Genomic DNA, 119,106 nt, shown 5'->3' with positions numbered 1-119,106 from the left:
GAGACGTGGAGCAAGTCGCACCCCCTTCCTCCTATCCAACCATGCCTTCTCCACTAGCCCCTGGGCTCTGATGCGATTGTTTCAGAGCAGCACTCATTAATTCCCCAGAGTTTTCTAAGCACCCCCACGGCACCAGGTACTCCAGTGAAGAGGCAGGGCTCCCAAGGATGGAACTACAGGTTGAAGAATGGGTCTTGAGTGGGTGGGTGATGAGGTTCTTTGCACGTACACTGGGGTCCAGAATTCCTGCAGGATTGAAAGATGGAAGCAGACAAGGATTCTAATAGGATCCCTGGCCTGGGAAACCTCAGTTTCCCCACCCCCCGCCCCCTGGACAAGTCCTTTAAAGTTGCTGATTTTTCATTTTCTCTTGTGAAACCAGCGAGCTGGAACCGGGCAACAGCTCTCAGGTTCTCCAGCGCCAACAAGCTGTGAGTTTAGAAACGTGAGGAGATATTAACAGGAACGCGATACCCCTGGGGAGCTGCAACCCAAGCCAGGGGAGAGGCCCAGAGCCAAGCAGGGCTCTGGGCCAGTACTGCTCACTGTTTCTACAATAGTATCCTTCTCGCTCTCCATTGTAGACCCAACCCACATGGGGTTCTAAAAACAGAGAGGCCTCCTTCCCTGCAAAAAAGAAGTTTCTCTGATGTCTGGAATTTCATCATTTAAGATGTGAACTTGGCGTTCTACTCCACAGTTTAACCTAGTTTCTTTTAATATAAAAATATTTCCCTAAATCTTTGAGCACAATTGATGTGCCAGGAATACAGTGCCTGTCCTGGGGCTGTCCGTAACACTAGCTACAGTGTCAACTACCCCTCTAAAAGGCTTGTAAACTGACAGAGTTTTTTGGCTTTTGTTTGCTTCCCTGGTAGGTGGGCGGGATGGAGCGGAGAACAGCGGAACTGCTTTGGGTTTGGGAGTTGGAAGGCAAAGTTTCTAGAAAAAACTGAAATGAACAAGGACACTGCCTTCCTCAGCACCTTCATTAGCAAATTGCAAAATTTCATGGAGGGTATTAAACAAAATTGAACTGCGTAAATTTGAAGATCTAATTGGCTTTCTTAAGCAATTCATGAATTTGGGCAGCATGCCATCCAGCAGCTAGAAGGGTGCTGGAAGGTGGTGTACAAAGTGGAAGATTTTAAAAGGAAGATGAATGGGTCAAAGGAACTATTAACAAAAGGAAAGAAAGATTTCTTTTAGACCAGCCTATGTTCTATTGTGGGAAAAGGAATGGCAAGTAATTTTTATCATACTTGTTACCTCTTCTTTCTATGAGAGATGGAGAAGGCCTATGTGACAGATTCCTGGTGCTTGACCAGAAAAATCCAGGTTTATTGATTCAAATTACATTTCAGAGAGGTTGAAACTGCAACTATATCAGGCGTTAAATCTAGATTTGGTATCATGGGCCTTTAGCACAAATGACACCATTTTGGGCTTGTGGTTGTCTCTTTAACAAGGGTTTGAGTCGTAGTCCAAGAATCGTCACCTATCGGTTACTTTATATAATGACTTGGCTGTAGACCCCTACCCCTGTCCTGGCACTGTTTCTTCAAGACACACTATTTACCACACCCAGCTGAGCTGGCCCTGGTCACAGAGCACTTGTTTAATCACCTAGCCAAAATCTACATGGTTCCTAAAATAGAAATTATTAAGTCTCAGTTTTAGAATAACTTTAGTAGTGTTAATAACCTGGTAGCGGTTTTACTCTTTCCTTTTCCTTATGGGGGCCAGAGCAAATGCTAAGACAAAGGAAAGAGTTAGAGCAAAGCCAGGGATCATGACAGTGGAGCCAGCTCAGTTCTCAGAAGGTCCCGCTTCTGCTCCTTCTTTTTCTCATACACAGAACTAAGTCCCAACTCCAAAGGACCACACGCACTGCCTTAGAAATGAACGGTAATTGTGCTTTGATTTATTTTTTGGTTTATGAGTGGTACAGAAAGGTGTCTAAGATTAATAAAAATATAACGAATTCAAATTGAAATCTGCCTTACATGGAAGCCCTTTCTGTAATCATGGAAATGAACCTGAGGAAGAAGAAGGTAGGCAATGTGGCCAGTGGGGTGTGGCAAGGAAACACGGGGACGATGGGTTCAACGTAGCATGCTTTGTGTGTGGTGAACTGCTACACCAATATGGAAACTTTTTAATGGCATAGGAATATGGCTAGTATGGGGGGGAAAAAAGCTGCTCACCATCATAGCAACAGATAACCATCTCTATCCACCCACAGCCCAAAATAGCAATAATTATTCCCCCATCCCATCGCCCAAAAAAGCTCACCTCCTTGCGTCACATTTGATACTCAAACTCAGACAATTTACAGTTCCAAACCCCCCCAATCAGAACACTAACATATGCATTCAGACTCGTTGGTTCATTCATTCATTCAACAAATTCAGTTGACCTTGAACATAGGTTTGAACTGTGCCAGTCCACTTATTCATGGATTTTTTTTCAGTCAACAATTTGAAAAAAACTTTCAGATGAGCCATATATCCTAAAACAGACAACATAAACTTACAGTATAAATAAATTCAGTATAGTACTATAAATGTATTTTCCTTATGATTTTCTTTTTTCTAGCTTTCTTTACTGTAAGGATACAGTATGTAATATCGAATATACAAAATATGTGTTTATCTGACCATGTCATCAGTAAGGTTTCAGTCAGCAGTAGACCATTAGTTAAATTTGGGGGGAGTCAAAGTTATATGCAGATGTTTTTAAAATTTATTTATTTGTTCATTTGTTTTATTTATTTATTTTTAGAGCGAGGGGAAAGGAGAAAGAGAGGGGGAGAAACATCACTGTGTGGTTGCCTCTCACTCACGCCCCCAACTGGGGACCTGATGTGCAGCCTAGTTCTGTGCCCTGACTAGGATATGCAGATTTTTTACTGCAAGTAGATCAGTGCCTTTAACCCTCCCATTTTTCAAGTGTCAACTGTACTATATTCCTACCATATATCATGAAGAATGCAGTCATGGTTCTTTCCCTCCTGGAGGTTCTGGTGTTTGGTATGTTTATATCCTTTTATATTTTTATAAATTATTACAATAAAAAATCTTTAATGTTTGATACATGTCATCTGCTCAATGAGGCCTGCCCTGATTTCCATAGCTAATATCAAAATCTCCTCCTCACTCTTAGTGCTCTCAATCCTCTTACCCTGCTAACATTTCTCTTCTGTCCAAAGCATGAATCACTGCCTAACATTTATTGTAAGTATTCCTGTGTGGTAGAAGGCAAGCTCTGTCAGGGCAGGGCTTTTTTTCTGTCTGGATTGCTAGTGTAACCAGAACAGTGCTTAGCCCTGGGTAAGCTCACAATAATGATTTGTTGAGTGAAAGAATTAATTTATAAATACTGGACCTACAGTGATAATTCCTCTGAAACAAAAAGAGTTCTCCCAGAGCTGAAGCTTATACCTCTAGAGATAGAAAACTGCTTGACATCATTAATGCATTATCCTCACCCCATTCAGCAAGGTTCAGAGGAGGTTTTATCTTTCCTCATTGTCATATTCAGTCTCTTAACGCATCTGTTCTACCTCAATGCTTTTCTGCAATCCACCTACTTCTCGTTCTCCATCTGCCTAGTACAAGCTTCAGTCATCTCTTCTAGACTCTTGGCACTGGTCTCCTTGCGTTCACTTTGCCCCCTTAGAATCTATTCTCCCAACAGCAGCAAGTCATCTTTTAGAAGCACACATGAAGTACAGTAGATCTGTAACTGCCCTGCTTAATTAAAGCCCTCTAATGGCTTCCTGTTACATTTACAACAATGACTGGTGGGCCCACAAGACCCTCCCTGACCTTGTCCTCAGTCACCTCTTGGTTCAGCCATTGACTTGTCCCACCCCCAAACTGCCGTTTCTGCCCCAGGACCCTCTCAGCTCCTTCCCTGCCAGGCATTCTCTCCTTCCAGCTTCCGCCAAGCAGCCTCTACCCAGTCCTCGGTCTGCAGTTTAGACACCACCTCCTCATATCTTACCTGACCACCTTATCTAAAGTACCCTCAGCTCACCCTCTAGTTCCTCTGCATCATAGTTCCCAGGTCATTTCTCTCATAACTTCCCAGTCTCTGAAATACTCATGTACTTATTCCTTTTCCACCCTAAAACACACCTTCTCTGAGAGCTGAGACTACACCTCAGCATCAGGCCGGGTATGTGCTCTTGATATGAAAGCACAGGACAGAAAGAGGAAAATAAAGGACAGTTGCTGGGAGGAAGAAATTGTGGCTATCTATTATTTCTTCAGAGTTTTCTGTAGTGAACATTGAAAACTTAATAATCACCTTTGCAAAGGCTGGTTACTGTATTTTATGAGTGAGGTGAGGTTAGACATAAAACACCAAGAACCCCTGGAGACCCTGGGACACCACCTTGTAACTTTTGAGAGCCTGTGACTGCTGAGGCCCATTTCCCACGAAGCGTTTCTGCTGAGGCTGAAGGAACGGCTAGTGGCTGCCTCGAGTACTAACATGTCACCTCCCGATTAGAATTCTGGGTCACTGTTTTCACTGACGAGTGAGGCTGCAAGTGGGAGATTACCAAGTCATTCACTCCCGTCCAGCTGGCACCGGATCCGTTCACACTTCTCCGACCTTGCACAATCCACCCCCCCACCCCACCCCCGCCACCGAAGTGCACAGCGGGCCATGGCGAGTTGTGAGTTGTTGAGGGGTGTGTTAATGAGGCAAGAAGAGGCGGTTAGAGAAGCAGGGCTGGGGAACAGTATACATTTGTTTCTCAGACTCGAGGAAGCTGGATAGAATCTTGAAATGTCATCTAGAATCATCTACCCACACATTCTGCAAGGCAACCTCTCTCCGCAGTGTCCTGGGACAGAAGAGAGGAAAATCACATTCTCCTGCAAATGAGCCAGAGTCAATTCCCAGATAAGTGCATGGGGACTAGGGTGGAGGCATGCAGAACTGGGGAATGATGAAAGAATCGTCATCATCATCATCATCTTTATACTGATATCATCTATCCTAGCATCCCTGTAACTTGGCTTGCCAAAAATCTCTTAGGTAACATAGCATGACTTGGTGCCCAGGCTTGCCCCATGAGCCTCCAATCTCTAGATGTAAAATAAACTTTCTTGGACAAATAAAGATGCTTAATGAACCCTAACCAAGTATACTGATGATGTAGAACTTGGGGGTCAAAAACTATGTAGCATTCCACATTTCAAGGTTATAGAGGAAAGAAAATGACCATCAGTATGCTTATGAAAAGTAAACTGGAAAGCACTTACTTTCTTTCCAACAACATGGAATTATTTCACATATCCAAATATGATATTTTCAGTGTGGCTTAGTTATGTTTTAGGGTGTTTGTTATCAAATTCAAATTGCAAATCTCATAATTTGGGGGAACTCCTTCACTTTCTGATGAGGTGGCCCAAGAGTGGAGTGAGGCTGCTGGGAGGGGCCAGGTCTGCATTCTGTGGCTCCTTCAGTGTTGTCTCCTGTGCCCTGTTGGTAACCTCTCTTCCAATTTCAGGGGGAAAAAAAAACTCGAAAACCCAGATCAAGGATTTGTCTAAGGTCACCAAGAATCTGGTCAATTGAACCAAGGAGATTTGGTTTGAATCCCAACCATTGCATTTTTAGTCCAGAGAACATAACCATCTTACACACACTTCCCTGATTTTTAAAATGGCATCAAGATGTCCATAAAGTCCATTACGTTATTTAAAAAGAAAGAAAGCTCAGAAAAATACTAGCTGAACCTGAGCAGCAGGGAAGACCCAAAAAATGCAGAGCGTGAGCAGAGGAAGCAGCTGTACAAGCAAGGACGAGCCCGCCTCGCCCTGCCCTGCAGGTGCTGCTGCGCTCTCAGAAACAGGCTGCATCCTCTCCAAGTAGCAGAAAAGGGCTTCAGGTAGTGTCCGGTGACCTCACTGGTGAGACTCCCTTGCCAGCCCCAGAGCTGATCCATGGTATCTTAAGTAGCCTTGGCTAAGATTTTCCATTTTCCTTTGTAGATCTATGGTCTCATTTCATCCCAAGCTACTTCTCACCTCTTTCTCATCTATTTACCAACAAGTTAGCTGATGGTATTATCCTGGTCTTCAATCTTTTTGTAATTGCTGAGCGCCCTGGGGCATTTTACTCATCCTTGGAAGTATGCCTCAAAAGAGAAGCTCTCTAACCCGTTTGCAGTCTAAACTTTGAAACCTGTTTTTACAGAAAACCCAGTGGTTGGGAGATTCTCTCTTCTGCCCTACTTTTTGAACTCTTTATAGACTGTTTTTCCTGGAGAAACATTTGATACTTTGTCTTTGTTGTCCTAGGCCTCATTCCATAGGAAAAACATTTATAGCATCTGTTGTCCCATAACAATTTTCTTCTTTTTTAAGTTTCCCTGAGACAAATGTAACACGGGATCACTTTAAAATATTCAAACATTCCAGAAATTCAGAATGTAGAGAGGGAATGTTCAGCTCTCAAGGACAATTTTAGTTTAGGTACTAATTATGTTTTTTGAATTGGTGATAATGTCCACATTGTTCAAAAGTCAAACATCTAAAAGATGTACAGAGAAAATTTCCTTGTCCTCCACTCATCTAGGTCCCATTCCATCTCCCCTAGTAGCCACTTCTATCAGTTGCCTTTGCACTCTATGTGCTTTGCCTTTTTATTTTACATAACAGATAATAAGCAAACTTTGATTTAGAATGTAAAGAAGCCAGAAATAAAAGGTCATGTGCACTTATTTGCATACCTGTATATAATCATGCTCATGCCCGTGCACGTACACACACACACACACATACACACACATGCTTGTTATAACTAAGCAGGATAAATTAATCAAGTCAATAATTATTCAGCCTATTCCTTTTCCTCTGCTTGGGCTGTAGGAAGACATAAACCAGTGAGAAGATCTGATATTCCATTTTTGAGGTAACAGTTGTGAATGAGAAGATCCTATTTGATATATAGTAACAGAAGGTGGGGATAGGTGAGCCCACCTAGAGCCAGAACTGCTCAGGTTCATGCCTTGATTATTCAGAAGACACTGTGAGACCCAGCTTTTTTAGGGCCAGTCAAGTCTGGGGATGCCTCTTCTCTTTGAGAATTCTATCCTGATTCTTTTTTATTACTAGAAAACAGAAACAATAGCCTACCAAGTGACAGAAGCTGGAGAATGGCTTCTTCTTTATTCTTTCTTAAATGCTACATCAATACAAATACAAAAGTCATCATCTGTCTTAGGGTGAGATTTTCCAATGGTCCAGACAGTCCTATGGTTGAGACCTCTGGTTAAGTTCACTCCCTAACAGGATGGTGAACCCTGGATTTTGCTGAGAAGTTCAGCCAAGCCTCTGGAAGCATAATTATACCTAGAAATCCTTTGATCCATTTGTTATTTCTCCCCACACAAAAACTAAAAGTTCATGGTATCAATCTATCACAATCTTCTTTAACTTTTTATGGAGAAGGGTGCACACACATTTCAAAGGAACAAAGTAAGCATATTTTTCAGAGACTTGGCCTTTTTGAGAGATACCACATTATTCTCCTTCTTCACAACAGAGACAAGATATTTCCTGAAAGAATCACAGAAGCCCTATTGTATTTCGTTTAAGAACAGTAGTCACAATTCTGTTCAGAGTTCCCAGGCTGTTAAAAGGATCTTCCACGGTTATGTTGGGGGAATGCAGACCTACATAGGAAATTTTTCCTAGAGTCTGCCATAATAGCAACTCAAACCACTTTTCAAACAGCAGAACTCCACTCCTGGCTACATATGCCTTCTACCTTTGGCCACTTTCATCCTGTGATAAAACATCAGCTAGTGACCACATCCAACGTTTTAAACAACATACACCCTGGACAATTTGAAATTCTTCATCCTTTTGCTTTCTTTATGCCTTATCCTCCCAATAGGTAGATATCTTCTTTCTTAAATATCAGAGTGCTCAATATAACTGGGGAGATATAAGGTACACTGTTTTTCCTGTTAGTCCCTCTAGCCAACTCAAGAGGGCCCCAAGTTAAAGCATGTTAAAGAAGTGAGCAAGACTCTAGCAAAGAACTGAAGGGAGAATTGGGGGGAAAATTAAGAGAAGACTCAATAGCAATAAATCAAATAGGCATTTAGGCACCTGAAAGAGCAGAAGAGCTCCAAGTGCCCATTTGGATGGTATTATCTAGCCTATCATTTTACAGAGAACTAGAGAGTAACTCATCCAAGATCACACAGAACGTTAATGGTAAGAGCAGAAACCAGATTGCCCTCCTTTGCTCTTAGTCCAATGTTCAAGATACCTTTTCCTGATACTCCTGTTTTCTCATGAAAGGAAGGCAGTAGCCTAATCCAGTCACTAGTTCATCTTCAGAGGATAGCTCCTTCATCTTAGGGTGCTGGGAGCACTTAGATGCATCCCTGGACATTTTCAGTGGCAGGTGTCAGAAATCCAGCTCCAACAGTTTAGGCAGAGGGGAAGTGAATCCATTCGTGATGCCTGGAACCAAACCTCAGGGCAGGTAGACAAGGAGGCTTCACTTCAGGTACTGCCTGGACAAAATCCCTACATGCCATGCAGTGAGTGGTGCATTTGTGTATGTCTTTCTCTCCTGTCTCTGCCTTTGTCATCACATCCTATGTGATAGGCTTTTTCCTCAGGCCAGGAACCTAGGCCAGGGGCTCTCCTGTCTTTGCATGAAAGAAGAAACCCATCTGGGAAGGACTCCAGACCTTTGGGTCACAGCCCCCCCCCCCCCCACACACACACACTTCCTTGCTCTCAGGGACACAGAACAGTAGGATTGGCAGCGTCTACTGGACCATGTGAAGTGAGGTGGGACTAGTGCAACCCAAGAAGGGATGCTCTGGGCAGAAGAAAGGCAAAGGTCTGGGAAGGCAAACACTATGCATTCCTCTCACCTGCTCCTTCCTCACACAGCTTGGCCAGGTGACCTCACCTTAACTTCTGTCAATGTACAGTTTAGTAGTGTTAAGTACATTCACATTTTTATGCAACCAATCTCCAGAACTCTTTTCATTTTGCAAAACTAAAACTCTATACAGTACTCATTAAATAGCAACTCTCCATTCCCCTCTTCCCATCCTCCCAGACCCTGGCAGCACCATTCTACTTTCTGTCTCTATGAATATGACTACTGTAGGTTCTTCATATGAGTGTAACAATACAGTATTTGTCTTTCTGTGACTGGCTATTTCACTTAACATAATGTCCTCAAGTTTCATGACTGTTGTAGAATATATCAGAACCTCCTTTCTTTTTAAGGCTGAATAGTAATTCCATTGCATGGATAGAACACATTTTATTTATCCACTTATCAGTCAGTGGACACTTGGGTTGCTTCTACCTTTTGGCTATCATGAATAATGCTACTATGAACATGGGGATATAAATAGCTCTTTGAGACTTTGCTTTCAATTCTTTTGGGTATACGAAGTTTGTCTGGAAAAAAGTACAGCCATTATTAATGTAATGGGGATGGTTTGCACAACATTGATGTAGTCTGGCAGCCAGGGAGAGTGAATTGGAATGTACATGTGTGAACAATGATGACTTCACTGTATTAGTCCGTGGCATGATAGACACTGTTGAGTGAGCATGTGTACTATGTGGCCATCACATTCAAAATGACTGAGTGGGTAGAGCAATGGATCTGCACCAGATTTTGCGTTAAACTTGAACATTCCTCTTCAGAAACTATTGGGATGATTCAGAAGGCTTTTGGGGACAATGCAGTGAGTGCAGTGCAAAAAAAAAAAGTGTGGCATAGGTGCTTCAAAGATGGTGGAGAATCTGTTGACAGTGATCTAAGTTCTGGAAGGCCTGCAATAAGCAGAACACCTGAGAATGTTGAACGTCTACGAGCTGCAATCAACAAAGATTAGCAACCAACAGTGCGAGAATTAGAAGCTTGTCTGGGTATTCCAAAAACTATTGACTTTTTTCAAAACTAAAATTACCTTTGAGATATCACCTATAGAGGAAACTAATGAACAACACAGACAAGCAAGATAGAACCAGAGGCATGTAAACAAAGAGCAGATTGACAGTGACCAGGGGGAAGGGAAGTTGGGGAGAAGGGGGGAAAGAAGAGAAAGGATCTAGTCAAGGAACTAGTATAAATGACCCATGGACATGGACAATGGGGTCGCGGGAGCAATGGGAGAAAAGTGGGACAACTATAATAGTAAAACAATAAATAAATAAATTAAATAAATAAATAAAATCACCTTTGAAAGGGAAGAGGTTTCAGACTGTCAATGAGATTCAGGAAAATATGATGGGGCAGCTGATTGCAATTTCAACAAAGGATTTTGCAGTGTTTTGAATAGTGGAAGAGATTCTGGGAGAACTATGTGAGGTCTCAAGGTGCCTACTTTGAAGGGGACTGAGGCATCATTGTCCTATGTACAATGTTTCTTGTATCTTCTTCAGTAAATGTTTCTGTTTTTCATATTATATGGCTGGATACTTTCTGGTGAGACTTCTGGAATTGCTGGAGCATAGGATACTTTTTCTTTTTTTTTTTTTTAAGACTTTACTTATTTATTTTTAGAGAGAGGGGAAGGGAAGGAGAAAGAGAGGGAGAAAAACAACAATGTGTGGTTGCCACTTGAGTGCCCCTAACTGGGGACCTGGCCTGCAACTCAGGCATGTGCTCTGACTGGAAATCAAATGAGCAATCCTTTGGTTCACAGGCTGGTGCTCAATCCACTGAGCCACACCAGCAAGGGCAGGGTACTTCTATTTTTAATTTTTTTTGAGGAACTGCCACACTATTTTCCATAATGCCTGCACATTTTTACATTCTCATCAATAATGTACAAGGGTCCCACTTTTTTCACATCCTCACCAAATGCTTGTTATTTTCACTTTTTGTTGTTGTTTTTAGTAGCCATCTTTTTGGATGTGAGGTGATTTCTCCAGGAATTTTGACTGGACCTGAGGAAGGAAATCAGTCTTTCTATAGAGAAACAATGGAGGTAGGACCCTAATTGTCATGTTTCTTGACATGTGAAGGAAGACAGAGTACAAATTAATCCTACTTCTCTCCACTCCAAAGCTTGGAACCCAACTGAAATTTATTCACAGAAGATTAATAAACACTGACAGCGATCAAAATATCAACATCAGTACTCTTCAAGGTGGACTGGAGATGATGACTGGAAGCCAATCCCAGGGAGGTTTCCATTTCTCTTGCCCCCACCAAATGGAATCTACTTTCCAGGCAATGGTGGCCCTGTGGTGCTCACCTTGCAACAGAGTGAGAAAAGGCTCTGGTGAATTTACTATAAAAAAAAGTACAAGACTAGAAGGAATGTTTCCTGCTGCCTTGGGATGGGCTGGACCCAAAAAGAACCCAAGGGAGGAGGTTGTGCCTGCATAATTACCATTTGCCAACTTCACCAACCAGAACAAGCCACTTCTTCATCCTGGGGGACAGAAGGGTGTCTGGAAAGGAGAAGGAAAGCTTAGTCCCCAAAAGCTCTGACAAGGCAGAGACTCATCTATATGGAATTAGGCTGGTTGATACATGAAAGGCAGGGAAAATGTCTTTCCCCCTGCCTCCCTAATTCTTCCATTTCTTAACACACACAGAGCTCAGCATTGCACAGACTACAGCTGCTCTTCCTGGGAGAGGATGCTGAGTGCACATGAGCACCATGTGAGGCTGCTCCCGGCCCTGGTCACCATTGCTTGGTAAATTCTCCTAAGGTCAGCCATGGGGCCCTGAGGAGTCTGAAATGGGTCTGAATAGAACACTGCCTTGGCTTGGAAATTCACTCCCTGATCTGTTTTCCATCCTACCTTTGTCCAGGTAGGACATTCAGCAGAGATCATTGGAGATAATGCAATAAACTCAAATGAAAGTATAAAACTATCCAAACTAATAAATGCCAGCAATATTAAAATGCCCTGATTTGAACTATATGAAATGCTTCACATTATTAAATTCTCAGGAAGGCATTAAAGTCTAAAGAAATAAATATCCTTTTTCTTGAAGGTTGAGCTCCAAAGAAATTATTCTCACCCCAGTTTCTTTTCAGTTCGGAGTCAGTCAGCAGAGCCTCATTCAGGGATGGGTGGTAGTCTGGCTTTTTCTGCACTTGTCTTCACTGCAGAACAATCTTGGCTTCAGGGTCTCCAGGATGTTTGGAGTCCATGACTGGTAAACCTCAACCCAATTGGACCCATTCATGGGTTTCTGCTGCCAGGGAACCTCCCCTTATGGGCACAGGCTGTGTTCTGCCACAGATGTTTTCCTTAGAAGCTGCTTCTGCCCAAAACCATTAACTGGTCTCTCATGAACAAAATTAATGGTTGTTTAATCCATAGGCGGTCTTCTTATCTATTTGATTGATGTTTTGTTTTGTTTTTTAATTCACACTGGTTTAAAATGTACAAATTATTTGAAGAGATCATGGGCAATAGGTTGAACCCTTTCAAACCCTGTTGTACATTATGAGCCTTGTGAGAGGCCACCCATACTGAGGGACCGTCTGGTCACAGCCATCAATCACAAAATATTTGTCTTCTTGTTTTTAAACTCTTTGACCAAATTATATTTTAAAATTCTCCTGTAGACATGTCAGTTTGAAAACTCAGACTTTTAATGTAATTGAAAGGTTTTTAAATGGGGAATCTACCATAAATTATCTTAAGACTACGGAGAGTTCAAGAGCCCAAGAAAGCTGGGCTTGGAAGTAATGCACAGATGGAAAACAACTTTCAGCCATAAAATAACAAAGCAAATGTAGGAAAGATTTGCCCAGTAGTTTTGTCAGGGATAAACCGGGCAAATAAATGTTTGAGACACTCTGGCAAGCGTTTTCAAACTGCAGGACATGACCCATTAGTGGACTGTGAAACCTACTTTGTTGTGCCAAGAAAATTTCCTTTAAAGGAATGAAACAGAACATAGAGTGAATCACCAGTAAAATGGTTTGATGAGGTAGGTGTGGGCCAGGATGATTACCTTTTACTTTGCATAAAATATAATTTTTACTGTGGGTTGTGGTTAAGAAAAAAGTTTATATATATTATGTAGGAACACCTCGGGGTTGCAAAGCTTGGAGAGAAAGTTACTACATACTAAAGCTCTTTTTCGTTCAGATATTAGGACAGACACACTTTGAAAATTAAATGGATACAGGACATATGGAACAACAGATTATATATTTGCCTTTTTCAAGTTTCCTTTGATGGAGAATTTAGAAAATTACTTGTCTTCTATAAAAAAACGTACTTATTTTTTAAAAATCAAACGGCCTAGAAGTAAATGGAGTAAAATATGAAAAGCCCCTTTCCTTCCTCCTCTCACAGTCCTATGGCCTCTGTCAGAGGAAACTCTCAGCAGCCCAATATGTGTTATTACACATATTTTCTATGTGTGCACAGGCACATGTATGCTACACATGTGCTAACAGGTGTTTAACCATATAAATGTAAACAGTAGTGTGTGGTGTTATTGTGCAACTTGTTTTTCATGTCACTATGCCTTACAAATATTTTCACATCCACACCAAAGAGCTACTATTTTGTCTCCTGCAGAGTATTGCATGGTAGGACCTGGTATGAACCAATTCAATTCAACACTTTCCACATTTATATACAACGGTGTGGTTTCTAGTTTATATTATTTCAAAAAAAATAAACCTCAATATATATTCTTATGTATTTGTCGACTCATAGCACACTTGGGTGAATATTTCCTTAGGGTTGGTTCCTAGAATCAGAGTTGTTAAATCAGAGGCTAGCCAATGGAGGCATAGACAGACATGCTGTGTCTCCCTCCACAACTAAGAAGAAACACAGCTACCTCAAAACTAGAGACAATGATAAGTTCCAGAAAATCAAGCTGCATGGAGGTCCAACAAACAAAGATATAAAGAAGAGATACTCATCCAGACAGGTAGGAGGGGCAGAGCCAGGGTGGAGAGAACGCAGTGTGGTGGCGGCAGCAGCAGTGGCAACGGTGGCAGCAGCAGACCAGTGGAAAGCACAGTCAAACATTTTTAAAAAGTTGAGAGGAACATCTGGGGAGCACTCCCAGCACCAGACCAGACTGCATAGCTCACGGTTCCAGTGCTGGGGACAATAATGCCTCATTGCTTCTAACTGTGCAAACCAGTGGGGGCTGGGGCGGAGGCAGAAACTGGCAGTCTCTCAGCAGAGTCGGCTTGTTTAAAGGGCCCCCACAGCCCTAGAACGTCTGCAAACCCACCCACTCTGGGAATGACAGCCAGGGCAACAGCTAGAGAGGTACCAATCCCCAGAGGCGAATTTAATGACGGGCCCACTGGGCATGCACCCTGTGCCCTGACTTCTGAAGGGTCCTGCAAAACCCCAACTTTACATTTTTTTCTAATGACACCAGTTTGGTTTCATATGTGCAATTTTAATTACGTACAAGTTTACAATCAGCGGTAAAACCTGATAGTATGTTTACATGTGCTTATTTTCATTATTTCATTACTACACTGCATACTACACACATACTATACTGCATAGGCCCCGCACGGCTGAGCTACCACTCATCTGAGCAATAGAATCGTATTTGCTACTTTGTACTTACAAAGGTTCTCCTGCAGTGCAGGCTTATGATATACCCAAATACCCAGGAATGTAAATTAGTTTGTGGATATGTACTTGTTTCATTTATGGTTTTAAATATAGTTTTTGAGGATGTGGAGAAATGGGAACCCTACTACACTGTTGGTGGGAATGCTGACTGGTGCAGCCACTATGGAAAACAGTATGGAATTACCTCAAAAAACTAAAAATGGAACTGCCTTTTGAACCAGAGATACCACTGCTAGGATTATACCCGAAAAATCTTAAAACCCTAATTCAAAAGAACTTATGCACCCCTATGTTCATTGCAGCACTGTTTACAATAGCTAAGTGCTGGAAACAGCCTAAGTGCCCATCTGTAGAGGAATGGATTAAAAACTGTGGTACATTTACACAATGGAATACTATGCAGCAGAGAGAAAGAAGGAGCTCCTGCCATTTGCAACAACATGGATGGAACTAGAGAGAATTATGCTTAGTGAAATAAGCCAGGCAAGGAAAGAAAAATGCCATATGATATCACCTAATACAGGAAACTAAGGAACAACACAAACAAATGAACTAAATAGAACAAGGAACAGAATAACAGTTATTAGGGCGGAGGGGGGAGGGAGAGAAGGGGGATAAGTAAGGGAAGGGTTTAGTGAAAGAACATGTATAAATGACTCATGGGCATGGACAACGGGGTGGGGATATGATTGTGGGAGAAGGGATGGGCTGGGTGGGGGGAGCAACGGGGGGAAAATGGGACAACTATAATTGAAAAACCAAAATAAAAATTATATTAAAAATTTTTTAAAAATTAAATTAAAATCACCAAAATAAATAAATAAATAAATATAATTTTCTGTGCGTATTAGTAAATATTTTTATTTTCTCTGTCTCTTTCTTTTTTAAGGGGCCCAATATTTTCTTCTGTGCCCAGGGCTTCAACCGACCTTAGTCCACTTCTGCCAGTCCCATACGGAAGTGGGAGAAGTGCTGGTAAAAGGGGCGAGTACTGAGCAAGTGGCATTATTCCCTCTCTGACCCCTCCCCAACAAACAGTGCCACAACGTGGTGAAATGGGTCGCCTTCTACTGACGAATACCTAAGGCTCCGCCCCTTACAACTTAACAGGAGCGTCAGCTCTACCTAAGACACAGAGGCAAAAAACACAGGGGCCTGTCAAAATGAGGAGACAGAAAATTATGGCCCAAAAGAGGGAACAGATCAAGGTTCCAGTGGGAGAACTAAGCGATGAGGAGATAGCCAACCTAACAAATGAGGAGATAGCCAACCTAACAGATGAAGAGTTCAAAACACTGGCGATAAAGATGCTCACAGGCTTGACAGATATGCTTAAGTATGGCAGACACATAAGGGAAGAAGTGAAGTCTATGCTAAATGAAATGGAAAATCCATACAAAACCAATGGTGAAGGGACTGAAACCCGAGTTTAAATCAATGATTTGGAACATAAGGAAGAAAAAAACAATCAACCAGTACAGAATGAGGAAACAAGAATTGAAAAAAATGAGGAGAGGCTTAGGAACCTCTGGGACAACTTTAAACGTGCCAACATCCAAACTATAGGGGTGCCAGAAGGAGAAGAAGAAGAGCAAGAAATTGAAAACTTATGTGAAATGGTGAAGCCAAAGAACTTATATGCATGACCCATGGACATGAACTAAGGGGGGTGAGCAATGCTGGAAGGAAGTGGGGTACTTGGGAGAGGGGAGCAAAGGGAAAAGAAATGGGACAACTGTAACAACATAATCAATAAAACATAATTGAAAAATATTTTTAAAAATGAAATAAAATAATGTAAATTAGAGACTAACTCATTTTTAAAATGTTGATATACACTGCCAAACTGTTCGCCCAAAGAGCTGTATTTACTTATACTTCAAGACACTTTAATTTTGGCAAAAAAGTTATTTAAAAATCAAGAGGGAAGACTACTCTAATTCAGTGGTTTTCAACATTTTTCATCTTACGGTACACATACACTAATTACTAAAATTCAGTGGCACATCAAAAAATTATATTTTTTGCCAATCTGACAAAAATGGGTATAATTTTGATTCATTCACACCATCAGGCTATTATTGTGTTGGCTGTTGTCATTTTTCAATTTGATAGTTTAAAGGAAAAGATGTCAGTGTTCCTGACTAAATAGTCAGGTAATGCATGCATGTCTTAAAAATTCTTGGGGCACACCAGTTAAAAATTGTTGCTCTAACTAAAGAGAAGAGTGAAAAGAAAAGTCAGTGAAGTATAAGCCAGTGACACTGGCTGTGGGTTTGTCATATGTGACCTTTATTATGTTGAGGTATGTTCCCTCTTTTTCCACTTTGCTGAGAGTTCTTATCACAAATAGGTACTAGGTTTTGTAAACTGTTCTTTTGGCATCTATTGATATGATCACATAATTTTTACAGTTGATTTTGTTTATGTGGTGTATTACATTAATTGATTTGCAGATATTGCGACAACCTTGTCTCACTAGATGACATTGTATGATCTTTTGAATGTATTGCTGATTCAGTTTACCAATATGTTATTAAAGGTTTTTGCATAAGTGTTCATAAGGGATGTTGGCCTATAATTTTCTTTTTTTGTAGTGTCATTATGTAGTTTTAGTATTAGGGTAATGCTGGCCTGGTAAAGGGAGCTTGGGAGTCTTCCATACTGTTGAATTTTTTGGAATAGTCCTGACTGGCTTTGGCCGTGGGGTTATACTTAGCACGGTGGTCTCTACACCAAGATACTGACACACTTACTAAGGGGGCTTTATTTTTCTTAAACCTATGATCACTAATCCATCTGAGATTTCCCTTTGAGATACTCTAACTGGTATTTCAGATAAAAACAAAATATGTGAGTGGACTCAAAGAGGCACCTAGTGTAAGATTCCATTGATAGGCAACTTTCAGACTAGGTCAAGGAACCGGGACAGAGAGCAGATCAAGGATTGGCAGGGACAGGAGGAGTGGGGAGTGAGTAGTTCAGTGCAGGGTTTCCCTTTGGGGTGATGGAGCATCCCGCAACTAGATAGTGGTGGCGGCACTTGCACAGCATCGTGAATGGACGTCATGCTCAGGAACGGCACAGATTTAAAATACAAATGATAACTTTTCTATTTTTTATTTAAAACTTATTATAGCACGGCAAAGGGAAGACAAAGAGAAGTGAAAACAACCCAAAACAAACCAAATAATGAACCTAAAAATATAGTGAATGGATCAATGCCTATCGAAATGTAAAAAATTAAAATGAAAGCCAATAAAAGAAGCAGCTCAAGCGAGGAAAATGAATCTGGCCCCGATGCATCTCCCAGGTCCCATGCTGACTCTGCGGCAGGAAACAGGGCAGGTTCGAGGGAGGGCTCTCCTTGGAGGGGCACTGGGGCCTCAGCCAGGCCAAGAGGTTCTCCCCCGGCCAGCCCTGGCTCAGGATCGGCAGCTGGAGTGGCCGCTGGAGCAAGCACGACCACTGGACGGGAAACCCCCTCCTCCAGGTCGGCAGCGGCCCCTGCATGGAGCTCCTCAGGTCGGATGGCAGGTGACACAGGAGCCGGCTCTGCCTCCTGGGCTGGTGCTGGAGTGGTGAGAGGAGCAAAGGTCACCCACGTGTCTGCATTTCCACGTGCCCCCCAGAGACGGCACACAGCCAGAGCCTAGGACCCAGCCCAGGACGTCCTCCCGGTGGGCAGTCCAGCACACGGGTGGTCTGAGGCCAGTCTTTGCTCCTGGCCAGCCTCTGCGGCTGCTCCTTGTGTCTGTGGCACTGACCCCTCCCCATGGGGTCACATGCGCCTCCACCCCTAGGCCACCCCCACCTCCCCACACTTCTCACCCTTGGGCTCTGCCTCCTTGGGCCCCAGTGCACCCGGCCCCGTGTGTTTACCATGGGCACTGTGCTCCAGGCTATGGTCAGAAGTGGAGAGCTGGCTCTGGAGCCCAGGTGGCTTTGGGGATGGTGTCCTCCGGCCATCCACCGGCCCTGGTTCCCCAGACCCCCAGGTGTCCACAGTCACCTCGGGCCTGATCTGGCCCTCACCGGTGGACACAGGGATGGGGTCTTCATCGACCGGGTCTCCTTCCTCGATGACCTGGGTGAAGCTCTGCAATGACAGTGACCAGCAGCTGGTCCAGTGGCCCCAAGCCCTGCCCAGCCCTAGTCACTCAGTTGCTGCTGCTTCTGCCCACTGGACCTTCTGCTCCCGGATGTGGCCCAGCCCTATGTCTGCACAGACCTCTGCCCGCAGAAAGGAGATTCACCATCAGGGCTCGGGATCACCCTCGGGCCGAGGGGGTCACCCACACTCCACATCCACCTGGCCATCCTTGGCCTGAGGCATGAACATGACCGGCCCGCCATGTTTCTGAAACCACCCCGCAACCTGTTCCTGCGTGGGAAGACCCTCCCTCCGAGAAACCCCTTACACACACACACACACACACACACACACACACACGCACGAAAAGGGAGGGGACACAGGGCTTTCAGTTGGGATCGGAGGGGTGTCCTGGCCCTAAGCAAACTGCCCTGGGCCACCCTGTGTTACCTCCGGGTCGCGCCGTGAGAAGGGACAGAGGCGCCCGGGGTGAGTGCGGATCCAGCGGCGGCCACAGCGAGACACGTTATCCCCGCTGCCTCTCTTGGGGCCACGGCGTCGGGACACGGGAAGACAACACGAAAACATGTCGTCGGGTGTCCAAATGTCCAGCAAATGAGCCAGGTAGGGGCACTTTTAGAGTGCGGCTGCGCTGCCCGGTTACCAGGGTTCCAAGTTCCGCTGGGCTCTGTCTTCAGGAGCTGAGGTCGCTGCTCAGTGTAGCTCAGTGTTGTGAGGTCACTGCTCAGTGTAGCTCAGTGTTGTGAGGTCACTGCTCAGTGTAGCTCAGTATTGTGAGGTCACTCGCTGCCTGCGTCCCCTACCCCAAGCGTCTCCTTAGACAAGAGTAGTGACTTCACTTCTTTTTTCTTTCTCACAGTATTTTTTATTGTATTGCAGGTTTACTTTATTCTTTCCTTTCCCAGGTGTTGACCCGTGTTGCCCAGGGTTGTGGAAGGTGGGCTTGCTTTGTGTTTGTAACCTGAGCTTATTATTGTCTGTGTCCCAGTTGTCATGTGAACAGGCAGCCAATAGAGTCTTCCTGCCCTTCCCTAGAATAATCTCCTGGTTGTCTGTGCCCAGTGGGTAATGTGAAAGTATTTTTGAAATTCTTATCCTTAATGAATTCATTTACTTCATGTTAAAATATGTATGTCATTATGTATAATTATGTGTATACACGTGCATGCATGCGCGCGCACACACACACACACACTTTTTTGTACATATAACTTATTTACACAGCTGTGTGTTACTGTGATACCAAATATATGGTCTGAGTCTGAGCTCTGTGTGGGCGGGCTCTGTGTTATTCACTGCTGTTTTGAGCTTGGCCCACAGGAAGTACTTAATAAAGTATTTATTTTTAAGACACTTTTCTTCCTTCAAATTTATGGTTTCAATGATGTGCTGAGCTGGCTGCCTCTTGTGTACCCACAGTAACGATGCGCCTGAGGACAGGGGCACCCAGGAACTCTTGAACGCCCTCACCGGCGAGCCGGGCTTCGGGACGCGGTGTATGGAAGGAAACCCAATCCCGTGAGTGCCACTTCAGCTCCGGCACCCTCCACACTGCCTTCTGTGCTTGTCGCCGGCTTTGGTCTCTACTGCACTGCATTTATCAGTGGTGTGCCACACTGTGACTGCCATTATTTGCCCTTTGAAGAATTTTTTTATATTTAAAAAGATGATAGAGTAATTTAATAAGACCATCTAGGAACAAAAGTAACAGTCTAGGAGACTATAGCAAAGCAAATGACTATAGATGCTTGTTTACTATTTTAGAAATTAATGTTTAATTTAAATAGCACTTCATACTTACTGATCAAATGTTTTTCCCTTCTCCCTTCCCACCCCCCAATTCCTCTTCCTCCATGCAGAGATAGGCTGCCTTATATATAATTTGCAATTTTGCTTATCAGCTTCTTTACTTTAATAGCCTGAAAAGATGACGTAGTTTGTCTTTATAAAAGTAAACATTTTCTTCTTTTAGAGTTACATAGTTTTACTGTATTCTCCTTCAAGATTCTTAAAAAAAAAAAAAAAAAAAAGAGTAGGCACTGTATAAATAAATCCAGTTAAATACCTGTAGACAAAGTAGGTATGCGGGAAAGGTCTATCCAGAGGTTTTAGTGAGTACGGACATGGAGCGAGGTGAGCTCGTGGGAGAGTCCGGTGATGGTGGAAGGGGGTCCACATTTCCAGGCTCAGGTAGAAATTGCAGTTGAGGTTGTTAACCACCAACTGAAGAGTTAAGGAGAGTGTGGGAAAGTGCGGCCACACTGGGGAAGGGCTAACAAACTCCAGGTTTTAAAGGGAAGATACCCTGCCAGACTCCCAGACCAGTGAGCATGATACCTGTGTACACCAGGCGGTGGAGCACGTTTCTGAATGGATAGCTATTATGTACTTGTTATGTCTTATTAAGTGGATACTTACTAAGTGTTTGTTAGTACTTACTATTTAATGGGTAGTAAATCCTAGCAGCTAATATCAACTCCTAAAGAATAAGATGACTAAAGTGGAGAAGGACAAGGAGACATCCTGTCTGGATTTTATAAGACTTTTGAGGAGATCCCACTTGGAAGTTTTGCAGGCAACACAGAAGAATGAGATGAGGTGATAATAGACTTAGATGGATTCCTCACCTGCCAGCTGGACAGTGTGGACGCCTAGGTTAATGTCAGCCTAGCAAGGACTGGTTGGAGCTGGGTCTCAATTGAGATCTCACCTACGGAGACAAAGGAGGCAGGACCCTGGCATCGGAGGGGCCCTAGCCTTGGGGCCGAGCACCACTGAACGTGGGTCGGGGCAGTCTGATGTTAGGGCCCCACTCTGGAAACTTTCAGGATTTTCAGAAAGTAGCGACACGAAGGGATGTTTGACTAGAACATTTCCCTGTGGCATTGACCTTGGTCTCAGCCCATCATTGTGTGAACGGTTTAGAATGTGAGATTTAGGAGAGCACTGTGTCCTAGAAGTTTCCATTTCATTGGGGGGACTTGACAGAGAACTAGGGAGCCAGCCCCAGAACTGTTCATTTGCTCTGAGAATAATTTAAAGACTCTGGCTGTGCTTTAAATTGTAGAATTTTGGAGCTGGAAGAGATCCTAGAAATGGCTTGTTGAAATATGACTTGTTGAAACAAGTCATTCTATACTTTCATTTTACTGGAGGAGAAAATAGGCCCAAGAAGGCAAGTGACTGGATGATCTCACAGTAATTCAGGGCTCAAGTTAGGCATAAAGGCTTTGTCTGTTGTCACCAGGGGCTTGCACACAACCTAGCTCTTCATGTACCAATCGCTCTCACCCCCATTCAACCCAAGTTCTCTCCTTGCTTTGAGACATAGGTGAATCTTGACATTCTCTACCAGATTATCTGCACATTGAGCATAACATTGAGACTCCTTCCCAGGCCGATGTCATCTGGCTCCTGCCTCCTTCTCTTCTTCACAGCTCATCACATTCCAGCCACACTGTGTTCCTTTGTCCCTTAGACAGAAAACTCAGGGTCTTTGCACGTGCACTTCCTGTTGCTTCTGCTTGTAATGTTCTTTCCCTCTAAATGTCTGCCTGGCTGTTCTCCCTCATTGGTTATATTTTGGCCAAAGTATAGCAAAGTATAGCATCTTTCAGTGGCTCCTTTCTTACCAGTCACTTCCCCTGTATCTTGCTACATTTTTGGCCATCTTAAGATTATATTACTTAGTTGTTACCTACCTCTTTGATGGGAACACAAACTCCATGAAGGCAGGGACTTTATCTTGTTCACTCTAGACTTTCAAATATGCAGAAGAATGTCTGGTATTAGAGTTGATGCTCGATGAATAGTTTGGAGAGAACACATGGGTGAGTGATCGAATGTTGGTGGGTTGGATCGACTGCAGTTTGGTCCACAAGCATTTAGGCCCTCTTTGCAGTCCATTGTTCTTATCTGTGAAGTGAGTTTTCAGCTTACAAGTCTATGGAGAGATCAAATAGTCAAATGGGGAGAGAGGGAAGCTTATCTGCAGTTATTGGTGGATCCTGCACTCCTGAGGCAACAGGAAAGGCCAGGCCCTCTTGGGTGACCCTACCCTTGCTGTCACCTTTTGCAGAGACATGCCCTGCTTGGTTGGGGAGGAGGAGTGGACCACTGCCCCAGTTCCCCAGACCATTATGGACCTCTTCCAGAATGGGAACTGGACGATGGAGAACCCCTCACCCGCCTGTGAGTGTAGCAACGACAAAATCAAGAAGATGCTGCCCATGTGTCCCCTGGGGGCTGGCGGGCTTCCTCCTCCACAGGTGAGTCCCTCACAAGGTAACAGAGCAGATAGGGTGCAGGGTGGACTAGGGAAGAAGGGATGGATGACATATCAGGAGGGTGTCTTTTAGTCTTGATCTTAATTCTTTTCATAGGGAAAAACACGTGAGTTTTGAGGGGATAGAACTTAAACCACGTTGTTCCTAATATCTGAGGGAGCTTAGCCTGTTTCTTTATTTTGAAAAGTCAGCCTAGGTTACTTGTTTGAGTTCAAACCAGAATGCAACATTCTGGATCAGTGGGCCATGGAAGACACACTGTGGTTTTCCCAAAGTGGTGGTGTCAAGGACAGACCGTGACAGATCCATCTCTATCCCAGGCTCTGCCACCGGTGTGCTGGTCACCTGGTATAGGCCACTTTGAGTCCCTGGGCCTGTTTCCTCACGTCCAAATTAGAGAAGCTGGCCCATGACAGTTCTGCATTTTACCAACGCCGACTGTCTCTGAGAGTGAGTGTGTGATGTGGTTCTGAGTCATTCTTTTCTGAGAACAATTTTAGGATGAGGCTTGCCTGTGACAGCTCTCTGCTGCTTCGTCAGCATCCAGGTTGCAGGGCGAGGACAAGCAACTTTAAGTGGGTGTGCGAACTTGAGCAGCTCTGTTTCTCTCTCTTTAAAATAATAGCTAATCTATTCATCAGTATAACCATTGAACAAAAGAATTCACTAGGCATAGTCCATGATACTACTCCCTAAAAACCTATTGTGGAGAACCATATTTTATAGACTGTTGTTGAGTTGTCCAGAATAATTCCCTGGGGAACATCTTGGCTTGGCATAAGTATATGGCCAGAGCCAACGGCAGAATGAATTGGGCTTTGGTGGTTGGCTTGCTGGTGCCTGGGCCTTGTGAGTAGGGTCTGGTCACACTGTGGTACATGCTTGAGGGACATGTGTCAGTATAGTTCATGATTTGCTTTTTGTCTCAATTCTGGTCCATAAAAACACATGTGCTTGGATTTTCTGTGACAACAGAGAAAGCAGAACACTGAGGACACCCTTCAGAACTTGACGGGAAGAAACATTTCAGATTACCTGGTGAAGACTTATGTGCAGATCATAGCCAAAAGGTCATTATTCACTAAACTTGGTCTTTGCTTTCTCATTGCTGATCAGAGGAATGTGAGTCCTAAAAATAGTAGGCTGAGTGGTGGGGGAGACATCATATTTTGACCTGATGGCAAGATGAGAACTATTATGAACATTCAGCTTCAAGGTTGAGTCTGCCTGGGTCCAGAATGAAAATAAATCTGGATTCAAATACTAATTCTGCCACTTACTAGCTCTTCGACCAGGGGTAGCCTGTTATCCTTTTAAAGCCTTAGTTCATGTAAAATGTGAAAGTAACGTTGCTCTTATGGGTTTGTTGTGAGGACTGCATGAATAACATACATGAGTACCTCGCAGGGATGGTTGTGGAGCCTTGGAAGAGCCATGTAGTTCCCTGGGCATTGGCATAATGTTGAGTACTTAGCTGATGCTCAGAAAATGTTCGCTCTGGTTTCCTTCCCATTGATCTGGTTATTTGGGCTTCTTGAGAGTTCTCAATGACTTTAAATAACAGTTACTGTGAGTTGGAAAAGAAAGAGGCATAAACTCTTCATATGGCATCCATAATTGATGTATTACTTTGAATTTCAAAAGTTTCTACTTTGATCACATCTTTGTCAATAAGTTGGTTTCTGAATTGGTTTAATCCAAGGCATGGTTTTCATATACCTAAGTTTTTAAGAATGGGAGCAGAAACAGCATGCCGATTAGGGCTATAACCACCAGCCTGATCATAGCTTTATTTCTGCCGCTTTGTTGTATCCTCAGGTAGATAGTTACTTCCTTTGTATCATCAGGCATAGGGTCAGTGTTTCTTTGAACTGACTTTTGGTTTGCCTTTGGCTCCTGCAGCTTGAAGAACAAGATCTGGGTGAATGAATTTAGGTAAGTGGCCTCTTTCTGTGCTTTCCTTTGCTTTCCCTGGACTCCTGTAGTTCAGGAGGATGATTTTGATGCCGGTGTCTTGGGATTCTGGGAAGTCGTTAGTGTTGGGACTGTATTGCCCTTAATGTTTCTGCTCAGTGCCAAGCTGCCACTTCAGAGGCATCTGAAACTTTGTCATCCTGCCTGATTTCCTCACGCAGACTCAGAAGTTTCTTATGAGTCTCTAGCGACTTAATGGGAAGCACTATGTTGTGAAAGGCATACATATGCTAACTAGACTATGCCCCCACATCAGATTTCCCGGGGTCCTCTTCGATGAAATAAGGGGCATCAAAACCATTTATTTTCACTCTGCTTCAACTCACTTACCCCTCTGGGTTTTGAAGGAACGGGTGGGACCAGGGAAGGAAAAAAGGAAGAATCCTTGAAGCTAATTAACACCTTATGAAAAATGGGACAACGTATCTGGCCGCCTCATGACTTGTTTCTTTGACACTGCTTTCCACTCTTTGCCTTTTTCCCGAGGTTCAGAACCCACAGAACTCTTAGCAGAGCAGACTAGGGCTCCCAGAGTTGTCCTTATGCCAGGAAAGAGTCAAGGCTCCTCTAGCCTCTCTGGTCAGTGAGTGTCCCTCACTGCTTGTCCTGACTTCCTGTTTGAATACCTTGAGGCGCAAGTTCAGGCCTGAGCCACCAGGGTGGGAGGCACTTCTTCGATATGAATAACCATTATTTCCGTCTATAATCAGGCCCAGATCCTTCCTACTTGGGCAGGAGCCATAAGGGTAAAGATAGAGGTTGTCAAATTCGTTAGAGAATGTCAAGTTGTAACTTTCCTTGAGTCTAACTTCAGTCCTGCTTCAAATAAAATACACACAAGTGGCGTCTGTTAATGAGTGATGTGCACTGTGCTATCTGTGTTTTAATGTCAGGCTGTTCCTCTAGGTACGGCGGGTTTTCCCTGGGTGCCAGCAATTCTCAGTCACTTCCTCCAAGTCAAGAAGTTAATGATGCCATCAGGAAAATAAAGGAAATCTTGAATCTGGCCAAGGTACAGTATCTATCCCAAGACATGTCAGAAATGGGCTCAGGGTTGCTGGTGCATGGGAGCCGTTGGCAGGTAAATCTGGTCACCTAATACCTTACGGTTTGAGACTTACGAGTACAAAGTCGTCACCAGCTCTTAGTGTATTGTGCCGGCTAAGACTGCGCTACGACTCAGTGACCATTTCCTCTCTGAAAGTGTAGACCAAAAACAAATCCAGAGATTAAAAATCTCTCACACTAACTTAAATTTATGAATTTAGCCAGTAGGTAAATAAACTCAGCATCAAGCTTGCTTTTCTAAAACAATCACTGGTTAAACAAGAAATGAATCATTTTCTTTTAAGTTTTCATCAGGTTTTAGGACCCAATAAACATTCACCATTTCTCTGTATCTGTAATTTCATATTTTTGAGTAAGAATTGGATGCTGGGATCATAGACAGCAGTGATATTCTGAGTCTGTATCTCTGCTTTGGAGGCACCGACCCCATGAGTCTGACGTGTCTGCACGTTGAGTGTAGTCTTGGGTCTTAGGATGACGCCAGGGGAGCATTTTGAAGAATCCTCACCAACCAGTTTTAGAGAGACATCGGTGTCTTGGGACTCTGAATCACAGGGCTTGCCTGTGATTCCTTTAAGACTTGTGACCCATAGCAACATCAGTGCGTTAGATTTCTGGTCTCTTGTTTCTCAGTGGCTTCAAATTTCATTTTAATGAACAAGGTAGGTGTGGGGCCCTCCCCAAGGTGGCTGTGTTGTTCTTAGGAGCCATTTCAACTGAGGCAGGTTTCTGTTGTTCACAGGACAGCTCTTCAGATCGATTCCTCAGCAGCTTGGGCAGGTTCATGACAGGACTGGATACAAAAAACAACGTCAAGGTAAAGCCCGTTGTTCCAGTCACTTCTTGATGAATAATAATCGTTATGTTCCCTGAAGTACTTACCAGCTCAGGATGGCCCTGACGGGGCAGTCGTGACAGAGAGAGCAGTCTCGTAGGTTTGCCAGGGAGGACCTACAGTACAATGATTATGAGAATTCGTTCTGCCACCAGACATACCAGGTGAACTATTGTGACTTGGGCCAAATTACTGAATCTTCTAAGTCTCAGTTTCTTAATCTCTAAAACAGAGAGTAATCATGGCTCTCTCAAAGCTGGGGTGAAGATTAGGTGAATCACTGGAAGAGGTAATGAGTACCGTAAAGAGATAAGGTAGCTGGCACCTTGCCTGGCCTTGGTGCTCCGCACACCCTCAGTGCTGTGATCATTTTGCCATGTTCTCTGACCATAATGTTTTGTTGTGGTGTGTGACCGGCATGTTTTTTTTTGTGTGTGTGTGTGTGCACCTGCCTCCAGGAGCAGGGTTTGGAAGCATTATCTTATACTTGGTATGTTTTCTTTCAGGTGTGGTTCAATAACAAGGGGTGGCATGCTATCAGCTCTTTCTTGAATGTCATCAACAATGCCATTTTGCGCACCAACCTACAGAAAGGAGCGAACCCTAGCCAGTATGGGATTACTGCTTTCAATCACCCCCTGAATCTCACCAAGCAGCAGCTCTCGGAAGTGGCTCTGTAAGTGAGTGCAGCTATGTCTGAACAGGGCAGGTGGGGGGCGGAAGAGAGTATGGGGGAAGGAACCGTGAAGCTGGTGGTAGAGTAGCAGCTGGGGAAACACTTACTTTGTGGTGTGTCTGGGTTGGTCCCAGCTCAGGATAGACGACTTCTGCTTTACGAATTGGCTGGCAGGGATTAAAGTGCATAAGATAAATGACTCGTACATGTAAAAACCATGACATTTAGGGAATTTGTATAAGGTAAGTTAAATTGCTAATAAAATCCTAAAAATATTTTAACTCACCGCCAATACAGTGTTTAATAAAAAATCAGTTTCACTTGTTTTTATACCACTGGTTTTAAACTTGGTGAAAGATACTTTTATCAGCTTGTGTTTTGAAGGCCTGAATTGTGTGTGTATGTGTGCGTGTGTGACAAGTTAAAGCCAATAGGAAATAGGCCAAATGTATATAGCCCTTGGATATTCTATAGCCTTTGGAATCCTGAACATCTGGGTTTGAATCTGGTTTCTAAACTTTCTAGATGTATGATGTTAAACAAGGCAATTCACGTAAATTGCCAAGTATAGCACTTGGTATATAGTTGGCATTCAACACACATTGGGTCCCTTTCTATGTATGGGGCATGGCACAGTCATTATTTTTGCTTAACTTATATAAAATATCAATATATGTCACTGGGATCTTTATACCAAACTTATATAATATTTATATATATATATATATATATATATATATATATATATATAGTTTATATTAAACATTGTTTATTGGGCTTACAAGACTGTTCTTCTTATAACCATCTGATAGACATGTTAGAGCATATGTGTTAGATTGATATGCCACCCGCTGGTGTTTTCAAATTTATTTACAGCCAGGAATGAACTTATTTGAATAGTTTCATACTAGTATTTCAGCTTTATTTAGTTTTCAAGTTACACTAGTCCTTTTTGTGAAAATTTGCAACTTATTGTTCTCACAAGGTCATGAATAGTGGAACAAAGAGAATGCCATTAGGCCACTCTTGGACGTCTCTGAGTAGTTTCATTGGACAGTGGACTCCTTATAACCTCAGTTGAATTAGTTTTGCATTTGAATGGTCAGATTTGAGTATTTTTTTGTTTTGTTTTGTTTTTAACTTGAATATAATAATCTTTAACCCTGAAAAAATATATTTGGTGACCAGGTTATTTTTCCTTGGGCCATGCTTCAGACATGTGTGTGTGTGTGTGTGTGCATGTGTCTCCTCCTGAGTCTTCAGTTGTATCAGGGGACCCTCATATCCTCACTGCCTCTTTTTTTTTTTTTTTTTTTTTTTTTTCAGGATGACCACATCAGTGGATGTCCTTGTGTCCATCTTTGTTATCTTTGCCATGTCCTTCGTTCCGGCCAGCTTTGTTGTGTTTCTGATCCAGGAGTGGGTCAGTAAGGCAAAGCACCTGCAGTTCATCAGCGGAGTGAAGCCTGTCATCTACTGGCTGTCCAACTTTGTCTGGGACATGGTAAGAACACCAGTCTGCTGCTGCTGTAGACATTTCCCTCAGGTCCGTGGATGGGATGAAAGAGGCCCTGGCTCGTGTCAAAGTGTTCTCACTAGTCTGAAGGTGAATGAAAGGAAGAGACAGAGGCAGTTGTATGCATCCACATCCCCAAACATGGTGTTAAGTTCAGAGCTGATCTCACACCAGAGAGAAAAAAATCTGTCCACACTGACTGCAATTAATACTACCACCACCACCTAATTTCCTCATGGGAAATGTTTCAAAGAAACGTTGAAGTGGAAGATTTAGGCTTGTCTGATAGGTTTTAACCTCCAGAGTCAGGCTGTTCTTTGTCTCACAGGGAAATCCATCATTCGTTTGAAAACTCTATACATTTTACCGGAAGCTTATTCATCAATTGCAAATAACTTTTCGTGCCAGCTGCAAAGTATTGCTTTTGTTCAGACCAATATGGAGGGCTTCAAAGAACCCCAAAGTTCTAATTTTTATAAAGTGGAGCTGAAGTATATCTCCCTGTGTATTCCATTAATTGTAAGCCATACAGAGCAAATTTAATTCTTCTCCCACTGGATAGCCCCTCTGATATTTAAAGGCAACTTTCATTGAACCTAAGTCTTCCTAGATAAGGTGCTATATGAGAACACATTTTGTAATCTCTAAAGCATAGTACACATATGAATGATGATCTGATGATGATGATGATGATGATGACGACGACGACGATGATGATCATTATGTCTGTGCTGATTAAAGCAAACCTCTCAGACCTGCCACTCTTTGGATCTGATTGCCTTTGTATGGCCAGGCCCGTATTCTTAATAGCCCTTTTGAAGAGCAATACCCAGAATTAACCTTGTGGTCCAGGCTGTAGTCTGAATGATTATGGTCTGAATGGGTACCAGTCTAGAGGGAGTTGATCTTTATCCTATCCTTCTATTAGCCTAGGGGCAGTACATTTTGGAAGTAGCACTGTCTTGTTGACAATTTGGTAGTGAACTGAAACCTCTCTTTGACAGGTATTGTTAAATGGGTCTCTTTCACTCTTTACTAATGCAGCTGACTTTTTTGAGCCTAAATGTTATATTTACCCCTCTTTTTTTATAATTAATTAATTAAATTATTATTTATTTATTTCTAGAGAGAGGGGAAAGGAGAAAGAGAGGGATAGAAACATCACTGTGTGATTGCCTCTCACTTGCGCCCCCAAGTGGGGACCTGACGTGCAACCTAGTCATGTGCCCTGACTGGGAATCGAACCAGCGACACTTGGCTCACAGGCCATATATTTACCCCTCTTAAACTGCATTTTGTTAGTGTCCATTTGCTTTTATCTTGATTCAATAATTATTTTATTCAGTAAACACATACTCCCTTTGTGTGCGATTCTGCCAGGCACAGGAGATTCAGAGATGGAAGATCAAGTCCCTAACAAAGGAATGTCACTTATGTTCCTTTGCAATGTCTGTCCCTCCCATGCTTTAGAGCCTCTGAAGTTTGCTATAAGCATGTCTTCTTCTAAGTTGTTGATAAACACATTGAGCAGAATGAGACTGAAGCAGCGCCCCGAGGCTGAAGCTGCAAATTCTTCTTACAGCTGACAAATGCACTGTCCCTTCCCTGTCTGTGCTTCGTTCTGCCAGCAATGAACTCTCATCACTGTCTCATGGTCAGGGCTTCACTTGTGCATTTTTAAAAAATTTATTGTTTTAGAGAATTTTTTTAAGACTTTATTTGAGCCAGACTGATGACATATGCTGTGGAGCAAGATCTCAAATGCTCCCTATTTGTGCCTTTTAATTCTTGACACTCTGTCTGGACAGACTTTCAAATTATTCTCAGTGTGATGAAACAGATCTAACATTCATGTTATAAGCATTTACCTCATGAATAGATTACACATGAGATTGAACTTGGGCAGACTGTAATATAGCATTCACAATGAAACAGACACGGTCATCTTTGGGAAGAATAATGGAAGCTTATTTGCTGTCTGTGAAATCAAAATGTCTCTTAGCGGGAATCCATTGTTCAGCAAGTTTACTGAGCGTGACACTGTGGCTCAGCTGTTGGAAAGACAGAAAGGGCATTCAGTTTATAAAATCAGCCAAGGGTAAAAACGCTTGTCAAAATGTATTGTCCAGTATATTGATTAATACTTTATGTGGCTTCATTAATTCAAAGGTACTCACCAATATGTCTACCTGCCCTTGTCCAATGATGGTGAAGACTTGGGAGGTGTTGTGTCTTTGACATAGGGGTGAACTTGGTTTCCTTGTTTCACTTTTAGTGCAACTATGTGGTCCCTGCCACGCTGGTCATTATCATCTTCATCTGCTTCCAGCAGAAGTCCTATGTGTCCTCCACCAACCTGCCTGTGCTAGCCCCCCTCCTTCTGCTGTATGGGTAAGGCACCTCTGGGTGGTGATGTCGGTGGGTGAGGCACGTAGCGCCCCATGTCAGAGAGAAGGCAGGGGACACCCGGTGGACATTTGTCCTTGTGCCTCACCAGGTGGTCGATCACGCCTCTCATGTACCCCGCCTCCTTCGTGTTCAAGATCCCCAGCACCGCCTACGTGGTCCTGACCAGCATGAACCTCTTCATTGGAACCAACGGCAGCATGGCCACGTTTGTGCTGGAGCTCTTCACCGACAACGTGAGTGCTGCGGGAAGAGCAGCTCCTGCTGGGAGGAGCATCAGCGAGGACAGTGTTTGATCATGACCTTGTGCCGCCTGTCTGTGGGACTGACACCCCCCACCACTCTGTCCTTTTTCATATTCTCTCTTCCTTGGCTTGTGTAGTACCTTCTTCCTTCTCTTCCTTATATGTCCCCGATCAAACCTTTCTATTTCCTTGGACAAGTTCTTTCTTACTCCTTTCTGTTTCAATATTGCTTTCCCAATATTTTTTCATCTGCCGTCTTTGCCTCCCACTTCTGATGCTATCTCTGGGTGGCACCATTCATTCCCGTGAGCTTTAGTCTCACCTTCTCACTTGCGTGGTGCATAGCTCTGTTCTGATAACTTACAGATACCCCAGACCCGGTATGTCCTAATTGTCTTTCTCCTTAGAACCTAACATTTCTCCTGCCTTCCCTGTCACGCTTTCCTGGATGCATTCCCATCCACTCAGCCCCTCAAGCTGGCAGCAGCTGAGCCATCTTACACACGTTGCTTCTGTTTATTTCCAACACTCAATTGGTTACCTTGTCAGTTCTTCCAGTTGCAGATCTCTTTAACAAGGGTCCCTGTCCTTTCCTGCTGTCATTGCTTTTGTCCGAACACCTTAACACATAAGGCCTTCTAGAGGTGCACAACCTTTCCTGGCCTGTTCCTACCGTACCCTTCCTTTCCCGAGGGGCTGTAATCTTCAGCTGAGTCATCCCTTAAACCCACCAAACTCCCACATGCCTGGCTTCAAGTGCCCTTCCTCTGTCACAGGGTCTGCTGGTGTCTGACCCTTCAAGACTGAGCCCAAATGGGAAGCTTTCCTTTCCTGCCCTCTGGGAGGAGCTCTCCCTTTTCCCTGGGCCCCCAGAGCCCTCAGTTCCTGCCTCCATACGGCACATACCCAGCTGTGTAGTCATTGCCTGTGTGCGTAACGTCCTCCTCTGAAGAGGAACTGTTACTTACTCACCTTTGCTAACCTGTGCCCTGCACAGTGCATCCAGCATCCAGCAACTTCATCAGTTGTTGGATATTTGGCTACTGTTGGCTTGACATATTTAAGAAGAATTACTTAAATTTTTACAAAATCCTGAAACTGAAATACTGACCCAGACATGAGCAATATACTTTTAAAATGCTAAGCAAATATTGCGATGGGTTTGCTTGTGGTTAAACATAACCGTGTTTGTAAACTTCCCTCCTATTTCTCCATATTCATAGTATTATTCCAAAGTTTCTAAAGAGCAAAATTTTTATTATGTTATATATCATTAGCTGTGGCTGCTGCTGTTTATTGATATCTGAATTCAAAGGTTCAGCTTGACCGCGGGGTATCCAATTTTTTCCTCCACTTCCATACCTCAGACTTTGATAACATTTTTAGTGTCAACCATGGACATTCAGTCTCCCTCTGTCTTGTTTATTTATTTTTTTTAGAAGCTGAGTAACATCAATGATATTCTGAAGTCTGTGTTCTTGATCTTCCCGCATTTTTGCCTGGGACGGGGGCTCATTGACATGGTGAAAAACCAGGCCATGGCTGATGCCTTGGAAAGGTTTGGTGAGTGACACAGTGGTCAGAGGGTGTTCTGGTAGAGATGGCAGTTTGCATGGGCCTTGCCAACCTGGCCTTTGTTTTGCAAAGGGGCTGGTGACTGGGCCCAGGTCTTCCCCCCACTGATAGGGCTAATGATAACGTAGCTGTTGGTAGCACGGGTCTTGTGACCCAACCATTTGGGCCTGTGACAGCACTGAGAAAAGTAAGAGGGCAGTTTTGGAGGAAAGGAAAACGTTGTCTTTAGCTTGAATTTAGTGCTGAATGCCCCTGGTTAGGATAGTCAAGGTCATTGCAAAAGTCAAAACATAGCTTTGATAATTAGACACAGGCCAGAGAATCAGTAGGAAAGATGCAAACTTGGGCTCATTAGGAAAATCATGGGTCTGTAGATGTGGCTGTATATTATCTTCTATATAGTCTATAAAAAGTTAATTTACTGCAGCTCTTTCTACCTTTATAGCCTTCAGAAGTATTTTTCCTGTGGCTACATTACTACTCTATACCCTGGCTCATATAAATTAGACGGGCATTGCTCTTTAAGGGACATAGAGCAGAGATCTTTTTTTTTTTTTTTTTTTTTTTTTTAAATTTGGAGGTACAAAGGAGATGAATAAGGAATTTAAAGGAATATTTACATAGAACTAGGTGATTTGATTGTGTTTCTAGGTTACATTACATGCTACTGAAGGGGCATGTTTTTAGAGTGGCCTCTAATCTTAGTGAAACTTATAATTTGTTGAAATAACTGACACGAAAATTTACCCTGGATTGTTGCCTTTTTTACAAAGGATTTTGGCATCTCATAAAAAGGAGACATTACATATCTTAGATGACATCATAGATCTAATACACATTGGCTCTGACATTCTGATTGATACTGAGTCACAGTGTATTTCCCCAAAATCTTACCCTAGTCAGACTTGGAGAGTGGTCATTCCCTTACATTTTTTCTCCTTGTCATGGGTGACGGCCATTGGTGTTTCTAGGAAGAGAAGGGCATTTGAGCCTGAACTTGAGGAAGGGCTATAGTCTTTGGTGCTCCTATTCTGACCAGATCTCTGCATTGTTTCTACCAGGGGAGAATCGCTTTGTTTCACCACTCTCTTGGGACTTGGTGGGACGAAACCTCTCTCCATGGCTGTGGAAGGGGTGGTGTTCTTCCTCATCACTGTTTTGATCCAGTACAGATTCTTCATCAGGCCCAGGTGAGCTTTTTCTCAGAACTCATGAAGCACCTGCTTGAGGGTCACAGAGAAGCACGTGGACATACTTGTCAATGACATGGGGACCGAATTGAACTCAAAACAGATAACCAAACTGTATTCCTAATGGGGACTTCCCCAGGCCCCAACACTGCCAGTCCCGGACACTGTGGAGAGTAGGTTTTATAGGACTGCTTTAGAAATGATCTTTCTCTTGAAAAACAGCTTCACAGGTTGACTTTTCTTACATTTTTTCCCCTAAGACCTGTAAAGGCAAAGCTTCCTCCTCTGAATGATGAGGATGAAGATGTCAGGCGGGAAAGACAGAGAATTCTTGATGGTGGAGGACAGAATGACATCTTGGAAATCAAGGAGCTGACTAAGGTGAGGAAATGAATATAGGCTGTGATAATGTGTCTTAAATTTTTTCTGATTTATATGTTGGAAACTAGCATTTTGCTGACTTGCTTAATGAAAGGAGCATGTGTCTCAGAATGTGCATCTACGCCAAGCTTTGTCAATTTAATTTTATTTAAAAATATACCATGGGCATTTCTTCATTAAAGAAGTCCTACTGAGAGTACTTTTGTAATGTGAATTCTCATTCTTGAGTATATTTGTTTTTCACCCTTACATTTATATATTAAATACTAAAACATTCTAATATTGTATACCTAGTCAAAGCTAAGTAGGGAGACTAAATGGTTGATTTGAGGTTCATAGTCCAGAAGGCTAATCTGTCTCCGTTGCTCAGGAGGAGGGTCTGTTTCAGCCCCTCTAAGTGCCAGAATACCAACAATTCACTTTTCTGTAATGTGTACAGTATTTGCAATGTTTTTACCCTGTATAATTTAATTTTTAAACATCTATACTATATATATCAGGTAAATTAAAAATTTTGTAGACATTAACAACCAATATGTTTTGTAAAAGGTTGATATTAGATTTAAAAATAAAAAGAAATTCACTTTTACATTTTGAGCTTCAGAGTCATTCCGAAGTTGGTTGCCACAGAAACCGACCAAAAACCAAGGCTCTTGCTTAGCACATCTAATATGTGACTTAATCTTATTGATTAGTGTTATCTCGTGATGTGTTTGGGCTACAATTCCCTTTTCCATAGTTGCCTGGGATAGCTGTGAATTGCTGTGGCTCACGAATTTTTGCATTTTGTTTGTTGCAGATATACAGAAGGAAGAGGAAGCCTGCTGTTGACCGGATTTGTGTTGGTATTCCTCCTGGCGAGGTAAAGGCACTTTGCCTACATTGTATTTGTCCCTATTAATTCACTGTCTCTACCCAGTCAAACCACAGTATTTGTAAGGGGATAAAAGTGGCTTTTAAAGGCTTCTCTGTTTGTGTCTATGTGAAGCAATCAGTCATTGAGAGGGATGTGGAACCCATATGTCAAGAGAATGATTTTGGATAATCTCAGACAGAAGAAGAATATGCATGCCCAACATGTGATTTTGTGGTCTGCTCAAGATGATGATGAAATTCAAATAGATTTTTAAAATTAGGTTTTCTCTTTTCTTATTCATGTTTGTGTTCTTTTATGCCCTTTAGCCAGCTTAGATAATGAAATTTGACCAGTTGGCCTTCATTACTGCTTTTCACTCAGTAGCTTTGGCCTCAGCTTAAGGACTTGATAATATTACAAAATACACCCACACTTAAAATGATTCCATTCATCATTAACTACCTGTTTAAATGCCTATGTGATTCCTTAAGACCAAGAAAATATTTGACTCTTCATTGATATTTGAGAATGATGTTTTTGGATCGTGTTATATAAAAACTAAGCTGAGGTGACTATTTCATAATGGTCATTTATATTCAGATTTTTCATACTTTGCTTAAACCACTTACCTCATTCTTTTCAGTGCTTTGGGCTCCTGGGAGTCAACGGGGCTGGGAAGTCATCAACTTTCAAGATGTTAACTGGAGACACCACTGTGACCAGAGGAGATGCTTTCCTTAACAAAAACAGGTGGGAAAAAAAAGTGGTCTGTATTTTGCTACAAAGACTTTTATTACTTATTTAAATATATTGCTTTTTATAATGATCACATCTAAAAATGGTAAAGTACAATAAAGTGTAAAGAAGAAAATCAGAATCATCCATAACCGCACTGGCTAGAGATGACCACTACTTACATTTCCTTTCAGTTTCATTCTGTTCTATAACAGCTTTATTCAGGTATAATTTACATATCATACATTTTTTTTTTTGTTTTAAGAACACAATTTGTGATGTTTAGTAAATTTGCAGTTTTGCAACCATCGCCGCAATCCAGTTTAAAACATCTCATCACCCCAAATTTATTTTATATACACATATAAATGTATTTTAAAATTGAATTATACAGTATCTATATTTTTAAAATTAGTTTTCATTGTTAATGAATATATTATGACTATTTCCCCAAAGGGTACATATTCTAAGATGTAGAATTTTATATTTTGCGTAAAATTCCCCTGTTTCCTATATTATAGTTTCTTTTGTCAATTTCTTGTTGTTAGTGCTGGCGAGGATGTGGAGAAACGGGAACCCTACTGCACTGTTGGTGGGAATGCAGACTGGTGCAGCCACTATGGAGAACAGTATGGAATTACCTCAAAAGATTAAAAATGGAACTGCCTTTTGAACCAATGACTCCACTACTAGGATTATACCCGAAGAATCTTGAAACCCCAATTCAAAAGAACTTATGCACCCCTATGTTCATTGCAGCACTGTTTACAATAGCTAAGTGCTGGAAACAGCCTAAGTGCCCATCTGTAGATGAGTGGATCAAAAAACTGTGGTACATTTACACAATGGAATACTATGTAGCAGAAAGAAAGAAGGAACTCCTGCCATTTGCAACAACATGGATGGAACTAGAGAGAATTATGCTTAGTGAAATAAGCCAGGCAAAGAAAGAAAAATACCATATGATATCACCTAATACAGGAAACTAAAGAACAACACAAACAAAGGAACTAAATAGAACAAAGAGCAGAATAGCAGTCAATAGGGGGGAGGGGAGAGGGAGAGAAGGGGGATAAGTAAGGGAAGGGTTTAATTAAAGAGCCTGCATGAAAGACTCATGGACATGGACAACGGGGAGGGATATGATTGTGGGAGAGGGGGTGGATTGGGTGGGGGAGAGAAATTGGGGGAAAAGGGGACAACTGTAATTGAAAAACCAAAATAAAAAAATTAAAAAAAAGAAAATTTCTTGTTGTTGGACATTTGCTAGTTTCTGTTTTTCACTATGTAAGTATGGCCCGTACTCTCTATGATTATCTCCTCAGGGAAAATTCCTACAAGGTAAAGACTGTGCACTTGCCAAGCTGCCCTCTCTGAAGCTTGTATCAATGTATGAGGCTACTATCCGAAGATGCACAGGTCACTAAGCAATCCGATCACCAGGGATACAGCTTCCCTTTAAAGACCTGTAAGCAATGGTACAAGGCAGCAGCTTTTGCACTTTTCTGACCATGACCCATAGTAGCAAATAGCTTTTACATCTAAACCCAGTAAAGACAGAGACATAAATGAGCATATAATAAAGTTGTGTAAAACAATGCCTACTTCTACTACTCTTAGGGCATTCTGATATTTCTTATTCTACTCTCTACACTGTGTTGTTAAAAAATACTAGTATGACCCAATACATATGTTTCACAAGCCACGGATGGACGATGACTCACAGTGGAATAATGGCTGGAATGGCAGAGGGGGCTACTGGCCTATAAAATTGAGGAGAATAAGGAACGTAATATATTTATGGGTCTCCTCCTGTGCCTCTAAGCAGTTTTTTCTGCAGCAGTGTGAAGGAGGTTTACGAGAAGTCTAGAAGAGCAGGCCTAAGGCACAAACCTGCTTCCCCAGGTGCCAGGCTCCTGGGGCATGTACCCACGAAGGCAGTAAGTGGCCCAAACTAAGGTTATAAGAGTTCGCTTGGGCAGTGTAGCTGTGAGGGGCAGGACGTGTCCGTGGGCGCCTCAGTCATAATTCTGGTGGATCTAGAAGCACTCATTAGATATGCAGAGAGGAGCAAATACTGCTGAAGGGCCAAAACTCAGGGCTGTCCGGCAGTGGTGGCTGTTGTGCATCTTTCAGATTGGATGTGGACTCTGAGCTTCTCCCACATCAGGGATTCTTAAAAGCCACCCCACCAGTATATATGTAAAATTGTGTTTATAGGTTTATTTTTCCTATGACCTTAAAAACCAGGAGGGTGCCTCAGCTGGATGTTTAGCAGGACTGGGGGTGGGGAGGTTGGAACACTCTGTGGCCGATGGGCAGCAAAGTGCAGAGGGAGGTCACACCCAGAATTGCTGGGCCTCCTCTGGATATGAATGGCCCTGAAGGAGACTTTGGAACAGCCAGGCACTTGGTGCATATGACTGGACCACAGAGTCACATCTGGGATAGAAGTGAGTGTTACAGCCTCAGAGTTGTATGACTGAGGTTATTGGTAAAGATGGTGCTGTGCTTGGGATGGACTCAGGAATTCTAAAATGGGACTGAGCTTACAGATTGAAGTGTTGTGGTGACCAGATGCAAAGACTGGGCAGGATAGAGGCAGGAACCCTGACTGCCAGGAGGGGCTGGCATTCTGGGGCAGAAAGGCTATTCCTACAGCAAGCTTGCTCACTGGTACTTTGTCGCATACAAGTAGACTTTGTAGGAACATTAGGCAAGATTGTCAGATCAGAGTATCTCTGAATGCCCCAAACCTGACCAGTTTAGTTTTTCTTTGCAGTATCTTATCAAACATCCATGAAGTTCATCAAAACATGGGTTATAGCCCTCAATTTGATGCCATCACAGAGCTGATGACCGGGAGGGAACACGTGGAGTTCTTTGCCCTCTTGAGAGGAGTCCCAGAGAAAGAAGTGGGCAAGGTACTGTGGGCACCAGCAAGCTGGCCTGCCTCATTTGGCGTCCTGACAGTATACCTTATGGCTTTGACTTTCACATGACCACTGGCTTCAGGCTGTTTTTCTTCATCGATGCAGCAATGTGAAATGCTGGCTCTTTGCCCTCACTTTCAGGGTGGGACTCCAGGGTGCTGGTGGAGTGGGGAGCAGTGGGCAGGCACACGCTGGAGGGCAGAGAGGAGGTGCCATTCTCCCTGCGTTTGACTCTGTGGCACTTGTCAAGTCGTGATTAGAGACTCTGCTCTTATTCAGTGAAAGAATTTTCCTGTGTGAGTATAAGAAAGCATGAGAATGTTACCAAACCAGATGAACGTCAGGTCGCTTCTCATTGCTCTAGGTCGGCGAATGGGCAATTCGGAAGTTGGAACTTGTGAAGTATGGAGAAAAATATGCTGGTAACTATAGTGGAGGTAACAAGCGCAAGCTTTCGACAGCCATGGCTCTGATTGGCGGGCTTCCTGTGGTGTTTCTGGTGAGTGTGTCTGTAAATGGGAAACTATTCTGGCCTGAATGGAAAACAGCAGTTTTCTAAACTGTACGTCCAGTGATGTTGCATGACTTGCATGCCAATGACAAGCACCCCTCTGCTCACCAGAAACCGCAGAGCAGTCACAGAGAACCAGAGGGAAGCCCCCTTGGCCTCTCCCTGACACACCCCGGGGTGGTTCTTCCACGCCCTCTGAGGCTCCGAAAGGGAGATGTGACAGGAGCCTCGTTTCTCTGGCATGGAGAACCCTGACAAGTGTGCCGAGGCTGGGTGTGTGCTTTGGCTTTTCTCTGAGACATTCTTTTTTACTGTCTATGTGTTCATCCCTGAAAACGGGGAGGGTGGACCCGGCTTCGAGATCCCCGAGGTAGCACCTGGGCCATAGTTCCTCACATGCAGATGGAAAACAGAAGATTAGATGGGCCAGAGGCCCTTGACCCTTTTCTCTGGGGAAGAGCACTGAAGTTATTACAGGAAGAAGCCTGGGGTTGAGGCTTTAATGTTAGCCAGGCCATTTGGATCTGGAGTTTGTTTAAGACTAGCAAGTACAATAAAACAGGCTAAGCTGGAGTGAGCAAAAAGAAAAAAAGGAGAGATGGAATTTTGCCAAAACCCTATACTGACCTCCATAGAGATTTCAGCCCAAAAGAATTTTTAGTAGATGCTTGTCAGTCATGAAAAGATGTTTGAAACTAAATGACTTGTTTCCCCCTTCCTTTTCTTTTTTTTTTTTTTTTTTTTTTTGGAGAAATTTAATTCATAAAAATGTAAGTTGAGTTTCCTGCTTCAGTGAGATTTTTATAAAAGTGAACTTGTTCTTGTATGTAAGGTCTGGTTCTTTGGTCCATCAATGAAGGACTATAATGGTTGAGTTAAAACTTAGGCTATTTCAGATATGCTTCTGCATCTAAAACCAAATCTGTCTTTGATGTGGTTTCTTTTTTCTTCATCAAATAATAGGATTTATTTTCTTCTAATTACAGGATGAGCCAACCACTGGCATGGATCCCAAAGCCCGTCGATTCCTGTGGAATTGTGCCCTCAGTATTGTCAAGGAGGGAAGATCAGTAGTGCTTACATCTCACAGGTCAGTAGGAAAGACCTGGCTTGGCTTCTACAGGGTGTGATGTTAAAATTTCTAATTGACATAAATGGCCATTGTATAAAAGTTAGAAAATACAAACAGGCAAAGAGAAAAATAATTATAGTCACCTGCATTGCATCACTTGTAAATAACTGTTACTATCATTGGGCAATAATATGTGTGCCTTTTTCTTATGCAAATCTATGTATACAAGTGTGTGTGTCTCTGTGTGTGATTTATGAACAAAAACGCAAGCTTAGTGGAATACTGCTTTTTTTTTTGTTTGTTTAGCAGTATATCATGAACATTATTCCAAGTCAGTCATCATTTCTTATAGCTGGATAGTAATCTATTAGAATACATTCCAAATTTATTGAGTAGTTCTACCTTTTGTAGACATTTGGATTGTTTCCAGTTTTGTCCTGACTGTAAACAGCATAGCAGTGAACAGTGTTATCACCGTATCTTTGTGTGTTTGTAACACGTTGTGGTGATACCTTAGGAAGCTGGGAATGTTTCTTTGAAATGTCGGATGTTGTGGTGATGATCTAATGGTTACAGGAGCCTCTCTCTAAAGCTTAAACCTCATTCTGTTTTCCCACAGCATGGAAGAATGTGAAGCTCTTTGCACTAGGATGGCAATTATGGTCAACGGGAAGTTCAGGTGTCTTGGTAGCGTCCAACATCTGAAAAACAGGTAACAAAGATCATTTCTTTGGGATGGCCCCTACTGAGAAAGCTTGTGTTATCTGTTTGTTTGTTTATTGAGTATATAAACAGCGGCTCTAATATAAAGGGAAATAAACTGAACAAAATGGTATAGCAGTAAGAATGAGGGCTTGGAAGTCAAACAGAGCTGCATTCCAATTCTGTCTACCTTTCACTGGTTGTGTGGCTTTGGGCAAATCCCTTCCCCTTTCTGAGAGTCCATTTCCTAAGGAATATTTACCTTCAGCGTTGTTATATAGATGAAATGGAAAACTTGATACTTGCCCGTATGGTCAGAACATAGACTTTGGAGTCCAACAGAGATGGGTCCACACCCTGGCCCTACCCCTTATGAGCTCTGTTCCATGGACAAGTGACTAAGTAAGTCCCTGGACTTCAGTTCCTCTGGAACACCTGTCGGGCTTCACAGGTTCCGGCGAGGATTCAGTGATATCATGTGTCTGAGGCCCTCAGCATGGCGCCTCAGAGAGCAGGTGTTCAGCAAATGAGACCGAGTTCCTTCCCTCTGAGGCTCCATGCTGGGCCTGTCCGGGACCAGGGACCTCTCTTCTTTACTCTTTTGAGAAGTTTCCCGAGGATCTTCCATGTGGACTTTATTTTTTCGCTTTTAGGTTAGGAGACGGTTACACAATAGTTGTACGAATAGCAGGGTCCAGCCCTGACCTGAAGCCTGTCCAGGAGTTCTTTGGACTCGCCTTTCCAGGAAGCGTCCTCAAGGAGAAGCACCGGAACATGCTGCAGTACCAGCTCCCGTCCTCATTGTCTTCCCTGGCCAGGATATTCAGCATCCTCTCCCAGAACAAAAAGCGACTCCACATAGAGGACTACTCTGTTTCTCAGACAACACTTGACCAAGTAAGCGCTGTGAGGGTCAGAAATAGACTTACGTTCTAGTGTGCAGAGTCCTGATCCCTTCCTCACCCCACTGTGGACCCCAGAGCAGTGTAGATTATCTGAGCTTGAATTCTCCATCTCCTACTAGCTGTGCTTTTTATGAACCCTCTCTGAATCTGAGAAGGGAGATGATGCTCCCTATTTTATACGGTTATTATGAGAATAGACTGTAATAACACTCTTAACAACTACCATTTATTGACTACCTACCATGGACCAGACATTTTGCCAGGTGCCTTATCCTATTTAATAAATAACAGCAAATGGATCTTGGCAGTTAGTAGGTATTCAGTAAATGTTAGCTTTTGTCCTTCTTTGGCTTACATAATCAAACCTATATAAGCTAAAGTAAATAGATGATTGAGCAGTTGGTGATTTGGGGGTCAGTATATAGTTTTTAGTTTTTAAGTGGTTAATGCTTTTTCAAGTATTTCCCTCTCACACAGTTTTCTAGTTAATCTTTTTATGCACTCTTATATTTTCGTACCTGACCTAATATTCCCATAGGGAAGAACACAACTAGCCCTGGCAGGTGCGGTTCAGTGGATTGAGCGTCGGCCTGCGAACCGACAGGTCGCCGACATGGTTCCCAGTCAGGGTACATGCCTGGGTTGTGGGCCAGGTCCCCACTTGGGGGTGTGCGAGGGACATCGGATTGATGTCTCTCTCGTACGTTGATGTTTCTCTCCCTTTCTCCCTCCCTTCCCCTCTCTCTAAAAACAAATAAATTTTTTTAAAAAAGAAAACACAGTTAAGGATAAAATCAAGGGGGTCTCTATAAAGGTCTATCTTTCTTTCTCTTGACAGGTATTTGTGAACTTTGCCAAGGACCAAAGTGATGATGACCACTTAAAGGACCTGTCATTAAACAAAAACCAGACAGTAGTGGATGTCGCAGTTCTCACATCTTTCCTGAAGGATGAGAAAGTGAAAGAAAGTTATGTGTGAAGAATCCTGGCCATACAGGGTGGCTGAAAGAAAGGAGGAACTTGCCCTTCCTCTGCACAGCGTGAAGAGTCCGGAGGAAAGAGCTGGACGTTTCTGTGGGAAGAAGCAAACTGAATACTGTACAGATACTATTCAATGCAATGCAATTCAATGCAATGAAAACAAAATTCCACGACAGGGGCAGTGCCTTTGTAGCCAATGTCTTATGGCTCCCGAGTGAACAAAAGACTTGAATTTAGTTTATTACCTTATACCAATGTAAAACTCTAGTAGGGAACCCAGCGGACATATGGGTTTGAAATCATACCTTTTTTTGTTTCATTGTATTTTCACTGGGGTTGCAACAATAATTCATCAAGTAATCCTGGCCAGTGATTATTTACAGCCATAGTTAGTACCTAATTTAATTCCTTCATGTATACTTTAGGTATATGCTTGCCTCTGTCTTCAGCAGAGTCAGCATTTTACAAATGTTACAATAAAATATAGACAGGTATTTTAAATATCGCATAGAAAATGTTCTTTGTATCATGTTAGCTAGAGCTTAAAAGCCAACAGATAATTTGAAATTGATATTTGCAGTAAATATTTTCTTACCATGGAACGCTATACAAATTTTTGGCTAGTTTTATAACACAAACAGATTTCAAGACATAGACTGTTTTGAGAGTTGATATATCTTAAATATGATAGAGACACCCTACTGGAGGGAATAATCAACTGTGATTGGTCATGCTGTATCCTCATCTCGCTTAGCTCAAGCAACACAGACAAAGAGCTGAACATCTAACTACCAAACACTGAAATAAAAAACAAGGCACTTCCCCCTGTACCAGTAACTTTCAACTAGTGTACCACAAAAATTTTAAACAATGCAATACCTGACTATTTACTCAGGAGCACTGACCTCTTTTCCCTTAGACTGTCAAATAAAAAATGACAACAGCCAACAAAACAATAACTGTCTGGTGTGAGTGAATTAAAATTATACCTATGTTTTCATCAGATCAGCAAAAGGTATATTTCTTGGTGTGCCACAGAATTTTAGTAATTAGTTTATATGTGAAATGAGATGCAAAAGCTTGAAAATCACTACCCTATACCTATCACTTTTGCTTAATCAAATCTGCCTTTTATCTTTTCATTTTATTACTACACATTAAAAAGTTTTAATTAGTGGAAATGGTGTGTGCTGATTTGTTCCTTTTAATTATTCTGAATGTAGAAGCACTAGAGGGTAAATCCGGCCCATGCTAAATTTAAAATAAAAGATTACATATGTTTCTAAAATATTAAGGCACAAATTATGGGACTTATCAGATATATAGGAAAAACAGTTTTTCTCTTTTCCCTTATTGCCTGTTTAAACTCTCTTTATGAGGTCTGTTCTGCCTTTGTTCCTTGATGAAATCCCAGGTTGACACCACATTTTGTTGTTTGTGTTTTAATCTCTCAGTTAGTAAAGTAATATAAGTCACTTTAGACCTCCAAACAGTCCCAGCTCAATAATAACATATCTGATTCAGGGAAATAACCAAGATTTTGAATCCCTAGATTTTTAACTTAAATCACACACACATGAATAACTTGGATGCATGAGATCTAATTGTTAAGAAAACAAAACCAATGTGGAGATACAGCTGGCCGAATAGCACACATTCTGCTCCCCTTTCACAGTCTAGAATTACACCTAAATTGAGGCAGCCAGCCAGGGATTACATCTCTCAGCCTTCCTTGCCTTCAGATAGTGCCATGTGAATGAAGTGTGACCGATGAAATGGACGCAAAACTTCCATCTCTACTTCCAACACCAGCCCACACAAATCTACCAAGCTATTCCTCCTCCTTCGCCCTCTGGCGATGGATATTTGGATGTTCATTGTACTATTTTAGAACTTTTTATTTGTCCTCACCTTTCCTTCTGTATGTTCCTAACTTACCCTTTATCCCTTCTCTCCCGCATTGGTAACCACGGTCTCTGACATGTCCAAGGTTCATGTAGAGAGGAAGAGGTTTAACAAAGAAAATATAAGAGAACAGAGTCTTTCTTTCTTGACTAGCAGTATTCTGTTTCAAATTCTCTATATGGTAAAAGAGAAAGGACTACCTTCTCTTTTTTGAAATGTTGCTTGTGGTCTTTGGTGAGTACATCAATATCTGGAGACCTCTTGTGTTTAGTTTCTTTTCAGATGAAATCTTATCTCCCCTCCAGTTAGTTGTTTTGGGTTCTTTCTAAGACAGTGTTTGGTTTGTTGAAACCTGGTCTTTTGATCTAATGTCAGCAGAGTACACCCACCTCCTAAATGAATCCTTCCTTTCTGATGCTATGGGTTACCTTAGGCTGCCCCTTGTATTTTAAGTTTCTCAAGTGGGAGTCATAGAGAGTTCACTATGTGCTCTAAGTTGTGGTGCTCATGTATAACTCCCTCTCAGTGCTTACTTAACAGCTATTATCACTAGGCTTCAGTTGAGGTGTGAGCACCTTCAGTTCTCATAGGAACAGGGAGGGACTTACAGCACACACTGGAAAATTAGTTCCACTAAAAGTTTTTTTTGTTTTTTTTTTCCTTTCAAAATACAGCTTACCTTTGCTTCTCAATTTGGATGTCTTTTATTTCCTCTTCTTGTCTGATTGCTGTGGCCAGGACTTCCGGTGCTACCTTGAGTGTGAGTAGTAAAAGCATACATCCCTGTCTTGTTCGTGATCTTAAGGAAAATGCTTTTAGTTTTTCCCCATTGAATATGACACTGGCTGTGGGTTTGTCGTATGTGGCCTTTATTATGTTGAGGTATGTTCCCTCTTTTTCCACTTTGCTGAGAGTTCTTATCACAAATAGGTACTAGGTTTTGTAAACTGTTCTTTTGGCATCTATTGATATGATCACATAATTTTTACAGTTGATTTTGTTTATGTGGTGTATTACATTAATTGATTTGCAGATATTGCGACAACCTTGTCTCACTAGATGACATTGTATGATCTTTTGAATGTATTGCTGATTCAGTTTACCAATATGTTAATAAGGGTTTTTGCATAAGTGTTCATAAGGGATGTTGGCCTATAATTTTCTTTTTTTGTAGTGTCATTATGTAGTTTTAGTATTAGGGTAATGCTGGCCTGGTAAAGGGAGCTTGGGAGTCTTCCATACTGTTGAATTTTTTGGAATAGTCCTGACTGGCTTTGGCCGTGGGGTTACACTTAGCACGGTGGTCTCTACACCAAGATACTGACACACTTACTAAGGGGGCTTTATTTTTCTTAAACCTATGATCACTAATCCATCTGAGATTTCCCTTTGAGATACTCTAACTGGTATTTCAGATAAAAACAAAATATGTGAGTGGACTCAAAGAGGCACCTAGTGTAAGATTCCATTGATAGGCAACTTTCAGACCAGGTCAAGGAACCGGGACAGAGAGCAGATCAAGGATTGGCAGGGACAGGAGGAGTGGGGAGTGAGTAGTTCAGTGCAGGGTTTCCCTTTGGGGTGATGGAGCATCCCGCAACTAGATAGTGGTGGCGGCACTTGCACAGCATCGTGAATGGACGTCATGCTCAGGAACGGCACAGATTTAAAATACAAATGATAACTTTTCTATTTTTTATTTAAAACTTATTATAGCACGGCAAAGGGAAGACAAAGAGAAGTGAAAACAACCCAAAACAAACCAAATAATGAACCTAAAAATATAGTGAATGGATCAATGCCTATCGAAATGTAAAAAATTAAAATGAAAGCCAATAAAAGAAGCAGCTCAAGCGAGGAAAATGAATCTGGCCCCGATGCATCTCCCAGGTCCCATGCTGACTCTGCGGCAGGAAACAGGGCAGGTTCGAGGGAGGGCTCTCCTTGGAGGGGCACTGGGGCCTCAGCCAGGCCAAGAGGTTCTCCCCCGGCCAGCCCTGGCTCAGGATCGGCAGCTGGAGTGGCCGCTGGAGCAAGCACGACCACTGGACGGGAAACCCCCTCCTCCAGGTCGGCAGCGGCCCCTGCATGGAGCTCCTCAGGTCGGATGGCAGGTGACACAGGAGCCGGCTCTGCCTCCTGGGCTGGTGCTGGAGTGGTGAGAGGAGCAAAGGTCACCCACGTGTCTGCATTTCCACGTGCCCCCCAGAGACGGCACACAGCCAGAGCCTAGGACCCAGCCCAGGACGTCCTCCCGGTGGGCAGTCCAGCACACGGGTGGTCTGAGGCCAGTCTTTGCTCCTGGCCAGCCTCTGCGGCTGCTCCTTGTGTCTGTGGCACTGACCCCTCCCCATGGGGTCACATGCGCCTCCACCCCTGGGCCACCCCCACCTCCCCACACTTCTCACCCTTGGGCTCTGCCTCCTTGGGCCCCAGTGCACCCGGCCCCGTGTGTTTACCATGGGCACTGTGCTCCAGGCTATGGTCAGAAGTGGAGAGCTGGCTCTGGAGCCCAGGTGGCTTTGGGGATGGTGTCCTCCGGCCATCCACCGGCCCTGGTTCCCCAGACCCCCAGGTGTCCACAGTCACCTCGGGCCTGATCTGGCCCTCACCGGTGGACACAGGGATGGGGTCTTCATCGACCGGGTCTCCTTCCTCGATGACCTGGGTGAAGCTCTGCAATGACAGTGACCAGCAGCTGGTCCAGTGGCCCCAAGCCCTGCCCAGCCCTAGTCACTCAGTTGCTGCTGCTTCTGCCCACTGGACCTTCTGCTCCCGGATGTGGCCCAGCCCTGTGTCTGCACAGACCTCGGCCCGCGGAAAGGAGATTCACCATCAGGGCTCGGGATCACCCTCGGGCCGAGGGGGTCACCCACACTCCACGTCCACCTGGCCATCCTTGGCCTGAGGCATGAACATGACCGGCTCACCATGTTTCTGAAACCACCCGCAACCTGTTCCTGCGTGGGCAGACACTCCCTCCGAGAAACCCCTTACACACACACACACACACACACACATACACACACACACACACACACACACACAAAAAGGGAGGGGACACAGGGCTGTTCAGTTGGGATCGGAGGGGTGTCCTGGCCCTAAGCAAACTGCCCTGGGCCACCCTGTGTTACCTCCGGGTCGCGCCGTGAGAAGGGACAGAGGCGCCCGGGGTGAGTGCGGATCCAGCGGCGGCCACGGCGAGACACGTTATCGCCGCTGCCTCTCTTGGGGCCACGGCGTCGGGACACGGGAAGACAACACGAAAACATGTCGTCGGGTGTCCAAATCTCCAGCAAATGAGCCAGGTAGGGGCACTTTTAGAGTGCGGCTGCGCTGCCCGGTTACCAGGGTTCCAAGTTCCGCTGGGCTCTGTCTTCAGGAGCTGAGGTCGCTGCTCAGTGTAGCTCAGTGTTGTGAGGTCACTGCTCAGTGTAGCTCAGTGTTGTGAGGTCACTGCTCAGTGTAGCTCAGTATTGTGAGGTCACTCGCTGCCTGCGTCCCCTACCCCAAGCGTCTCCTTAGACAAGAGTAGTGACTTCACTTCTTTTTTCTTTCTCACAGTATTTTTTATTGTATTGCAGGTTTACTTTATTCTTTCCTTTCCCAGGTGTTGACCCGTGTTGCCCAGGGTTGTGGAAGGTGGGCTTGCTTTGTGTTTGTAACCTGAGCTTATTATTGTCTGTGTCCCAGTTGTCATGTGAACAGGCAGCCAATAGAGTCTTCCTGCCCTTCCCTAGAATAATCTCCTGGTTGTCTGTGCCCAGTGGGTAATGTGAAAGTATTTTTGAAATTCTTATCCTTAATGAATTCATTTACTTCATGTTAAAATATGTATGTCATTATGTATAATTATGTGTATACACGTGCATGCATGCGCGCGCACACACACACACACTTTTCTGTACATATAACTTATTTACACAGCTGTGTGTTACTGTGATACCAAATATATGGCCTGAGTCTGAGCTCTGTGTGGGCGGGCTCTGTGTTATTCACTGCTGTTTTGAGCTTGGCCCACAGGAAGTACTTAATAAAGTATTTATTTTTAAGACACTTTTCTTCCTTCAAATTTATGTTTTCAATGATGTGCTGAGCTGGCTGCCTCTTGTGTACCCCAGTAACGATGCGCCTGAGGACAGGGGCACCCAGGAACTCTTGAACGCCCTCACCGGCGAGCCGGGCTTCGGGACGCGGTGTATGGAAGGAAACCCAATCCCGTGAGTGCCACTTCAGCTCCGGCACCCTCCACACTGCCTTCTGTGCTTGTCGCCGGCTTTGGTCTCTACTGCACTGCATTTATCAGTGGTGTGCCACACTGTGACTGCCATTATTTGCCCTTTGAAGAATTTTTTTATATTTAAAAAGATGATAGAGTAATTTAATAAGACCATCTAGGAACAAAAGTAACAATCTAGGAGACTATAGCAAAGCAAATGACTATAGATGCTTGTTTACTATTTTAGAAATTAATGTTTAATTTAAATAGCACTTCATACTTACTGATCAAATGTTTTTCCCTTCTCCCTTCCCACTCCCCAATTCCTCTTCCTCCATGCAGAGATAGGCTGCCTTATATATAATTTGCAATTTTGCTTATCAGCTTCTTTAATAGCCTGAAAAGATGACGTAGTTTGTCTTTATAAAAGTAAACATTTTCTTCTTTTAGAGTTACATAGTTTTACTGTATTCTCCTTCAAGATTCTTAAAAAAAAAAAAAAAGAGTAGGCAGTGTATAAATAAATCCAGTTAAATACCTGTAGACAAAGTAGGTATGCGGGAAAGGTCTATCCAGAGGTTTTAGTGAGTACGGACATGGAGCGAGGTGAGCTCGTGGGAGAGTCCGGTGATGGTGGAAGGGGGTCCACATTTCCAGGCTCAGGTAGAAATTGCAGTTGAGGTTGTTAACCACCAACTGAAGAGTTAAGGAGAGTGTGGGAAAGTGCGGCCACACTGGGGAAGGGCTAACAAACTCCAGGTTTTAAAGGGAAGATACCCTGCCAGACTCCCAGACCAGTGAGCATGATACCTGTGTACGCCAGGCGGTGGAGCACGTTTCTGAATGGATAGCTATTATGTACTTGTTATGTCTTATTAAGTGGATACTTACTAAGTGTTTGTTAGTACTTACTATTTAATGGGTAGTAAATCCTAGCAGCTAATATCAACTCCTAAAGAATAAGATGACTAAAGTGGAGAAGGACAAGGAGACATCCTGTCTGGATTTTATAAGACTTTTGAGGAGATCCCACTTGGAAGTTTTGCAGGCAACACAGAAGAATGAGATGAGGTGATAATAGACTTAGATGGATTCCTCACCTGCCAGCTGGACAGTGTGGACGCCTAGGTTAATGTCAGCCTAGCAAGGACTGGTTGGAGCTGGGTCTCAATTGAGATCTCACCTACGGAGACAAAGGAGGCAGGACCCTGGCATCGGAGGGGCCCTAGCCTTGGGGCCGAGCACCACTGAACGTGGGTCGGGGCAGTCTGATGTTAGGGCCCCACTCTGGAAACTTTCAGGATTTTCAGAAAGTAGCGACACGAAGGGATGTTTGACCGGAACATTTCCCTGTGGCATTGACCTTGGTCTCAGCCCATCATTGTGTGAACGGTTTAGAATGTGAGATTTAGGAGAGCACTGTGTCCTAGAAGTTTCCATTTCATTGGGGGCACTTGACAGAGAACTAGGGAGCCAGCCCCAGAACTGTTCATTTGCTCTAAGAATAATTTAAAGACTCTGGCTGTGCTTTAAATTGTAGAATTTTGGAGCTGGAAGAGATCCTAGAAATGGCTTGTTGAAATATGACTTGTTGAAACAAGTCATTCTATACTTTCATTTTACTGGAGGAGAAAATAGGCCCAAGAAGGCAAGTGACTGGATGATCTCACAGTAATTCAGGGCTCAAGTTAGGCATAAAGGCTTTGTCTGTTGTCACCAGGGGCTTGCACACAACCTAGCTCTTCATGTACCAATCGCTCTCACCCCCATTCAACCCAAGTTCTCTCCTTGCTTTGAGACATAGGTGAATCTTGACATTCTCTACCAGACTATCTGCACATTGAGCATAACATTGAGACTCCTTCCCAGGCCGATGTCATCTGGCTCCTGCCTTCTCTTCTTCACAGCTCATCACATTCCAGCCACACTGTGTTCCTTTGTCCCTTAGACAGAAAACTCAGGGCCTTTGCACCTGCACTTCCTGTTGCTTCTGCTTGTAATGTTCTTTCCCTCTAAATGTCTGCCTGGCTGTTCTCCCTCATTGGTTATATTTTGGCCAAAGTATAGCAAAGTATAGCATCTTTCAGTGGCTCCTTTCTTACCAGTCACTTCCCCTGTATCTTGCTACATTTTTGGCCATCTTAAGATTATATTACTTAGTTGTTACCTACCTCTTTGATAGGAACACAAACTCCATGAAGGCAGGGACTTTATCTTGTTCACTCTAGACTTTCAAATATGCAGAAGAATGTCTGGTATTAGAGTTGATGCTCGATGAATAGTTTGGAGAGAACACATGGGTGAGTGATCGAATGTTGGTGGGTTGGATCGACTGCAGTTTGGTCCACAAGCAGTTAGGCCCTCTTTGCAGTCCATTGTTCTTATCTGTGAAGTGAGTTTGCAGCTTACAAGTCTATGGAGAGATCAAATAGTCAGATGGGGAGAGAGGGAAGCTTATCTGCAGTTATTGGTGGATCCTGCACTCCTGAGGCAACAGGAAAGGCCAGGCTCTCTTGGGTGACCCTACCCTTGCTGTCACCTTTTGCAGAGACATGCCCCGCTTGGTTGGGGAGGAGGAGTGGACCACTGCCCCAGTTCCCCAGACCATTATGGACCTCTTCCAGAATGGGAACTGGACGATGGAGAACCCCTCACCCGCCTGTGAGTGTAGCAACGACAAAATCAAGAAGATGCTGCCCGTGTGTCCCCTGGGGGCTGGCGGGCTTCCTCCTCCACAGGTGAGTCCCTCACAAGGTAACAGAGCAGATGGGGTGCAGGGTGGGCTAGGGAAGAAGGGATGGATGACATATCAGGAGGGTGTCTTTTAGTCTTGATCTTAATTCTTTTCATAGGGAAAAACACGTGAGTTTTGAGGGGATAGAACTTAAACCACGTTGTTCCTAATATCTGAGGGAGCTTAGCCTGTTTCTTTATTTTGAAAAGTCAGCCTAGGTTACTCGAGTTCAAACCAGAATGCAACATTCTGGATCAGTGGGCCATGGAAGACACACTGTGGTCTTTCCCAAAGTGGTGGTGTCAAGGACAGACCGTGACAGATCCATCTCTATCCCAGGCTCTGCCACCGGTGTGCTGGTCACCTGGTATAGGCCACTTTGAGTCCCTGGGCCTATTTCCTCACGTCCGAATTAGAGAAGCTGGCCCATGACAGTTCTGCATTTTACCAACGCCGACTGTCTCTGAGAGTGAGTGTGTGATGTGGTTCTGAGTCATTCTTTTCTGAGAACAATTTTAGGATGAGGCTTGCCTGTGATAGCTCTCTGCTGCTTCGTCAGCATCCAGGTTGCAGGGCGAGGACAAGCAACTTTAAGTGGGTGTGCGAACTTGAGCAGCTCTGTTTCTCTCTCTTTAAAATAATAGCTAATCTATTCATCAGTATAACCATTGAACAAAAGAATTCACTAGGCATAGTCCATGATACTACTCCCTAAAAACCTATTGTGGAGAACCATATTTTATAGACTGTTGTTGAGTTGTCCAGAATAATTCCCTGGGGAACTTCTTGGCTTGGCATAAGTATATGGCCAGAGCCAAGGGCAGAATGAATTGGGCTTTGGTGGTTGGCTTGCTGGTGCCTGGGCCTTGTGAGTAGGGTCTGGTCACACTGTGGTACATGCTTGAGGGACATGTGTCAGTATAGTTCATGATTTGCTTTTTGTCTCAATTCTGGTCCATAAAAACACATGTGCTTGGATTTTCTGTGACAACAGAGAAAGCAGAACACTGAGGACACCCTTCAGAACTTGACAGGAAGAAACATTTCAGATTACCTGGTGAAGACTTATGTGCAGATCATAGCCAAAAGGTCATTATTCACTAAACTTGGTCTTTGCTTTCTCATTGCTGATCAGAGGAATGTGAGTCCTAAAAATAGTAGGCTGAGTGGTGGGGGAGACATCATATTTTGACCTGATGACAAGATGAGAACTATTATGAACATTCAGCTTCAAGGTTGAGTCTGCCTGGGTCCAGAATGAAAATAAATCTGGATTCAAATACTAATTCTGCCACTTACTAGCTCTTTGACCAGGGGTAGCCTGTTATCCTTTTAAAGCCTTAGTTCATGTAAAATGTGAAAGTAATGTTGCTCTTATGGGTTTGTTGTGAGGACTGCATGAATAACATACATGAGTACCTCGCAGGGATGGTTGTGGAGCCTTGGAAGAGCCATGTAGTTCCCTGGGCATTGGCATAATGTTGAGTACTTAGTTGATGCTCAGAAAATGTTCGCTCTGGTTTCCTTCCCATTGATCTGGTTATTTGGGCTTCTTGAGAGTTCTCAATGACTTTAAATAACAGTTACTGTGAGTTGGAAAAGAAAGAGGCATAAACTCTTCATATGGCATCCGTAATTGATGTATTACTTTGAATTTCAAAAGTTTCTACTTTGATCACATCTTTGTCAATAAGTTGGTTTCTGAATTGGTTTAATCCAAGGCATGGTTTTCATATACCTAAGTTTTTAAGAATGGGAGCAGAAACAGCATGCCGATTAGGGCTATAACCACCAGCCTGATCATAGCTTTATTTCTGCCGCTTTGTTGTATCCTCAGGTAGATAGTTACTTCCTTTGTATCATCAGGCATAGGGTCAGTGTTTCTTTGAACTGACTTTTGGTTTGCCTTTGGCTCCTGCAGCTTGAAGAACAAGATCTGGGTGAATGAATTTAGGTAAGTGGCCTCTTTCTGTGCTTTCCTTTGCTTTCCCTGGACTCCTGTAGTTCAGGAGGATGATTTTGATGCCGGTGTCTTGGGATTCTGGGAAGTCGTTAGTGTTGGGACTGTATTGCCCTTAATGTTTCTGCTCAGTGCCAAGCTGCCACTTCAGAGGCATCTGAAACTTTGTCATCCTGCCTGATTTCCTCACGCAGACTCAGAAGTTTCTTATGAGTCTCTAGCGACTTAATGGGAAGCACTATGTTGTGAAAGGCATACATATGCTAACTAGACTATGCCCCCACATCAGATTTCCCGGGGTCCTCTTCGATGAAATAAGGGGCATCAAAACCATTTATTTTCACTCTGCTTCAACTCACTTACCCCTCTGGGTTTTGAAGGAACGGGTGGGACCAGGGAAGAAAAAAAGGAAGAATCCTTGAAGCTAATTAACACCTTATGAAAAATGGGACAACGTATCTGGCCGCCTCATGACTTGTTTCTTTGACACTGCTTTCCACTCTTTGCCTTTTTCCCGAGGTTCAGAACCCACAGAACTCTTAGCAGAGCAGACTAGGGCTCCCAGAGTTGTCCTTATGCCAGGAAAGAGTCAAGGCTCCTCTAGCCTCTCTGGTCAGTGAGTGTCCCTCACTGCTTGTCCTGACTTCCTGTTTGAATACCTTGAGGCGCAAGTTCAGGCCTGAGCCACCAGGGTGGGAGGCACTTCTTCGATATGAATAACCATTATTTCCGTCTATAATCAGGCCCAGATCCTTCCTACTTGGGCAGGAGCCATAAGGGTAAAGATAGAGGTTGTCAAATTCGTTAGAGAATGTCAAGTTGTAACTTTCCTTGAGTCTAACTTCAGTCCTGCTTCAAATAAAATACACACAAGTGGCGTCTGTTAATGAGTGATGTGCACTGTGCTATCTGTGTTTTAATGTCAGGCTGTTCCTCTAGGTACGGCGGGTTTTCCCTGGGTGCCAGCAATTCTCAGTCACTTCCTCCAAGTCAAGAAGTTAATGATGCCATCAGGAAAATAAAGGAAATCTTGAATCTGGCCAAGGTACAGTATCTATCCCAAGACATGTCAGAAATGGGCTCAGGGTTGCTGGTGCATGGGAGCCGTTGGCAGGTAAATCTGGTCACCTAATACCTTACGGTTTGAGACTTACGAGTACAAAGTCGTCACCAGCTCTTAGTGTATTGTGCCGGCTAAGACTGCGCTACGACTCAGTGACCATTTCCTCTCTGAAAGTGTAGATCAAAAACAAATCCAGAGATTAAAAATCTCTCACACTAACTTAAATTTATGAATTTAGCCAGTAGGTAAATAAACTCAGCATCAAGCTTGCTTTTCTAAAACAATCACTGGTTAAACAAGAAATGAATCATTTTCTTTTAAGTTTTCATCAGGTTTTAGGACCCAATAAACATTCACCATTTCTCTGTATCTGTAATTTCATATTTTTGAGTAAGAATTGGATGCTGGGATCATAGACAGCAGTGATATTCTGAGTCTGTATCTCTGCTTTGGAGGCACCGACCCCATGAGTCTGACGTGTCTGCACGTTGAGTGTAGTCTTGGGTCTTAGGATGACGCCAGGGGAGCATTTTGAAGAATCCTCACCAACCAGTTTTAGAGAGACATCGGTGTCTTGGGACTCTGAATCACAGGGCTTGCCTGTGATTCCTTTAAGACTTGTGACCCATAGCAACATCAGTGCGTTAGATTTCTGGTCTCTTGTTTCTCAGTGGCTTCAAATTTCATTTTAATGAACAAGGTAGGTGTGGGGCCCTCCCCAAGGTGGCTGTGTTGTTCTTAGGAGCCATTTCAACTGAGGCAGGTTTCTGTTGTTCACAGGACAGCTCTTCAGATCGATTCCTCAGCAGCTTGGGCAGGTTCATGACAGGACTGGATACAAAAAACAACGTCAAGGTAAAGCCCGTTGTTCCAGTCACTTCTTGATGAATAATAATCGTTATGTTCCCTGAAGTACTTACCAGCTCAGGATGGCCCTGACGGGGCAGTCGTGACAGAGAGAGCAGTCTCGTAGGTTTGCCAGGGAGGACCTACAGTACAATGATTATGAGAATTCGTTCTGCCACCAGACATACCAGGTGAACTATTGTGACTTGGGCCAAATTACTGAATCTTCTAAGTCTCAGTTTCTTAATCTCTAAAACAGAGAGTAATCATGGCTCTCTCAAAGCTGGGGTGAAGATTAGGTGAATCACTGGAAGAGGTAATGAGTACCGTAAAGAGATAAGGTAGCTGGCACCTTGCCTGGCCTTGGTGCTCCGCACACCCTCAGTGCTGTGATCATTTTGCCATGTTCTCTGACCATAATGTTTTGTTGTGGTGTGTGACCGGCATGTTTTTTTTTGTGTGTGTGTGTGTGCACCTGCCTCCAGGAGCAGGGTTTGGAAGCATTATCTTATACTTGGTATGTTTTCTTTCAGGTGTGGTTCAATAACAAGGGGTGGCATGCTATCAGCTCTTTCTTGAATGTCATCAACAATGCCATTTTGCGCACCAACCTACAGAAAGGAGCGAACCCTAGCCAGTATGGGATTACTGCTTTCAATCACCCCCTGAATCTCACCAAGCAGCAGCTCTCGGAAGTGGCTCTGTAAGTGAGTGCAGCTATGTCTGAACAGGGCAGGTGGGGGCGGAAGAGAGTATGGGGGAAGGAACCGTGAAGCTGGTGGTAGAGTAGCAGCTGGGGAAACACTTACTTTGTGGTGTGTCTGGGTTGGTCCCAGCTCAGGATAGACGACTTCTGCTTTACGAATTGGCTGGCAGGGATTAAAGTGCATAAGATAAATGACTCGTACATGTAAAAACCATGACATTTAGGGAATTTGTATAAGGTAAGTTAAATTGCTAATAAAATCCTAAAAATATTTTAACTCACCGCCAATACAGTGTTTAATAAAAAATCAGTTTCACTTGTTTTTATACCACTGGTTTTAAACTTGGTGAAAGATACTTTTATCAGCTTGTGTTTTGAAGGCCTGAATTGTGTGTGTATGTGTGCGTGTGTGACAAGTTAAAGCCAATAGGAAATAGGCCAAATGTATATAGCCCTTGGATATTCTATAGCCTTTGGAATCCTGAACATCTGGGTTTGAATCTGGTTTCTAAACTTTCTAGATGTATGATGTTAAACAAGGCAATTCACGTAAATTGCCAAGTATAGCACTTGGTATATAGTTGGCATTCAACACACATTGGGTCCCTTTCTATGTATGGGGCATGGCACAGTCATTATTTTTGCTTAACTTATATAAAATATCAATATATGTCACTGGGATCTTTATACCAAACTTATATAATATTTATATATATATATATATATATATATATATAGTTTATATTAAACATTGTTTATTGGGCTTACAAGACTGTTCTTCTTATAACCATCTGATAGACATGTTAGAGCATATGTGTTAGATTGATATGCCACCCGCTGGTGTTTTCAAATTTATTTACAGCCAGGAATGAACTTATTTGAATAGTTTCATACTAGTATTTCAGCTTTATTTAGTTTTCAAGTTACACTAGTCCTTTTTGTGAAAATTTGCAACTTATTGCTCTCACAAGGTCATGAATAGTGGAACAAAGAGAATGCCATTAGGCCACTCTTGGACGTCTCTGAGTAGTTTCATTGGACAGTGGACTCCTTATAACCTCAGTTGAATTAGTTTTGCATTTGAATGGTCAGATTTGAGTATTTTTTTGTTTTGTTTTGTTTTTAACTTGAATATAATAATCTTTAACCCTGAAAAAATATATTTGGTGACCAGGTTATTTTTCCTTGGGCCATGCTTCAGACATGTGTGTGTGTGTGTGTGTGCATGTGTCTCCTCCTGAGTCTTCAGTTGTATCAGGGGACCCTCATATCCTCACTGCCTCTTTTTTTTTTTTTTTTTTTTTTTTTCAGGATGACCACATCAGTGGATGTCCTTGTGTCCATCTTTGTTATCTTTGCCATGTCCTTCGTTCCGGCCAGCTTTGTTGTGTTTCTGATCCAGGAGTGGGTCAGTAAGGCAAAGCACCTGCAGTTCATCAGCGGAGTGAAGCCTGTCATCTACTGGCTGTCCAACTTTGTCTGGGACATGGTAAGAACACCAGTCTGCTGCTGCTGTAGACATTTCCCTCAGGTCCGTGGATGGGATGAAAGAGGCCCTGGCTCGTGTCAAAGTGTTCTCACTAGTCTGAAGGTGAATGAAAGGAAGAGACAGAGGCAGTTGTATGCATCCACATCCCCAAACATGGTGTTAAGTTCAGAGCTGATCTCACACCAGAGAGAAAAAAATCTGTCCACACTGACTGCAATTAATACTACCACCACCACCTAATTTCCTCATGGGAAATGTTTCAAAGAAACGTTGAAGTGGAAGATTTAGGCTTGTCTGATAGGTTTTAACCTCCAGAGTCAGGCTGTTCTTTGTCTCACAGGGAAATCCATCATTCGTTTGAAAACTCTATACATTTTACCGGAAGCTTATTCATCAATTGCAAATAACTTTTCGTGCCAGCTGCAAAGTATTGCTTTTGTTCAGACCAATATGGAGGGCTTCAAAGAACCCCAAAGTTCTAATTTTTATAAAGTGGAGCTGAAGTATATCTCCCTGTGTATTCCATTAATTGTAAGCCATACAGAGCAAATTTAATTCTTCTCCCACTGGATAGCCCCTCTGATATTTAAAGGCAACTTTCATTGAACCTAAGTCTTCCTAGATAAGGTGCTATATGAGAACACATTTTGTAATCTCTAAAGCATAGTACACATATGAATGATGATCTGATGATGATGATGATGATGATGACGACGACGACGATGATGATCATTATGTCTGTGCTGATTAAAGCAAACCTCTCAGACCTGCCACTCTTTGGATCTGATTGCCTTTGTATGGCCAGGCCCGTATTCTTAATAGCCCTTTTGAAGAGCAATACCCAGAATTAACCTTGTGGTCCAGGCTGTAGTCTGAATGATTATGGTCTGAATGGGTACCAGTCTAGAGGGAGTTGATCTTTATCCTATCCTTCTATTAGCCTAGGGGCAGTACATTTTGGAAGTAGCACTGTCTTGTTGACAATTTGGTAGTGAACTGAAACCTCTCTTTGACAGGTATTGTTAAATGGGTCTCTTTCACTCTTTACTAATGCAGCTGACTTTTTTGAGCCTAAATGTTATATTTACCCCTCTTTTTTTATAATTAATTAATTAAATTATTATTTATTTATTTCTAGAGAGAGGGGAAAGGAGAAAGAGAGGGATAGAAACATCACTGTGTGATTGCCTCTCACTTGCGCCCCCAAGTGGGGACCTGACGTGCAACCTAGTCATGTGCCCTGACTGGGAATCGAACCAGCGACACTTGGCTCACAGGCCATATATTTACCCCTCTTAAACTGCATTTTGTTAGTGTCCATTTGCTTTTATCTTGATTCAATAATTATTTTATTCAGTAAACACATACTCCCTTTGTGTGCGATTCTGCCAGGCACAGGAGATTCAGAGATGGAAGATCAAGTCCCTAACAAAGGAATGTCACTTATGTTCCTTTGCAATGTCTGTCCCTCCCATGCTTTAGAGCCTCTGAAGTTTGCTATAAGCATGTCTTCTTCTAAGTTGTTGATAAACACATTGAGCAGAATGAGACTGAAGCAGCGCCCCGAGGCTGAAGCTGCAAATTCTTCTTACAGCTGACAAATGCACTGTCCCTTCCCTGTCTGTGCTTCGTTCTGCCAGCAATGAACTCTCATCACTGTCTCATGGTCAGGGCTTCACTTGTGCATTTTTAAAAAATTTATTGTTTTAGAGAATTTTTTTAAGACTTTATTTGAGCCAGACTGATGACATATGCTGTGGAGCAAGATCTCAAATGCTCCCTATTTGTGCCTTTTAATTCTTGACACTCTGTCTGGACAGACTTTCAAATTATTCTCAGTGTGATGAAACAGATCTAACATTCATGTTATAAGCATTTACCTCATGAATAGATTACACATGAGATTGAACTTGGGCAGACTGTAATATAGCATTCACAATGAAACAGACACGGTCATCTTTGGGAAGAATAATGGAAGCTTATTTGCTGTCTGTGAAATCAAAATGTCTCTTAGCGGGAATCCATTGTTCAGCAAGTTTACTGAGCGTGACACTGTGGCTCAGCTGTTGGAAAGACAGAAAGGGCATTCAGTTTATAAAATCAGCCAAGGGTAAAAACGCTTGTCAAAATGTATTGTCCAGTATATTGATTAATACTTTATGTGGCTTCATTAATTCAAAGGTACTCACCAATATGTCTACCTGCCCTTGTCCAATGATGGTGAAGACTTGGGAGGTGTTGTGTCTTTGACATAGGGGTGAACTTGGTTTCCTTGTTTCACTTTTAGTGCAACTATGTGGTCCCTGCCACGCTGGTCATTATCATCTTCATCTGCTTCCAGCAGAAGTCCTATGTGTCCTCCACCAACCTGCCTGTGCTAGCCCCCCTCCTTCTGCTGTATGGGTAAGGCACCTCTGGGTGGTGATGTCGGTGGGTGAGGCACGTAGCGCCCCATGTCAGAGAGAAGGCAGGGGACACCCGGTGGACATTTGTCCTTGTGCCTCACCAGGTGGTCGATCACGCCTCTCATGTACCCCGCCTCCTTCGTGTTCAAGATCCCCAGCACCGCCTACGTGGTCCTGACCAGCATGAACCTCTTCATTGGAACCAACGGCAGCATGGCCACGTTTGTGCTGGAGCTCTTCACCGACAACGTGAGTGCTGCGGGAAGAGCAGCTCCTGCTGGGAGGAGCATCAGCGAGGACAGTGTTTGATCATGACCTTGTGCCGCCTGTCTGTGGGACTGACACCCCCCACCACTCTGTCCTTTTTCATATTCTCTCTTCCTTGGCTTGTGTAGTACCTTCTTCCTTCTCTTCCTTATATGTCCCCGATCAAACCTTTCTATTTCCTTGGACAAGTTCTTTCTTACTCCTTTCTGTTTCAATATTGCTTTCCCAATATTTTTTCATCTGCCGTCTTTGCCTCCCACTTCTGATGCTATCTCTGGGTGGCACCATTCATTCCCGTGAGCTTTAGTCTCACCTTCTCACTTGCGTGGTGCATAGCTCTGTTCTGATAACTTACAGATACCCCAGACCCGGTATGTCCTAATTGTCTTTCTCCTTAGAACCTAACATTTCTCCTGCCTTCCCTGTCACGCTTTCCTGGATGCATTCCCATCCACTCAGCCCCTCAAGCTGGCAGCAGCTGAGCCATCTTACGCACGTTGCTTCTGTTTATTTCCAACACTCAATTGGTTACCTTGTCAGTTCTTCCAGTTGCAGATCTCTTTAACAAGGGTCCCTGTCCTTTCCTGCTGTCATTGCTTTTGTCCGAACACCTTAACACATAAGGCCTTCTAGAGGTGCACAACCTTTCCTGGCCTGTTCCTACCGTACCCTTCCTTTCCCGAGGGGCTGTAATCTTCAGCTGAGTCATCCCTTAAACCCACCAAACTCCCACATGCCTGGCTTCAAGTGCCCTTCCTCTGTCACAGGGTCTGCTGGTGTCTGACCCTTCAAGACTGAGCCCAAATGGGAAGCTTTCCTTTCCTGCCCTCTGGGAGGAGCTCTCCCTTTTCCCTGGGCCCCCAGAGCCCTCAGTTCCTGCCTCCATACGGCACATACCCAGCTGTGTAGTCATTGCCTGTGTGCGTAACGTCCTCCTCTGAAGAGGAACTGTTACTTACTCACCTTTGCTAACCTGTGCCCTGCACAGTGCATCCAGCATCCAGCAACTTCATCAGTTGTTGGATATTTGGCTACTGTTGGCTTGACATATTTAAGAAGAATTACTTAAATTTTTACAAAATCCTGAAACTGAAATACTGACCCAGACATGAGCAATATACTTTTAAAATGCTAAGCAAATATTGCGATGGGTTTGCTTGTGGTTAAACATAACCGTGTTTGTAAACTTCCCTCCTATTTCTCCATATTCATAGTATTATTCCAAAGTTTCTAAAGAGCAAAATTTTTATTATGTTATATATCATTAGCTGTGGCTGCTGCTGTTTATTGATATCTGAATTCAAAGGTTCAGCTTGACCGCGGGGTATCCAATTTTTTCCTCCACTTCCATACCTCAGACTTTGATAACATTTTTAGTGTCAACCATGGACATTCAGTCTCCCTCTGTCTTGTTTATTTATTTTTTTTAGAAGCTGAGTAACATCAATGATATTCTGAAGTCTGTGTTCTTGATCTTCCCGCATTTTTGCCTGGGACGGGGGCTCATTGACATGGTGAAAAACCAGGCCATGGCTGATGCCTTGGAAAGGTTTGGTGAGTGACACAGTGGTCAGAGGGTGTTCTGGTAGAGATGGCAGTTTGCATGGGCCTTGCCAACCTGGCCTTTGTTTTGCAAAGGGGCTGGTGACTGGGCCCAGGTCTTCCCCCCACTGATAGGGCTAATGATAACGTAGCTGTTGGTAGCACGGGTCTTGTGACCCAACCATTTGGGCCTGTGACAGCACTGAGAAAAGTAAGAGGGCAGTTTTGGAGGAAAGGAAAACGTTGTCTTTAGCTTGAATTTAGTGCTGAATGCCCCTGGTTAGGATAGTCAAGGTCATTGCAAAAGTCAAAACATAGCTTTGATAATTAGACACAGGCCAGAGAATCAGTAGGAAAGATGCAAACTTGGGCTCATTAGGAAAATCATGGGTCTGTAGATGTGGCTGTATATTATCTTCTATATAGTCTATAAAAAGTTAATTTACTGCAGCTCTTTCTACCTTTATAGCCTTCAGAAGTATTTTTCCTGTGGCTACATTACTACTCTATACCCTGGCTCATATAAATTAGACGGGCATTGCTCTTTAAGGGACATAGAGCAGAGATCTTTTTTTTTTTTTTTTTTTTTTTTTTAAATTTGGAGGTACAAAGGAGATGAATAAGGAATTTAAAGGAATATTTACATAGAACTAGGTGATTTGATTGTGTTTCTAGGTTACATTACATGCTACTGAAGGGGCATGTTTTTAGAGTGGCCTCTAATCTTAGTGAAACTTATAATTTGTTGAAATAACTGACACGAAAATTTACCCTGGATTGTTGCCTTTTTTACAAAGGATTTTGGCATCTCATAAAAAGGAGACATTACATATCTTAGATGACATCATAGATCTAATACACATTGGCTCTGACATTCTGATTGATACTGAGTCACAGTGTATTTCCCCAAAATCTTACCCTAGTCAGACTTGGAGAGTGGTCATTCCCTTACATTTTTTCTCCTTGTCATGGGTGACGGCCATTGGTGTTTCTAGGAAGAGAAGGGCATTTGAGCCTGAACTTGAGGAAGGGCTATAGTCTTTGGTGCTCCTATTCTGACCAGATCTCTGCATTGTTTCTACCAGGGGAGAATCGCTTTGTTTCACCACTCTCTTGGGACTTGGTGGGACGAAACCTCTCTCCATGGCTGTGGAAGGGGTGGTGTTCTTCCTCATCACTGTTTTGATCCAGTACAGATTCTTCATCAGGCCCAGGTGAGCTTTTTCTCAGAACTCATGAAGCACCTGCTTGAGGGTCACAGAGAAGCACGTGGACATACTTGTCAATGACATGGGGACCGAATTGAACTCAAAACAGATAACCAAACTGTATTCCTAATGGGGACTTCCCCAGGCCCCAACACTGCCAGTCCCGGACACTGTGGAGAGTAGGTTTTATAGGACTGCTTTAGAAATGATCTTTCTCTTGAAAAACAGCTTCACAGGTTGACTTTTCTTACATTTTTTCCCCTAAGACCTGTAAAGGCAAAGCTTCCTCCTCTGAATGATGAGGATGAAGATGTCAGGCGGGAAAGACAGAGAATTCTTGATGGTGGAGGACAGAATGACATCTTGGAAATCAAGGAGCTGACTAAGGTGAGGAAATGAATATAGGCTGTGATAATGTGTCTTAAATTTTTTCTGATTTATATGTTGGAAACTAGCATTTTGCTGACTTGCTTAATGAAAGGAGCATGTGTCTCAGAATGTGCATCTACGCCAAGCTTTGTCAATTTAATTTTATTTAAAAATATACCATGGGCATTTCTTCATTAAAGAAGTCCTACTGAGAGTACTTTTGTAATGTGAATTCTCATTCTTGAGTATATTTGTTTTTCACCCTTACATTTATATATTAAATACTAAAACATTCTAATATTGTATACCTAGTCAAAGCTAAGTAGGGAGACTAAATGGTTGATTTGAGGTTCATAGTCCAGAAGGCTAATCTGTCTCCGTTGCTCAGGAGGAGGGTCTGTTTCAGCCCCTCTAAGTGCCAGAATACCAACAATTCACTTTTCTGTAATGTGTACAGTATTTGCAATGTTTTTACCCTGTATAATTTAATTTTTAAACATCTATACTATATATATCAGGTAAATTAAAAATTTTGTAGACATTAACAACCAATATGTTTTGTAAAAGGTTGATATTAGATTTAAAAATAAAAAGAAATTCACTTTTACATTTTGAGCTTCAGAGTCATTCCGAAGTTGGTTGCCACAGAAACCGACCAAAAACCAAGGCTCTTGCTTAGCACATCTAATATGTGACTTAATCTTATTGATTAGTGTTATCTCGTGATGTGTTTGGGCTACAATTCCCTTTTCCATAGTTGCCTGGGATAGCTGTGAATTGCTGTGGCTCACGAATTTTTGCATTTTGTTTGTTGCAGATATACAGAAGGAAGAGGAAGCCTGCTGTTGACCGGATTTGTGTTGGTATTCCTCCTGGCGAGGTAAAGGCACTTTGCCTACATTGTATTTGTCCCTATTAATTCACTGTCTCTACCCAGTCAAACCACAGTATTTGTAAGGGGATAAAAGTGGCTTTTAAAGGCTTCTCTGTTTGTGTCTATGTGAAGCAATCAGTCATTGAGAGGGATGTGGAACCCATATGTCAAGAGAATGATTTTGGATAATCTCAGACAGAAGAAGAATATGCATGCCCAACATGTGATTTTGTGGTCTGCTCAAGATGATGATGAAATTCAAATAGATTTTTAAAATTAGGTTTTCTCTTTTCTTATTCATGTTTGTGTTCTTTTATGCCCTTTAGCCAGCTTAGATAATGAAATTTGACCAGTTGGCCTTCATTACTGCTTTTCACTCAGTAGCTTTGGCCTCAGCTTAAGGACTTGATAATATTACAAAATACACCCACACTTAAAATGATTCCATTCATCATTAACTACCTGTTTAAATGCCTATGTGATTCCTTAAGACCAAGAAAATATTTGACTCTTCATTGATATTTGAGAATGATGTTTTTGGATCGTGTTATATAAAAACTAAGCTGAGGTGACTATTTCATAATGGTCATTTATATTCAGATTTTTCATACTTTGCTTAAACCACTTACCTCATTCTTTTCAGTGCTTTGGGCTCCTGGGAGTCAACGGGGCTGGGAAGTCATCAACTTTCAAGATGTTAACTGGAGACACCACTGTGACCAGAGGAGATGCTTTCCTTAACAAAAACAGGTGGGAAAAAAAAGTGGTCTGTATTTTGCTACAAAGACTTTTATTACTTATTTAAATATATTGCTTTTTATAATGATCACATCTAAAAATGGTAAAGTACAATAAAGTGTAAAGAAGAAAATCAGAATCATCCATAACCGCACTGGCTAGAGATGACCACTACTTACATTTCCTTTCAGTTTCATTCTGTTCTATAACAGCTTTATTCAGGTATAATTTACATATCATACATTTTTTTTTTTGTTTTAAGAACACAATTTGTGATGTTTAGTAAATTTGCAGTTTTGCAACCATCGCCGCAATCCAGTTTAAAACATCTCATCACCCCAAATTTATTTTATATACACATATAAATGTATTTTAAAATTGAATTATACAGTATCTATATTTTTAAAATTAGTTTTCATTGTTAATGAATATATTATGACTATTTCCCCAAAGGGTACATATTCTAAGATGTAGAATTTTATATTTTGCGTAAAATTCCCCTGTTTCCTATATTATAGTTTCTTTTGTCAATTTCTTGTTGTTAGTGCTGGCGAGGATGTGGAGAAACGGGAACCCTACTGCACTGTTGGTGGGAATGCAGACTGGTGCAGCCACTATGGAGAACAGTATGGAATTACCTCAAAAGATTAAAAATGGAACTGCCTTTTGAACCAATGACTCCACTACTAGGATTATACCCGAAGAATCTTGAAACCCCAATTCAAAAGAACTTATGCACCCCTATGTTCATTGCAGCACTGTTTACAATAGCTAAGTGCTGGAAACAGCCTAAGTGCCCATCTGTAGATGAGTGGATCAAAAAACTGTGGTACATTTACACAATGGAATACTATGTAGCAGAAAGAAAGAAGGAACTCCTGCCATTTGCAACAACATGGATGGAACTAGAGAGAATTATGCTTAGTGAAATAAGCCAGGCAAAGAAAGAAAAATACCATATGATATCACCTAATACAGGAAACTAAAGAACAACACAAACAAAGGAACTAAATAGAACAAAGAGCAGAATAGCAGTCAATAGGGGGGAGGGGAGAGGGAGAGAAGGGGGATAAGTAAGGGAAGGGTTTAATTAAAGAGCCTGCATGAAAGACTCATGGACATGGACAACGGGGAGGGATATGATTGTGGGAGAGGGGGTGGATTGGGTGGGGGAGAGAAATTGGGGGAAAAGGGGACAACTGTAATTGAAAAACCAAAATAAAAAAATTAAAAAAAAGAAAATTTCTTGTTGTTGGACATTTGCTAGTTTCTGTTTTTCACTATGTAAGTATGGCCCGTACTCTCTATGATTATCTCCTCAGGGAAAATCCCTACAAGGTAAAGACTGTGCACTTGCCAAGCTGCCCTCTCTGAAGCTTGTATCAATGTATGAGGCTACTATCCGAAGATGCACAGGTCACTAAGCAATCCGATCACCAGGGATACAGCTTCCCTTTAAAGACCTGTAAGCAATGGTACAAGGCAGCAGCTTTTGCACTTTTCTGACCATGACCCATAGTAGCAAATAGCTTTTACATCTAAACCCAGTAAAGACAGAGACATAAATGAGCATATAATAAAGTTGTGTAAAACAATGCCTACTTCTACTACTCTTAGGGCATTCTGATATTTCTTATTCTACTCTCTACACTGTGTTGTTAAAAAATACTAGTATGACCCAATACATATGTTTCACAAGCCACGGATGGACGATGACTCACAGTGGAATAATGGCTGGAATGGCAGAGGGGGCTACTGGCCTATAAAATTGAGGAGAATAAGGAACGTAATATATTTATGGGTCTCCTCCTGTGCCTCTAAGCAGTTTTTTCTGCAGCAGTGTGAAGGAGGTTTACGAGAAGTCTAGAAGAGCAGGCCTAAGGCACAAACCTGCTTCCCCAGGTGCCAGGCTCCTGGGGCATGTACCCACGAAGGCAGTAAGTGGCCCAAACTAAGGTTATAAGAGTTCGCTTGGGCAGTGTAGCTGTGAGGGGCAGGACGTGTCCGTGGGCGCCTCAGTCATAATTCTGGTGGATCTAGAAGCACTCATTAGATATGCAGAGAGGAGCAAATACTGCTGAAGGGCCAAAACTCAGGGCTGTCCGGCAGTGGTGGCTGTTGTGCATCTTTCAGATTGGATGTGGACTCTGAGCTTCTCCCACATCAGGGATTCTTAAAAGCCACCCCACCAGTATATATGTAAAATTGTGTTTATAGGTTTATTTTTCCTATGACCTTAAAAACCAGGAGGGTGCCTCAGCTGGATGTTTAGCAGGACTGGGGGTGGGGAGGTTGGAACACTCTGTGGCCGATGGGCAGCAAAGTGCAGAGGGAGGTCACACCCAGAATTGCTGGGCCTCCTCTGGATCTGAATGGCCCTGAAGGAGACTTTGGAACAGCCAGGCACTTGGTGCATATGACTGGACCACAGAGTCACATCTGGGATAGAAGTGAGTGTTACAGCCTCAGAGTTGTATGACTGAGGTTATTGGTAAAGATGGTGCTGTGCTTGGGATGGACTCAGGAATTCTAAAATGGGACTGAGCTTACAGATTGAAGTGTTGTGGTGACCAGATGCAAAGACTGGGCAGGATAGAGGCAGGAACCCTGACTGCCAGGAGGGGCTGGCATTCTGGGGCAGAAAGGCTATTCCTACAGCAAGCTTGCTCACTGGTACTTTGTCGCATACAAGTAGACTTTGTAGGAACATTAGGCAAGATTGTCAGATCAGAGTATCTCTGAATGCCCCAAACCTGACCAGTTTAGTTTTTCTTTGCAGTATCTTATCAAACATCCATGAAGTTCATCAAAACATGGGTTATAGCCCTCAATTTGATGCCATCACAGAGCTGATGACCGGGAGGGAACACGTGGAGTTCTTTGCCCTCTTGAGAGGAGTCCCAGAGAAAGAAGTGGGCAAGGTACTGTGGGCACCAGCAAGCTGGCCTGCCTCATTTGGCGTCCTGACAGTATACCTTATGGCTTTGACTTTCACATGACCACTGGCTTCAGGCTGTTTTTCTTCATCGATGCAGCAATGTGAAATGCTGGCTCTTTGCCCTCACTTTCAGGGTGGGACTCCAGGGTGCTGGTGGAGTGGGGAGCAGTGGGCAGGCACACGCTGGAGGGCAGAGAGGAGGTGCCATTCTCCCTGCGTTTGACTCTGTGGCACTTGTCAAGTCGTGATTAGAGACTCTGCTCTTATTCAGTGAAAGAATTTTCCTGTGTGAGTATAAGAAAGCATGAGAATGTTACCAAACCAGATGAACGTCAGGTCGCTTCTCATTGCTCTAGGTCGGCGAATGGGCAATTCGGAAGTTGGGACTTGTGAAGTATGGAGAAAAATATGCTGGTAACTATAGTGGAGGTAACAAGCGCAAGCTTTCGACAGCCATGGCTCTGATTGGCGGGCTTCCTGTGGTGTTTCTGGTGAGTGTGTCTGTAAATGGGAAACTATTCTGGCCTGAATGGAAAACAGCAGTTTTCTAAACTGTACGTCCAGTGATGTTGCATGACTTGCATGCCAATGACAAGCACCCCTCTGCTCACCAGAAACCGCAGAGCAGTCACAGAGAACCAGAAGGAAGCCCCCTTGGCCTCTCCCTGACACACCCCGGGGTGGTTCTTCCACGCCCTCTGAGGCTCCGAAAGGGAGATGTGACAGGAGCCTCGTTTCTCTGGCATGGAGAACCCTGACAAGTGTGCCGAGGCTGGGTGTGTGCTTTGGCTTTTCTCTGAGACATTCTTTTTTACTGTCTATGTGTTCATCCCTGAAAACGGGGAGGGTGGACCCGGCTTCGAGATCCCCGAGGTAGCACCTGGGCCATAGTTCCTCACATGCAGATGGAAAACAGAAGATTAGATGGGCCAGAGGCCCTTGACCCTTTTCTCTGGGGAAGAGCACTGAAGTTATTACAGGAAGAAGCCTGGGGTTGAGGCTTTAATGTTAGCCAGGCCATTTGGATCTGGAGTTTGTTTAAGACTAGCAAGTACAATAAAACAGGCTAAGCTGGAGTGAGCAAAAAGAAAAAAAGGAGAGATGGAATTTTGCCAAAACCCTATACTGACCTCCATAGAGATTTCAGCCCAAAAGAATTTTTAGTAGATGCTTGTCAGTCATGAAAAGATGTTTGAAACTAAATGACTTGTTTCCCCCTTCCTTTTCTTTTTTTTTTTTTTTTTTTTTTTTTGGAGAAATTTAATTCATAAAAATGTAAGTTGAGTTTCCTGCTTCAGTGAGATTTTTATAAAAGTGAACTTGTTCTTGTATGTAAGGTCTGGTTCTTTGGTCCATCAATGAAGGACTATAATGGTTGAGTTAAAACTTAGGCTATTTCAGATATGCTTCTGCATCTAAAACCAAATCTGTCTTTGATGTGGTTTCTTTTTTCTTCATCAAATAATAGGATTTATTTTCTTCTAATTACAGGATGAGCCAACCACTGGCATGGATCCCAAAGCCCGTCGATTCCTGTGGAATTGTGCCCTCAGTATTGTCAAGGAGGGAAGATCAGTAGTGCTTACATCTCACAGGTCAGTAGGAAAGACCTGGCTTGGCTTCTACAGGGTGTGATGTTAAAATTTCTAATTGACATAAATGGCCATTGTATAAAAGTTAGAAAATACAAACAGGCAAAGAGAAAAATAATTATAGTCACCTGCATTGCATCACTTGTAAATAACTGTTACTATCATTGGGCAATAATATGTGTGCTTTTTTCTTATGCAAATCTATGTATACAAGTGTGTGTGTCTCTGTGTGTGATTTATGAACAAAAACGCAAGCTTAGTGGAATACTGCTTTTTTTTTTTGTTGTTTAGCAGTATATCATGAACATTATTCCAAGTCAGTCATCATTTCTTATAGCTGGATAGTAATCTATTAGAATACATTCCAAATTTATTGAGTAGTTCTACCTTTTGTAGACATTTGGATTGTTTCCAGTTTTGTCCTGACTGTAAACAGCATAGCAGTGAACAGTGTTATCACCGTATCTTTGTGTGTTTGTAACACGTTGTGGTGATACCTTAGGAAGCTGGGAATGTTTCTTTGAAATGTCGGATGTTGTGGTGATGATCTAATGGTTACAGGAGCCTCTCTCTAAAGCTTAAACCTCATTCTGTTTTCCCACAGCATGGAAGAATGTGAAGCTCTTTGCACTAGGATGGCAATTATGGTCAACGGGAAGTTCAGGTGTCTTGGTAGCGTCCAACATCTGAAAAACAGGTAACAAAGATCATTTCTTTGGGATGGCCCCTACTGAGAAAGCTTGTGTTATCTGTTTGTTTGTTTATTGAGTATATAAACAGCGGCTCTAATATAAAGGGAAATAAACTGAACAAAATGGTATAGCAGTAAGAATGAGGGCTTGGAAGTCAAACAGAGCTGCATTCCAATTCTGTCTACCTTTCACTGGTTGTGTGGCTTTGGGCAAATCCCTTCCCCTTTCTGAGAGTCCATTTCCTAAGGAATATTTACCTTCAGCGTTGTTATATAGATGAAATGGAAAACTTGATACTTGCCCGTATGGTCAGAACATAGACTTTGGAGTCCAACAGAGATGGGTCCACACCCTGGCCCTACCCCTTATGAGCTCTGTTCCATGGACAAGTGACTAAGTAAGTCCCTGGACTTCAGTTCCTCTGGAACACCTGTCGGGCTTCACAGGTTCCGGCGAGGATTCAGTGATATCATGTGTCTGAGGCCCTCAGCATGGCGCCTCAGAGAGCAGGTGTTCAGCAAATGAGACCGAGTTCCTTCCCTCTGAGGCTCCATGCTGGGCCTGTCCGGGACCAGGGACCTCTCTTCTTTACTCTTTTGAGAAGTTTCCCGAGGATCTTCCATGTGGACTTTATTTTTTCGCTTTTAGGTTAGGAGACGGTTACACAATAGTTGTACGAATAGCAGGGTCCAGCCCTGACCTGAAGCCTGTCCAGGAGTTCTTTGGACTCGCCTTTCCAGGAAGCGTCCTCAAGGAGAAGCACCGGAACATGCTGCAGTACCAGCTCCCGTCCTCATTGTCTTCCCTGGCCAGGATATTCAGCATCCTCTCCCAGAACAAAAAGCGACTCCACATAGAGGACTACTCTGTTTCTCAGACAACACTTGACCAAGTAAGCGCTGTGAGGGTCAGAAATAGACTTACGTTCTAGTGTGCAGAGTCCTGATCCCTTCCTCACCCCACTGTGGACCCCAGAGCAGTGTAGATTATCTGAGCTTGAATTCTCCATCTCCTACTAGCTGTGCTTTTTATGAACCCTCTCTGAATCTGAGAAGGGAGATGATGCTCCCTATTTTATACGGTTATTATGAGAATAGACTGTAATAACACTCTTAACAACTACCATTTATTGACTACCTACCATGGACCAGACATTTTGCCAGGTGCCTTATCCTATTTAATAAATAACAGCAAATGGATCTTGGCAGTTAGTAGGTATTCAGTAAATGTTAGCTTTTGTCCTTCTTTGGCTTACATAATCAAACCTATATAAGCTAAAGTAAATAGATGATTGAGCAGTTGGTGATTTGGGGGTCAGTATATAGTTTTTAGTTTTTAAGTGGTTAATGCTTTTTCAAGTATTTCCCTCTCACACAGTTTTCTAGTTAATCTTTTTATGCACTCTTATATTTTCGTACCTGACCTAATATTCCCATAGGGAAGAACACAACTAGCCCTGGCAGGTGCGGTTCAGTGGATTGAGCGTCGGCCTGCGAACCGACAGGTCGCCGACATGGTTCCCAGTCAGGGTACATGCCTGGGTTGTGGGCCAGGTCCCCACTTGGGGGTGTGCGAGGGACATCGGATTGATGTCTCTCTCGTACGTTGATGTTTCTCTCCCTTTCTCCCTCCCTTCCCCTCTCTCTAAAAACAAATAAATTTTTTTAAAAAAGAAAACACAGTTAAGGATAAAATCAAGGGGGTCTCTATAAAGGTCTATCTTTCTTTCTCTTGACAGGTATTTGTGAACTTTGCCAAGGACCAAAGTGATGATGACCACTTAAAGGACCTGTCATTAAACAAAAACCAGACAGTAGTGGATGTCGCAGTTCTCACATCTTTCCTGAAGGATGAGAAAGTGAAAGAAAGTTATGTGTGAAGAATCCTGGCCATACAGGGTGGCTGAAAGAAAGGAGGAACTTGCCCTTCCTCTGCACAGCGTGAAGAGTCCGGAGGAAAGAGCTGGACGTTTCTGTGGGAAGAAGCAAACTGAATACTGTACAGATACTATTCAATGCAATGCAATTCAATGCAATGAAAACAAAATTCCACGACAGGGGCAGTGCCTTTGTAGCCAATGTCTTATGGCTCCCGAGTGAACAAAAGACTTGAATTTAGTTTATTACCTTATACCAATGTAAAACTCTAGTAGGGAACCCAGCGGACATATGGGTTTGAAATCATACCTTTTTTTGTTTCATTGTATTTTCACTGGGGTTGCAACAATAATTCATCAAGTAATCCTGGCCAGTGATTATTTACAGCCATAGTTAGTACCTAATTTAATTCCTTCATGTATACTTTAGGTATATGCTTGCCTCTGTCTTCAGCAGAGTCAGCATTTTACAAATGTTACAATAAAATATAGACAGGTATTTTAAATATTGCATAGAAAATGTTCTTTGTATCATGTTAGCTAGAGCTTAAAAGCCAACAGATAATTTGAAATTGATATTTGCAGTAAATATTTTCTTACCATGGAACGCTATACAAATTTTTGGCTAGTTTTATAACACAAACAGATTTCAAGACATAGACTGTTTTGAGAGTTGATATATCTTAAATATGATAGAGACACCCTACTGGAGGGAATAATCAACTGTGATTGGTCATGCTGTATCCTCATCTCGCTTAGCTCAAGCAACACAGACAAAGAGCTGAACATCTAACTACCAAACACTGAAATAAAAAACAAGGCACTTCCCCCTGTACCAGTAACTTTCAACTACTGTACCACAAAAATTTTAAACAATGCAATACCTGACTATTTACTCAGGAGCACTGACCTCTTTTCCCTTAGACTGTCAAATAAAAAATGACAACAGCCAACAAAACAATAACTGTCTGGTGTGAGTGAATTAAAATTATACCTATGTTTTCATCAGATCAGCAAAAGGTATATTTCTTGGTGTGCCACAGAATTTTAGTAATTAGTTTATATGTGAAATGAGATGCAAAAGCTTGAAAATCACTACCCTATACCTATCACTTTTGCTTAATCAAATCTGCCTTTTATCTTTTCATTTTATTACTACACATTAAAAAGTTTTAATTAGTGGAAATGGTGTGTGCTGATTTGTTCCTTTTAATTATTCTGAATGTAGAAGCACTAGAGGGTAAATCCGGCCCATGCTAAATTTAAAATAAAAGATTACATATGTTTCTAAAATATTAAGGCACAAATTATGGGACTTATCAGATATATAGGAAAAACAGTTTTTCTCTTTTCCCTTATTGCCTGTTTAAACTCTCTTTATGAGGTCAGTTCTGCCTTTGTTCCTTGATGAAATCCCAGGTTGACACCACATTTTGTTGTTTGTGTTTTAATCTCTCAGTTAGTAAAGTAATATAAGTCACTTTAGACCTCCAAACAGTCCCAGCTCAATAATAACATATCTGATTCAGGGAAATAACCAAGATTTTGAATCCCTAGATTTTTAACTTAAATCACACACACATGAATAACTTGGATGCATGAGATCTAATTGTTAAGAAAACAAAACCAATGTGGAGATACAGCTGGCCGAATAGCACACATTCTGCTCCCCTTTCACAGTCTAGAATTACACCTAAATTGAGGCAGCCAGCCAGGGATTACATCTCTCAGCCTTCCTTGCCTTCAGATAGTGCCATGTGAATGAAGTGTGACCGATGAAATGGACGCAAAACTTCCATCTCTACTTCCAACACCAGCCCACACAAATCTACCAAGCTATTCCTCCTCCTTCGCCCTCTGGCGATGGATATTTGGATGTTCATTGTACTATTTTAGAACTTTTTATTTGTCCTCACCTTTCCTTCTGTATGTTCCTAACTTACCCTTTATCCCTTCTCTCCCGCATTGGTAACCACGGTCTCTGACATGTCCAAGGTTCATGTAGAGAGGAAGAGGTTTAACAAAGAAAATATAAGAGAACAGAGTCTTTGTTTCTTGACTAGCAGTATTCTGTTTCAAATTCTCTATATGGTAAAAGAGAAAGGACTACCTTCTCTTTTTTGAAATGTTGCTTGTGGTCTTTGGTGAGTACATCAATATCTGGAGACCTCTTGTGTTTAGTTTCTTTTCAGATGAAATCTTATCTCCCCTCCAGTTAGTTGTTTTGGGTTCTTTCTAAGACAGTGTTTGGTTTGTTGAAACCTGGTCTTTTGATCTAATGTCAGCAGAGTACACCCACCTCCTAAATGAATCCTTCCTTTCTGATGCTATGGGTTACCTTAGGCTGCCCCTTGTATTTTAAGTTTCTCAAGTGGGAGTCATAGAGAGTTCACTATGTGCTCTAAGTTGTGGTGCTCATGTATAACTCCCTCTCAGTGCTTACTTAACAGCTATTATCACTAGGCTTCAGTTGAGGTGTGAGCACCTCCAGTTCTCATAGGAACAGGGAGGGACTTACAGCACACACTGGAAAATTAGTTCCACTAAAAGTTTTTTTTGTTTTTTTTTTCCTTTCAAAATACAGCTTACCGTTGCTTCTCAATTTGGATGTCTTTTATTTCCTCTTCTTGTCTGATTGCTGTGGCCAGGACTTCCGGTGCTACCTTGAGTGTGAGTAGTAAAAGCATACATCCCTGTCTTGTTCATGATCTTAAGGAAAATGCTTTTAGTTTTTCCCCATTGAATATGACACTGGCTGTGGGTTTGTCGTATGTGGCCTTTATTATGTTGAGGTATGTTCCCTCTTTTTCCACTTTGCTGAGAGTTCTTATCACAAATAGGTACTAGGTTTTGTAAACTGTTCTTTTGGCATCTATTGATATGATCACATAATTTTTACAGTTGATTTTGTTTATGTGGTGTATTACATTAATTGATTTGCAGATATTGCGACAACCTTGTCTCACTAGATGACATTGTATGATCTTTTGAATGTATTGCTGATTCAGTTTACCAATATGTTAATAAGGGTTTTTGCATAAGTGTTCATAAGGGATGTTGGCCTATAATTTTCTTTTTTTGTAGTGTCATTATGTAGTTTTAGTATTAGGGTAATGCTGGCCTGGTAAAGGGAGCTTGGGAGTCTTCCATACTGTTGAATTTTTTGGAATAGTCCTGACTGGCTTTGGCCGTGGGGTTACACTTAGCACGGTGGTCTCTACACCAAGATACTGACACACTTACTAAGGGGGCTTTATTTTTCTTAAACCTATGATCACTAATCCATCTGAGATTTCCCTTTGAGATACTCTAACTGGTATTTCAGATAAAAACAAAATATGTGAGTGGACTCAAAGAGGCACCTAGTGTAAGATTCCATTGATAGGCAACTTTCAGACCAGGTCAAGGAACCGGGACAGAGAGCAGATCAAGGATTGGCAGGGACAGGAGGAGTGGGGAGTGAGTAGTTCAGTGCAGGGTTTCCCTTTGGGGTGATGGAGCATCCCGCAACTAGATAGTGGTGGCGGCACTTGCACAGCATCGTGAATGGACGTCATGCTCAGGAACGGCACAGATTTAAAATACAAATGATAACTTTTCTATTTTTTATTTAAAACTTATTATAGCACGGCAAAGGGAAGACAAAGAGAAGTGAAAACAACCCAAAACAAACCAAATAATGAACATAAAAATATAGTGAATGGATCAATGCCTATCGAAATGTAAAAAATTAAAATGAAAGCCAATAAAAGAAGCAGCTCAAGCGAGGAAAATGAATCTGGCCCCGATGCATCTCCCAGGTCCCATGCTGACTCTGCGGCAGGAAACAGGGCAGGTTCGAGGGAGGGCTCTCCTTGGAGGGGCACTGGGGCCTCAGCCAGGCCAAGAGGTTCTCCCCCGGCCAGCCCTGGCTCAGGATCGGCAGCTGGAGTGGCCGCTGGAGCAAGCACGACCACTGGACGGGAAACCCCCTCCTCCAGGTCGGCAGCGGCCCCTGCATGGAGCTCCTCAGGTCGGATGGCAGGTGACACAGGAGCCGGCTCTGCCTCCTGGGCTGGTGCTGGAGTGGTGAGAGGAGCAAAGGTCACCCACGTGTCTGCATTTCCACGTGCCCCCCAGAGACGGCACACAGCCAGAGCCTAGGACCCAGCCCAGGACGTCCTCCCGGTGGGCAGTCCAGCACACGGGTGGTCTGAGGCCAGTCTTTGCTCCTGGCCAGCCTCTGCGGCTGCTCCTTGTGTCTGTGGCACTGACCCCTCCCCATGGGGTCACATGCGCCTCCACCCCTGGGCCACCCCCACCTCCCCACACTTCTCACCCTTGGGCTCTGCCTCCTTGGGCCCCAGTGCACCCGGCCCCGTGTGTTTACCATGGGCACTGTGCTCCAGGCTATGGTCAGAAGTGGAGAGCTGGCTCTGGAGCCCAGGTGGCTTTGGGGATGGTGTCCTCCGGCCATCCACCGGCCCTGGTTCCCCAGACCCCCAGGTGTCCACAGTCACCTCGGGCCTGATCTGGCCCTCACCGGTGGACACAGGGATGGGGTCTTCATCGACCGGGTCTCCTTCCTCGATGACCTGGGTGAAGCTCTGCAATGACAGTGACCAGCAGCTGGTCCAGTGGCCCCAAGCCCTGCCCAGCCCTAGTCACTCAGTTGCTGCTGCTTCTGCCCACTGGACCTTCTGCTCCCGGATGTGGCCCAGCCCTGTGTCTGCACAGACCTCGGCCCGCGGAAAGGAGATTCACCATCAGGGCTCGGGATCACCCTCGGGCCGAGGGGGTCACCCACACTCCACGTCCACCTGGCCATCCTTGGCCTGAGGCATGAACATGACCGGCTCACCATGTTTCTGAAACCACCCGCAACCTGTTCCTGCGTGGGCAGACACTCCCTCCGAGAAACCCCTTACACACACACACACACACACACACATACACACACACACACACACACACACACAAAAAGGGAGGGGACACAGGGCTGTTCAGTTGGGATCGGAGGGGTGTCCTGGCCCTAAGCAAACTGCCCTGGGCCACCCTGTGTTACCTCCGGGTCGCGCCGTGAGAAGGGACAGAGGCGCCCGGGGTGAGTGCGGATCCAGCGGCGGCCACGGCGAGACACGTTATCGCCGCTGCCTCTCTTGGGGCCACGGCGTCGGGACACGGGAAGACAACACGAAAACATGTCGTCGGGTGTCCAAATCTCCAGCAAATGAGCCAGGTAGGGGCACTTTTAGAGTGCGGCTGCGCTGCCCGGTTACCAGGGTTCCAAGTTCCGCTGGGCTCTGTCTTCAGGAGCTGAGGTCGCTGCTCAGTGTAGCTCAGTGTTGTGAGGTCACTGCTCAGTGTAGCTCAGTGTTGTGAGGTCACTGCTCAGTGTAGCTCAGTATTGTGAGGTCACTCGCTGCCTGCGTCCCCTACCCCAAGCGTCTCCTTAGACAAGAGTAGTGACTTCACTTCTTTTTTCTTTCTCACAGTATTTTTTATTGTATTGCAGGTTTACTTTATTCTTTCCTTTCCCAGGTGTTGACCCGTGTTGCCCAGGGTTGTGGAAGGTGGGCTTGCTTTGTGTTTGTAACCTGAGCTTATTATTGTCTGTGTCCCAGTTGTCATGTGAACAGGCAGCCAATAGAGTCTTCCTGCCCTTCCCTAGAATAATCTCCTGGTTGTCTGTGCCCAGTGGGTAATGTGAAAGTATTTTTGAAATTCTTATCCTTAATGAATTCATTTACTTCATGTTAAAATATGTATGTCATTATGTATAATTATGTGTATACACGTGCATGCATGCGCGCGCACACACACACACACTTTTCTGTACATATAACTTATTTACACAGCTGTGTGTTACTGTGATACCAAATATATGGCCTGAGTCTGAGCTCTGTGTGGGCGGGCTCTGTGTTATTCACTGCTGTTTTGAGCTTGGCCCACAGGAAGTACTTAATAAAGTATTTATTTTTAAGACACTTTTCTTCCTTCAAATTTATGTTTTCAATGATGTGCTGAGCTGGCTGCCTCTTGTGTACCCACAGTAACGATGCGCCTGAGGACAGGGGCACCCAGGAACTCTTGAACGCCCTCACCGGCGAGCCGGGCTTCGGGACGCGGTGTATGGAAGGAAACCCAATCCCGTGAGTGCCACTTCAGCTCCGGCACCCTCCACACTGCCTTCTGTGCTTGTCGCCGGCTTTGGTCTCTACTGCACTGCATTTATCAGTGGTGTGCCACACTGTGACTGCCATTATTTGCCCTTTGAAGAATTTTTTTATATTTAAAAAGATGATAGAGTAATTTAATAAGACCATCTAGGAACAAAAGTAACAATCTAGGAGACTATAGCAAAGCAAATGACTATAGATGCTTGTTTACTATTTTAGAAATTAATGTTTAACTTAAATAGCACTTCATACTTACTGATCAAATGTTTTTCCCTTCTCCCTTCCCACTCCCCAATTCCTCTTCCTCCATGCAGAGATAGGCTGCCTTATATATAATTTGCAATTTTGCTTATCAGCTTCTTTAATAGCCTGAAAAGATGACGTAGTTTGTCTTTATAAAAGTAAACATTTTCTTCTTTTAGAGTTACATAGTTTTACTGTATTCTCCTTCAAGATTCTTAAAAAAAAAAAAAAAAGAGTAGGCAGTGTATAAATAAATCCAGTTAAATACCTGTAGACAAAGTAGGTATGCGGGAAAGGTCTATCCAGAGGTTTTAGTGAGTACGGACATGGAGCGAGGTGAGCTCGTGGGAGAGTCCGGTGATGGTGGAAGGGGGTCCACATTTCCAGGCTCAGGTAGAAATTGCAGTTGAGGTTGTTAACCACCAACTGAAGAGTTAAGGAGAGTGTGGGAAAGTGCGGCCACACTGGGGAAGGGCTAACAAACTCCAGGTTTTAAAGGGAAGATACCCTGCCAGACTCCCAGACCAGTGAGCATGATACCTGTGTACGCCAGGCGGTGGAGCACGTTTCTGAATGGATAGCTATTATGTACTTGTTATGTCTTATTAAGTGGATACTTACTAAGTGTTTGTTAGTACTTACTATTTAATGGGTAGTAAATCCTAGCAGCTAATATCAACTCCTAAAGAATAAGATGACTAAAGTGGAGAAGGACAAGGAGACATCCTGTCTGGATTTTATAAGACTTTTGAGGAGATCCCACTTGGAAGTTTTGCAGGCAACACAGAAGAATGAGATGAGGTGATAATAGACTTAGATGGATTCCTCACCTGCCAGCTGGACAGTGTGGACGCCTAGGTTAATGTCAGCCTAGCAAGGACTGGTTGGAGCTGGGTCTCAATTGAGATCTCACCTACGGAGACAAAGGAGGCAGGACCCTGGCATCGGAGGGGCCCTAGCCTTGGGGCCGAGCACCACTGAACGTGGGTCGGGGCAGTCTGATGTTAGGGCCCCACTCTGGAAACTTTCAGGATTTTCAGAAAGTAGCGACACGAAGGGATGTTTGACCGGAACATTTCCCTGTGGCATTGACCTTGGTCTCAGCCCATCATTGTGTGAACGGTTTAGAATGTGAGATTTAGGAGAGCACTGTGTCCTAGAAGTTTCCATTTCATTGGGGGCACTTGACAGAGAACTAGGGAGCCAGCCCCAGAACTGTTCATTTGCTCTAAGAATAATTTAAAGACTCTGGCTGTGCTTTAAATTGTAGAATTTTGGAGCTGGAAGAGATCCTAGAAATGACTTGTTGAAATATGACTTGTTGAAACAAGTCATTCTATACTTTCATTTTACTGGAGGAGAAAATAGGCCCAAGAAGGCAAGTGACTGGATGATCTCACAGTAATTCAGGGCTCAAGTTAGGCATAAAGGCTTTGTCTGTTGTCACCAGGGGCTTGCACACAACCTAGCTCTTCATGTACCAATCGCTCTCACCCCCATTCAACCCAAGTTCTCTCCTTGCTTTGAGACATAGGTGAATCTTGACATTCTCTACCAGACTATCTGCACATTGAGCATAACATTGAGACTCCTTCCCAGGCCGATGTCATCTGGCTCCTGCCTTCTCTTCTTCACAGCTCATCACATTCCAGCCACACTGTGTTCCTTTGTCCCTTAGACAGAAAACTCAGGGCCTTTGCACCTGCACTTCCTGTTGCTTCTGCTTGTAATGTTCTTTCCCTCTAAATGTCTGCCTGGCTGTTCTCCCTCATTGGTTATATTTTGGCCAAAGTATAGCAAAGTATAGCATCTTTCAGTGGCTCCTTTCTTACCAGTCACTTCCCCTGTATCTTGCTACATTTTTGGCCATCTTAAGATTATATTACTTAGTTGTTACCTACCTCTTTGATAGGAACACAAACTCCATGAAGGCAGGGACTTTATCTTGTTCACTCTAGACTTTCAAATATGCAGAAGAATGTCTGGTATTAGAGTTGATGCTCGATGAATAGTTTGGAGAGAACACATGGGTGAGTGATCGAATGTTGGTGGGTTGGATCGACTGCAGTTTGGTCCACAAGCAGTTAGGCCCTCTTTGCAGTCCATTGTTCTTATCTGTGAAGTGAGTTTGCAGCTTACAAGTCTATGGAGAGATCAAATAGTCAGATGGGGAGAGAGGGAAGCTTATCTGCAGTTATTGGTGGATCCTGCACTCCTGAGGCAACAGGAAAGGCCAGGCTCTCTTGGGTGACCCTACCCTTGCTGTCACCTTTTGCAGAGACATGCCCCGCTTGGTTGGGGAGGAGGAGTGGACCACTGCCCCAGTTCCCCAGACCATTATGGACCTCTTCCAGAATGGGAACTGGACGATGGAGAACCCCTCACCCGCCTGTGAGTGTAGCAACGACAAAATCAAGAAGATGCTGCCCGTGTGTCCCCTGGGGGCTGGCGGGCTTCCTCCTCCACAGGTGAGTCCCTCACAAGGTAACAGAGCAGATGGGGTGCAGGGTGGGCTAGGGAAGAAGGGATGGATGACATATCAGGAGGGTGTCTTTTAGTCTTGATCTTAATTCTTTTCATAGGGAAAAACACGTGAGTTTTGAGGGGATAGAACTTAAACCACGTTGTTCCTAATATCTGAGGGAGCTTAGCCTGTTTCTTTATTTTGAAAAGTCAGCCTAGGTTACTTGTTTGAGTTCAAACCAGAATGCAACATTCTGGATCAGTGGGCCATGGAAGACACACTGTGGTCTTTCCCAAAGTGGTGGTGTCAAGGACAGACCGTGACAGATCCATCTCTATCCCAGGCTCTGCCACCGGTGTGCTGGTCACCTGGTATAGGCCACTTTGAGTCCCTGGGCCTATTTCCTCACGTCCGAATTAGAGAAGCTGGCCCATGACAGTTCTGCATTTTACCAACGCCGACTGTCTCTGAGAGTGAGTGTGTGATGTGGTTCTGAGTCATTCTTTTCTGAGAACAATTTTAGGATGAGGCTTGCCTGTGATAGCTCTCTGCTGCTTCGTCAGCATCCAGGTTGCAGGGCGAGGACAAGCAACTTTAAGTGGGTGTGCGAACTTGAGCAGCTCTGTTTCTCTCTCTTTAAAATAATAGCTAATCTATTCATCAGTATAACCATTGAACAAAAGAATTCACTAGGCATAGTCCATGATACTACTCCCTAAAAACCTATTGTGGAGAACCATATTTTATAGACTGTTGTTGAGTTGTCCAGAATAATTCCCTGGGGAACTTCCTGGCTTGGCATAAGTATATGGCCAGAGCCAAGGGCAGAATGAATTGGGCTTTGGTGGTTGGCTTGCTGGTGCCTGGGCCTTGTGAGTAGGGTCTGGTCACACTGTGGTACATGCTTGAGGGACATGTGTCAGTATAGTTCATGATTTGCTTTTTGTCTCAATTCTGGTCCATAAAAACACATGTGCTTGGATTTTCTGTGACAACAGAGAAAGCAGAACACTGAGGACACCCTTCAGAACTTGACAGGAAGAAACATTTCAGATTACCTGGTGAAGACTTATGTGCAGATCATAGCCAAAAGGTCATTATTCACTAAACTTGGTCTTTGCTTTCTCATTGCTGATCAGAGGAATGTGAGTCCTAAAAATAGTAGGCTGAGTGGTGGGGGAGACATCATATTTTGACCTGATGACAAGATGAGAACTATTATGAACATTCAGCTTCAAGGTTGAGTCTGCCTGGGTCCAGAATGAAAATAAATCTGGATTCAAATACTAATTCTGCCACTTACTAGCTCTTTGACCAGGGGTAGCCTGTTATCCTTTTAAAGCCTTAGTTCATGTAAAATGTGAAAGTAATGTTGCTCTTATGGGTTTGTTGTGAGGACTGCATGAATAACATACATGAGTACCTCGCAGGGATGGTTGTGGAGCCTTGGAAGAGCCATGTAGTTCCCTGGGCATTGGCATAATGTTGAGTACTTAGTTGATGCTCAGAAAATGTTCGCTCTGGTTTCCTTCCCATTGATCTGGTTATTTGGGCTTCTTGAGAGTTCTCAATGACTTTAAATAACAGTTACTGTGAGTTGGAAAAGAAAGAGGCATAAACTCTTCATATGGCATCCATAATTGATGTATTACTTTGAATTTCAAAAGTTTCTACTTTGATCACATCTTTGTCAATAAGTTGGTTTCTGAATTGGTTTAATCCAAGGCATGGTTTTCATATACCTAAGTTTTTAAGAATGGGAGCAGAAACAGCATGCCGATTAGGGCTATAACCACCAGCCTGATCATAGCTTTATTTCTGCCGCTTTGTTGTATCCTCAGGTAGATAGTTACTTCCTTTGTATCATCAGGCATAGGGTCAGTGTTTCTTTGAACTGACTTTTGGTTTGCCTTTGGCTCCTGCAGCTTGAAGAACAAGATCTGGGTGAATGAATTTAGGTAAGTGGCCTCTTTCTGTGCTTTCCTTTGCTTTCCCTGGACTCCTGTAGTTCAGGAGGATGATTTTGATGCCGGTGTCTTGGGATTCTGGGAAGTCGTTAGTGTTGGGACTGTATTGCCCTTAATGTTTCTGCTCAGTGCCAAGCTGCCACTTCAGAGGCATCTGAAACTTTGTCATCCTGCCTGATTTCCTCACGCAGACTCAGAAGTTTCTTATGAGTCTCTAGCGACTTAATGGGAAGCACTATGTTGTGAAAGGCATACATATGCTAACTAGACTATGCCCCCACATCAGATTTCCCGGGGTCCTCTTCGATGAAATAAGGGGCATCAAAACCATTTATTTTCACTCTGCTTCAACTCACTTACCCCTCTGGGTTTTGAAGGAACGGGTGGGACCAGGGAAGAAAAAAAGGAAGAATCCTTGAAGCTAATTAACACCTTATGAAAAATGGGACAACGTATCTGGCCGCCTCATGACTTGTTTCTTTGACACTGCTTTCCACTCTTTGCCTTTTTCCCGAGGTTCAGAACCCACAGAACTCTTAGCAGAGCAGACTAGGGCTCCCAGAGTTGTCCTTATGCCAGGAAAGAGTCAAGGCTCCTCTAGCCTCTCTGGTCAGTGAGTGTCCCTCACTGCTTGTCCTGACTTCCTGTTTGAATACCTTGAGGCGCAAGTTCAGGCCTGAGCCACCAGGGTGGGAGGCACTTCTTCGATATGAATAACCATTATTTCCGTCTATAATCAGGCCCAGATCCTTCCTACTTGGGCAGGAGCCATAAGGGTAAAGATAGAGGTTGTCAAATTCGTTAGAGAATGTCAAGTTGTAACTTTCCTTGAGTCTAACTTCAGTCCTGCTTCAAATAAAATACACACAAGTGGTGTCTGTTAATGAGTGATGTGCACTGTGCTATCTGTGTTTTAATGTCAGGCTGTTCCTCTAGGTACGGCGGGTTTTCCCTGGGTGCCAGCAATTCTCAGTCACTTCCTCCAAGTCAAGAAGTTAATGATGCCATCAGGAAAATAAAGGAAATCTTGAATCTGGCCAAGGTACAGTATCTATCCCAAGACATGTCAGAAATGGGCTCAGGGTTGCTGGTGCATGGGAGCCGTTGGCAGGTAAATCTGGTCACCTAATACCTTACGGTTTGAGACTTACGAGTACAAAGTCGTCACCAGCTCTTAGTGTATTGTGCCGGCTAAGACTGCGCTACGACTCAGTGACCATTTCCTCTCTGAAAGTGTAGATCAAAAACAAATCCAGAGATTAAAAATCTCTCACACTAACTTAAATTTATGAATTTAGCCAGTAGGTAAATAAACTCAGCATCAAGCTTGCTTTTCTAAAACAATCACTGGTTAAACAAGAAATGAATCATTTTCTTTTAAGTTTTCATCAGGTTTTAGGACCCAATAAACATTCACCATTTCTCTGTATCTGTAATTTCATATTTTTGAGTAAGAATGGGATGCTGGGATCATAGACAGCAGTGATATTCTGAGTCTGTATCTCTGCTTTGGAGGCACCGACCCCATGAGTCTGACGTGTCTGCACGTTGAGTGTAGTCTTGGGTCTTAGGATGACGCCAGGGGAGCATTTTGAAGAATCCTCACCAACCAGTTTTAGAGAGACATCGGTGTCTTGGGACTCTGAATCACAGGGCTTGCCTGTGATTCCTTTAAGACTTGTGACCCATAGCAACATCAGTGCGTTAGATTTCTGGTCTCTTGTTTCTCAGTGGCTTCAAATTTCATTTTAATGAACAAGGTAGGTGTGGGGCCCTCCCCAAGGTGGCTGTGTTGTTCTTAGGAGCCATTTCAACTGAGGCAGGTTTCTGTTGTTCACAGGACAGCTCTTCAGATCGATTCCTCAGCAGCTTGGGCAGGTTCATGACAGGACTGGATACAAAAAACAACGTCAAGGTAAAGCCCGTTGTTCCAGTCACTTCTTGATGAATAATAATCGTTATGTTCCCTGAAGTACTTACCAGCTCAGGATGGCCCTGACGGGGCAGTCGTGACAGAGAGAGCAGTCTCGTAGGTTTGCCAGGGAGGACCTACAGTACAATGATTATGAGAATTCGTTCTGCCACCAGACATACCAGGTGAACTATTGTGACTTGGGCCAAATTACTGAATCTTCTAAGTCTCAGTTTCTTAATCTCTAAAACAGAGAGTAATCATGGCTCTCTCAAAGCTGGGGTGAAGATTAGGTGAATCACTGGAAGAGGTAATGAGTACCGTAAAGAGATAAGGTAGCTGGCACCTTGCCTGGCCTTGGTGCTCCGCACACCCTCAGTGCTGTGATCATTTTGCCATGTTCTCTGACCATAATGTTTTGTTGTGGTGTGTGACCGGCATGTTTTTTTTTGTGTGTGTGTGTGTGCACCTGCCTCCAGGAGCAGGGTTTGGAAGCATTATCTTATACTTGGTATGTTTTCTTTCAGGTGTGGTTCAATAACAAGGGGTGGCATGCTATCAGCTCTTTCTTGAATGTCATCAACAATGCCATTTTGCGCACCAACCTACAGAAAGGAGCGAACCCTAGCCAGTATGGGATTACTGCTTTCAATCACCCCCTGAATCTCACCAAGCAGCAGCTCTCGGAAGTGGCTCTGTAAGTGAGTGCAGCTATGTCTGAACAGGGCAGGTGGGGGCGGAAGAGAGTATGGGGGAAGGAACCGTGAAGCTGGTGGTAGAGTAGCAGCTGGGGAAACACTTACTTTGTGGTGTGTCTGGGTTGGTCCCAGCTCAGGATAGACGACTTCTGCTTTACGAATTGGCTGGCAGGGATTAAAGTGCATAAGATAAATGACTCGTACATGTAAAAACCATGACATTTAGGGAATTTGTATAAGGTAAGTTAAATTGCTAATAAAATCCTAAAAATATTTTAACTCACCGCCAATACAGTGTTTAATAAAAAATCAGTTTCACTTGTTTTTATACCACTGGTTTTAAACTTGGTGAAAGATACTTTTATCAGCTTGTGTTTTGAAGGCCTGAATTGTGTGTGTATGTGTGCGTGTGTGACAAGTTAAAGCCAATAGGAAATAGGCCAAATGTATATAGCCCTTGGATATTCTATAGCCTTTGGAATCCTGAACATCTGGGTTTGAATCTGGTTTCTAAACTTTCTAGATGTATGATGTTAAACAAGGCAATTCACGTAAATTGCCAAGTATAGCACTTGGTATATAGTTGGCATTCAACACACATTGGGTCCCTTTCTATGTATGGGGCATGGCACAGTCATTATTTTTGCTTAACTTATATAAAATATCAATATATGTCACTGGGATCTTTATACCAAACTTATATAATATTTATATATATATATATATATATATATATATATAGTTTATATTAAACATTGTTTATTGGGCTTACAAGACTGTTCTTCTTATAACCATCTGATAGACATGTTAGAGCATATGTGTTAGATTGATATGCCACCCGCTGGTGTTTTCAAATTTATTTACAGCCAGGAATGAACTTATTTGAATAGTTTCATACTAGTATTTCAGCTTTATTTAGTTTTCAAGTTACACTAGTCCTTTTTGTGAAAATTTGCAACTTATTGCTCTCACAAGGTCATGAATAGTGGAACAAAGAGAATGCCATTAGGCCACTCTTGGACGTCTCTGAGTAGTTTCATTGGACAGTGGACTCCTTATAACCTCAGTTGAATTAGTTTTGCATTTGAATGGTCAGATTTGAGTATTTTTTTGTTTTGTTTTGTTTTTAACTTGAATATAATAATCTTTAACCCTGAAAAAATATATTTGGTGACCAGGTTATTTTTCCTTGGGCCATGCTTCAGACATGTGTGTGTGTGTGTGTGCATGTGTCTCCTCCTGAGTCTTCAGTTGTATCAGGGGACCCTCATATCCTCACTGCCTCTTTTTTTTTTTTTTTTTTTTTTTCAGGATGACCACATCAGTGGATGTCCTTGTGTCCATCTTTGTTATCTTTGCCATGTCCTTCGTTCCGGCCAGCTTTGTTGTGTTTCTGATCCAGGAGTGGGTCAGTAAGGCAAAGCACCTGCAGTTCATCAGCGGAGTGAAGCCTGTCATCTACTGGCTGTCCAACTTTGTCTGGGACATGGTAAGAACACCAGTCTGCTGCTGCTGTAGACATTTCCCTCAGGTCCGTGGATGGGATGAAAGAGGCCCTGGCTCGTGTCAAAGTGTTCTCACTAGTCTGAAGGTGAATGAAAGGAAGAGACAGAGGCAGTTGTATGCATCCACATCCCCAAACATGGTGTTAAGTTCAGAGCTGATCTCACACCAGAGAGAAAAAAATCTGTCCACACTGACTGCAATTAATACTACCACCACCACCTAATTTCCTCATGGGAAATGTTTCAAAGAAACGTTGAAGTGGAAGATTTAGGCTTGTCTGATAGGTTTTAACCTCCAGAGTCAGGCTGTTCTTTGTCTCACAGGGAAATCCATCATTCGTTTGAAAACTCTATACATTTTACCGGAAGCTTATTCATCAATTGCAAATAACTTTTCGTGCCAGCTGCAAAGTATTGCTTTTGTTCAGACCAATATGGAGGGCTTCAAAGAACCCCAAAGTTCTAATTTTTATAAAGTGGAGCTGAAGTATATCTCCCTGTGTATTCCATTAATTGTAAGCCATACAGAGCAAATTTAATTCTTCTCCCACTGGATAGCCCCTCTGATATTTAAAGGCAACTTTCATTGAACCTAAGTCTTCCTAGATAAGGTGCTATATGAGAACACATTTTGTAATCTCTAAAGCATAGTACACATATGAATGATGATCTGATGATGATGATGATGATGATGACGACGACGACGATGATGATCATTATGTCTGTGCTGATTAAAGCAAACCTCTCAGACCTGCCACTCTTTGGATCTGATTGCCTTTGTATGGCCAGGCCCGTATTCTTAATAGCCCTTTTGAAGAGCAATACCCAGAATTAACCTTGTGGTCCAGGCTGTAGTCTGAATGATTATGGTCTGAATGGGTACCAGTCTAGAGGGAGTTGATCTTTATCCTATCCTTCTATTAGCCTAGGGGCAGTACATTTTGGAAGTAGCACTGTCTTGTTGACAATTTGGTAGTGAACTGAAACCTCTCTTTGACAGGTATTGTTAAATGGGTCTCTTTCACTCTTTACTAATGCAGCTGACTTTTTTGAGCCTAAATGTTATATTTACCCCTCTTTTTTTATAATTAATTAATTAAATTATTATTTATTTATTTCTAGAGAGAGGGGAAAGGAGAAAGAGAGGGATAGAAACATCACTGTGTGATTGCCTCTCACTTGCGCCCCCAAGTGGGGACCTGACGTGCAACCTAGTCATGTGCCCTGACTGGGAATCGAACCAGCGACACTTGGCTCACAGGCCATATATTTACCCCTCTTAAACTGCATTTTGTTAGTGTCCATTTGCTTTTATCTTGATTCAATAATTATTTTATTCAGTAAACACATACTCCCTTTGTGTGCGATTCTGCCAGGCACAGGAGATTCAGAGATGGAAGATCAAGTCCCTAACAAAGGAATGTCACTTATGTTCCTTTGCAATGTCTGTCCCTCCCATGCTTTAGAGCCTCTGAAGTTTGCTATAAGCATGTCTTCTTCTAAGTTGTTGATAAACACATTGAGCAGAATGAGACTGAAGCAGCGCCCCGAGGCTGAAGCTGCAAATTCTTCTTACAGCTGACAAATGCACTGTCCCTTCCCTGTCTGTGCTTCGTTCTGCCAGCAATGAACTCTCATCACTGTCTCATGGTCAGGGCTTCACTTGTGCATTTTTAAAAAATTTATTGTTTTAGAGAATTTTTTTAAGACTTTATTTGAGCCAGACTGATGACATATGCTGTGGAGCAAGATCTCAAATGCTCCCTATTTGTGCCTTTTAATTCTTGACACTCTGTCTGGACAGACTTTCAAATTATTCTCAGTGTGATGAAACAGATCTAACATTCATGTTATAAGCATTTACCTCATGAATAGATTACACATGAGATTGAACTTGGGCAGACTGTAATATAGCATTCACAATGAAACAGACACGGTCATCTTTGGGAAGAATAATGGAAGCTTATTTGCTGTCTGTGAAATCAAAATGTCTCTTAGCGGGAATCCATTGTTCAGCAAGTTTACTGAGCGTGACACTGTGGCTCAGCTGTTGGAAAGACAGAAAGGGCATTCAGTTTATAAAATCAGCCAAGGGTAAAAACGCTTGTCAAAATGTATTGTCCAGTATATTGATTAATACTTTATGTGGCTTCATTAATTCAAAGGTACTCACCAATATGTCTACCTGCCCTTGTCCAATGATGGTGAAGACTTGGGAGGTGTTGTGTCTTTGACATAGGGGTGAACTTGGTTTCCTTGTTTCACTTTTAGTGCAACTATGTGGTCCCTGCCACGCTGGTCATTATCATCTTCATCTGCTTCCAGCAGAAGTCCTATGTGTCCTCCACCAACCTGCCTGTGCTAGCCCTCCTCCTTCTGCTGTATGGGTAAGGCACCTCTGGGTGGTGATGTCGGTGGGTGAGGCACGTAGCGCCCCATGTCAGAGAGAAGGCAGGGGACACCCGGTGGACATTTGTCCTTGTGCCTCACCAGGTGGTCGATCACGCCTCTCATGTACCCCGCCTCCTTCGTGTTCAAGATCCCCAGCACCGCCTACGTGGTCCTGACCAGCATGAACCTCTTCATTGGAACCAACGGCAGCATGGCCACGTTTGTGCTGGAGCTCTTCACCGACAACGTGAGTGCTGCGGGAAGAGCAGCTCCTGCTGGGAGGAGCATCAGCGAGGACAGTGTTTGATCATGACCTTGTGCCGCCTGTCTGTGGGACTGACACCCCCCACCACTCTGTCCTTTTTCATATTCTCTCTTCCTTGGCTTGTGTAGTACCTTCTTCCTTCTCTTCCTTATATGTCCCCGATCAAACCTTTCTATTTCCTTGGACAAGTTCTTTCTTACTCCTTTCTGTTTCAATATTGCTTTCCCAATATTTTTTCATCTGCCGTCTTTGCCTCCCACTTCTGATGCTATCTCTGGGTGGCACCATTCATTCCCGTGAGCTTTAGTCTCACCTTCTCACTTGCGTGGTGCATAGCTCTGTTCTGATAACTTACAGATACCCCAGACCCGGTATGTCCTAATTGTCTTTCTCCTTAGAACCTAACATTTCTCCTGCCTTCCCTGTCACGCTTTCCTGGATGCATTCCCATCCACTCAGCCCCTCAAGCTGGCAGCAGCTGAGCCATCTTACGCACGTTGCTTCTGTTTATTTCCAACACTCAATTGGTTACCTTGTCAGTTCTTCCAGTTGCAGATCTCTTTAACAAGGGTCCCTGTCCTTTCCTGCTGTCATTGCTTTTGTCCGAACACCTTAACACATAAGGCCTTCTAGAGGTGCACAACCTTTCCTGGCCTGTTCCTACCGTACCCTTCCTTTCCCGAGGGGCTGTAATCTTCAGCTGAGTCATCCCTTAAACCCACCAAACTCCCACATGCCTGGCTTCAAGTGCCCTTCCTCTGTCACAGGGTCTGCTGGTGTCTGACCCTTCAAGACTGAGCCCAAATGGGAAGCTTTCCTTTCCTGCCCTCTGGGAGGAGCTCTCCCTTTTCCCTGGGCCCCCAGAGCCCTCAGTTCCTGCCTCCATACGGCACATACCCAGCTGTGTAGTCATTGCCTGTGTGCGTAACGTCCTCCTCTGAAGAGGAACTGTTACTTACTCACCTTTGCTAACCTGTGCCCTGCACAGTGCATCCAGCATCCAGCAACTTCATCAGTTGTTGGATATTTGGCTACTGTTGGCTTGACATATTTAAGAAGAATTACTTAAATTTTTACAAAATCCTGAAACTGAAATACTGACCCAGACATGAGCAATATACTTTTAAAATGCTAAGCAAATATTGCGATGGGTTTGCTTGTGGTTAAACATAACCGTGTTTGTAAACTTCCCTCCTATTTCTCCATATTCATAGTATTATTCCAAAGTTTCTAAAGAGCAAAATTTTTATTATGTTATATATCATTAGCTGTGGCTGCTGCTGTTTATTGATATCTGAATTCAAAGGTTCAGCTTGACCGCGGGGTATCCAATTTTTTCCTCCACTTCCATACCTCAGACTTTGATAACATTTTTAGTGTCAACCATGGACATTCAGTCTCCCTCTGTCTTGTTTATTTATTTTTTTTAGAAGCTGAGTAACATCAATGATATTCTGAAGTCTGTGTTCTTGATCTTCCCGCATTTTTGCCTGGGACGGGGGCTCATTGACATGGTGAAAAACCAGGCCATGGCTGATGCCTTGGAAAGGTTTGGTGAGTGACACAGTGGTCAGAGGGTGTTCTGGTAGAGATGGCAGTTTGCATGGGCCTTGCCAACCTGGCCTTTGTTTTGCAAAGGGGCTGGTGACTGGGCCCAGGTCTTCCCCCAACTGATAGGGCTAATGATAACGTAGCTGTTGGTAGCACGGGTCTTGTGACCCAACCATTTGGGCCTGTGACAGCACTGAGAAAAGTAAGAGGGCAGTTTTGGAGGAAAGGAAAACGTTGTCTTTAGCTTGAATTTAGTGCTGAATGCCCCTGGTTAGGATAGTCAAGGTCATTGCAAAAGTCAAAACATAGCTTTGATAATTAGACACAGGCCAGAGAATCAGTAGGAAAGATGCAAACTTGGGCTCATTAGGAAAATCATGGGTCTGTAGATGTGGCTGTATATTATCTTCTATATAGTCTATAAAAAGTTAATTTACTGCAGCTCTTTCTACCTTTATAGCCTTCAGAAGTATTTTTCCTGTGGCTACATTACTACTCTATACCCTGGCTCATATAAATTAGACGGGCATTGCTCTTTAAGGGACATAGAGCAGAGATCTTTTTTTTTTTTTTTTTTTTTTTTTTAAATTTGGAGGTACAAAGGAGATGAATAAGGAATTTAAAGGAATATTTACATAGAACTAGGTGATTTGATTGTGTTTCTAGGTTACATTACATGCTACTGAAGGGGCATGTTTTTAGAGTGGCCTCTAATCTTAGTGAAACTTATAATTTGTTGAAATAACTGACACGAAAATTTACCCTGGATTGTTGCCTTTTTTACAAAGGATTTTGGCATCTCATAAAAAGGAGACATTACATATCTTAGATGACATCATAGATCTAATACACATTGGCTCTGACATTCTGATTGATACTGAGTCACAGTGTATTTCCCCAAAATCTTACCCTAGTCAGACTTGGAGAGTGGTCATTCCCTTACATTTTTTCTCCTTGTCATGGGTGACGGCCATTGGTGTTTCTAGGAAGAGAAGGGCATTTGAGCCTGAACTTGAGGAAGGGCTATAGTCTTTGGTGCTCCTATTCTGACCAGATCTCTGCATTGTTTCTACCAGGGGAGAATCGCTTTGTTTCACCACTCTCTTGGGACTTGGTGGGACGAAACCTCTCTCCATGGCTGTGGAAGGGGTGGTGTTCTTCCTCATCACTGTTTTGATCCAGTACAGATTCTTCATCAGGCCCAGGTGAGCTTTTTCTCAGAACTCATGAAGCACCTGCTTGAGGGTCACAGAGAAGCACGTGGACATACTTGTCAATGACATGGGGACCGAATTGAACTCAAAACAGATAACCAAACTGTATTCCTAATGGGGACTTCCCCAGGCCCCAACACTGCCAGTCCCGGACACTGTGGAGAGTAGGTTTTATAGGACTGCTTTAGAAATGATCTTTCTCTTGAAAAACAGCTTCACAGGTTGACTTTTCTTACATTTTTTCCCCTAAGACCTGTAAAGGCAAAGCTTCCTCCTCTGAATGATGAGGATGAAGATGTCAGGCGGGAAAGACAGAGAATTCTTGATGGTGGAGGACAGAATGACATCTTGGAAATCAAGGAGCTGACTAAGGTGAGGAAATGAATATAGGCTGTGATAATGTGTCTTAAATTTTTTCTGATTTATATGTTGGAAACTAGCATTTTGCTGACTTGCTTAATGAAAGGAGCATGTGTCTCAGAATGTGCATCTACGCCAAGCTTTGTCAATTTAATTTTATTTAAAAATATACCATGGGCATTTCTTCATTAAAGAAGTCCTACTGAGAGTACTTTTGTAATGTGAATTCTCATTCTTGAGTATATTTGTTTTTCACCCTTACATTTATATATTAAATACTAAAACATTCTAATATTGTATACCTAGTCAAAGCTAAGTAGGGAGACTAAATGGTTGATTTGAGGTTCATAGTCCAGAAGGCTAATCTGTCTCCGTTGCTCAGGAGGAGGGTCTGTTTCAGCCCCTCTAAGTGCCAGAATACCAACAATTCACTTTTCTGTAATGTGTACAGTATTTGCAATGTTTTTACCCTGTATAATTTAATTTTTAAACATCTATACTATATATATCAGGTAAATTAAAAATTTTGTAGACATTAACAACCAATATGTTTTGTAAAAGGTTGATATTAGATTTAAAAATAAAAAGAAATTCACTTTTACATTTTGAGCTTCAGAGTCATTCCGAAGTTGGTTGCCACAGAAACCGACCAAAAACCAAGGCTCTTGCTTAGCACATCTAATATGTGACTTAATCTTATTGATTAGTGTTATCTCGTGATGTGTTTGGGCTACAATTCCCTTTTCCATAGTTGCCTGGGATAGCTGTGAATTGCTGTGGCTCACGAATTTTTGCATTTTGTTTGTTGCAGATATACAGAAGGAAGAGGAAGCCTGCTGTTGACCGGATTTGTGTTGGTATTCCTCCTGGCGAGGTAAAGGCACTTTGCCTACATTGTATTTGTCCCTATTAATTCACTGTCTCTACCCAGTCAAACCACAGTATTTGTAAGGGGATAAAAGTGGCTTTTAAAGGCTTCTCTGTTTGTGTCTATGTGAAGCAATCAGTCATTGAGAGGGATGTGGAACCCATATGTCAAGAGAATGATTTTGGATAATCTCAGACAGAAGAAGAATATGCATGCCCAACATGTGATTTTGTGGTCTGCTCAAGATGATGATGAAATTCAAATAGATTTTTAAAATTAGGTTTTCTCTTTTCTTATTCATGTTTGTGTTCTTTTATGCCCTTTAGCCAGCTTAGATAATGAAATTTGACCAGTTGGCCTTCATTACTGCTTTTCACTCAGTAGCTTTGGCCTCAGCTTAAGGACTTGATAATATTACAAAATACACCCACACTTAAAATGATTCCATTCATCATTAACTACCTGTTTAAATGCCTATGTGATTCCTTAAGACCAAGAAAATATTTGACTCTTCATTGATATTTGAGAATGATGTTTTTGGATCGTGTTATATAAAAACTAAGCTGAGGTGACTATTTCATAATGGTCATTTATATTCAGATTTTTCATACTTTGCTTAAACCACTTACCTCATTCTTTTCAGTGCTTTGGGCTCCTGGGAGTCAACGGGGCTGGGAAGTCATCAACTTTCAAGATGTTAACTGGAGACACCACTGTGACCAGAGGAGATGCTTTCCTTAACAAAAACAGGTGGGAAAAAAAAGTGGTCTGTATTTTGCTACAAAGACTTTTATTACTTATTTAAATATATTGCTTTTTATAATGATCACATCTAAAAATGGTAAAGTACAATAAAGTGTAAAGAAGAAAATCAGAATCATCCATAACCGCACTGGCTAGAGATGACCACTACTTACATTTCCTTTCAGTTTCATTCTGTTCTATAACAGCTTTATTCAGGTATAATTTACATATCATACATTTTTTTTTTTGTTTTAAGAACACAATTTGTGATGTTTAGTAAATTTGCAGTTTTGCAACCATCGCCGCAATCCAGTTTAAAACATCTCATCACCCCAAATTTATTTTATATACACATATAAATGTATTTTAAAATTGAATTATACAGTATCTATATTTTTAAAATTAGTTTTCATTGTTAATGAATATATTATGACTATTTCCCCAAAGGGTACATATTCTAAGATGTAGAATTTTATATTTTGCGTAAAATTCCCCTGTTTCCTATATTATAGTTTCTTTTGTCAATTTCTTGTTGTTAGTGCTGGCGAGGATGTGGAGAAACGGGAACCCTACTGCACTGTTGGTGGGAATGCAGACTGGTGCAGCCACTATGGAGAACAGTATGGAATTACCTCAAAAGATTAAAAATGGAACTGCCTTTTGAACCAATGACTCCACTACTAGGATTATACCCGAAGAATCTTGAAACCCCAATTCAAAAGAACTTATGCACCCCTATGTTCATTGCAGCACTGTTTACAATAGCTAAGTGCTGGAAACAGCCTAAGTGCCCATCTGTAGATGAGTGGATCAAAAAACTGTGGTACATTTACACAATGGAATACTATGTAGCAGAAAGAAAGAAGGAACTCCTGCCATTTGCAACAACATGGATGGAACTAGAGAGAATTATGCTTAGTGAAATAAGCCAGGCAAAGAAAGAAAAATACCATATGATATCACCTAATACAGGAAACTAAAGAACAACACAAACAAAGGAACTAAATAGAACAAAGAGCAGAATAGCAGTCAATAGGGGGGAGGGGAGAGGGAGAGAAGGGGGATAAGTAAGGGAAGGGTTTAATTAAAGAGCCTGCATGAAAGACTCATGGACATGGACAACGGGGAGGGATATGATTGTGGGAGAGGGGGTGGATTGGGTGGGGGAGAGAAATTGGGGGAAAAGGGGACAACTGTAATTGAAAAACCAAAATAAAAAAATTAAAAAAAAGAAAATTTCTTGTTGTTGGACATTTGCTAGTTTCTGTTTTTCACTATGTAAGTATGGCCCGTACTCTCTATGATTATCTCCTCAGGGAAAATCCCTACAAGGTAAAGACTGTGCACTTGCCAAGCTGCCCTCTCTGAAGCTTGTATCAATGTATGAGGCTACTATCCGAAGATGCACAGGTCACTAAGCAATCCGATCACCAGGGATACAGCTTCCCTTTAAAGACCTGTAAGCAATGGTACAAGGCAGCAGCTTTTGCACTTTTCTGACCATGACCCATAGTAGCAAATAGCTTTTACATCTAAACCCAGTAAAGACAGAGACATAAATGAGCATATAATAAAGTTGTGTAAAACAATGCCTACTTCTACTACTCTTAGGGCATTCTGATATTTCTTATTCTACTCTCTACACTGTGTTGTTAAAAAATACTAGTATGACCCAATACATATGTTTCACAAGCCACGGATGGACGATGACTCACAGTGGAATAATGGCTGGAATGGCAGAGGGGGCTACTGGCCTATAAAATTGAGGAGAATAAGGAACGTAATATATTTATGGGTCTCCTCCTGTGCCTCTAAGCAGTTTTTTCTGCAGCAGTGTGAAGGAGGTTTACGAGAAGTCTAGAAGAGCAGGCCTAAGGCACAAACCTGCTTCCCCAGGTGCCAGGCTCCTGGGGCATGTACCCACGAAGGCAGTAAGTGGCCCAAACTAAGGTTATAAGAGTTCGCTTGGGCAGTGTAGCTGTGAGGGGCAGGACGTGTCCGTGGGCGCCTCAGTCATAATTCTGGTGGATCTAGAAGCACTCATTAGATATGCAGAGAGGAGCAAATACTGCTGAAGGGCCAAAACTCAGGGCTGTCCGGCAGTGGTGGCTGTTGTGCATCTTTCAGATTGGATGTGGACTCTGAGCTTCTCCCACATCAGGGATTCTTAAAAGCCACCCCACCAGTATATATGTAAAATTGTGTTTATAGGTTTATTTTTCCTATGACCTTAAAAACCAGGAGGGTGCCTCAGCTGGATGTTTAGCAGGACTGGGGGTGGGGAGGTTGGAACACTCTGTGGCCGATGGGCAGCAAAGTGCAGAGGGAGGTCACACCCAGAATTGCTGGGCCTCCTCTGGATCTGAATGGCCCTGAAGGAGACTTTGGAACAGCCAGGCACTTGGTGCATATGACTGGACCACAGAGTCACATCTGGGATAGAAGTGAGTGTTACAGCCTCAGAGTTGTATGACTGAGGTTATTGGTAAAGATGGTGCTGTGCTTGGGATGGACTCAGGAATTCTAAAATGGGACTGAGCTTACAGATTGAAGTGTTGTGGTGACCAGATGCAAAGACTGGGCAGGATAGAGGCAGGAACCCTGACTGCCAGGAGGGGCTGGCATTCTGGGGCAGAAAGGCTATTCCTACAGCAAGCTTGCTCACTGGTACTTTGTCGCATACAAGTAGACTTTGTAGGAACATTAGGCAAGATTGTCAGATCAGAGTATCCCTGAATGCCCCAAACCTGACCAGTTTAGTTTTTCTTTGCAGTATCTTATCAAACATCCATGAAGTTCATCAAAACATGGGTTATAGCCCTCAATTTGATGCCATCACAGAGCTGATGACCGGGAGGGAACACGTGGAGTTCTTTGCCCTCTTGAGAGGAGTCCCAGAGAAAGAAGTGGGCAAGGTACTGTGGGCACCAGCAAGCTGGCCTGCCTCATTTGGCGTCCTGACAGTATACCTTATGGCTTTGACTTTCACATGACCACTGGCTTCAGGCTGTTTTTCTTCATCGATGCAGCAATGTGAAATGCTGGCTCTTTGCCCTCACTTTCAGGGTGGGACTCCAGGGTGCTGGTGGAGTGGGGAGCAGTGGGCAGGCACACGCTGGAGGGCAGAGAGGAGGTGCCATTCTCCCTGCGTTTGACTCTGTGGCACTTGTCAAGTCGTGATTAGAGACTCTGCTCTTATTCAGTGAAAGAATTTTCCTGTGTGAGTATCAGAAAGCATGAGAATGTTACCAAACCAGATGAACGTCAGGTCGCTTCTCATTGCTCTAGGTCGGCGAATGGGCAATTCGGAAGTTGGGACTTGTGAAGTATGGAGAAAAATATGCTGGTAACTATAGTGGAGGTAACAAGCGCAAGCTTTCGACAGCCATGGCTCTGATTGGCGGGCTTCCTGTGGTGTTTCTGGTGAGTGTGTCTGTAAATGGGAAACTATTCTGGCCTGAATGGAAAACAGCAGTTTTCTAAACTGTACGTCCAGTGATGTTGCATGACTTGCATGCCAATGACAAGCACCCCTCTGCTCACCAGAAACCGCAGAGCAGTCACAGAGAACCAGAGGGAAGCCCCCTTGGCCTCTCCCTGACACACCCCGGGGTGGTTCTTCCATGCCCTCTGAGGCTCCGAAAGGGAGATGTGACAGGAGCCTCGTTTCTCTGGCATGGAGAACCCTGACAAGTGTGCCGAGGCTGGGTGTGTGCTTTGGCTTTTCTCTGAGACATTCTTTTTTACTGTCTATGTGTTCATCCCTGAAAACGGGGAGGGTGGACCCGGCTTCGAGATCCCCGAGGTAGCACCTGGGCCATAGTTCCTCACATGCAGATGGAAAACAGAAGATTAGATGGGCCAGAGGCCCTTGACCCTTTTCTCTGGGGAAGAGCACTGAAGTTATTACAGGAAGAAGCCTGGGGTTGAGGCTTTAATGTTAGCCAGGCCATTTGGATCTGGAGTTTGTTTAAGACTAGCAAGTACAATAAAACAGGCTAAGCTGGAGTGAGCAAAAAGAAAAAAAGGAGAGATGGAATTTTGCCAAAACCCTATACTGACCTCCATAGAGATTTCAGCCCAAAAGAATTTTTAGTAGATGCTTGTCAGTCATGAAAAGATGTTTGAAACTAAATGACTTGTTTCCCCCTTCCTTTTCTTTCTTTTTTTTTTTTTTTGGAGAAATTTAATTCATAAAAATGTAAGTTGAGTTTCCTGCTTCAGTGAGATTTTTATAAAAGTGAACTTGTTCTTGTATGTAAGGTCTGGTTCTTTGGTCCATCAATGAAGGACTATAATGGTTGAGTTAAAACTTAGGCTATTTCAGATATGCTTCTGCATCTAAAACCAAATCTGTCTTTGATGTGGTTTCTTTTTTCTTCATCAAATAATAGGATTTATTTTCTTCTAATTACAGGATGAGCCAACCACTGGCATGGATCCCAAAGCCCGTCGATTCCTGTGGAATTGTGCCCTCAGTATTGTCAAGGAGGGAAGATCAGTAGTGCTTACATCTCACAGGTCAGTAGGAAAGACCTGGCTTGGCTTCTACAGGGTGTGATGTTAAAATTTCTAATTGACATAAATGGCCATTGTATAAAAGTTAGAAAATACAAACAGGCAAAGAGAAAAATAATTATAGTCACCTGCATTGCATCACTTGTAAATAACTGTTACTATCATTGGGCAATAATATGTGTGCCTTTTTCTTATGCAAATCTATGTATACAAGTGTGTGTGTCTCTGTGTGTGATTTATGAACAAAAACGCAAGCTTAGTGGAATACTGCTTTTTTTTTTTGTTTAGCAGTATATCATGAACATTATTCCAAGTCAGTCATCATTTCTTATAGCTGGATAGTAATCTATTAGAATACATTCCAAATTTATTGAGTAGTTCTACCTTTTGTAGACATTTGGATTGTTTCCAGTTTTGTCCTGACTGTAAACAGCATGGCAGTGAACAGTGTTATCACCGTATCTTTGTGTGTTTGTAACACGTTGTGGTGATACCTTAGGAAGCTGGGAATGTTTCTTTGAAATGTCGGATGTTGTGGTGATGATCTAATGGTTACAGGAGCCTCTCTCTAAAGCTTAAACCTCATTCTGTTTTCCCACAGCATGGAAGAATGTGAAGCTCTTTGCACTAGGATGGCAATTATGGTCAATGGGAAGTTCAGGTGTCTTGGTAGCGTCCAACATCTGAAAAACAGGTAACAAAGATCATTTCTTTGGGATGGCCCCTACTGAGAAAGCTTGTGTTATCTGTTTGTTTGTTTATTGAGTATATAAACAGCGGCTCTAATATAAAGGGAAATAAACTGAACAAAATGGTATAGCAGTAAGAATGAGGGCTTGGAAGTCAAACAGAGCTGCATTCCAATTCTGTCTACCTTTCACTGGTTGTGTGGCTTTGGGCAAATCCCTTCCCCTTTCTGAGAGTCCATTTCCTAAGGAATATTTACCTTCAGCGTTGTTATATAGATGAAATGGAAAACTTGATACTTGCCCGTATGGTCAGAACATAGACTTTGGAGTCCAACAGAGATGGGTCCACACCCTGGCCCTACCCCTTATGAGCTCTGTTCCATGGACAAGTGACTAAGTAAGTCCCTGGACTTCAGTTCCTCTGGAACACCTGTCGGGCTTCACAGGTTCCGGCGAGGATTCAGTGATATCATGTGTCTGAGGCCCTCAGCATGGCGCCTCAGAGAGCAGGTGTTCAGCAAATGAGACCGAGTTCCTTCCCTCTGAGGCTCCATGCTGGGCCTGTCCGGGACCAGGGACCTCTCTTCTTTACTCTTTTGAGAAGTTTCCCGAGGATCTTCCATGTGGACTTTATTTTTTCGCTTTTAGGTTAGGAGACGGTTACACAATAGTTGTACGAATAGCAGGGTCCAGCCCTGACCTGAAGCCTGTCCAGGAGTTCTTTGGACTCGCCTTTCCAGGAAGCGTCCTCAAGGAGAAGCACCGGAACATGCTGCAGTACCAGCTCCCGTCCTCATTGTCTTCCCTGGCCAGGATATTCAGCATCCTCTCCCAGAACAAAAAGCGACTCCACATAGAGGACTACTCTGTTTCTCAGACAACACTTGACCAAGTAAGCGCTGTGAGGGTCAGAAATAGACTTACGTTCTAGTGTGCAGAGTCCTGATCCCTTCCTCACCCCACTGTGGACCCCAGAGCAGTGTAGATTATCTGAGCTTGAATTCTCCATCTCCTACTAGCTGTGCTTTTTATGAACCCTCTCTGAATCTGAGAAGGGAGATGATGCTCCCTATTTTATACGGTTATTATGAGAATAGACTGTAATAACACTCTTAACAACTACCATTTATTGACTACCTACCATGGACCAGACATTTTGCCAGGTGCCTTATCCTATTTAATAAATAACAGCAAATGGATCTTGGCAGTTAGTAGGTATTCAGTAAATGTTAGCTTTTGTCCTTCTTTGGCTTACATAATCAAACCTATATAAGCTAAAGTAAATAGATGATTGAGCAGTTGGTGATTTGGGGGTCAGTATATAGTTTTTAGTTTTTAAGTGGTTAATGCTTTTTCAAGTATTTCCCTCTCACACAGTTTTCTAGTTAATCTTTTTATGCACTCTTATATTTTCGTACCTGACCTAATATTCCCATAGGGAAGAACACAACTAGCCCTGGCAGGTGCGGTTCAGTGGATTGAGCGTCGGCCTGCGAACCGACAGGTCGCCGACATGGTTCCCAGTCAGGGTACATGCCTGGGTTGTGGGCCAGGTCCCCACTTGGGGGTGTGCGAGGGACATCGGATTGATGTCTCTCTCGTACGTTGATGTTTCTCTCCCTTTCTCCCTCCCTTCCCCTCTCTCTAAAAACAAATAAATTTTTTTAAAAAAGAAAACACAGTTAAGGATAAAATCAAGGGGGTCTCTATAAAGGTCTATCTTTCTTTCTCTTGACAGGTATTTGTGAACTTTGCCAAGGACCAAAGTGATGATGACCACTTAAAGGACCTGTCATTAAACAAAAACCAGACAGTAGTGGATGTCGCAGTTCTCACATCTTTCCTGAAGGATGAGAAAGTGAAAGAAAGTTATGTGTGAAGAATCCTGGCCATACAGGGTGGCTGAAAGAAAGGAGGAACTTGCCCTTCCTCTGCACAGCGTGAAGAGTCCGGAGGAAAGAGCTGGACGTTTCTGTGGGAAGAAGCAAACTGAATACTGTACTGATACTATTCAATGCAATGCAATTCAATGCAATGAAAACAAAATTCCACGACAGGGGCAGTGCCTTTGTAGCCAATGTCTTATGGCTCTCGAGTGAACAAAAGACTTGAATTTAGTTTATTACCTTATACCAATGTAAAACTCTAGTAGGGAACCCAGCGGACATATGGGTTTGAAATCATACCTTTTTTTGTTTCATTGTATTTTCACTGGGGTTGCAACAATAATTCATCAAGTAATCCTGGCCAGTGATTATTTACCCAAATCAAAAGACATGCATGCACATCGTCACTCACTGAGCTGTGCCATGCTAGGAGACCAGTGTCCTGGTGACACCTCCATTGGTGGCAGTGAGTGCACCGGAATTACTAGTGCCAAGTTGTGCTCAGAACGTCCGAATCACCATGGTGTGTCATGCACACTTTTGTGAAGGCTGTTGTACTCAGAGTCTGTTGACATTATCAAACATCAGGTGACAAAATGGTGCCATGTGTGGGAGAAAGTCCTGCTTTGATTCCCTTGTCAACAAGCTGCTCTGGCTGTGGTAACATGCACGTTGTGGGTGGCCCTGGACAAGCGAGACTTGGTTTCGTTGTTACGTTGTCTCTCACTTGGAGCCATGCATCTCCAGGGTCATCTTTCTGGGACTCTTTAAATGTACTTGTGTCCTGGTAAGAAGCAAAGAATCAGCAGCCAAGTTGTTGGGGCTGTAAGCTGCTGAGGCCAGGCCACAGGATTCGAGATGGTGTGTTTGAACCTGGGCAGGCCTGTGTTCACTTGCCCTGATTGTCTGCCTACACGGTACACTGCATCTCAAGATCTCATTTGACACAATGTAGTATTATTTCTGGCTTTTTTGATTAATCTAGAATATGAAAAGGTGGAGTTGTATTTTGACAAAAATCTTTGTACTTTTAATGTTATTTGGAATTTGAAGTTCTGTCAGTGACTTCTGAAACCTTCAAGTGGCCTCTTTGTAGAAGCCTGTGGCATAGAGGAGTATGCCACATGGCCTTGCCAGCTGTATTTTCTTATGTAAGTTTGCAGATGGGTTGTCTGACTAGTGCCTTGTGACTAGAAAACAATGTGATGGTCAAGCTCTCGTGATATTATATTTAAGTTTCTGTAAGATCATTTAAAATGCTCTTAATCTCAGTTCATTAATCAAGTTTATTTCTTGAGTGTGTTATAGCTGAATGAGGACAGATGGATGGATGGATGGGGTGGGGAAAAATTATGTTTCAGGTTTCCTGTGCCATGTTATTCAGCTAACTGGTTTACAAATATAGGTGATTGTGTTGTGGTGGCTGTGGGATCCAAAAGAAAGAAACTGGATAGCCCACTTTTTTTGAAAATGGCAACGCAAAAAGTCAGGGGGTTTAATGTTGTAAGGGTCACAAGACTTAAACAATGAATATATTTACAGAGGAGATAGCTAGTTTTAAAAGTTATTAAACAAGACAATTTGTGCTTATGGCATTTAGTAACTTCAAATAGTTGGCTTTGAAGATCTGAGACACTGCATTCGTAAAATCTCAAATTTCTCATTTCTTCAGTCACTAACATATCATGAAACAAATAAAAACAACAAATGCTCCCACATGAAGTATATTTCAGATTTTTCCAACCCAGTCTTATTTTTTTAGTCTGTAAACACTTTAAAAATATGATTTTACTAATGCTTAACGTTATCTGTCTTGAGATAACAGAAATATTAGGGAACTTCTATTTGGTGAAGGTCTTTTATTACTTGTTTTCTAAAATTTATTAACTTTCAGATCTTTTAAATTAATTTATAGTTTTTTTTTAAATTTACAGAATGTTATTACATAATCATTGATTGGAAAATAATATTCTTTTAGAAATTAATGCCATTATTGTTTTCTAAAATGATAAACAAATAATGAAGGTGTAGTTCCCAAACCTAGAAATTATAATGAGATCATTTTACTTAATGCTATCTAAAATGATACAAAATTCATAGAATTTAGTTTCTCCTTGTTTAATATTTTTTAAAATCAAACTTCTGTTAGTTTTCCCATTTCATTAGAACCAATGTTTGAATTTTCTACTATATCAAATCCATGAGCAGATCCTTGCTTTAATGACTGACTTCAAGGCCATATTTTAAAAAAATTCAAAAGACACTGAACAATTTTGAAAAAAATACAATGTTTCAATATAGATTTAAAAGGATCTCTTCTGAAGCTAGAAACAATCTACAGTTACACAACTTCATTAATACTGTTATGTTTTAGGCTATTTATATAGTGGTAATCTACTAAATTTTCCTGTGTAAACATAATAGAAATTTTTACCAACTCTATACTCAAGTAAAATTTCTATATATTCCCTGTGGAAATGTTACTATGTGAGTTTCAGACATTCCCAAGTGTTCAAAGATTTCTGCTTTTGCTTCTTTTGGACATCTTGGAAACCTTATTAACAACTGTGAATATGAAATATACAAATAAAACAATAACAAAGCCCTGTGTACCTAAATGCCCAGCAGTTGTTTTTTTTTTAAACCAAACCTCAAACTACTGTATTTCAATATCTGTACTGAAAACAATGCATTGTAACTATTAAATGTTGCACATCATTCATTCACTGTATAGTAACTATTGACTAAAGGGATTTGTCTGTGTTTTCTTCTTGTGGTTGTATATATCAGGAAAAATTTTTCCCAAAGAGCCATGTGTCATATAATATTGAACCACTTTGATACTGAGATATTAATTTGTACCCTTATTACTATTTACTAGTAATAATATAGAACTATAGTAATTGCTCTAATTATCTTTAAAATTGTTGCATCCCTTTTATAGAATGTTTATATTTACATAAGGAGTAAGTATTCTATTCTTTCTTCTTATACCCTAGGACGAAGCTATGTTTTTGTGCTTTTTCTTTATCATTGGCCCTTCATTCCAAGCACTTTATGTTGTCTGTAATGGGATCTATTTTTGCACTGGAATATCTGAGAATTGCAAAACTAGACAAAAGTTTCACAACATATTTCTAAGTTAAATCATTTTCATTAAAAGGGGGGAAAAAAAGAAAAAAATGCATTTGTCTGTAACTTTATATGAAGTATTAAAGGCATATTTCTATGTGGTAATGAGTCACGAAATAAAGCTGTGACGTATCTGTTGGTCTATATAATGTGTGTGTGTGTGTGCATTTGTAGCACCACCTACTGTTAAAGCAATTTGGCTCAGAAGTAGACATTTTAGAAAAGGCTAAATGTCCTATTCATCACAAAAGAGAACTGAAGGCACTACTTTGAAATTTTAAAAAGAGTGTTTTGCACTTTCATGATTCAGTTAAGACAGTAACTGAAATTAAGTTAAGTTTAAAAGGTTTTTAGTTAACCCTATTCTGCTTAATGATTGATTATGAAGCTGTGGAGATTTCTGAAAATTCTGTAGCTACGCCTGTTTAATAAAAGCGTCATTTCTTCATTTAGTGTTAAGGAAGCTACAAAGGCAGCCTTCAGTGCTCTTTTGTTTATTCCACCAAAAATACAAGGATGCAGGGTGGCAAGTGTATGGCGAGGTGCTGGGAGAGATGGAAGGGTGAACACATGCGGGGGGGGGGATGGAGAAGAGTGTGGGCAGAGACGTGATACTAACATCAGAGATGCCTTCCCTTCTGTAAAGTGCTGTGCAGTCTACACCCGAGATTATGTAGTGCTGTGATGAGACGGGATGTACTTTTCACAGCTAATGAGCAATAAAAGTCTCAGAAATGATGTCTGTTTATTTTGGTACTGGAAGAACGTCTGTCCAACACCCCCGATGCAGCAGCACAGTGGCGTCGTGGCTCTCCTTGTGACCTCTTCTGCACAGCCAGGACGTTGTGGAGCGGGCAGTCCTTAGCCTAAGGTATGGGTCTGAACATTGTGTGCGCCCAGCTGACCACGCAGCATCAGTAGCACCACTGTGTCTTCCCCCTGGTGTTCACACTGCAGCGTTTTCAGTGAAACTGATAGAAAACTGTATTTCTTTGTGAAAAATGACAACCAAGGGAGAGGAACAAAACTATTGAAGAATGAAGAATTAATTTAGATGAACATGTTACCCATGAGTCTTGTCTAAAACTTTCTCTTATTTAGAGAAAAGCCACTATAAACATTTACAGACGCAAAAAAAAAAAAAAAAAAAAAAAATCTGGAAACTGGAATGTTAATGACTACATTAAACGTTAAAAAGTACAACAGAAAATTAGCTAACTTTTCCAAGTGTTTATTGCGTTGTCAGGCACCTCATTTAATCCTCAGTTGATACCTGCCCTATGAAGTAAGCAGCACCATTTGACATACAGTAAATTGTGACTCAGGATAAGGAACTTGCCCAGTTATACAGCAAGTAACGGGCAGAGGGTGCTGCTTTTTCTTTTTTAAAATTAATTTATTTTTAGAGAGGGGAAGGGAGGGAGAGAGGGAGAGAAATATCAATATATGAGAGAAACAACCTGCAACCTAAGCATGTGCCCTGACTAGGGATCAAACCAGCAACCTTTCGCTTTTTGGGTTTTTGGTGAAGTTGGATATCAGTTAAAATTATCCTGATCAGTAGGGCATCATTATATGATACTTCAACAAGTATTTATTGAACTCTGTTGTGTGCCAGATATTTTGCTAGGTTTTGGGGATCCAGTGTTGAAGACGACAGAATTCCTGCTCTAATGAACATAAATTTCAGTGGAAAAATTATATTCACATTCACAATGGATATGTGGACAGACACATAGAGCGAATTCAGGCAGCAGTAAGCACCAAGAAGATGAAACATGGTAATGGAATAACGATGCAGAGGAATCAGAGATGGCCCATCTGAGGAGTGACATTTAAGCTCAGACCTGAATAAATTGAGCAGCATGGCACTGGCATTTGGAGGTGGTCAAGAAGAACATTCCTGGAAGAAAGAACACCTGGTGCAATAGCCCCAGGCAGGAAAAAGCTTGGCAAGTTGGGGAGCAGGGGAGAGAATCGCAATGTCTCCAGAGTGGGAGGGGATGTACTCAGAGATGCAGAACCAGAGCTTGTAGAACCTTGCAGGCCACGTTAAGGTACCTGGATTGTATTGTCAGTGCAATGGGAAGCCCCTGGAGAGTTTTAAATCGGGTAGTGGTTTGACCTAATCTCTGTCTTCAGAAAGAATGCTGGCTACGTGGGGAGAAAGGAGAGTAGGGAGGCTAAGTAACATGATGGTGGAGGGTGGTAGTGACAGGTAAGAACAGGAATATTCAGGATCTGACAGGCCGCATGGAGGGGATGAGGGAAAGAGCTATCAAGGTGACCTTTAGTTTGTGACTCAAAAACTAGGTAGGTGGTTGTCTTAAAAAAGCAGTTGGTGTTTCAGATTGGAGTTCAGAGGAAATGATAGGAAAGAAGATAAAAATATGTGAATCATCAGCCTTGGGACTGAATGAGCTTATATTGAGCTCCAAGATGCTACCACATTTAGAAGAGAAGCCAGCAAAGGAAACAGGGACTGGCCAGTGAGGAGGAGGAAGCTCTAAGAGTATGACACCAGAGACTGATGCTTGAATCAAGCGGTTCAGGAAGGCAGAAGTGGTCAATTATGTCCTATGCTGCTGAGAAGATGAGCCGGCTAAAGGCAGCGAGAAGCCATTGAAATAGTAAGACAAAGGCCCTTAGTGACCCTCAGAAGAGTCATTTCAATGACTGAAACGGATGTAGGCCTACCTGGGCTGGGCTCAGGGAAGAATAAGAGGTAAGGAAGGGAAGATGGCAAACATACGCAACTCTACAGTCTTGTATTGAAGGGAAGCAGAAAACGACAATAGCTGGATTATAAAACTCTTATTTGGATTCTTTATCTGTTATAATAGTATAGGCTGCACCTGAGCATTATCTCACCTTTCTGATTTTTTTTTTTAACCTCTTAGCCACTTCTTTTATCAGGATACCTTACACCCTGAATGTTGCTCAAATGTCCCTTCGATGGCTAATTCATAATTTACTCTTTTATTTATTTCTAATGTCTTAGACATGTAAAATAATACCTCTATTAATATAGACTACCAAGAGTGCTTGGAAGTACCAAGCCTAATTTTAGAAAGCAGAGAGGCACTCAAAAAAGGAAATTAAAAGTGTTTCCAGGAAAACCCTTGCAGTCTGTGATGGTACTAAAGAAACTCTCCTTCTGGTGTAACTATAATGCTGGTTTCTCAACATAACATTCACAATTATGCTGGTAAATTATTACTGTGTCATTACCCTATAGCAACACAGCAAAAGCTCTAAAGAAGAAAATACCAATATAAAACACAAATTGAAAAACCCAGAATGACAATGTAGGCTTTTATTAGGGCAAGCATTTCCATAACCATAAAATTAAAAAACAAACAGATGTATAAAGTGTCTTCGTTAGTGATCCAAAATGAACAAAAATTAATAAAAATTAACTATAAATGAACACATTTCAGCATATGAAACAAGTCTTCTGAAGATTTTTTTAACATTGAGACCCAATTGACTAATAATTAATGTGAAAACCGTAACTGATACAGATGACACAGGTGTTACTGTACTTTGCCAAGATAAAGAAATACATTTGATCTAATATTCTTATAAGATAAATAAACTTTACTGGGCAAAAAAATTATTTTAAATCTCATCAGAAAAAACAGACGTGTTGAAAATATAGACATTGCTTGTACTTAATTTTAAACTACTGTCAGGTCCAAAAATGTGAAAACATCATTTAAATACAAGAAAATGTTATAAAGCAAAGGGTTGTCAAAATAGAGAATAAGAAATATTCTGAAAGAAATGAAAACTCAAGATCATGAATAGTGCCAACTATTTCTATTATATAATAGCCACTGAAATGCCACAGGGAAAAGGACAGAACTATTTTCTGAGGTGGTAATGACAAAGAACAGAGACGGCTTTAAAAATGCAGAGAGGTAGTGAATGAACTTACCACCTCCTTCAGATACAAGTGAGATTCGCTTGGGAGAACTGAAGCACTATGAACAGACACATCTTAGAACAGTTAATGAAATGCTTTGTCCTTTGGTGGCAAACTATTTCAATGGTGAAAATGATGAAGGAATCAGAAGCATGTTCTGCTGAGACACTAGGTAATTGACACTTTCCCGAACTGGAAAACAAACAATATATAAGAAGGCAGATCAAGTTATTGACTCCATCAAGTTTGCTCTAAGAATAACTCATGTCTAGTGACACAGCTTACCAGCTGCCACGACTCTGGGGTCCTTATGAGACTGGTGTCTCCCGGCTGCGCGACTATCTGCATTCTCGTTCCACCAAAGAACGTGAACTGCAGAGAAAAACCAAAGACAGGCTCTAAAGATGACAGCATTACTAAACATAACTACAGAAAAATTAATCAGATATGTTAAGTCTCACTCTTTAAATCAAAATAGTATCAAAAAAGTAAAACCAAGTATGTTGGTGATAAGATTTGAGATGGGTCAGAGATATGGGAGAAGTATTTATGAATTGATTAATAAACTGGTTTTATAGATGAAACAGAAAGCTGGACAGGGCAAGTAAAGTTGTACAACTAAAGACATCGACAATCATGGCTAGACCCAGGCGTCATTACTTCCTACTGCATTTTACTTTTTTTAAAAGAAGATCATAAAAAATTGTTTATTACTGAAAATTTGGATGATACAAAGAATAAAAAGTAGCATAATTTTAAATGGCTAGAGAAAACCTCTATTAATATTTAGTGTATTTTCTTTAAAAAATATGAGCAAAATAAAATTAGGGTCTTACTGATAGATGATGTATATGATGGACATGTATATCTATTTGTGCATTATAAGTATATTATATATATATATATACCCTGATTTCTTTGCCTTTACTTCTCTAGAGCAGCATAACAACAGTGAATTCCCTGAAAACCTGGGGTGCACAAATGAAGCAAAAGTGGTTCCCTAACAACAAATTATTAAACCTCAGAGTTGAGTGATGCCTAGAAATTAATGAACATCCCCATCAACTGCTACTACCCTCAAGCTTCTACATGTCTCAACTGCTTCTACTAAAATCCTGATGTTTAGCTGTAGCTTCGACAAGAAATAAAAATAACTCTCCCTTCCTTTCAGGATCTTAACCCGCCTGGGACCTTACAATGAGTGCTTTAAATTTTTCACAAATCATCTTTATAATAATCTATTTTATAATTTTTTCTGAGAATTAAAAGAGTTCACAGTTTTATGATGTAAAATACCAGATGCCGTTTATGATAACATAAAGATTTGAGCCAGGGTTTCCGGAGGTATACCTAGCACTGGGAGGAGTAAGCAAAGAATTTTTGTTGTTGTTGTTCCGCGTTGGAAAAGTTTAACATGTGAATATTGATATTAATGTAGATCCGAGAACCAAGTTACGTGTACCATCTACCAGGATGAAAATCTGCACTGAATACTTAAGTTGATGACTCATACCATACCTCCAAGTAAGAAATGCTTTATTCATTCTGCCTCTGAACTCTCTACTCCAGTATCCAGTCAATTCAGAGAGAGCTGTCCGAAGGTGTACATTTTTCCCTTCATCATTTCTTCATTCACTTTTTGGCTTAGAAATATAGTTCTTATCCCTACTGTTAAATAAATTTATCTAAATTTTATTTTGTAATTCTATTCCTTTTTTCTACCCCAAGTGATTGACAAGGATGTAGGCCTGCCTCAAGTCATATTATTTAAAAAAAAAATTTTTTTTTAAAGTATATTCAGAGGGAAAAAAGATAAAAAGAACATATTTTATTGAGGCTCCTTGTAGATTTTATCATTTTGATGTATCATGGAAAACAACATTCAGCTTTTGAAACAGGCTTCATAAGGTGTTAACATTCTAAATAGTAAGAAGTAAAACAGGCTTTTTCAAGCCTTAAAGTAACAAAAAAACACCCCAAAAATTTGGCAATAAAAATTAAAATATATGCCATAATGAAAAAAAGAGAGACAAACTGAGCCAAGGAACTTGGTAGCTCACCAATATATTTTGCAGTTTCATAGAAGAAATGGACAACCGTACCTCTGTTGAGTGCTCCATATTCTGTGTGGAAAACTCCAACTAATTTTGAGTAGCCTAGCTTGACATGGGCATTAATTGCCCTTTTAAATGCGTCACCCCACAGAGCTGGCCCACCTGGTTTCATCTGAAAAGTAACCAGTTCATAGACTCCTAGAGTAGGGAGAAAAATAATTATTTTACAAAAGATATTCCAGAAAATTTCTAATCAGGTTAGTATGGTTCCAGTGGAAGGCTAACATACATATACAAATTTGGAGGATCATACATGTATACATGTTTATGTGGTCATGTTTATGAATTCTTTGCATTATTTTTCTTTGCTTTTATATTTAGGAAGTCCTTGTCCATGTTAAAGGTCTGTAGTTAAGCTTATCATGCGAAATGAAAAGGAAGCTATATTAAGCTATTATCTGAAATATTTTTAATCTATAAAATTTGACAATAAAACATATTGAGAATTTATAATAGGATTAGGATTTTTGAGCTGCCCGAGTCTATACTTTTAGGTAAGAAATGAGTAAGAAAAGAATCTTCTGAACTATATTTCCTTCTTCTTTCCAATTCTGAGAGAAAATACTTTTTTGTTTGTATAATTTCCCTCTATAGGATTCCATCTCTAACAGGAACAGCAAGCAAACAATGGACCCAGAGTGATATCTGAGATTTTGAGGGAAAAAACCCTAAAAAACTGAAGGAGATGGGTTTATTGTTCCTAAATATCCAGGTAAACACTTGAAAAGCACTTTACCTCTGGTAAGAAGGGTGGAGCAGATAGAGAGAAAGAAACTAAGACGCAAATAGATTTGAGAAGTAGAAGAAAAAAAGTGTAAATTTACTACAGAATTATGAGCACCAAAGAGGGAGAGAATCAGACTTGACACTGTTCTAGAATCCGCGCAATTCATTGAATAGTGCTGAAAGCTGAGGCGGGGTCTAAGTGGGAGAGGGCCAAACTAAGACTAAGATAACACTACAGAACTCGTCTTGTGGGAGAAATAAAATAATATTTAAATTAGTTTATGCTTTTTAATCTGACCTTTATTTAAAACTAGGTTGAGGTAAGTAGTTCCTTAAAGTCAGCAAGAAAGGGAAATCAGCAGGAAGATAGATCTTTAGTAATTATTTTCAAACTGAGAAATAAGAAAGAAGAAAACAGAAAGTTAAAATATAGTAATAGAGCTTAATATTTTAAATTAATTCATTACCCCCCAGTCATTCTTACAAGCAAAGATATACTCAATGTTTTAAGATTAGCTATAATTATACTGAACTATGACAAAATTTCACACATTATCCTTTACCTACCCATGTATGTTTTCTCTGCCCTAACTCCCCAACTTCTCCACCTTTAGTCCCCAACCCATGCCAACTTTTTATATTCATACCTAAACTTAAAGAGCTTTTCCAAATTGGAAAAACATTTCTAATGCTTATTGTCTTAATGAGAAGCAAGGATCTCAAATTCATTTGATGTCTGTAAACACAATATATTCCTCTCTAAGACCAAGGATTACTGTATTTTTTTTCCTATGAAACTTTAGTTTTTCTACTTTAAAATCTTTAGTAATTTCTTTATCAAAATACAAAGTGACTAGGAGGAAAGGACTTACCTTCTTTTGGAGGCTTTTCTAACTTGCACCACAGTACCAGATAAGTGATCACACTCTCTTGTGTATCCATAAGAGCCAAATTTGGAAGGAGAAATTGTTCTTGCCATTCTTTGTCTTTAGCCAAGGCTTTCCGAACTTCAGTTCGATGAGCATAATTATCTATGGGAAGAAAAGGAGTAAGAGAAATAAAAAATTTTTATTTAAAATCATCTAGACCTTTTCTGGATTTCATTTAATTCAGCAAACATTCATCAAGGCCACACTGGAACAGTACGTTACTGCATTGGAGATACCCCTGGCCCCTGAAAAATAGATGTGACATCTGTCCCCAAGTTTCTCATGGCCTAAAAGGGGTATAGAAATATAAACAGCTAATGAAATCCATAGCGTGTTCTTTGTAGCCTCTACCACTCAGTAAGTTGTTGTGTGACTTGGGTGGGTTATTAAATCTGTGTCTGTTTCTTACTCTGTGAAATAGGGATAATGGTATAGTATCTGCACCTCCAGGGTTGTTGTAAAGATGAAATGAATGAGTACTTTGGAGCTAGAACAGTGTTTGGCAGCTAGTTAGTTCTCAGTATATGCTAACTATTCTTATTACTTTAATTGAGACATTTATACTGCCAGTTTAGGAAGACTATTTTCCTTGGCTGGTTGTGAAGGTGACGGTGGTCAGGCTGAGGCAGACCTGGAATTCAATTTAACATAAATGAAACTAAAAATGCAAGTTTACAGCTTCATCTTCTTTGAACAAATAGCTTCCAAAGAAATAGTGCTGATTCTCGTACTTACTGTTATCCATACTTTTACTTAGTACTGTCTCTCTTCTGTTTGTTACCCAAACAGGTCTATGTATTTACTAACATATGAGCCTAGTACATTTACATTAGGGCCCCATAAGACTCATGGTTCTGGTTTTCCCTTGTTCATGCTGTAGATGAGGAATAACATTCACCTCAGAGCTTAAGTTGGTTAAACCAGGACCTTATTCATAATTTTAATGGGACACAGTTCTACTTGTTGCACATTTAATTGGGTTTGTTTTATTACAACAGGGAGAACTCCAAAACGTGGCCATATTAAGTAGAAAATGAGCACTTTCTCTATTAAATACTTTATATGACCAAGAACTAAATGAAATTACCGTAAGTGCTTTGGATATCATCAAGTCCTGGTGTGGACTTCACACAGATTTGACACGGGAGTAACATTCTGGGGATTCCTGTAACTTATTCTCCCTTTTTCTACTAAACTGGGGGTAGGTCAGCTGCAATAGGGGGAGACTGTGATTCCTTTGCCTCTATTTCCTTAAAGCAGTGTAACAATGGTGAATTCCCCGAAATCCTGGGGTGCACAAATGAAACAAAAGTGGTTCCCTAAACATAACAAATTATTAAATCTCAGAGTTGAGTGATGCCTAGAAGTTAACTATCATCCCTGTCAGCCGCTACTACCCTCAAGCTCCTACATGTCTCAACTGCTTCCACTAAAATCCTGATATCCAGCTATAGCTTCAGCAACAAGTAAAAATAACTCTCCCCTCCTTTCATGATCTTTAACCACTTGGGTTCTTACAATGACTGCTTTAAATTTTTCACAAGTCATCTTTACAATAATCTATTTTATAATTTTTTCTGAGAATTAGAATCTAGTTCACAAATTTATGATGTGAAATACTAGATGCCACTAATGATAACATAAGGATTTGAGCCAGGGGTTTCAGAGGTATACCTAGCACTGGGAAGAGTAATCAAACAATTTTTGTTGTTGTTGTTCTGCTTTTAAAAACTTTAACCTGTGAGTATTGATAGTACTGTAGATCCGAGAACTAAGTCACATGTACCATCTACCAGGATAAAAATCTGCACTGAATACTTAAGTTGATGACTCATACCATACTTCCAAATATGAAACGCTTTATTCATTCTACCTCCAAACTCTACACTCCAGTATCCAACCAATTCAGAGTGAGCTGTCCGAAGGTGTACGTTTTTCTTAAAATTTTCCATAAACTCATTCATCTTTGAAGGCTTAAGATAATAGGTACGAAATTCATAGAATGTTCCATTGTCTTGTCTAGGTCCTGTAGCAAAAGATGAGCACACCTGAAGAGAGATAAGGCAAATTCAAGTATTTGGGGAAGGTAGGGTTTATAATATTATGTTACAACCAAACCTGAATTGGGAAACAAGGGACACTCATTTAACTCATAGTCCATGTTTGTCCCTCTGCTGTCATCTCTCTGGACCTTTGTATAGAGATGTCAATAAAGATAACTACTCTTAAGTATGCTGAAGACATAGCTACTGTTTCTGAGCAGAGGTCCACCATTAGCTACACCATTAGCCACCTTTTCATGAGAATTTAGACCATAAAGAGGCAATGGGGTCTGAATCGGAGTTCTCTACGCAAGAACTACAATTCAGATCCTAATAAATTTACAAATGTTCTACCTTATTTAGCCAACAATCTATCTTTAGTTGATGCTATATGTGTTATAGCTATACATTTAAATGAACTTTATAAAATATGCAGATGTTCTACTAGGCATGATAAAAATGTGTTTACCAGTAAAAAGCTCTATGAATGCTATAAAGGAAAAATCAACAGGTTTAATTATAGATGACTCTGAAGAAGAGCATTTAATACATTTGATTTTACCAGGTTGATAGAAATATCCCTTAAGAACCATTAGTTCTTTTTGTATTAATTATGTCCTCACTATATACATTTTCGTTCTAATTTAGTCCCCCTAAGTCTGAGAGAACTTAACTTTAGGTAGGAAATGAATGTGCTGCCAGAAATTATCCTCTGTGTATTTATATGTGTATGTATACATACACAGGTGTATGCATACACATGCACGTGGCATTTGCATTTACAAACCCATCTTATTGGAGGTTTGGTTATCAACTGTCAATTTTCTGAAGCTGATTAATCACAATTACCTATTAAAAGTTTTGGTACAAAGTCATGGACAAATTATATTGACTACATAATATGTCAAATGAAATCAGCGGACTTTCTCTGACATAGTTTTGGTTAAACACACACACAAGTATCTATGTATTTTATTTCATTGTGTAAATGTTGTAATTCTAATTATCTATTTGAGTTCACTCCATTCATGTCTACTAAAGTTATGTTCCTATTGCCCAAGTGTCTAAGCTTCCTTGGAAAGCAGGTATTCCCACCAAGAACAATTGTAACTACTGTTTTTGGATGACAAGCTTTTTGTGTCATTTTAACTGAATTCTAACAAGACAATGTTATGCAAATAAACAACTGCCTGGTATTATAGTTTAAAAAGAATGATAAATAAAATATATCAGAAGATGGGATGGTGGGGTATCTGTAACAACGGCTTTTTAAGTTGACTCTCAAGGAATGTTTACTTGGAAACAAAGATGTGGTCAAAGGTATGAAACCGAGGGTCCTTATGACTTTGATTAAATATAGTTTTAAATCCTACCTCTAAAAATAATCTTTCTCTGTCTATCCCACTCAGAGACCTAGCTTTTCCACCAGATAATTAGCACCCCTGAGGCAGCAGAAGACAGTAGTCCAGACCTGACTAAGGGTCACAGGGTCTGGACCTCTGGCAGGCTGAAGATAACATCTTAAGTTCTGTTTTCTTTCCTGATCTCTAAGGTGGTACCACCCACTGGCTACATTCCCATGAGACTCAGCAGAGGGACTCTGGAAAAAACCTCAGAGCTTTCTGCAAGACCTGAAGAAATGATTCATTAGCTCCCAGCACCGCCCTGAACCCATAAACCATAGCGTCTTGTGATTTTGCTCTACATGTCATGAGGGAGTTGGAGCTTTTGAGCATTATTAGCTTCCCATTCTCCTGAGTGGGCCATTCATAATAAAATAGACAATATTTCTCCACTGCAATTCTTGGCTCTGCTAGCACCGGGTGGAAAATCTGTTCTGGGACAGGTACATATTTTTACCTTTTGCAGGAGAAACAGTAACAGGAGAACCCAGTGAAAGGTTAAACAGCAGTGAGATAAATGTGTATGCTTGGGGGGAGGTGATTTTTGTTGCATGCCAGAAAGTTTAACTATGCTGGGGAAGGATTCCTGGGTGATTCAGGATCCCTTATTTTCCAAGTTCCAGCTCCTTTTCTGCAGCAACAATTTCAACTCACTTGTAAGAGAGCATCAGATAGACATTTAATAAATTTAAGAATAAAGTTTTAAAGAATAATTCTTGGCCCCGCCCCAGCGGATAGAGAATCAGAAGGATAAAGACTGTACTACTCATCTTGGGCAAATGGGCCATTAATGGCTCGTCCTTAGCCCTCACCAGAGTCAGTCCTTAGGTTAATCCCCTTCCGATCCTGGCCATAGTGGAAGAAGAAAAGTCTAGATATCAAAAGTATCTCTGGTTAGATGTACAGACTAGACCAATTCTCAAGAGTTAAGGCTGAATCACAAACTAGTTAGTACATTACTCATCTAAGGTTAAATGAGTTTATCATTGTACAGCGTGGGGCAAAAGTAGGTTTACAGTTGTTCCTGTGTTTCGCATGCTCACACCTGCAAATCTACTTTTGCCCCACCCTGTATTTGCTACGAGGTTCCTGACCCACACTAGCTTGGGCAAACAGCGCAGCCCGTAGGGCGGCCTGTCTGAGCGTGGGAGTTGGATGGACGCATGCGCAGTGGTCTCAGGTCTAGGCGCGCCAGCCCGGGGGGCGCACGTGCAGACCCAACCGTTCCTGAAGACACCCCTCCCTCTGGGCGCGTAGCCCCCGGCTGGTACCTGAGGCGTCAACGTCCGCGCCAGAGCCCTAGTGAGGCCACTCCGGAGAACAAGCATGGTGCACGGTTTGGCGCGCTGAGGACAGCCAGCCGGTAGTGTTTACTAGATTCCTCTTCCTACGGCTTCGCGACTTAGAGAAGCGACAAGCAGGACAGTTGGCCGGACGCAGGCTCGGCAGGCTTATCTCCGCCTCTCGTCGCCTGGAGGCGCGGCCGGCCGGACCGCCCAGTCCGCTAGGCGTCGCAGCCGGTCCAACCCCAGGCACGTTACCACACATGGTTGGGGCGCCCCACTGTTTCCTCAAACACTCGAACCCCAAACGTGAGCAGTGACTTTGGAATTAGCCGAATGCTGATGTCGTTCCTGTACCGTCTTTCTGGCCCCGTCACGTCATGTCCTATGCGCAGTTGCGTACAGTTCGTAAATGTTCGTTGTGTTGTATGTCTCTTGACAAGGAAGTATGGGTGCGTGCGTGTGTAATTCTTTGCCATTAAAATCGTGGAGGTTATTCCCTGGTTAAGTTTTATTCAGTGCGGGACCTAAAGTCGACCGTGGTGCCTTCATTTTTTCAAGAAGTGCACCCTTCTGTCGCCCCCTCCACCATGACCTTGGAAGGCTCCTAATAATGATTTGCATTGTTATTTCTCAGGAGCCCAGAGGAATGGGAGGCGCCGAACTAGATAGGAAAAAGTCGAATTTAAACATGCATAGTTTGAAATAGAGTGACTTTTTAAGCCTTGAAAACAAAATGGGAGACCTATGATGTCCCCAGACTAACTGCTTTAAAGATTTCAGCTGTTTCTTCTAAGACTTGTTTCCTCCTCCCCCCCCTAAATTATAGGCATTTTCTGGTATTTCTTGATATTTTCAGTTATAGCTATATCTATGGCTTGGAAAATGAGGATTTAGGTCTCTTAACCTGCCACTCCCTCCATATACACTTCTCTTCCCACTTCTGCTAATGCCTACATTGAGAATAGTTCATCGTTAAATTAATTTCCATTATATTAATATTCACATTTTTCTTACTAATTAAATTACTACCCACGATACACAATTAAACACAAAATCACACATAATAGTTACCACACACATTGAAGTAATACTGCTTACACTATTAAGACTGGTGATTTATTAAATG

At 42.3% G+C, this 119,106-nt stretch overlaps 4 protein-coding genes across 4 annotated transcripts; 3 read left to right on the top strand and 1 right to left on the bottom strand.

Moving 5' to 3' along the window:
* The first annotated feature begins 19,282 nt into the window (after window positions 1-19,282).
* LOC150013211 (phospholipid-transporting ATPase ABCA1-like) lies at window positions 19,283-43,562 on the top strand. The gene is given in 23 exon segments (XM_090275230.1): window positions 19,283-19,287; window positions 20,137-20,235; window positions 22,796-22,985; window positions 23,979-24,073; window positions 24,906-24,938; window positions 25,884-25,989; window positions 26,788-26,862; window positions 27,387-27,556; window positions 28,883-29,060; window positions 31,348-31,463; window positions 31,570-31,714; window positions 33,163-33,286; window positions 34,360-34,410; window positions 34,413-34,488; window positions 34,749-34,869; window positions 35,669-35,731; window positions 36,369-36,475; window positions 39,243-39,384; window positions 39,758-39,892; window positions 40,891-40,994; window positions 41,596-41,688; window positions 42,332-42,575; window positions 43,422-43,562. Coding segments are annotated over 23 exon segments (2,613 nt in total).
* A 5,206-nt stretch (window positions 43,563-48,768) lies between these two features.
* On the top strand, window positions 48,769-72,990 carry LOC150013210 (phospholipid-transporting ATPase ABCA1-like). Its single transcript, XM_090275229.1, is given in 23 exon segments — window positions 48,769-48,777; window positions 49,493-49,689; window positions 52,237-52,426; window positions 53,417-53,511; window positions 54,344-54,376; window positions 55,322-55,427; window positions 56,226-56,300; window positions 56,825-56,994; window positions 58,309-58,486; window positions 60,774-60,889; window positions 60,996-61,140; window positions 62,589-62,712; window positions 63,786-63,836; window positions 63,839-63,914; window positions 64,175-64,295; window positions 65,095-65,157; window positions 65,795-65,901; window positions 68,669-68,810; window positions 69,184-69,318; window positions 70,319-70,422; window positions 71,024-71,116; window positions 71,760-72,003; window positions 72,850-72,990. Coding segments are annotated over 23 exon segments (2,715 nt in total).
* Window positions 72,991-78,167: 5,177 nt separating this feature from the next.
* On the top strand, window positions 78,168-102,413 carry LOC150013209 (phospholipid-transporting ATPase ABCA1-like). Its single transcript, XM_090275228.1, is given in 23 exon segments — window positions 78,168-78,172; window positions 79,020-79,118; window positions 81,667-81,856; window positions 82,851-82,945; window positions 83,778-83,810; window positions 84,756-84,861; window positions 85,660-85,734; window positions 86,259-86,428; window positions 87,741-87,918; window positions 90,206-90,321; window positions 90,428-90,572; window positions 92,021-92,144; window positions 93,218-93,268; window positions 93,271-93,346; window positions 93,607-93,727; window positions 94,527-94,589; window positions 95,227-95,333; window positions 98,101-98,242; window positions 98,616-98,750; window positions 99,745-99,848; window positions 100,447-100,539; window positions 101,183-101,426; window positions 102,273-102,413. Coding segments are annotated over 23 exon segments (2,613 nt in total).
* Window positions 102,414-109,195: 6,782 nt separating this feature from the next.
* Window positions 109,196-118,124, bottom strand: LOC150013208 (protein NipSnap homolog 3A-like). The gene is made up of 6 exons (XM_090275874.1): window positions 117,966-118,124; window positions 115,087-115,297; window positions 113,193-113,351; window positions 111,583-111,732; window positions 109,766-109,852; window positions 109,196-109,672 (listed from the first exon to the last, which is right to left on the bottom strand). Exons 1-6 carry the CDS (start codon window positions 118,020-118,022, stop codon window positions 109,596-109,598), a joined length of 741 nt encoding a protein of 246 aa, XP_090132000.1. The 5' UTR covers window positions 118,023-118,124; the 3' UTR covers window positions 109,196-109,595.
* Window positions 118,125-119,106: the final 982 nt, after the last annotated feature.

The sequence above is a fragment of the Furipterus horrens genome, unplaced genomic scaffold (assembly GCF_987537825.1).
Source record: "Furipterus horrens unplaced genomic scaffold, mFurHor1.1.pri manual_scaffold_4, whole genome shotgun sequence".
NCBI lineage: Eukaryota > Metazoa > Chordata > Mammalia > Chiroptera > Furipteridae > Furipterus > Furipterus horrens.
The sequence above is the reverse complement of the archived record's forward strand: the minus strand, read 5'-3'. Positions and strand labels throughout refer to the sequence as shown.

Bases quoted from the DNA above. Each gene is read 5' to 3' on its own strand.
- LOC150013208 (XM_090275874.1), bottom strand. From the start codon at position 118,022: ATGCTTGTTCTCCGGAGTGGCCTCACTAGGGCTCTGGCGCGGACGTTG. The intron at 113,352-115,086 runs GTATGAGTCATC...TTCTTCCCATAG, and splicing joins GTTTCATATTTGGAAGTATG to ATAATTATGCTCATCGAACT. The intron at 109,673-109,765 runs GTAAGCTGTGTC...TTTGTTTTCCAG, and splicing joins CCCCAGAGTCGTGGCAGCTG to TTCGGGAAAGTGTCAATTAC.